The 132258-nt window shown below is 42.1% G+C and overlaps 5 protein-coding genes across 11 annotated transcripts; 3 read left to right on the top strand and 2 right to left on the bottom strand.

Moving 5' to 3' along the window:
- Positions 1-10658: 10658 nt before the first annotated feature.
- On the top strand, positions 10659-33843 carry usp28 (ubiquitin specific peptidase 28). Of its 5 annotated transcripts, none has more exons than XM_016996680.2 (26): positions 10659-10801; positions 14071-14148; positions 14931-15063; positions 15248-15359; positions 15681-15843; positions 16985-17068; positions 17542-17679; positions 18235-18308; positions 18995-19068; positions 19446-19594; positions 20162-20289; positions 20395-20490; positions 20662-20811; positions 21068-21279; positions 21787-21857; positions 22361-22589; positions 23109-23300; positions 24743-24879; positions 25021-25206; positions 25389-25484; positions 27385-27563; positions 27997-28075; positions 29288-29367; positions 30025-30148; positions 30304-30499; positions 32575-33843. In XM_016996680.2, the coding sequence occupies exons 1-26, from the start codon at positions 10748-10750 to the stop codon at positions 32748-32750; spliced, it is 3390 nt and encodes a 1129-aa protein (XP_016852169.1). In that variant the 5' UTR covers positions 10659-10747; the 3' UTR covers positions 32751-33843. The 5 variants fall into 5 exon arrangements, with proteins under 5 accessions (XP_016852169.1, XP_008117088.1, XP_016852170.1 ...); XM_008118881.3 differs by having other exon boundaries at positions 24740-24879; XM_016996681.2 differs by lacking the exon at positions 25389-25484 and having other exon boundaries at positions 24740-24879.
- Positions 33844-35402: 1559 nt separating this feature from the next.
- cldn25 (claudin 25) lies at positions 35403-63512 on the bottom strand. Of its 2 annotated transcripts, none has more exons than XM_062961131.1 (2): positions 62806-63512; positions 35403-38865 (listed from the first exon to the last, which is right to left on the bottom strand). In XM_062961131.1, the coding sequence occupies exon 2, from the start codon at positions 36586-36588 to the stop codon at positions 35920-35922; it is 669 nt and encodes a 222-aa protein (XP_062817201.1). In that variant the 5' UTR covers positions 36589-38865; positions 62806-63512; the 3' UTR covers positions 35403-35919. The 2 variants fall into 2 exon arrangements, 1 of the variants encoding a protein (XP_062817201.1); XR_010000422.1 differs by lacking the exon at positions 35403-38865 and adding an exon at positions 44456-47685.
- Positions 42380-61053, top strand: LOC107983335 (G protein-activated inward rectifier potassium channel 4). 2 transcript variants are annotated; one of them, XM_062961129.1, is made up of 4 exons: positions 42380-43479; positions 55452-55738; positions 56762-58019; positions 59940-61053. In XM_062961129.1, exons 2-4 carry the CDS (start codon positions 55523-55525, stop codon positions 60311-60313), a joined length of 1848 nt encoding a protein of 615 aa, XP_062817199.1. In that variant the 5' UTR covers positions 42380-43479; positions 55452-55522; the 3' UTR covers positions 60314-61053. The 2 variants fall into 2 exon arrangements, with proteins under 2 accessions (XP_062817199.1, XP_016852181.2); XM_016996692.2 differs by lacking the exon at positions 42380-43479 and having other exon boundaries at positions 55407-55738.
- An 873-nt stretch (positions 63513-64385) lies between the features above and the next one.
- Positions 64386-92626, top strand: zw10 (zw10 kinetochore protein). The gene is made up of 16 exons (XM_008118883.3): positions 64386-64600; positions 66050-66184; positions 67865-67966; positions 68807-68884; positions 68989-69151; positions 77283-77432; positions 78976-79167; positions 80047-80219; positions 80412-80594; positions 81633-81871; positions 83621-83692; positions 85329-85486; positions 87096-87226; positions 89441-89572; positions 90185-90387; positions 91615-92626. The coding sequence occupies exons 1-16, from the start codon at positions 64469-64471 to the stop codon at positions 91733-91735; spliced, it is 2364 nt and encodes a 787-aa protein (XP_008117090.3). The 5' UTR covers positions 64386-64468; the 3' UTR covers positions 91736-92626.
- tmprss5 (transmembrane serine protease 5) lies at positions 92402-104409 on the bottom strand. Its single transcript, XM_062960843.1, has 13 exons — positions 103999-104409; positions 102116-102179; positions 101222-101308; positions 101003-101137; positions 99941-100076; positions 99724-99837; positions 98484-98527; positions 96977-97133; positions 95636-95808; positions 95344-95442; positions 94362-94510; positions 93840-94015; positions 92402-92560 (listed from the first exon to the last, which is right to left on the bottom strand). Exons 1-12 carry the CDS (start codon positions 103999-104001, stop codon positions 93848-93850), a joined length of 1329 nt encoding a protein of 442 aa, XP_062816913.1. The 5' UTR covers positions 104002-104409; the 3' UTR covers positions 92402-92560; positions 93840-93847.
- Between the last annotated feature and the right edge of the window lie 27849 nt (positions 104410-132258).

Here is a 132258-nt window from a genome sequence, read left to right as displayed (position 1 = left end):
TGGGCATATTTGGCCTCCTGTGTCCAAAAATGCCCCCAGCTTTTTCCGATAAGCTCTAGTTTTTAAGACATCTAGCAATCACTATCTGATCACTCATAAAAAACCATGACCATATCTAAGACACTAGGGCTGAGGCTGTCTATCCAATGCAATTTTATGAATCAGCACCCTCCAAACAGACCTAAAAACCAAGACACCAAGGATTATTATTTGTTGAGTTGTGTTATTCTTCTAAAAACAATAACTTTTCAACCGATTCCATTTTCTGACACTGGTCCAGTCCCTAATCCATCAGATCAGTGGGTTTGGTTTAGTTCTTTTTAAATCCTGACGCAAACAACCACTAGAATCCACTTCAGTTTTGCCCAAAAAGAGAACGAAACAGCCAGACTTTCACCTGCTGCTCAGAACCAGAAAGCCGGAATTGTTTCTGGACGTTTCCATGGGGACGGGCGATTGCTTAAAAAGGGGAGTTAATGACGGGTCTAAAAATAAGCCTAATAACGATCCATTGTCGGCCGGGGGAGAATAGGATTCCAGGCTCGGTGCCCACCTGTCCCCGTTGCGGCTGCCGTTGAGGAAAGCGATGCTCAGCCTGGGATGCCTTCCAGCAAGAAATGCGTGAGATCCTCCTTAGAATCCGTGCAGAACAAGACTCTGGCGGCGCAACAAATATGCCTTCCTTAAATAGGACACCTTTCCCAGGTAATAGTGGCAGAGACAGGAGAGTCAGATTCCACGTGGTTCGGCAGGACCTCTTTGAGTATCTGTTTCTTGCACCAAACATTCCCCGTACTTTACATTCAGAAATGCCAGAAAAGCATCTTCTCGTTTTGGCCACAATTTGCATTATTTTAGCACACTGCAGCTGTGGGTTGTCATAGAGAAGCATCATGCGCTGTGAATGAAAAATCGAAAGACAGCATTCAGAGCCCTTCCATTCTGTATACCAGTGATGGCCAACCTATGACACGTGTGTCAGCACTGACACGCCTAGCCATTTTTGCTGACACGCTGCCGCCTGCAGATTGATTGGATGACTATGTCTTTTGTGGCCAAATTTGGTGTGATTTGGTCCAGTGGTTTTGTTGTTTACTCCATGGGAATTATCCACATTACATTTATATATATACTAGCTGTACCCGGCCACGTGTTGCTGTAGCGAAGTCTGGTGGTATGGGAGATAAAGTATTGAGGAATTGGTGGTAGTTAAGGTCAAGGGTAAAGGTTTTCTCCTGACATTAAGTCCAGTTGTGTCCGACTGCACACTGAAGTGGATGATATGGCAGTGTGGAGTCAATATAATCCAGTTCAAAGCAGATAATATAAGATTATAAATGGGTTATATAGCTGTGTGGAAGGGCCTTGAGTCTACACTGTCATATAATCCAGTTCAAATCAGATAATCTGTATTTTATAGGCAGTGTGGAAGAGGCCTAAGTGAGGCCTAACTCTGCCTGTCCCCTGGGCTGAGTTAGTTGTTAGGAGACCAAGTGGGCGGAGCTTAGCCTTTTAACTGGCAACAATTGGATAAAAACAATTATTCCTCTCCTTCTAATTAGGACTTTATTTTTCTTTTCTTTTTGTTGTATGAACGTAGAGGCATGGACGAGGGGTTGTGCTGCCAAGTTTAGTGTTTCTGGGATATGTAGTTTTGTTGTTTTGTCCTAGGCCAAAATTTCATTACCCTTTTATATATATGTATGTATAAAATATCATTCTATTATTATTTATTATTTTGTGTCAAAAGCATTGCATAACAAATACATTTAAAAATGATGATAATAGTAATAATATGATAATATACTACAATAATAATAGAATTCAGCATTGGATGAATTCTATTATTATTGTAGTATATTATCATATTATTACTATTATATTATTCATTATTCATGACTACATTGAAACTACAATAGAGAGAAATCAGTGTGGAAACTGCAAGAGGTACCATAGATCGTTGTACATGGAAATAAAGGTAGTAAATAATTTTTGATTTATTATTAAATATATTACAATTATACATTTTTGTTATTTAAACTATACATATTGCGAAATTATGGGGGTTTTTTTCTCGAAGTGACACACCACCCAAGTCATTTGGTGAATTTTGACACACCAAGCACAAAAGCTTGCCCATCATTGCTGTATACACTTATGATGGTATGGTTCCACTTCAGTTGCCGTGGCGATTTCCTACCAAATCCTGAGATTTGCCATTCTGGAGGGAGAATTTGAGATACCCAGGAAGAGAGTCCTAGTGCCTTATAAAACTGGCAGTGATGGAGTTGCGGTTTTACGAGGTTTTCGCCGCCTTTGCCGCGGCATCACCAAACAACAATTCCAAGGGTTCCATAGTAACTCATGGTTATTTGAATGGAACTCCATTGAGGCTACTGTGTCAACTCAGACACTAGGGCTGCATCTACACCAGACATGGGCAAACTTTGGCCTTCCAGACGTTTTGGACTTCAACTCTCACAATTCCTAGACTCAGGCCCCTTCCTTTCCCCCATCCGCCACTTCAGCTCCCTCTTTAAGCCAGTTCTTGTTGACCACAAAGGACAATTTTCCACAATTTTCTGTTTTCTTCTGCTTTCTTCTTTATTTCCTTACTCACAACGATGGGCTCCATCAAAACATTTTCCACTGTGAATTAGCAAGACGTTTTCAGCCAAGCACAAGTTGTTCTGATGGGACTCTGTTTGTTGGGGTCTATTGAAGACTTCCATTGCGTCTTTCCATCGCACAAATGGTTTAGCAACCCATGCACCAAGCTGCTGATGAGCACCTTTACGCCCAACTTCTCCTCCAAACATCACCCCGTACTTCCAGAACGTACCTTGTACTTGAAATGAGTAGGCCAACCAGGGAAATCCGCTGAACCATTTGGGTTGGATACTTAGATGCCGGAGCCTCACCAAACCAGGTGTTATAGTTCAGCCTATGATTGTGTCTGATGTCAATGGGGATGCTGGGGTTTCTGGGCCTGTGTGTTGTGACTCAGCTAGAGCCTCAGAGTGACTCTGATGGGAATTATGGGATTCAGGTCCAAGATGACTCTGATAGTAATTATGGGATTCAGGTTCAGAGTGTCCCTGCTGTGGCAGATGAGGAGCAGGGAGGCTTTCCCATGGCATGGTTGATGGTTTCCCATCGTTGATGATTCTGAAGATGCTGCTGAAGCTAGCCAGGTGCAAATGGAGGACAGCTCCCAGTCTGATCGCAGGCAGACAGATGCTAATGCTAACAAGCTGTCTGGCCTTGACAAAACAGAATCTCTGGATCGAGCTGGCCATTTGGAATTCAGGATTCGGAGGAGTGCTAGAATAGCAAACAAGAGGGAGGTAATAGGCCAAAGAAATGCGTTCATGCTATGCAAAGGGTATTAAAAGAGTGTGCTGAGAGAGAAATCTTTGTCAAAGCAACTTCTCGTTTGAGTCAAGAAGCCAGCTCTTGCTTTCTCGGATTATCTTGCAGCCTTGGTGTATTCATGTTTTGGGACTTTGTCATGCATTCATGAAACCTTGTTTTGTGCCTAACGTTTTCTTGGATTATTCTTTATAGCCTTGTTTTGCAACAATCTTTTGGAACTTTACTTTTGCTTTTTAAGAACTATTTTAAGAGCCCCAGTGGTGAAGTGCATTAAAGCACTGAGCTGGAGACCGAAAGGTCCCAGGTTCAAATCCCGGGAGCAGAGTGAGCGCCCGCTGTTAGCTCCAGCTTCTGCCAACCTAGCAATTAGAAAACATGCCAATGTGAGTAGATCAATAGGTACCGCTCTGGCGGGAAGGTAACGGCACTCCATGCAGTCATGCCAGTGGCCACATGACATTGGAGGTGTCTACGGACTACACCGGCTCTTCAGTTTAGAAATGGAGATGAGCACCAACCCCCAGAGTCAGACATGACTGGACTTAACGTCAGAGGAAACCTTTAACTTTACTAATTTCCTATTTCCTAATAAACTACAAAAGACTTCAACCTGTGTACAGCCTGGTGTACTTAGCAAGGTGAAGCTAACCTGAGGTGCAACACTGTGTCTGATGGCAATGGGAATGATGGTTTCTTGGCCTGGATGAGAGGCCTGAAGTTTCTCTTGAACAGAGTTTGGAGCCTCAAAGGTCTAATTCCAGAGAGAGTCCCGGAACAGTCTTTCTCTGAGAATCTGTCTCAGAAAAACATGATTTGTCAGGTACAGAATTTAGTGAGCTTGAAGATAAGAGACAAGACTTTTGTGAACCAAAGGAGCATTCCCAGGTTCGTCGAAGGGGGAAAAGGGGAGAGCAAATTATTATCTGGCTCTAATGTGAGAGTGATCGCAGTTCAGTTTGGTCAATGTTGAACTTTCATGACAGTCTTGCTTCCAAGTGGATTTCTAGTTTCATGTTTCCAGTACTGCCAAGTTCCTGTTCTAGGTATTGGGACTTTATGCTGCCTTGTTCTTGTGGATTTTGCAACCTTGTTCCTTGTGTTTTCTCTTTGAATCTTGAAGTTCATAGACTACTTCTTACCTATTGAAGATACTGTTTTTAGATTCTACTGTTTGCATCATTTTTCATTGCTTGGCTTTCATATATTCTTCAATAAACTGCTTGTTGATTATACTCAACTGTTGTGGTGTCTAAGGTCAGAGGTGTTCCTGTTCTGGATCTCAAAGTGATATAAACATGCATAAATTCTCCAGTGTAGATGCCCCCTAAGCGATGGGTGGGGAGGCTCTTTTCCCATCTGTTTCTCAAACTTTTATATCCCATTACGGAACGGAAATGGAGGCATTTCTCCCTTTTATTTTTGCTCTTTCCCCCCCTTCCCCACCCGCGCTCGCTTATATAGGAAAGCATCAATCCCGGGACGGCCGCTGGAATTTATCGAGACGGTGAAAGGTTTATTATGCAAACATAATAAACGTAATAAGGGAACGTGTTTATTATGCAAACAGCGACTGAGTTATGTGTCCTTTAAGACTACTAAATAGTTTTTAATTACTGCTATATCAGTAAACCCCATAAATATGCAAATGCAATTAGTTCGCAAAATGGGCCCTAAATATCTTCATTCCTCTCCAACAAAGTTCTTTGAAGTTAATCGCCGGCTCCCTTTGTGCGATTCCCTCCGCGGAGCTGAGCGGTGATGGGAATTGGGACAGATGTACAAATTTGGGTTGGGAGGGGAGGGGGGAGGAAAAGGCAAATTTCTCTGCCTTCGTCCCAATGCCACATCTGGACAACGCGCCCTCCCCAAAACCCGCTCCGTTATTATTATTGTTACTACGTTTCGCCTTGCAAAGTGCTCCGAGTCCTGCATGACAAACATATCAAGGCAAGTGGGATCGGCAACAACAAAAATATGCTAGACTTCGGCTACTCCGTTCCAGCACGACCTCAAGTTTTCCCATTATTACTATTTTATTATGACACAGCAAACAAGTTAGATATGCTGGATTTCGTATCACAAAATCACAAGTTGAAGACTTCCCAAGTGTCTAGGACTGTGTGATGTATTTTCAATTACTATTATTATTATTGTTATTATTATTATTATTATTATTATTATTATTATTGTATTTCACAGCAAACAAGATAGATATGCTGGATTTCGTATCACAAAATCACAAGTCGGACACTTCCCAAGCGTCTAGGACTGTGTGATGTATTTTTGGTTATTATTATTATTATTATTATTATTATTATTATTATTATTATTATTATTGTATTTCACAGCAAACAAGATAGATATGCTGGATTTCGTCTCACAAAATCACAAGTCGAACACTTCCCAAGCGTCTAGGACTGTGTGATGTATTTTCGGATATTGCGTGCAGATCCCAGCAGGGTGGCCTTTTGCAGCTGGCAGATCGTAATTTTGTCAATGTCTATTGTTTCCAAATGCCGGCTGAGATCTTTTGGCACGGCACCCAATGTGCCCATCACCTGCACTGACCACCTGCACTGGTTTCTGCCAGAGTCTTTGAAGTTCAGTCTTGAGGTCCTGAGAGCGGCTGAGTTTTTCCTGTTGTTTTTCGTCAATGCGACTGTCACCTGGGATGGCAACATCAATGATCCAAACCTTTTTCTTTTCCACAACTGTGATGTCTGGTGTGTTGTGTTCCAGAACTTTGTCAGTCTGGATTCGGAAGTCCCACAGTATCTTTGCGTGCTCATTTTCCAATACTTTTGCAGGTTTGTGATCCCACCAGTTCTTTGCTGCTGGAAGGTGGTACTTGAGGCATAAGTTCCAATGAATCATTTGGGCCACATAGTTGTGCCTCTGTTTGTAGTCTGTCTGTGCAATTTTCTTACAGCAGTTGAGGATATGATCCATGGTTTCGTTGGTTTCCTTGCAGAGTCTGCAGTTTGGGTCATCAGCTGATTTTTCGCTCTTGGCCTGAATTGCCTTTGTCCTGATGTCTTGCTCCTGGGCTGCAAGGATCAGGCCTTCTGTCTCCTTCTTCAGGGTCCCATTTGTGAGACAGAGCCATTATTACTATTATTATTATTATTGTTATATTTATTTTATCTCTCGATTGAGACGTGGCTCACAGCATCAATAACAAAACAATAGTTGGATTTTTGTGAGTTGGATTGTGTAATATTTTGCCTAGATGAGAGGCAAGCAATCAAATAATATAGTACAGTAGAGTCTCACTTATCCAAGCTAAACGGGCCGGCAGAAGCTTGGATAAGCGAATATCTTGGATAATAAGGAGGGATTAAGGAAAAGCCTATTAAACATCAAATTATATGTTTGTTTTGTATTTGTAAGCCGCCCCGAGTCCCCCTGGGGAGATGGAGGCAGGGTATAAAAATAAAAGTATTATTTTATTATTATTATTAGGTTATGATTTTACAAATTAAGCTCCAAAACATCATGTTATACAACAAATTTGACAGAAAAAGTAAAAAGTAAAAAGTTGAGCTGCCCCGAGTCCCTTCGGGTGAGAAGGGCGAGATAGAAATGACAGAAATAAATAATAAAAAGTAGTTCAATATGCAGTAATGTTATGTTGTAATTACTGTTTTTACAAATTTAGCACCAAAATATCATGATATATTGAAAACATTGACTACAAAAATGGCTTGGATAATCCAGAGGCTTGGATAAGCGAGGCTTGGATAAGTGAGACTCTACTGTATAGCAATAACACACTATAATAATAATAATATAATATAACATTATAATAATATACTATAATAATATAGTATAGTATAACACAAAATAATATAGCATTGCAATATTATAATTTGTTATTAATAACATTACTATTATTATTTTTACTGTTATTTCTACAATCATTACTATTATAATATAGTATTATTATTAGAAGTATATAATAATATAATAATAATGTAACATTATAATAATATACTATAATAATATAGCATAGTATAATAACACAAAATAATATAGCATTGTAATATTATAATTTGCTATTACTAATATTACTGTTATTTTTACATTTTTATTATTTCTACAATCATTACTATTATACTATAAAGAGTATTACTATTAGGAGTATATAATAAAATAATAATGTAACATTATAATAATATACTATACTAATATAGCATAGTATAATAATACAAAATAATATAGCATTGTAATATAATAATGTGCTATTAGTAGTATTACTATTATTATTATTACTATTATTTCTGCAATCATTACTATTATACTATAGGAGTATTACTATTATGGAGGAGTATTACTATTATGGAGGAGTATTACTGGAGGAGTAGTACTATGTAGGAGTATTACTGTTATTACTACTATTATTATTTCTGTTAACATTGCCATCATTACTATTAATAGTATGAGTATTAATACTATCATTACTATGAGTATTACTATCATTTCTACTATCATTGCTATAGGTAGTAGTAGCACTACTATTTTACTACTATTATTTCTATCATCATTACTACTATTACTATTAGTAGTATTGCTATCATTATTACTATTAGTAGTAGTTCTACTATCATTACTATTACTACTATAGTTATTTGTAATAGTATTACTATTACTACTATCATTACTACTAATACCCCCAGTGGTGCTATGGGTTAAACCCTTGTGCCGGCAGGACTGCTGACCGAAAGGTCGGAGGTTCGAATCCAGGAAGTGGGGTGAGCTTCCATCTGTCAGCTCTAGCTTCCCATGCGGGGACATGAGAGAAGATTCCCACAGGATGGGAAAACATCTAGGCATCCTCTGGGCAACGTCCTTGCAGGCGGCCAATTCTCTCACACCAGAAGCGATTTGCAGTTTCTCAAGTTGCTCCTGACACAAAATAAAAACTACTATTACTATTAGTACTATTAGTGTTATTACTATTATTTCTACTATCATTACTACTATTATGATTACTATAATATATAGTTTTGCGAAGTGATTCCAGGTTGGACATTCTTGATTAAGAATTGCGTATGAAAACTTTCCAAAATCTCTTTTATCCTCAGTCAATATCCCGCACATTATGTATAGTTAGAGCACCATCTGGAGGCAACAGAATTCCTTTTTCCAAACTTGAAAGCAAAGCAAAACATAAATAAATACTAAAATGGAAAACAGGAAGACTTGTTTCAGTTCTTTTTTGTTGTTATTGGGTGCATCTACACCACAGAATTAACCCACTTCGATATCACTCTAACTGCCATGGCTCAATCTATGGCATCGCTGGAGTTGGTAGAAAAGGCTAAAAGCCTTGTAAAATACCAGTTATTATCATACTATATTACATTATTATATGATTATAATGTTATTATATTGTGTTATTATGATAATATATTACACTATATTATTATATGTTTATAATGTTATTATATTGTGTTATTATGATACTATATTACATTATATTATTATATGATTATAATGTTATTATATTGTGTTATTATGATATTATATTACACTATATTATTATATGTTTATGATGTTATTATATTGTGTTATTATACTATATTACATTATATTATTATATGATTATAATGTTATTATATTGTGTTATTATGACAATATATTACAGTATATTATATGATTATGTTATTATATTGTGTTATTATGATATTATATTACACTATATTATTATATGTTTATAATGTTATAATATTGTATATTACATTATATTATTATATGATTATAATGTTATTTTATCATGTTATTATGATACTATTTTACATTATATTATTATACAATTATAATGTTATTACATTGTGTTATGATAATATAGTACACTATATTATTATATGATTATAGTGTTATTATATTGTGTTATTATGAATCTATATTACATTATATTATTATTATATGACTATATTGTTAGTATTATTATATTGTATGACATTGTAATATTACTGTCAAAACTATATGTATCAATTATTATTATTAAGGTTATTATATTGTGTTATGATAATATAGTACACTATATTATTATATGATTATAGTGTTATTATATTGTGTTATTATGAATCTATATTACATTATATTATTATTATATGACTATATTGTTAGTATTATTATATTGTATGACATTGTAATATTACTGTCAAAACTATATGTATCAATTATTATTATTATTAAGGTTATTATATTGTGTTATTATGATACCAGATTACATTATATCACTCTATATTATCAGTAGTATTATATTTAAAATATTAGTATGACTATATGACTATATTGTTAGTATTATTATATTGTATTGCATTGTAATATTATTGTCAATACTATATGTATCTATTTTATTATTATTAACGTTCTTTTATTGTGTTATTATGATACTATATTACAGTATATTATTATTGTGTGATTATATATTTTCAGTAGTATTATATGTAATATATTAGTATGCCTATATTATAATATTATTATTATAGATTATAATGTTATTATATTGTGTTATTATACTATATTACATTGTATTATTATTGTTTGATTATATATTATCAGTAGTATATCTAATATATTAGTATGCCTATATTACAATATTATTATTACTATTATAGATTATAATGTTATTATATTGTGTTATTATGATACTATATTACAGTATATTATTATTGTATGATTATATATATCATCAGCAGTATATTTAATATATTAGTATGCCTATATTGCAAAATTATTATTATAGATTATATATTATCAGTAGTATATTTCATATATATATTAGTATGCCTATATTACAATATTATTATTATTATACATTATAATATTGTATTATTATGATGCTATATTACAGTATATTATTATAGTATGATTATATATTTTCAGTAGTATTATATTTAATATATTAGTATGCCTATATTACAATATTATTATTATATATTATTATATTGTATCATTAATAGTAGTATGATATTGTAATATTATTGTCAACACTATATGTATCTATATAATATGATATTGCAATATTATTGTTAATACTATGGATAAATATATATTAATATTATAGTGTTATTATGAGCCTAGGAGGGAGGAGGCGTGGCTTGTGGCAGAGCTCAGCCAATCACCGAAGCGCGCGGGGAGTGGGAAAACAAAATTGACAGGCGCGAATGAGGCGAGTTGAGTGAGGATGCAGGGTTCCGATTGGTGGAGAGGCGGGAGGGGCGGGGGCGGGGAGGGGAGCCCGCGGGCCGCGCTGATTGGGCGGCAGGGTCGGGTGGGCGTGGCCGGGCGCGCGGGCGTCCGTTGAAGCGAGTGAAGGGAAGGCAGACGCTGCTGAGGCGCGTCTCCGGGCGGACGGAGCGGGATGACGGCGGCGAGGCCTGAAGGGGAGGCGGCCTGCGGAGGGAGCCCGGCACCGGTGAGCAGGGCGGGGAAGGGGCCCGCGGGAAGGCCCAGCCATCCATCTACTCTCCTGAAGAAACAGGCCTGGGCCAACTTGGGCCTTCCTTCCCGCAGGGTGTTTTGGACTTCAACTCCCAGCATTCCTAGCTGCCTCAGGCCCTTTCCTGAGGCTGCTGGGAATGCTGGGAGTTGAAGTCCAAAACCCCCTGAGGGAAATTAGGCCCAAGTTGGCCCAAGCCTGATATAATCTAAGAGGCTGAGGGGGAAAAAGAAAGGGCCTGAGGCTGCTAGGAATGCTGGGAGTTGAAGTCCAAAACCCCTTGAGGGAAGCAAGGCTCAAGTTGGCCCAGGCCTGATATATTACTATTATTATTGACACAACGACAGAGTATGACACAGCAAACAAGATCTATATGCTGGATTTCGTTTCACAAAATCACAAGTCGAACACTTCCCAAGTGTCTAGGACTGTGTGATGTATTTTCGGATGATGCGTGCAGATCCCAGTAGGGTGGCCTTTTGCAGTTGGCAGATCGTAATTTTGTCAATGTCTATTGTTTCCAAATGCCGGCTGAGATCTTTTGGCACGGCACCCAGTGTGCCCATCACCACCGGGACCACCTGCACTGGTTTCTGCCAGAGTCTTTGAAGTTCAATCTTGAGGTCCTGATAGCGGCTGAGTTTTTCCTGTTGTTTTTCGTCAATGCGACTGTCACCTGGGATGGCAACATCAATGATCCAAACCTTGTTCTTTTCCACAACTGTGATATCTGGTGTGTTGTGTTCCAGAACTTTGTCAGTCTGGATTCGGAAGTCCCACAGTATCTTTGCGTGCTCATTTTCCACAACCTTTGCAGGTTTGTAATCCCACCAGTTCTTAACTGCAGGGAGGTGGTACTTGAGGCATAGGTTCCAATGAATCATTTGGGCCACATAGTTGTGCCTCTGTTTGTAGTCTGTCTGTGCAATTTTCTTACAGCAGCTGAGGATATGATCAATGGTTATTATTATTATTATTATTATTTGAAACACAACAAGATGAGTCCACAGCAGACATTCTGCTAGCTGTTGAATTATATTATTAACATAATTATCAATAACAATTATTAATAACACACTTATTATTATTATTATGTGTGTTATTAATAATTGTTATTGATAATTATGTTAATAATATAATTCAACAGCTAGCAGAATGTCTGCTGTGGACTTATCTTGTTGTGTTTCAAATAATAATAATAATTTTATTTTTATATCCCGCCCCATCTCCCTCCCCAAAGGGACTCAGGGAGGCTCACATGGGGCCAAGCCCAACAACATACAATAAAATATAGAACAGTATAAAATACACAATATAAAATACATAACAATCACAATAGTATAAAATACACGATATAAACTATAACAATATAAAATACATAACAATCACAATAGTATAAAATGCACGATATAAAATGCAACAATATAACATACTTAACAATCACAATAGTATAAAATACACAATATAAAATACAACAATATAAAATACATAACAATAACAATAGTATAAAATACACAATATAAAATACATAACAGTCACAATAGTATAAAATACACAATATAAAATACATAATAATCACAATAATATAAAATACACAATATAAACTACAACAATATAAAATACATAACAAGCATAATAGTATAAAATACACAATATAAAATACAACAATATAAAATACAACAATATAAAATACATAACAATCACATTAGATCAATAACACAGCTTCAACAGAGTAAAAACATGGCCATTGAAAGAGGTGATAACATGGCGCTTCAGTCCATAGTCTTGGTGGAGAGGTAATTTCAACAGTGCAGCGAATTAGGAGAGCTAATCATGGCCATCCGTGATTAATAATAATCTAACATACCATTCATATAGTTAAAGGCAACTTGTTGCCATTACATGCCAAATTGTTTCTTTATCCGAAAAAGTGGGTGTGTCCATTAAAGAAAACATTGAGGAAATATCAGATGCTGCCTGACATATTAGGAGCCTGGGGAATTCGCAGGGGGTTCAGCGGGGAGCTATTTTCAGACCTCCGCGCATGCCTTTGGGGGGTTGGTCATCTCTCATTTGGAACAAGGTGCCAGAGACACGCTCCAAACGGCCCTGCAATCTGCTGGTTAAGAAGAGCTTAGACTCTTTAGAGTTTTCCAAACCACTTTAAGGGTTCTAGGAAGGAGGGAAGTCGAACAAGACCTTGCAAGGGCACCGCCGAAGACCATGTTTCCTTGAATCTAATGCGCCATCAAATATAATGCGGAAAATAGTATTTGCTGTTGAATGCTATGTGCAGCGGCACATTAAAAAATGCAAGCATTTCAAGGGGCAGATTGCTTGGCAGAGATGCCAGGCTAACTACACAACCAGTTTTCCATCTCAATCTGAAATAGTAATAATAATATTTATTTATTTATTTATTAGCGACATTTATATCCTGTCCTTCTCACCCCGAAGGGGACTCAGGGCGGCTTACAAGTTATATATACATACAATATATTATATTATTAGTATAGCACAATATAAGCACTATATAAGCATTATATATTATTATACTGTACTGTATGACTATATTATTATTATTATTATTATTATTATTATTATTAAACTTTATTTGTACCCCGCTAGCATCTCCCGAAGGACTCGATGCGGCTTACAAAGGCCAAGGCCTCAACACACAATATAACAATACAAAACAAAAAGCAAATTAAAACAATTAAAACAGTATAAACAATAATAATAATAAAGTATTATCTCCCGATGTTTTACCCACATCTATGGCAGGCATCCTCAGAGGTTGTCACAACCTCTAAGGATGCCTGCCATAGATGTGGGTGAAACATCGGGAGAGAATACTTCTGGAACATGGCCATACAGCCTGGAAAACACACAACAAACCAAATATAATAATATAACAATCCTGCTCATAGCAGAGGCTGCCATATGTCTCATCAACATTTATTGGTTTGTTGTGCTTATGAGTGCAACACTTCCATCAGCTGCTCTTTACCTCCCATGTAACATCTCCAGGACCTTTGGGATTGGATTGTACTAAGGCAAACTTGTCAGGGCAGGGACCCTTTCCTCCAATTCATTGCCTGGCTCAGGTCTATGCCAAATCTCAATTCAGCAAACAACAATTGTTCTTCAAACTGTATATCTCTGGCAATACTGGCCTTTTGATGCGGTGATTCTGTTTGTATGATTCCCTGTCTGACGTCTTTTCTCTGTTTCATTGCAATCAGAACTCCAGTGTTCTCATCAACCAGCTGAGAGAGATCACAGGCATCCAAGATCCTTTGTTCCTCCATGAGGCCTTAAAGGTAAATGTCCTCAGATGACAGTCTGGTCCACCTGAGGACCTTCTAGATGTCCTCTTGGTTTCCAGCATTCCTACTCCAGTAGTCTTATGAAGTTGCTCATGTTGAACTTTCCCAACAGTGTGTTGCAACACACAGCCATCCAGCCTCAGTTCAAAGGAGGCTCCACTGGACTCCCAGGCAGTCTATACTTCAAGAGAGTTGGAAAAGACCTCCAAAGGGCATCTAGTCCAACTCCCTTCAGTCAGGCAGGAATACACAATCAGAGTGCCCTTGGATGCCCATCCTGCTTCCGCTTAAAAACCTACAGAAGTAGATTGCTGGTGCAGTTCAAGTGTAGGGACTGTTATAACATTTATGATTTGCACAATTTGTTGATTGAGCTTCTGTAATGACCACTAAAAGGGATAACTTTCTAATTAAAAAAAGAAAATGGGTTGACAACAATGTTTGTGATGAACCCCATTATGTAGGACATAAGAAATGTAAAGGAAAAAAGTGTAACAGTTTGAAATTTATATACAATATATATAATATATATTGTATGAAACTATTAGTTGGTTTAACCTCCTGCTTGCTGGTAAAACCGAATTGCTGTCGAGAAAGGATGAATATCTAAAAAGCGCGTCACCAACACGAAAAGTTTGGAAAGTTCTGTGCTAATGTATTTGGGACAAAAGAACCTTCACTTCTGCTCATCACGAGCTGATGTGATATGGCTTGATGCATCTGCGCAACAACCATGTAGCATTAGTGTTGCAATATTTCTTGCCCTTTATCTCTAGGCTGCCAATGGAAACCTTGTGCAGGCGGTTGGCTTCCTCTCTGAGGCTCATGCCAAAGAATCCAGCCAAGAGGGCACAGCCACAGAGGCATCCTATGGTGGAAGAAGTGTGCTTGTCCTGGAGCAGGCAGCAGGCAAGTGCCTTTTAGCCACTATGCATCATTCTCTTGCCGTTGACATATGTTTGTATCTTTGGGGCCTGCTTCAAACTCCCTCCTTCTGACTCAGATAAGGGAAGGGATGAAAGGGCATTGGAGGGCAGGTTGTGCTCCCTGTGTGTGTGTGTGTTTCCTTATATCTGCTCTCCTTGGCTTCCAGTTGGTGTAACACAAGATGATGGAGCTTCTCTTCAGGAAGGCATTCCTTCTGACGTCCAGGATTTTCAAGGTGCCCAGGTCACAGATCAGGATCCAAATGCAGCTGTGAATGAGTAAGATGTTTTTTGGTCTCTTTGTAGCAAACCATCTGGGAAACCCGGCTAACATATATTCTGATCTCCCTTTTTGAGCAGATTGTCCATGTGGGCAGAATTCAGCCAATATAGGTCTGTTAATATAGGATTGCACATCTGTGCTCTTGACTATTCTTGTGAGCGGGAAGATTTTTTGACTAGCAAAGAAGCCTCCCATATTGGAGGACCTTGGCTTCATATTCTTTTTCTGTAGCTGCACATCATTAGGAGTAAGAGATACCAGAAGCGGCATAGCTCTACCCCAGTGCGGTTACTTCTTGCACTATATCTACCTGGCAGGCCCTGTGTGTGTGACGTGACTGAAAACACAAATCGCTCAAAGAGGAAACGTTGCGAGGTCTGGGGAGAGCAAACTACCCTGAACGACTGGCGGAGAAATGGAGAATGGCCGGTGGGGCTGAAAAACATTGGAAACACTTGCTGGTTTAGTGCAGTCATACAGGTAAGAAAAAGGGTGCTGCAAAGGCTTTTCGGTGTCATGGGCTAAGGATGTCATACCATGTCATAGCAAACCAGGCAAGCTTAAGAGTAATTGAAAAAATAAAGCCCTGGAAAGTTGTGGCTGCCTATCAGAATTTGCACTGATGGAATTAGTATAAAAGTGCTTCCTGGGTTGTTATTGTGTACTTGCTATAGGATAGGTGGTAGAAGATGCCATCCTCTCTTGGGCTGAATAATAATAATAACAATAGCAACAACAACAACAATAGTTCAGTGTATTTTTAAGGCTTTCATGGCTGAAATTACTGGGGTGTTGTGTGATTTCCAGGCTGTACAGCTATGTTCAAGCAGCATTTTCTCTTGACGTTTCACCTGCATCTGTGACTGGCATCTTCATGTATGTAATGTATGAAATTCCTGTGTATTCAGCATAAATATCTTCTGAAGATTGTTGTTGTTGTTGTTGTTACCCACCTCGCCTTTTAGCTTTTGGTGCAACATCATCTTTCCTGAGTTTTAGGGTGAAAGAAGGGGAAGCACAGCCAAGCTTTCACATAAGCCATTATGGTTGTCTCCATTATATGTCATGCATATAATGGCATGTTCTGGTAAACCGGTGTTCTAAATTCTGCTTTCTTCTTACTTTTGGGGAGGAGACGATCTTAATAATTCCCATAATGTTTGGGCTGCCCCCTCCCCCCCTTTCAGTGTCATGGAAGAAAGCAAGCATTTGAAATGAGCTAGCTCCATTGGTTTGGATGGCAGATGCTTTAAAGCAGGCCTCTTCAACCTGCGACCCTCCAGCTCTTTGGGCCGTCAACTCCCAGAATTTCTGACCATTGAACAAACTGGCTAGGGATTCTGGGAGTTGGAAGCCCAAACAAGAGGTGGGACACAGGTTGAAGAGGCCTGCTTTAAAGTCTTTCTCTAAATGAGTTGCTGACAGATGGAAAGCCAGGGCTCATGTCAAAGTGACGTTGGGTCGACACAACATTTTTTTCCTATACAGAAACTCCCTGTGTTTAGGAAAAAATATTGGAAGCAGCCATGAATTTGCCAAGAGGAATGGATTTGAGGTCATATTATGTATGCACTTGTCTGGATCCAGTGAGGTAGTCGTTTAATTTAGGGCTTTTTCTCAGTCTCTTTTCCAGCTTCCCGAATTCCGGCGGCTGGTGCTCAGCTACACTCCAGACTCTGGAAGTGACAACTGCTGCAGCCGAAGCGTATGTCTCATGCCTTGCTTGTATGTCATTGTCTAAATCTAGGGTGTGAGGCCATGTTCAGGAGAGGGCAAGTACCTTGTTTTTCTTGGCTGCAAAGCCGGTTGCCGCTTCCGTGGCCCGTCCATGACGCATAGAGTGTGAAGGTGAAGCCCAGGAAAGTGGATCAGATGAGCCGCCTGCATGAATCTCATCTCCCAAATAAACCTCCAGCAGCAGATCTGGATTCTAAACACCAGCAGCTGTTCCTGCAACTGACTTCATTGAAAAAAAAACCCCACTGTTCTTTTAATAGTATACACTTCATTAATACTTCCCGAAGGGCAGCTGTTGAAGTTGCTGTTTATTTCTATACCTTTATCATGTTCTGTAGCCAAAGATAATAAAAATAAGGCATTTTAAGCAACTTAAAACAGTACAGTCTCTCCCCACACATGGCATAACATGTGGAATTCCTTATTTTTCCCCCCTTGTAGAAAAAGAGGAATATCGCCTTCATGCTGGAACTCCAGTGCCTTTTTGCCCTAATGCTGGGAACGCGCCGCAAATTTGTGGATCCCACTGCAGCCCTTGAACTTCTCAGAGGCGCCTTCCGGTCTCCTGAGGAACAGCAGGTAAAGCAAGTCATGGGTCCATCCCTAGATCTCTGCCATCCGGTTGCAACATGGTCACTTAGCATCCTTGCCATTTTAGGCCATATTCAGATGTTTAAAAACCCCGTAGAAGCAGGTATGGGCAAATTTTGGCCCTCCAGGTGTTTTGGATTTCAACTTCCACCATTCCTAACAGCCTCAGGCCCTTTCCTTTTCCCCCTCAGCCGCTTAAGCGGCTGAGGGGGAAAAGGAAGGGGCCTGAGGCTGTTAGGAATGGTGGGAGTTGGAGTCCAAAACACCTGGAGGGCCAAAATTTGCCCACGCCTGCTCTAGTGTAACATGCTGGCTCTCGTTTTGGTTCAGTTATGCTTAAAAAGAAACCCAAGATTGGTTTGGGTCTAGCTTTGTCACTGCAATAGAGCTTGCATTCCCTTTTTTTATGCCTGCAGTTCCTGTGTATTTGGTATCAATATCCTTGAGCAAATTGCAAAAAGAAAATGCAACAAGGTCTGTAATAGCTTTAAAAAAACGAAACCTGGCACTCATGAAAATATTTCCCTCTCTTTGACTTGTTAGCAAGACGTGAGTGAGTTTACCCACAAGCTTCTGGATTGGCTGGAGGACGCTTTCCAGCTGGCTGCGAATGTTAAGTAAGTCCATAGAAGCTTTCACTGGGTAGTTGGCATGGAATGGAGCTGAATTTTAACTTGACATTGGACAGGATGAAAACTATCATGGGGAGATTAAATCGGATATTCCTCATTGTGTTGCACCATGCATGAGGGTTGGGTATGGGCTCTTGAATTAAATAAAATCCCATATCTTCCACAATGATATATAGAAGTCTTACTTCTGGGCAAATGGAGTACTTGACCAGTTGAAGAGCTTGCTTTGATTCACCCATCATAACTTGAACAGAGATGAACTTTGTAGCCAAACTGTCTACTTAAATCCATGAACTGGGCTTAAACCACCCAATGAACTCAATTGAATGTTTAAGGAACGTATAAGACCGGTGTGACTTCTTGCTCAGTCTCCTAATGATAAAAGTGCTGGAACTTTTCAAAACACATTGCTTTAGCAATCAACAAACACATTACACTAGGAAGCACAATTTATGTTCCTGGGTTATAAATGTTATTTCCTAATTAGTTCTATCATAAAAACATGGAAAAGGTTTATTAGATTGCACAAACTTTGTTTTTGTGGGGATAAGACAAGTGTATTAGGTTTTTAATGTTTTGGGATTCTATAATATTTAATTAAGACATTGAAAATATTGAAAAAAGACCCACATTGCTATATAATGTTCCTTTATTCTCCCCTGAATCCGTAGCTCCCAGAATAAGTCCGAGAACCCCATGGTTCAGCTCTTTTATGGAACTTTCCTGTCTGAAGGTATTCATGAAGGTAAGCTGGTGATTCATAAAGTGTTTGATTGATGGTTTCAGCTTATTACATTATAGGCCAGTTTTATTAACAGTTGTGCTGAAGAGCAGTGGCCGAATCCAACCAAAGCAGAATGCTTTCCTACTGAAGTCTGGGGGCAAGAGATGAGTTTGTTTGTTTATTTGTTTTGAGGTGTTTGGAGCAGGGTGGTCAACTTATCGATGTTGTTTGCACTAACCACACTGTAATATCAGGCATGGGCAAACTTCGGCCCTCCAGGTTTTTTGGACTTCACCGTAGGAATTGTGGGAGTTGAAGGCCGAAACACCTGGAGGGAGGGCTGAAGTTTGCCCATTTCTGTTTTAAATACATCTTCCATGTCCTTCTCTTGTGTCCAGGCAAGGCCTTCTCCAAGATTGAGACCTTTGGCCAGTATCCCTTGCAGGTGAATGGCTATAAGGACCTGCAGGAGTGTCTGGAAGGAGCCATACTGGAGAAGGAGACTGAAGCGTCTTCAAGCAGCCAGTCGGTGCAATACAGGCAAGAAGTGAGTCTCCTCTGCTTGCACAGAATGTCAAAATCTCAGCTGCCACAAACAAGAAAGCATTGGAGATTGTTTAGACAAAGTGTAGAAATGATAACAAATGTATGTCATTTATGGCTGACATCACACACAAAGCTAGTGGCGCCAGATGCATAAAATCACTGCCCCATGGGACCTTTGCCAGGCTTGTGCCTTGTGAAGGAGCCATAACATGTCAGCCTGATAAAAATGTCTCTCTTTCTATTGAAGCCTGCCTGTTACCTGAGCAGACAAGAACATCTGCCTCTGTATTTTCGGAGGGTAAAAGTACAGTGCTTAACCTTATGGTAGGCTTCCTTTTTGCAATTTTCTATCCTCCCTTTCAGTGTGCATTGCCCTCTCGTCTTCTCTCTCTGTAAAAACCTTCAATCTTCACTGATTATTCCAATAGACATCATAAACCAACCATAGGCCTGACAAATGTGTTGGAATGCGATGCTCTAAATGTCTGCTGCAGTTAGATGCTTCTTGTATGGCGATTTCATTGGGTGAGAAACCATTCCTGCTTTGAAACCTCCCATCTCTTCCCAGCGCTGGTTCACCAAGCTGCCTCCGGTCCTGACTTTTGAACTTTCCCGGTTTGAGTTCAACCAGTCACTTGGGCAGCCGGAGAAGATACACAACAAGCTGGAGTTCCCTCAGGTTGTTTATATGGACAGGTGAGGGGTCTGCGAGCATGTGTTCTTGCAAATGGGGTGAGGATTGAGGAGTGAATATAAACACACACACATATATACATATACATATATATTCTTTTTCTTTAGGTTCCTGTACAGTAACAAGGGGCTGATTCAAGCTAAGAGAGAGGAGATCAAGAGACTGAAAGAGCAGATCACAGTTCTGCAGCAGAAATTGGAACAGTAAGTGGGTTTTCCATGTGAACTTGTGACCTTCAGATCCACAGAGGCTGAACATGCTGTCAGTAAAGCCTTGATGTGTTCCTTAAGGGGAAAACAATAGCACTTACCATGTTTGAGAGTGGAAGTGGTTGCTGTGATTCCCTCCAATGATGCTTTTTTGGTTGTGTTTAGATATATGAGATACGGTTCTGGTGCAGGGCGCTTCCCCTTGCTAGACATGCTGCAGTACGTTCTTGAGTTTGCCAGTTCCCGGCCATTGACAGCCAATACCGAAGCCTCAACAGAGTCCCAAATTTCAAAGCCGCCTTTCATCCAAAGCAGGTAAACATTAGTATTTTTTTTTCAGGCCAGGGGAACACTTTGGTCACTTTTCTCACCTGATAGCCTAATCCGAAATTTTGGAATCGCTTCCTTTACCTTTCCTGGGTGACTTTCTTCTTATGGGATTTGGTTGAAATCTGGGTGATGCTGTGATGGTTGCAGCTTGTTTTGCCAGGCATTTAAAGTGGGTCTTTCTAGATTTCCATTTGTGGAAGCCCAGGCACCCGTCACCTGTCCCATCCATTCCATTCCATAGGGTGACAGTAACACCAAGTGAAGGAGGTGATGAGGCCTCTGCTTCCCAAGCCGCATCTCCTCCGGAGGAAGCCAGTGGGCCCTTGAGGTCATCCACACCGCCTGTGGAGATGCCCGAGTCCCCAGCTCCCCATGGGATTACAGAGGAAGAAGTCCATCTGGTGATGACCTGCCTGCAGCGGTGGAGAAGAGAGGTCGAGCAAGACATCAACGGTCAGTACACAGGGACTTTAGCTCAACCACAATAAATATATTACTCGCCTCTCCCTGCAGCTCAAAGCGTCATTAAAACAAGAGATAAAACATTATTAAAACACAAGTTAAAATCCACTGGAAAATATTGAATACTTCATGAATTTGGGAGCAGAGTCACTGGTTTCCATCAGCTGTGCCCAGGGCTGGTCAGAGCTTGTGTTAAGAAAACAAACATTTAGAACACAGGGAAGTGTAGTTATTCTGAACCCTAGCGGGTAAGAAATAACAACAACAATAACAATGTATTGTTGTCATCATTAGTAAAGCTTGTTTTACTGAAAGTAAGTTGTCAAAGTGAGTACAGAACTGAGACCAAGTACTGAGTTATACTTCTATCACTTGTGTCTTTGTTGACACAAGATGAAACATATTTAGTATGAGTAAGTGCCATAAGTAAAATACGCACCTTTTAGATGTTGGTAGGAAAAGGAAGCCTCAAACCTGAGTGTTGGGTTGCTTTGACAGACCTGAAGGACTCGATTGCGCTGCTGTCTGCCTCCGTTGACCAGATGTACTGCGACCCTCGACTGCAGCAGGTAGGAGGACATTGGCATCGTTGGTCTGTGTCCGCTCTTCTCCCTCCTCCTTGCTGAGACCATTCAGCCCATTTTGTTAAGAGATCTCACTCTATCCTGCTTGGAGAACTCGCTGCTGTTTCCCTCTCCCATGTGACATAACAGATGGCGGGTGTGTTTCAGACTCTGCAGGACCTGGCTCTTGGCTTCTCCTCTTACAAAGCTAAAGTTCCAGCGTCCTATTTTCAGTGTCATTTTGTGTGATTTTGATTTCCTGGCTCCATGTTTAGTTCGAGGCAGCATAGCATTCCCCAAAGCTGAAGAGGGCATTGTCACGATCGCTCTCCTTGGAGCCCTGTTTCTCTAGGAGGAAAGGAATCTCTGGGCTAAGCTGCAGTTGTGTGAATGGGCAGTTTTAAAGAGGAGCAACAGCTGGGAATGCGTGCCGGCATCTGCCTTGAGCAGCCGTCTTGCTTCGTTCGCTGGAAATAGACCTTAAAGCCAGCAGTGTGCCTATTTTGCAGGTCCCGTATCACTTGCATGCGGTCTTGGTCCACGAAGGGCAGGCCAATGCGGGCCACTACTGGGCCTACATCTACCATCAGCCCCGGAAGTGCTGGCTCAAGTACAACGATGTCTCTGTGACAGAGTCCTCCTGGGAAGAGCTGGAGAGGGACTCCTTCGGGGGCCTGAGGAATGCCAGCGCCTACTGCCTCATGTACATCAACAAGAAGCTGCCACACTTTGCTGTTGGTAAGGCCCACCAAAGAATGTGAAAAGCAAACATGGCTGGTTGTTATAAAAAGTTGGGAAAATTGAGTAGAAGCAATGGCTTCAAATGACAGGAAAGGATATTAGGAATAACTCCCTGACCATAAAAAAGCTGTTCAACAGTGGAACTCTCTGCCTTGGAGACCATTGGAGGCTCCTTTGGAGGCTTTTAAACAGGCTGGATGGCCATCTGTTGGGGGTGCTTTGTGCTTTTCCTTCATGATGGGGTTGGACTGGATGGCCCTTTTGTGAGTCTCTTCCAAATCTAGGATTCTGTATTGGATTGCTCATCCTACCATCCCAGAATCTTCACATTAAGCGGCTGAGGGGGAAAATGAAGGGACCTGAGGCTGTTAAGAATGATGGGAGTTGAAGTTCAAAACACCTGGAGGGCGGCCCACAGTTTTCCCATGCCTGCTCCATAGAGTCTGCCTAAAAGGGTTTGAAGGTAGGGAGCAAGCGCAAGTAAACACTTGGTATTCCTTTTTCTTTCCTTGGCAGACTATGATGATGGGCAGACCCAGGCCGAAGTGGAGGCCCTGCCCCTAGGGCTGAAGCAGCACATTCAGGCAGACAACTGGCAGCTGGAGCAGGAGGTGGCCGAGTGGGAGGAGCAGGCCTCTAAAATGGCCCAGATCGACCAGTCGTCATCATCGATAGAGTCTCAGTACCTGTCTTCAGACTCAGGACAAGGTGAGAGGAGCCAGGTGAATTTGGCCAATTCAGGCAGCATCACTTAACCTACAGTCTCCCCAGGTACAACGAGTCAGGGCTGGAACAGAAGTTGCACAATTTTTCAGCATGCAGCAGACCCTTTTAGAGAAAGAAGTAGGCACACCAACACCAGTACATCCTCAGTTCAGACGGTTGCAGGGGGACAGATGCTACATATCCCTTAAGGTCTTGCACACTCTCAATCTTAAGAGGATCTTCCATTTGTGGGGAGTTTCTCATACATCATTTTCAAATGGTCACTGTCCTTTTCCTTGACAAGCTGAAACTTCATCAGTCATGGAACAAATGGGTTATTTCAAGTTCCTTGATTTAAAAATTTAAATTTAATCACCCAAGGTTCTCAGTTCAGTTCATTGGTTTTTCTCTTGCCAGCATTTCCTTGCCAAAGTCTGTGAGCTTTGCATATTGTTGTTGTTGTTGTTGTTGTTGTTATTATTATTAGCGACATTTATATCCCGCCCTTCTCACCCCCAAGGGGACTCAGGGCGGCTTACAAGTTATATGTACATACAGTATATTATATTATTAGCATAGCACAATACAGTAGAGTCTCACTTATCCAACATAAACAGGCCGGCAGAACGTTGGATAAGCAAATATATTGGTTAATAAGGAGGGGTTAAGGAAAAGCCTATTAAACATCAAATTAGGTTATGATTTTACAAATTAAGCACCAAAACATCATGTTTAACAACAAATTTGGCAGAAAAAGCAGTTCAATACACAGCAATGTTATGTAGTAATTACTGTATTTATGAATTCAGCACCAAAACATCACAATGTATTGAAAATGTTGATTATAAAAGCATTGATTACTAAAAGGCCAACTGCATGGGATAATCCAGAACGTTGGATAAGTGAATGTTGGATAAGTGAGACTCTAATGTATAAGCATTACCTATTACTATATTGTACTATAACACTATATTGCAATGTTATTAGTAATATTACATGTAATAAAGGTAAAGATTTCCCCTGACATTAAGTCCAGTCATGTCTGACTCTGGGGGTTGGTGCTCATCTCCATTTCTAAGCCGAAGAGCCGGCGTTGTCCGTAGTCACCTCCAAGGTCATGTGACCGACATGACTGCATGGAGCGCCGTTACCTTCCCGCCGGAGTGGTACCTATTGATCTACTCACATTGGCATGTTTTCGAACTTCTAGGTTGGCAGGAGTATATTACATGTAATATAAATATACAATTATAATAGTGTATAATATTCCTCACCTCTTATGCTCTCCCATAACGCAGTTCCCAAAGTTCTGTGTTTAGGATGGTGGCTTCAGTCTGGCTAGACGTTCAAGCCATTAAATCCATTTCTCCACCGTGGTCTCTGAGAAATCGCATATTGTGGTCTCTGTGAAATCTAACCTTGGGTTAAATTTCTTTCCCCAGAAGACTCCAGTCCCTCTGACAGCAGGGTGGGCTTGCTCTCCTCTCAGCATGCCACCATTGCCAAGGCGCAGACCGCTCTAGCCATCGACAAGGCAGCTGATGCCTTCAACAAGGACGGCGTAGAGGCAGCGTACAACCAGGTGAGAAGATCATTGGTTTGGGCCTCCTCTTGCTAAGCTCTTGAATTTCCACTCTCCTAACTTGCAACCTGTCCTTCCGCTCGTCTCCTCTCCTCATCCTTGGCTTCTCTCTCTCACTTCCTTCTCTCTCTGCTGCCACAGTCCACGGAGGTAGAGACGGCCAAAGCTGACCCGGAAGAAGCAAGCCTTCCTGTTCAGGTCGAGGAAGAGCAAGAGGTGGCTACGGGGGAGCATCCCACTCCTCCCAGCTCCCAGCTCTCTGAAGTGGAGATCCCCAGTGTGGGGAGGATCCTGGTCAGGTCGGATGCGGACGGCTATAATGAGGAGGTATGCAGCTGGGGGGCCAGTGCATCCCTGCAATAGGCTGCCATCGTGGCTGCTGAAAGTGTAACAAGCCCCGACTTCTTGAGCTGGAAGTTCTCTCTCACTTGTCCTTACTCTTTCTGCAACTATTTTCCTGATCTCCTTTCTGCTTTCCTTTCTCTTTTCCTTCCTGTTCTTTGTGGCAGGTGATGCTTAGTCCTGCCATGCAAGGTGTGATCCTGGCGATAGCTAAGGCCCGCCAGACCTTTGATCGGGATGGGTCTGAAGCGGGGCTGGTTAAGGTACCCTTGCAAGTGTGAGCGTGCAGATGTGTTTCTCCTCTGAGGGTGGCCTGTCACGTCTTGCCCCAGGTGCCCCTTTCACATGGCAATTGTGTGTCCACGCATGCAAGCTAGCACCCCTCTCCCCTAACAATGAATAGATTTGGAGTGGGGAATTGTTCAGGAAATCCTCTCAAAGGAAATCTTCTTCAGGTGAGTTCTGGCCCTTGGTTTCCCCAGTCTGCTGCATGCAGGCCCAACTCAAGGTGGAAGCGAACCATTAGTTGCAAAGCCCAGTTTTAACTGCAGGAATTCTGCTTGTGTGCCTCCTAGCAACGGTCCTTGCACGCGTGTGTCTGTGTACGTTTAGTCCTTCGAGTCACTGCTTGACTTAGGGTGACCCCATGGATTTCATAGAGTTTTCTTAGACAAGGAAAACTCAGAGTGGTTTGATGCACCTTTTTGCAGTTTTTCCTCCCAGCGAGGTCATTTAAAATTATTGTTTAAAGTGGCATAAAATTATTTCTATTTCCAAATTGGCATATTTATATAAAAAAACACCAACAGAAATCTGTACACATATATATACATAAACAAATGCAATATTTCCTAACATCTGTACAGTGGTTGGGCCTGAATATTCACTTCCTGCCTTCTTCGCATCCCATTGTAGCTACCTCCCATAAGTTATGTTCTCAAACTAATCTGTAGCACTTTATCTATGTTTTGAGTTTACAACCTATGATGTGCACTTTGCTAATCTACTATTACAACCTCACTGTTTTTAAATTCTATGTCTTTAATAAGTGTGTTTTTATTCTTTTTGGTTAATGTGCAAATATTACAATTGGTGCATGTTATTGTTTATTGATGTATTGTATATTGATACTGTTTCTGTGAGCCGCCCTGAGTCTCCTCTGGGGGAGATGGTGGCGGGATACTATTATTATTATTTTATTGTATGACACAGCAAACAAGATAGATATGCTGGATTTCGTTTCACAAAATCACAAGTCGAACACTTCCCAAGTGTCTAGGACTGTGTGATGTATTTTCGGATGATGCGTGCAGATCCCAGTCAGGTGGCCTTTTGCAGTTGGCAGATCATAATTTTGTCAATGTCTATTGTTTCCAAATGCCGGCTGAGATCTTTTGGCACGGCACCCAGTGTGCCCATCACCACCGGGACCACCTGCACTGGTTTCTGCCAGAGTCTTTGAAGTTCAGTCTTAAGGTCCTGATAGTGGCTGAGTTTTTCCTGTTGTATAATATATTATTATTATTATTTTATTATGACACAGCAAACAAGATAGATATGCTGGATTTCATATCACAAAATCACAAGTCGAACACTTCCCAAGTGTCTAGGATTATTATTATTATTATTATTATTATTATTATTATTATTATTATTCTACCTTCCTATTACAACATTTTCCATTCTTCGTTCTAGTTTGATAGTTACTATTTTAAGATTCCATACAAAAATTCTTACATTGATGCACCCATTCAACCCTCTACAATCTACAATCTTTGTAAGCCGCCCTGAGTCCCCTCGGATGAGAAGGGTGGGATAAAAATGCTGTAAATAAATAAAATAAATACAAGAGGGATATTTCATTGGTTCCCTCCCTGATATGCAAAGCAAAGCCCTTGTGGCTCCAGACTTCATACAAATCAGATTTAGAGTTGAGAGAGCTCTTGGCCATGAGAGTATTCCTCTACAGAGTCTTGCACGGAATACAAATTACGTAGCCTTCCAGTAAATTTAATATTGCAGTTCTTATCAGTCTGAGCACACATTGCTTTTGATGAGGTCTTCTGGGAATCCAGCAACATCAAGGCGGGAAGGGGTTGCATGGCTTTCAACCCCCTTCGTGGCCTTGTTTGGAGTATTAAGACCCCAACTTTCCCTCCAAAGGCATTCCGCGAGGAATACGCCCGGCTGTACGCGCTCTCCACCGAGGAGCCAACGCCGCAGAACGACCCCCGACTTCAGCACGTTCTGATCTACCTCCTGCAGAACAAAGCCCCCCAACAAGTGGTGGAAAGGACCCTCCTGGAGCAGTTTGCCGACAAGAACCTCAGCTACGACGAAAGGTTGGTGATCTTAATTCAAGAGAAGATAGAGAAGGGTAGTTAATTTCAAAAGAGAGGAGGGATTTTCTTCTTGTGTTGGAAGGTGTGCTGGAAGAACATTCGCCTTCAGGCATGGACCAACTTCATCCCTCCAGGTGTTTTGGACTTGAACTCCCACCATTCCTAACAGCCTCAGACCCTTTTCTTTTCCCCCTCAGCCGCTTAAGCGGCTGAGGGGGAAAAGAAAGGGGTCTGAGGCTGTTAGGAATGGTGGGAGTTCAAGTCCAAAACACCTGGAGAGCCCAAGTTTCCCCATGTCTGTTTTAGTGTGACCTCAAGAGCTTTGGTCCCTATACTAGGAGTCCTGAAACAGAAGGAGCTAAATGTAAATATCGGTCCAACTGACATCCTTCTGGGTTTGGCCTCATTCCTGCTTCCGCTTTTTTGCAAACAGGTCCATCAGCATCATGCAGGTGGCAAGGGCCAAGTTGAAAGAGATTGGCCCCAATGAGATGGACATGGAAGAGTACAAGGTAAAGAACCAGGGAAGCCTGTCAACTGGGTGTTCACTTTAATCCTTCTCAGCTTCATATTCAGTAGTGTGTGTGTGTGTGTGTGTGTGTGTAGATATAGAAAGCTAATCTGGTGTCTTGGAAAAGTGATTTGTTGTTGTTGTCTTGCCATTTTATACCGCACTTTATTGTCCATTCAACTGTGAAATTTCCTTTTCCCATTTCGTAACACTCTACACTTTACCTGGGATCTACGAATTAGTCTCCTGTTTTTAACACTATCCTGCTTGTTGATTTTAATGATTGTTTTATTGATGTTGATGTTTTTTACTGGGATAATTGTTTTATTGCTTTGTTACTGTTATTTGTTTGTTTTATCGGGCCAGGCCCCATGTAAGCCGCCCCGAGTCCCTTCGGGGAGATGGGGCAGAGTATAAAAATAAAGTTGTTATTATTATTATTATTATTATTATTATTATTATTATTATTATTATTATTATTATTATTATTATTGTGCTGCTATTCCCTTGGATGTTTGCTGCATAAAGTGTCAATCCACAAGGAACGTCTTGTCTCAATAATAGATTGCTATGGCCTTTCTGCACGGCTCTGGCATTGGGGTGGGAACTGTTGTGGTTCAGCCAGTTGATGATGATAAGAGGATTGTTATTCCAGAGCTTGGGAGAGAGGATGGGTTTTTCAGTGAGGAAAATATCTCAGAGTCCAGAAGACGAGAGATGCACCGGCTGGCGAAGACCTTTCGCCTACTCATCTCATAGCAACCCCAGATGAGGAGTTAGATGGGCAAGAAAGTTTGCCTGAAAACACAACTATGGTCAGCAGAAATCTCAGGCTTCATCTTAGGGGAGAAGCAAGCAAATTAAGAAAGTCAGAGAAACGGTATGAGAAATCTCACAAGCAAGGTCACAGACATGACTTCATGGCTTGTGGACCTCAAATCAAAGAATAGTTACCTTTAGAATTCAGATCAGGCAACGCTGCATAACAGTGAGGGTCTCTGTTTGGATTATTGCCTTTGGAGTGTTTTTTCCTATTGCCAGTTTGGTTTGGCTTGTTGATGAATGATGAATTCTATCCCAGGATCTTGTGATTAGAAAGTAAGCTCTGCTGACTATTATACATCCCCCTCAGAAGGGAGGAACTAGATGAGAAAAATAAGGTGGATGTGGGGCGCCACAGTGTCGATCCTGATCCTTTTCTGTTTCTGGGCAGAAATGGCACGAAGACTACAGTTTGTTTCGCAAGGTGTCTCTTTACCTCTTAACCGGCTTGGAGTTCTACCAGAACAAACAGTAAGTGATATGCTCTGCTCTTGAATGTTGTTTCAGTTTAATTTGGTTTTTAGGTGGGAAGTGAGGACACTTAAGTGTGTTTGGCCAATGTATACTTGGACCCAAAGTGGAAGGGTGAAGCCTTGCAATGGTATGTAGCAGACAATGCCACCACGTTGGTGATTTCCTCAAATGGAATAAAAGGGGAGGTTCAGTTCTGTGAGGCCCTGAGAAGCCCTTGGGCTTAAGGAGTTATGTAGTTTCCCAAAAGGAGAGCTAGCAATCCTTGAGTAAAGTGGGACAGATCATACCCCAGTCAATGAATGGCTTTATTTACAGCCTGCCTTCCCCTCCAAGATTGAAGTTAGGTGTTAAAATGGACAAGAGAGCACTTGCAGAGGAGCTTCAAGTATCTGCTTTAGAGAAACCCAAGCAATTGTGCAAATCCTTGGCATTTTCTTGAGGAGAAAACCCAGTTGTCCTCTGACCAACCTTGGACCCATTGTTACTTGAGCTTTTCTGTAAACGTCTCACCTGTCAGACAACTTGTCTTCCATAATAATGGGATGAGAAACGCTTCCCAAACAGGCCTGATACAATGAACTGGCGGATGTGGTTCAAGTAATGCTGGTAATGATGGCGGTAGGTGCAACTCTGCCTCTCGTTGCCTCCCTTCAGGTACTGTGAGGCTCTGACCTACCTGATCCACGCCTGCGAGAACAACCTGGCCCTGCAGAAGAAGGGGCCCAAGCGGGGCGCTGATGGGGCGCTCATTGCTCTCTACAGGAGGAAATGCCTCTTGGTTGGTACCAGTAGCTCTGCTTTTCCTCCATCTGATGGTGGTGATGATGAACAGTATATAACTGCTCTTTCATTGTACACACAGGCCATCCTTGAATCCCAGACTCTGCTCTGACGTCCAACATTTTGCTTTTTTCTGGTTTCCTTTGTCTTCAGAAGCTGAATGATATGGCGGCAGCTCTGCTGGACAGCAACAAAGATCTGGACGTGGGAGAAGGCCTGGGCCTTCTGGGTGAGGTGATCATCCCCTGCGTCCACATCATCGCCAAGCACAACCTCTCCCAGGACGACCTGGAAGCCATAGAGCTCATGCGGGGTGGCTGGTGCGATTACATGGTCAAAGTAATGGATGGTAAGGCGTGCCTCTCAGTCCCTTTTCTTAGGAATCACTTTCCTTGTCATGTCTTCTCCTCCTCGCAGCTTCCAGGAGAGTGTTTGGTATAGTTGCACCCTCTTCTGCTTTGCTCAGGCCTCACTTGGAATAGCAGCCCTGTGTCCAGTTCTGGGCAAAGCCATTCATATTCAGCTCAAAACTCCAATTGGCAATCATCAATATAGCTAGTTGAGAGGGACAATGAAAGCTGCAATGCAACAGTGTCTTGTGTAGGATGATTAGAGGCACATATTTCCATCTCTCTCTCTCCAATTGCCTGTCCACTAGTTTGCTTTTGTTGGCTCTTTCGCAAGTCGGGGAAACGACTGCGGTGGCCATTGGGACTCCTATCTCCGCTCCCTGGTAAAACATGACAGCGTCTCAAGATTGCATGCCTCAAACAGACGAGTGCAATTGTTAGCACGAAAGAGTGCCTGTTCCGGCAATGCGCCCAAACCCATCTCCAGGGTGCCCCAGGACATAAACGTCAAGACGATGAAATAGCAAGCTTCCCCTTCAACGCTTGTCATAACCCTTTACGGCAGTTTTGTAGAGCCGGATGGGTGGGGCAGGTTGCGGCTTGGTGGTAAAACATCCTGAGCATTTGCTTTTAGGTTGTGTCCTTGCAGATTGTGGGGCATTGGCAGGATTCTCCATTGTGGGTTTCTAACTACAGTATCCTTCTCACAAGAGATACAAATGGTAGCTTTCTTTCCCATGGAAGTGCATCGAGACTGATTTGGAGAGGGTTCCCCATGCAATAGGATTTTCTTATCAGTTCTCCTTCCCTCCCTTTTTTCTTTTTTTCCAAAGCTTTAGGGCAGTAGATTTCAACCAAAGCCAAAGCTTTGCCATTCTTCCCATGACATGTCTTTCTTTCCTTGGAAGTGCTAAATACTGATTTGGAGAAGGTTCCCCATGCAATCATTTCTACTTTGATTTCCTTCCTTCTTCTTCGTGGTGTCTGTGAAATTGCTTACATGATATTTCCTGCACCTGTGCAGTTAGTTTTCCGTTGAAGTGCTAGATACTGATTTGGAGAGGGTCCCCCATGCAATCATTTCTACTTTGATTTTCTTCCTTATCAGTTCTCCCTCCCTTCTTTCCTTTTTCCTTTTTTGGAGACCTTAGGGAAGTTGATCCCAACCAAAGCTAAAGTTTTACTCATTCTACGACCTTTCCCCCTTAATTACAGTATGTAACAAAATTTGAAAAATATTCTGTTTCTGGTTTGAGAGCGTTATTTCCTGTTTAATCATGCAGTACTTACTTTGAAAGTAGTCATGCTCCACAAAGTTTGTCTTTGTGGCTGCCACAAACTGGTCAAATTGGTTGAAACTCAATTAGATACTCATTGAAAAACTAGATCAGTGGTTCTCAACCTGTGTGTCCCCAGATGTTTTTGGCCTTCAACTCCCAGAAATTCTAACAGCTGGGATTTCTGGGAGTTGTAGGCCAAAAACATGTGGGGACCCCAGGTTGAGAACCACTGGACTGGAGCAAAATGTGCTGCAAGGTGTTCATCCCCAAAAAGTTTAATAAACTTTCCCCATGTTTTTATGATAGAACCAATGAAATGACAAATGGGCGGTACTGGAATAATTACCACCCATTTTATGTTAAACTTTCATATTAGCGGTTACTTTTTGATCGGTTGCATCTGCATGGTTAATTTTTTGATATAGCCTCAGGGTTTCACCCCCCATTTTAAGGTTCTCCCCTATGGTCTTATAGCACTTTTAACTTCCTCCATGTTTACAAGTCTCACTTAGCGCACTTTGCCCAGTTCATTTTATGAATTTTATTGCTGTGTTTTAACTTGTGTTCTATTAATGGTTGTGACTTTATTTTATGTCTTTTTAATTTTCATTTGCACGTTTTTTGGTATTTTATGTTATTGTATGTTCGTTTTTTATTTGTAAGCTGCCCCGAGTCCCCCCGGGGAGATGGAGGCGGGGTACAAAAATAAAATTATTGTTATTATTATTATTATTTATAACCCAGGAGCAAAAATCGTGTTGCGTAGTGTTGTCTGCTGTCTTCCTCCCTTGCAGAAGAACTGCAGCTGAAGCTGAACGAGCTCCTCTCCCGCCTCTTCGACTGTTCCTCGGAGGGCCTGATCCTCAAGGAGCCGCCCAAGATCCGCCCCAACTCGCCGTACGACCTCTGCAGCCGCTTTGCCGCGGTGATGGAGTCCATCCACGGGGCCTCGCCGGTGACCGTCAAATAAAAGCCGCGGGTTCTTTGGATGGAGACCCTCCCGTGCCAGGAGAGAGCGGGATCGGTCACTGAGTAAAGAACCACCGCACTGAAACAATTCACTGGAACTATCCAATACTGTATGTGCCTAGGAAAGGGAGGGGAGAGACATGGCTCTCTTTGCTGGGCAAGCACTCATTGAAACGCACACTGGAATATCGCAGAATGGTCTGCCTTGGAGTAGAATTTGCCTTCGCTTCTTACAGTAACAGACTCTGGAGAGTCTTGATAAGAAACAAGACTGGAGAGTCCTTTTCCAAGCAAATGCGCTGTTTCACTGATGATGTCTTGAGCTGTGTTTCCTGTTTTGTCGGCGGCTATGTTCGCACATTTGGACACAGCAGAGCCTTTTTTGGAGCATTTGGCGACTTAGTTCAGGAAAGAGCCAGGCTGAGGACTCTTGTGTGAAGATGGCATTTCTACGCTCACATTTTGTCTCTTCGGGGAGAGTTGGAAAGCTTCATGCAAGACTGGATTGAGGCCCGAATCTTAAGTTCTTCTCATAGTAAAAACAAAGCTGAGTTCATGTTATGTACGTGATAAAGCAGGCATGGGTAAACTTGGGTCTTCGAGGTGTTTTGGACTCCAACTCCCACCATTCCTAACAGCCTCAGGCCCTTTCCTTTTCCCCCTCAGCCGCTTAAGCGGCTGAGGGGGAAAAGGAAGGGGCCTGAGGCTGTTAGGAATGGTGGGAGTTGGAGTCCAAAACACCTCAAAGGCCCAAGTTTGCCCATGCCTGTGACAGAGACGTGTGCCATTTTTCTAACACTTAAATCTTCGCAACTCTAGAGACAGTTGCTTCCGATTCCCTGACAAGGGATGAGGGTAGAGCCAACCAATATTGCAGGAATCGTTCCAGCGCAAGAGCGGAGGAGAAAAGCGATCACGGGGCTTTCATCACCAGCATCACATTGGTGGCAACCGGTGCAAAGCGACAGGGCAAAACCGCATCAACTGGTACATTTTTGCCTTCCAACCTTTTTAAGGTTTTTATCAGAACGGATCAGGATGTAAATGGAAATACGTATTTGATATGTGCAATAAAGAATTTTATCCTCTTTCAACCTGGAGTGCCTTTCTTTGAATCTCCAGGTTCTTCTTTGTAAAAATGTGAGAGTATTTCCCATTTCTATCAATCCAGTACATTAATATTTGCAAGGGGTTTCTTCTGTTAAGATAGCCCTACTGAACAAGGGCATTTAGCAATGCAGACATTTCCTTTGCCAGTGATTTTTCTGACGCTCACAAAATACTGCCTTTCAACAAGACTGTGGACTCAAATTGCAGTGGGAAGCGTCCTGTCCGTCTTCCAAAATTACAATCCCTATGTCTCAGATGCCAGAGATTTCTGATCCATGCCATGCAAAGAAATCAAACCCAAATGGAGTCAATGTTTGTGTAATCTCTTAACATTTTAAAGCCATTTACTGCCTTGTAAACCTCACCTTTGTGTTGACGTTGGCTCTGCACCAGACTCATGTCCTCCTAAGTGAAATTGCTTATCAGTGCAGAGCTATGTCCCATTAAACCACAAACTTTCCGTCAATAAGGAAGGAGGAAAAATCCACTTTCTCAAAATACGTTTTTTTTTCATGTCAGGAGCAACTTGAGAAACTGCAAGTTGCTTCTGGTGTGAGAGAATTGGTTGTCTGCAAGGACATTTCCCAGAGACGTCTGGATGTTTTTGATGTTTATACCATCATTGTGGGAGGCTTCTCTTATGTCCCTGCATGGGGAGCTGGAGCTGACAGAGGGAGCTCATCTCTCTCCAGATTCGAACCGGCATGTCAGCAACCCAACTTTCAAGTCAGCAGTCCTGCCGGACACAACCCTCTCTGTCTTCTGGAAGCAGTTAAAAACATACTGTTCTATTGTGCTTTTGAGTAGACAAGTCCGTTATAACCTGGCCCATATCTACACTGAAACTTGCCCTGCTTATTTTTTAGTTTGATTCCCGTTCAGATTTATCTTCCCAACCTGTTACATCTATTTGATGTATGTCCTATTTGTAATAGAGATTTCCTATCGCCCAGGTGTTATCCTATATTGGACCTTTAATGCCTGGATGATTGTTTAACATTTTAACTATGTCAATTTTGACTGACATGTTTAAATTGTTTTTAAATTGTGTTGTCTGATGTCTAAATTGATATTTTATGATTTTATGTGATTATATTGGGTTTGTTCCCCGTGTGAGCCGCCCCGAGTCCCCAGCTGGGGAGATGGAGGCGGCATACAAAAATAAAATTATTATTACGTTTTATGACACAGCAAACAAGATAGATATGCTGGATTTTGTATCACAAAATTACAAGTTGAACACTTCCCAAGTATCTAGGACTGATTATTATTATTATTATTATTATTTTATTTTATTGTATGACACAGCAAACGAGATAGATATGCTAGATTCCGTATCACAAAATCACAAGTCGAACACTTCCCAGGTGTCTAGAACTGATTGTTGTTGTTGTTGTTGTTATTGTTGTATGACACAGCAAACAAGATAGATATGCTGGATTTCGTATCACAAAATCAAGTCAAACACTTCCAAAGTGTCTAGGACTGATTTTTTAATTATTATTATTATTATTTTATTGTATGACACAGCCAACAAGATAGACATGCTGGATTTCATATCACAAAATCACAAGTCGAACACTTCCCAAGTGTCTAGGACTGTGTGATGTATTTTCAGATGATGCGCGCAGATCCCAGTAGGGTGGCCTTTTGCAGTTAGCAGATAGTAATTTTGTCAATGTCTATTGTTTCCAAATTATAATAATAATAATAATAATAATAATAATTATTATTATTATTATTATTATTATTTAACCCACTGTGCCATTCGGGGCTCCAAAAATATGTACTGCATACAAGTGATATCAACTCCCCAAAATTGCACAAACAATCATTTGTAATTATTCAACATTTTATTTCTATGCATCTTAAGCTCCTTACAATGCTCTCACCGAGAACACTGATGCCTTTGAAAATCCCATACAACCCAATAGATTTTCCCATTCAAACAAGTATCTAAACCATGACCTATTGTCCAACCAACCAGTTTCGTGCCAGTCCGAAAGTCCGTCTCATTCTCTTTTTCGCTCTCATCGCCTTCTTCCCCATATTCTGGAATCTTAGATGACAAGGTATTCATTCTTTGGTGACGAATTCTGATAGCGATTTGGTGACATTTGTGCCCTGAGCTTCTGGTGGACAGAAAGTGGTCTTGGTGGTATCTTGTTCATTAGGAAGCAGCCGGAGCAGAGAAGAAAAAAGCCACCGGAGATAAGGAAGGTTCCTGCAAACCAGCCCAAGAACAACGCGTCACCCAAATCCCACCTCGGGACAATATCTGGCACCGTTTCATCCCAAAAGTCTTGCACAATGTTGTAAGCAGTCCACGAAACGGGCACAAGCGTTGCCGCTCCAGAAAGACACGAGACGACACCACCACCGACCAAAAGTCCTGGTTTTCTTCCTCCCGTCTTCATCCAGTCCGAGCCCCAGACGGAAAGGACGGCGGCAAGAAGCCCCAATGCGTTGGAGGCCACCATAATGACTCTGGAGACCTGGGTGGCCAAAGGCAGGGCGAGGAAAGAGTCGTGGCTTCTGCACTCCATGACGTCCCCGTCCCAAACAACACAGACCTGCCAGAGGCCCGCGTTCCAGGTCTCGATCTCATTGAGGTCCAAGTTGCGTCGCTTCCACAGCGGCACGTACGTCGTGACGCAGGACAAGATCCACCCAAGGAGCAGGAGGGACAAGCCTGCCAGCTGGGCTGCGGTGTTAGGATGCCAAGCCATCTCCGATCTGGGATGGAAACACTCCTGGAGACTGGCAGGTCTCTCCACGGTGCTTCTGGGTGCCTCCTTCAAAGAGCGGAGCAACGGGAGGTGGCACTGAATCACCCTGGGTGGGGCCGGGATCCGTTTTCATGTCTGGTTGGCTGCTGATGTTAACCTTCAAGACACCATCTTCCTAACCGTGCTAGAAATCCCTACTTGATGTGCAAAGCAGAGACCTCGGTGATTGTTGGCCTCACCATCTTGCCCCTTTCAGACACTTATTTCTGCCCCTATAACGTTGGAAGCGGAGATTATAAACTTGGCAGTGTGCTTCTTCCATCCTAAACCACAAAGGTACGTAGAGAGACTAAGAAAGAGTTGAAAAAGAACAAGATATGAAATAAGTGGATGAATGAGAGAGAGAGAAATGAAGTAGGTAGATGGGTAGGTAGGAAGGTAAGAGGTGGATGAAATAGGTAAGTAGAGAAAGATGAAAGAGATAGGAAATACAGTAGAGTCTCACTTATCCAACATAAACGGGCTGGCAGAATGTTGGATAAGCGAATATGTTGGATAATAAAGAGGCATTAAGGAAAAGCCTATTAAACATCAAATTACATTATGATTTTACAAATTAAGCACCAAAACATCATGTTAGACAACAAATTTGATAAAAATAGTAGTTCAATACGCAGTAATGCTATGTCGTAATTACTGTATTTATGAATTTAGCACCAAAGTATCACGATATATTGAAAACATTGACTACAAAAATGCATTGGATAATCCAGAACGTTGGATAAGCGAGTGTTGGATAAGTGAGACTCTACTGTACTTAATTACTTACTTACTTACTTGGATGATCCCTCATTGTCAACGTATGATGGCCTTCCAAGTGTCTTGGCGACAGATATGTACATGACTATAGAGCTCTATTCTTGATCCTTATGTTCTCCCACAGTGAGATTATCTTGTTCCAGGTGGAAGGCAGTCCCGGTCAGGGTTGGCTTGATGCACCTTCCTCTTGACACATTTCTCCCTCTGTGCCTCTTCAAATTCCACAGCACTACTGGTCACAGCTGACCTCCAATTACAGCGCTCAAGGGACAGGGCTTCCCAGTTTTTAGTTTCTATGCCACAGTTTTTAAACCTACTTTTCAATCTCTTTTCCTGTCCACCAACCTTTCTGTTCTTGAGTTGGGAGTAACTGCTTTGGGAGACGGTGATCTTTGGGCATTCGGACAACGTGGCATCCAGTCGTTGGCATCCAACGAGGCATCCAGAGTTGATGCATAGGAGCATTGCTTCAATGCTGGTGGTCTTTGCTTCTTCCAGCATGCTGACATTTGTCCGCCTGTCTTCCCAAGAGATTTGCAGGATTTTTCGGAGGCAACGCTGATGGAATCATTCCAGGATTTGAGTGTGACATCTGCAGATGGTCCACGTTTCGCAGGCGTAGAACAGGGTTGGGAGGGGAATGGCTTTATAAACAAGCACCCTGGTATCTCTACGAACACTCTCTGCTTCATACGGAAGAATGCTGCACTCGCAGAGCTCAGGCGGTGTTGTATTTCAGTGTCAAGGAAGCAGAAATGGTCAACATTTTCTAATGTGACACCATTAAGCTGCATTCCTGGCATTGCAGAGGGAGTAGCTGGTGCCTGTTGGAAGAGCACTTTGGTTTTCTCGATGTTCAGTGAGAAGCCGAGCGTCTCGTATGCTTCTGCAAAGGTGTTTAGAGTGGCTTCGAGGTCTTCTTCTGAATGCGCACAGACTACGTTGTCATCAGCATATTGGAGTTCTATAACAGATGTTGTGGTGACCTTGGTTTTGGCTTTCAAACAAACTAGAAGAGCACTGGTTTTCTCGATGTTCAAGAGAGGCCGAGCTTCTCGTATGCTTCGGCAAAGGTGGCTTGTAGGTCTTCTGAATGTACACAGACAACGTTATCATCTGCATATTGGAGTTCTATAACAGATGTTGTGACCTTGGTTTTGGCTTTCAAACAAACTGGAAGAGCACTTTGGTTTCCTCGATGTTCAGTGAGAGGCCGAGCTTCTCGTATGCTTCTGCAAAGATGTTTAGAGTGGCTTGTAGGTTTTCTGAATCCACACAGACAACGTTGTCATCTGCATATTGGAGTTCTATAACAGATGTTGTGACCTTGGCTTTGGCTTTCAATCTACTGAGGTTAAATAGCTTACCATCTCTCCGATAGATGATTTCTACTCTGGTGGGAAGCTTCCCATCAACAAGATGAAGTGCCAACCTTTCGTTTGGTAAGATTTATTGCACCTGCAATGTGGATGGATGGATGAGAGAGAAAGGAAATAAGTAGGTAGGTAGGTGATAGAGATAGGAAGATATATAGATCGATGCTTTTTTCTAGTAGTGGTACTGAAATTAATGTGCATCTTACAATCCATGGCATCTTAGACTCAAAGCAATACAGTGATTCCAATTTCCGTAGAAGTAATGGAAACACAAATCCTTTCCTAAGAAATTCTGGTCACAACTCAGAAACCCCCGGGTCCTGCCCGCCGCTCGCTCCCCATTTGCAGTCTTGCCACATTGCTTCCTCTCTTTCTTTTCTTTTTTTTACAGCCGCTGTCCCATCTGTTCCCTTGTCTGCAGATTTGCCAAGAAGAAGGAAAAATACGCCTCGCTCGCGGGGGATTTTCGGTCTTTATTGCAGGATTACCGGCTTCATCTTCCACTCCTCCGTCTGCTTCGGGTATCGAGTAAGAGGCCCGGCTTAATAGGATGTTGGGTTTTGCATGTGAGAACCGGTCTGGTGTTTTGCTTTGAGTCCGGGATTCGGACTCTGGGACTTTGAGCAAGGCACACTCTCTCGGCCTCCGAAGAAGGGGAGGCAAAAATCCTTGGATCAAATTTTACTTATGCTGCCTCTTCCAAAAGCTCGATTTAGCATGGAGTCATCAAACAAACAAACAATCTGTGTTGCTGTGAGTTTTCCAGGATGTCTGGCCAGGTTCAGAAGCATTCTCTCATGACGTTTCGCCCACATCTATGGCAGGCATCCTCAGAGGTTGTGAGGTCTGTTGGAAACTAGGTAAGTGGGGTTTATATATATATACAGTAGAGTCTCATTTATCCAACATAAACGGGTTGCTGTGAGTTTTCCAGGATGTCTGGCCAAGTTCAGAAGCATTCTCTCCTGACGTTTCGCCCACATCTATGGCAGGCATCCTCAGAGGTTGCGAGGTCTGTTGGAAACTAGGCAAGTGGGGTTTATATATATATACAGTAGAGTCTCACTTATCCAACATAAACGGGTTGCTGTGAGTTTTCCAGGATGTCTGGCCAAGTTCAGAAGCATTCTCTCCTGACGTTTCGCCCACATCTATGGCAGGCATCCTCAGAGGTTGAGAGGTCTGTTGGAAACTAGGCAAGAAGGGTTTATATATATATACAGTAGAGTCTCACTTATCCAACATAAACGGGTTGCTGTGAGTTTTCCGGGATGTCTGGCCAAGTTCAGAAGCATTCTCTCCTGACGTTTCGCCCACATCTATGGCAGGCATCCTCAGAGGTTGTGAGGTCTGTTGGAAACTAGGCAAGTGGGGTTTATATATATATACAGTAGAGTCTCACTTATCCAACATAAATGGGTTGCTGTGAGTTTTCCGGGATGTCTGGCCATGTTCAGAAGCATTATCTCCTGACGTTTTGCCCACATCTATGGCAGGCATCCTCAGAGGTTGTGAGGTCTGTTGGAAATTAGGCAAATATCAAGAATTGGAGCTGCTTAGAGGCCTTGTTGTGAAAAGGAGGTTGGTGCTTTCAAGAGATGCCCTGGAATGATTTCAACATTTTCTCTCCAAACTACACATCCCAATATTTCGTAGCCTTGAGCCCAAGGCGGTGCCGAATTGCATTAACTCTTAAATCCCAGCCCTGTCTTGAAGGCACCCTCGCTTTACCTGAACTCTGGCAGTAAGTCACTAAGCGATTAAACCCTGCTGTGTTTATTAATAAACCCCCGAGCCGTTTACGACACAGGCTAAAGCGCGTTATAAATAACCGAAAGGTTAGCGGCGGCTATTTTTACACCTGTGCGGAGTGTGTCTTTCTTGCCTTTGCTCTTTTGAGGATCCAGAAGCCGTCCTCGGAGATTTGGAGCACTTTTGGCCTCTCCTTGCGATCTTCCCAAACACTGAACTCTTCTTGGTTTGGATCCTGATCCTGGTTCTGGTCTCTCAGCAACAAGAGCCCTGATCCAGAAAAGAAAGGCTCGTTCCTGGAAGAGGAAATCCCCATTAGAGCCGGGGAATCCCTTCCTTTCGCCTTTGAGAAACCAGTTTGGCGTCTGCCCGTCTTAGGAACTGGGACGCTTAAACCTTTTATGGTTTCACCTCCAACAAAAGTGCAATGTGGAGCAAATCTAGAATTGGCTCTGGCTTTACCTCCAACAAAAGTGCAAATCTAGAATTGGTTCGTGCAATGCAATGCATGTTCCTTTGAGATTTCTACCTCTAACTCAATTTTACTATGGGATATATTTTTCAAATTTCACATTGGGACTCTTATCCAAAATTCTTAGGAACAGAAGCATTTGGATTATATTTTTTTAAAGTTTTTGGAGTTTTGCATCTATATATACACAGTAGAGTCTCGCTTATCCAATATAAACAGGCCGGCAGAACGTTGGATAAGCGAAAATACTGGGCAATAAGGAGGGATTAAGGAAAAGCCTCTTAAACATCAAATTATGTTATGATTATACAAATTAAGCACAAAAAGCTCACGTTTTACAACAGAAAAAAGCAGTTCAATACATGATAATGTTATGTAATAATTACTGTATTTACGAATTTAGCACCAAAACTTCACAAACCGCCAATAGGTGGTTAGGAATTGTGGGAGTTGTAGTCCAAAACATCTGGAGGGCCGAAGTTTGCCCATGCCTGACTTATACGCATAGGTCATTATATTCTTCATCATGTTGTGCTTGGAACAAAATTTGCATCCATTGAACCCTCGTAAAGCCAAAGTGTCACTATCTTTGCCATGTTTTATGTGTGTATTTTTGGCAAAGATTTGGCAAAAGTGCTTTGGGAAGGGTCGGGAATCAAACTGCCACATTTGCAGCTGGATATGGGTGATTTGGGCTGGTTTTGGAGTGAAAATTCATCTTTATAAACAAACAAGGACATTTTGGGTGTTTTGGACTGGTTTCGGTGTGAAAATGTATCTTTCTAAACAAACACTTTGGGGACGTCAACACAGGAGAAACCAAGGTGGTTGGAAACCACTTGAGTTGCCGTAAATCCATGTTGTGGGAGCTATAGCCTTGCAAGGCCTTTAGCCTTCCCAAACTTCAACGTCGAAGATGCCAAGGCAGTTAAAATATCGTCAAAGTGCATTAATTCTACAGTGTAGATGCACCCTTAATCTCTGGAGAGGACGGAAGAGAAGGATCTGCATGTGTTTTGGAGGAACATTGATCCAGAAATCCCTTCTCTGAGGCTAGAATACGCAGCATTTCGTGGAAATGTCATATTTTCCCAGTGCCAATTGCCATGGAGTTGGGTCTCTGGAGAAGTCGGGATGGACGCCAGTGGATGCGAGGAGGGCTTTGGCCGGGGCAGGATGGCAATTGGCACTGGGATAGTATGACATTTTTTGCAAAGATTTGGCAAAAGTACTTTGGGAAGGGTAGGGAACCAAACCGCCACATTTGCAGCTGGATTTGGACGATATGGGCCGATTTCGGAGTGAAAATTCATCTTCAAAACCCGCATTCCTGAACAAACAGGGAGACCTGGTCTCCCACACTTTGGGGACGTCAACACAGGAGAAACCAAGGTGGTTGGACACCGCTTGAGTTTCCGTAAATCAATGTTGTGGGAGCTATAGCCTTGCAAGGCCTTTAGCCTTTTCAAACTTCAACGCCAAAGATATTTTATCGTCAAAGTGCATTAATTCTACAGTGTAGATGCACCCTTAATCTATCCATTGGTTGCCGGGTGGAGAAGACGGAAGAGAAGGGTCTCCATGTGTTTTGGAGGAACATTGATCCTGAAATCCCTTCTCCGAGACTGGTGTTTGGAATATGCAGCGTTTTGTGGAAAAGGCAGTTAAAATTTCGTCAAAGTGCATTAATTGTACAGTGTAGAAGCACCCTTAATCTCTGGAGAGGACGGAAGAGAATGATCTCCATGTGTTTTGGAGGAACATGATCCTGAAATCCCTTCTCCGAGACTGGTGTTTGGAATGTGCAGCGTTTCGTGGAAAAGGCAGTTAAAATTTCGTCAAAGTGCATTAATTGTACAGTGTAGAAGCACCCTTAATCTCTGGAGAGGACGGAAGAGAAGGTCTCCATGTGTTTTGGAGGAACACTGATCCAGAAATCCCGTCTCTGATTTCTCTGTTTCGTGGAAATGCTATGCTTTCCCAGTGCCAATTTCCAAGGAGTTGGGTCTTTGGGGAAGTGGGGACGGACGCCAGCAGATGTGGGGCAGGATGGTCCCCATCGCCGTCACCGTCCCCATCGTCATCCTTCCCCGGGAGATTAACCCTGTGGGCCCCGCAGCCCTCGTCCTTCTGCTCCTTTTGCCCAGGCCTCTCTGATTAAATCATCTTGAGGTAATTCTGCATGTCATTGAGACAGATTAACGGCTGACCTTCTTCTCCCAGGATAGGGCTGGGAGGCGGCCGGGGCCTCGCTCGATCTCCAACGAGAGAGAGGCAGACCGACCCGGGGCAAGGAGAAGGCTTTGGTGACCTTCGGTTGGAGCAGAAGGGGACTCCAAAGCGCCATGGATCCCGAGGAGAAGCTCCGGCTTTGAGCCCGAATACGGAACGACGGTGGGGAGCCAAAGGGATTTGCCGCCGGCCCAAAGCTCCTTGGTTCTGGCCCTCGCCGGAGCCCACCATAAAGATGAGGTAGGTCGCTCATTGGCTTTGATTCCAACAGCATTTGGGTTGGTCTCCATGAACCAAAGCGACATCTGTCCATCGCCAACATCCTGGTGCATATAGGGCTCCGTTCTTGGCTGGGGTTCTTTGCTAGGCTTCCGACAGGCACATCTTGGGTTTTGCAAGCCAAGACGGGTTTGGGATCCTTCTTAGTGCTGCAAACAGGTGCCGATAAGTCCATGCCGGTCTCTCATTATTATGAAAGCAATCGGAGCGGTCAGCAGAAATGCAGTGCTGTTTCACAGCTGGAACGTGTCCAAATTCCAAGAGATATAGACAGAAAGAGAGGGAGGGAAGACATGTACACGTGTCTATATTTCTATGTTATGTTTGTACATATATGTACATCTCTGCTCTTGTTTAAGGAGGGCATCCTTGAAAGTCCCCCAATCTTTCATTGGCAAACATAGAAATTGTATTGTTGGGCTTGACTTTGTGTAAGCCGCCCCGAGTCAGGGGGAGATGGAAGCAGGATAGAAAAATAAAGTTATTATTATTATTATTATCACAACGACATTGTATGACACAGCAAACTAGATAGATATGCTGGATTTCAATGTGTTGTCGAAGACTTTCATGGTCGGGATCACAGGGTTGTTGTATGTCTTTTGGGCTGTGTGGCCATGTTCCAGAAGTATAAATCCAGTATGCTGGATTTCGATTATTATTATTATTATTATTATTATTATTATTATTATTATTATTATAGAAATGCTGGATTTCGTTTATCATAATAATAATAATAATAACTTTATTTTTCTTCTTCTTCTTCTTCTTATTATTATTATCATTATGACACAAAGACATAGTATGACACAGCAAACGAGATGTATATGCTGGATTTCGTATCACAAAATCACAAGTCGAACACTTACCAAGTGTTTAGGACTGTGTGATCTATTATTATGATTATGATTATTATTGACATGCTGGATTTCGTCTATCATAATAATAAAATAACTTTATTTTTCCTCTTATTTTTCATTATTATTATTATTATTATTATCATTATTGACACAAAGACATAGTATGACACAGCAAACGAGATCTTTATGCTGGATTTCGTATCACAAAATCACAAGTCGAACACTTCCCAAGTGTTTAGGACTGTGTGATGTTGTTGTTGTTGCTGTTGTTGTTGTTGTTATTATTATCACAACGATGTTGTATGACACAGCAAACTAGATAGATATGCTGGATTTCGTATACTATTACTATTATTATTATTATTATTATTATTATTATTATTGACATGCTGGATTTCGTCTGTCATAATAATAATTTTATTTTTCTTATTATTATTATTTTTATTTATTATTATTATTATTATTATTATTATTATCATTATTGACACAACGACATTGTATGACACAGCAAACAAGATCTATATGCTGGATTTCGTGTCACAAAATCACAAGTCGAACACTTACCAAGTGTTTAGGACTGTGTGATCTATTATTATTATTATTATTATTATTATTATTATTATTATTATTATTATTTTATGACACAGCAAACAAGATAGATCTGCTGGATTTTGTATCACAAAATCACAAGTTGAACACTTCCCAAGTGTCTAGGACTGTATTATTATTATTATTATTACTATTATTATTATTATTATTATTATTATTATTATTTTATTGTATGACACAGCAAACGGGATAGATCTGCTGCCAAGGGTTTAGGACTGTGTGATATTGTTGTTGTTGCGGTTGTTGTTGCTGTTGTTGTTGTTGTTGTTGTTGTTGTTATTATTATTATCACAACGATGTTGTATGACACAGCAAACTAGATAGATAATGCTGGATTTCGTTTATTATTATTATTATTATTATTATTATTATTATTATTATGATAGACATGCTGGATTTCGTCTATCATAATAATAATAATAACTTTATTTTTCTTCTTATTCTTTTTCTTTATTATTACTATTATTATTATTGACACAAAGACATAGTATGACACAGCAAACGAGATCTATACGCTGGATTTCGTATCACAAAATCACAAGTCGAACACTTCCCAAGAGTTTAGGACTGTGTGATCTATTATTATTATTATTATTATTATTATTATTATTATTGTATGACACAGCAAACAAGATAGATATGCTGGATTTTGTTTCACAAAATCACAAGTTGAACACTTCCCAAGTGTCTAGGACTGTGTGATGTAATTATTATTATTATTATTATTATTATTATTATTTTATTTTATTATGAAACAGCAAACATATTATTATTATTATTATTATTATTATTATTATTATTATTATTATTTTATGACACAGCAAACAAGATAGATATGCTGGATTTTGTTTCACAAAATCACAAGTCGAACACTTCCCAAGTGTCTAGGACTGTGTGATGTAATTATTATTATTATTATTATTATTATTATTATTATTATTATATTTTATTATGACACAGCAAACATATTATTATTATTATTATTATTATTATTATTATTATTTTATGACACAGTAAACAAGATAGATATGCTGGATTTTGTTTCACAAAATCACAAGTTGAACACTTCCCAAGGTTGCTCTCTGGACCTCAAAGGGCTATATTTCGAATAGATTTTGCACAATATTGTGTTGCGAATCTCTTCTCCCGGCGACAAAACAGGTGCCGCTCAAATACCGTCCGGCCAGATTGGCTGTCTAGGAGGAATTATAGGATTTCCAGGTGAAAGAAGGGACAGGGCTGGGTGCTTTTAATAGTTACGTAGAAGAGAGAATTTCAGCAGGGACGGAGGTCCAAGGGTGCTGGTGCCGCACCGAACTACAAGTCCCATGATTCCAAAGTGGTGTCAAACTGCATTCATTATTCCCCATGTCCCAATGATAGTGCTTGAACCAGGCATGGGCAAAGCTTGGTTCTCCAGGTATTTTGGACTTCAACTCCCACCATTCCTGGCCTCAGGCCCCTATCTATAGGGCTTGGAAATATTACAGGGAGAAAATGAACACACAAATATATATGGACATGTCTAGATAGATATGAATTATATATATATAGGGCTTGCAAATATTGTAGGGGAAATGCACACACACACACAGAGGGATTTGCAAACGTTTCAGGGGGAAATGCATATGTGAAATTAGTATCTATAATTACAGATCTATATCTAGCTCTGCATTGTTTATATAAGCATTGAATGTTTGCCGGTTACTATGTTGGAAGCCGGCCTGAGTCCCCATGGGGAGATAGGGTGGGATCCAAATTAAGTTTATTATTATTATTATTATTATTATTATTATTATTATTATTATTATTATTATTTTATGACACAGCAAACAAGATAGATATGCTGGATTTCGTATCACAAAATCACAAGTCGAACACTTCCCAAGTGTCTAGGACTGTGTGATGTATTTTCGGATGATGCTGCAGATCCCAGTAGGGTGGCCTTTTGCAGTTGGCAGATCATAATTTTGTCAATGTCTATTGTTTCCAAATGCCAGCTGAGATCTTTTGGCACGGCACCCAGTGTGCCCATCACCACCGGGACCACCTGCACTGGTTTCTGCCAGAGTATTATTATTATTATTATTATTATTATTATTAGGTTATTGTTGATACCATATTGTTTTTGTTGCCCCTACTTTTCCGCTTATAGAGCTAGTTTATAGCTTTTCTTTGAAATACGGTAAATATTCATTTAACCTACTGATGCCTCGATTAATGAAATTTTATTGGTATCTATTTTGATTTTGAAATTTATCCGTAACTGCTGCATTTCCCACCCTCAGCATATACTCGAGTCAATATGTTATCCCAGTTTTTTGTGATAAAATTAGGTGCCTTGGCTTATATTCGGGTCGGCTTATACTCGAGTATATATGGTATTTATATATACCCTACTACTCTACCAAAATTGGGATTTTTACCAGTGGGCAAATGAATTTCCTCATCCTTCCACCACTGAAGGTTTCCAGGAATTGGGCATTTCATAACAGCTGTCTCTGTGCGGATTACACCAAAAGCAGCCGATCCGCCTGGGAAAATCAGCAGGGTCCAAAGCCGATTGGGACACAGCAGCTGGGCTTCCCTTCCGATTGACGGGTTGAAATATTTGTGTCTTGCCCTGAATTGTGCAACCTCCAGGTGAAGTACAATGGAATCGGGTTCAACTTGTCAACTGCAGCCAATTGCAAGGGATCTGTCAAACAAAGCAGAATAATAATAATAATAATAATAATAATCATCTGCCCTGGCAGAATATGTAAAGTCAAGTGAAGAACCTGCTTTGATTGAAGTCAAAAATCAGAAACTCCTCAAAACACAGCAAAGAATCAGTACAAGAAAACCGCACTAGAAACTAGAGCTGACAGCTGGCACAACAAAACATTGCATGGAAAGTTCCTTGACAAAATTGAAGGAAAAGCAGACAAGGAGAAGACCTGGCTCTGGCTCACAAATGGGACCCTGAAGAAGGAGACAGAAGGCCTGATCCTTGCAGCCCAGGAGCAAGACATCAGGACAAAGGCAATCAAGGCCAAGATCGAACAATCAGCTGATGACCCAAAATGCAGACTGTGCAAGGAAACCGACGAAACCATGGATCATATCCTCAGCTGCTGTAAGAAAATCGCACAGACAGACTACAAACAGAGGCACAACTATGTGGCCCAAATGATTCATTGGAACTTATGCCTCAAGTACCACCTCCCAGCAGCAAAGAACTGGTGGGATCACAAACCTGCAAAAGTATTGGAAAATGAACACGCAAAGATACTGTGGGACTTCCGAATCCAGACTGACTAAGTTCTGGAACACAACACACCAGACATCACAGTTGTGGAAAAGAAAAAGGTTTGGATCATTGATGTCGCCATCCCAGGTGACAGTCGCATTGACGAAAAACAACAGGAAAAACTCAGCCGCTCTCAGGACCTCAAGATTGAACTTCAAAGACTCTGGCAGAAACCAGTGCAGGTGGTCCCAGTGGTGATCGGCACATTGGGTGCCATGCCAAGAGATCTCAGCCAGCATTTGGAAACAATAGACATTGACAAAATTACGATCTGCCAACTGCAAAAGGCCACCCTACTAGGATCTGCACACATCATCCGAAAATACATCACACAGTCCTATACACTTGGGAAGTGTTAGACTTGTGATTTTGTGATACGAAATCCAGCATATCTATCTTGTTTGCTGTGGCATAATAAAATAATAATAATGATAATAATAATAATAATAATAATAGATACTTGGTAAGTGTTCGACTTGTGATTTTGTGATACGAAATCCAGCATGTCTGTCTTGTTTGCTGTGTCATACTAATAATAATAATAATAATAATAATAATAATAATAATAATAATAATAATAATAATAATTGTGCGGTTTTCTGGCATTGTGTATTTCTGCCGCTTCTGTGACTGTTCATTTGGGGTTTGATGATTCCGTAGCCCACTTGTCAATGGATGTCCAGAATCAGCAGCATCCACCGCGGTCCTTTTTATCCTGGGCGACGACCGAGCCAGTATAGACTTCGTTTGGGCTTGTTTCTCCATAATGCTAATGGGTTAGGTGCTCTTAGTTCTGCTCCTCAGCTGAGGCCTCTCTGGCTTGGTTGGACCTGCCGGTAGTTACACTACCGCCAGCACAGCCCTCAGTCATCATTGGAGCAGTTAAGCCCCCCCCCCCCCACCACGTCAAGGTGGCACCTGCGGGGGGGGGGCAGAGGACTCTTGCAAGTAAAACAAGCAGTCAAAGAAGAAGAACATGCCCTGGCAGAATATGTAAAACAAAGTGAAGAACCTGCTTTGATTGAAGTCAAAAATCAGAAACTCCTCAAAGCACAGCAGACAAAAAACCAGTACAAGAAAACCGCACTACAAACTAGAGCTGACAGCTGGCACAACAAAACACTGCATGGAAAGTTCCTTGACAAAATTGATGGAAAAGCTGATAAAGAGAAGATCTGGCTCTGGCTCACGAATGGGACCCTGAAGAAGGAGACAGAAGGCCTGATCCTTGCAGCCCAGGAGCAAGACATCAGGACAAAGGCAATTCAGGCCAAGATCGAAAAATCAGCTCATGACCCAAAATGCAGACTGTGCAAGGAAACCGATGAAACCATTGATCATATCCTCAGCTGCTGTAAGAAAATTGCACAGACAGACTACAAACAGAGGCACAACTATGTGGCCCAAATGATTCATTGGAACCTATGCCTCAAGTATCACCTCCCTGCAGTTAAGAACTGGTGGGATCACAAACCTGCAAAGGTTGTGGAAAATGAACACGCAAAGATACTGTGGGACTTCCGAATCCAGACTGACAAAGTTCTGGAACACAACACACCAGACATCACAGTTGTGGAAAAGAACAAGGTTTGGATCATTGATGTTGCCATCCCAGGTGACAGTCGCATTGAAGAAAAACAACAGGAAAAACTCAGCCGCTATCAGGACCTCAAGATTGAACTTCAAAGACTCTGGCAGAAACCAGTGCAGGTGGTCCCAGTGGTGATGGGCACACTGGGTGCCGTGCCAAAAGATCTCAGCCGGCATTTGGAAACAATAGACATTGACAAAATTACGATCTGCCAACTGCAAAAGGCCACCTTACTGGGATCTGCACGCATCATCCGAAAATACATCACACAGTCCTAGACACTTGGGAAGTGTTCGACTTGTGATTTTGTGAAACGAAATCCAGCATATCTATCTTGTTTGCTGTGTCATACAACGTCGTTGTGTCAATAATAATAATAATAATAATAATAATAGAAGATACTTGGGAAGTGTTCGACTTGTGATTTTGTGATACGAAATCCAGCATATCTATCTTGTTTGCTGTGTCATACTTATAATAATAATAATAATAATAATAATAATAATAATAATAATAATAATAATAGATACTTGGGAAGTGTTCGACTTGTGATTTTGTGATACGAAATCCAGCATGTCTGTCTTGTTTACTGTGTCATACCTATAATAATAATAATAATAATAATAATAATAATAATAATAATAATAATAATAGATACTTGGGAAGTGTTCGACTTGTGATTTTGTGATACGAAATCCAGCATGTCTGTCTTGTTTGCTGTGTCATATTAATAATAATAATAATAATAATACATACATACTTGGGAAGTATTTGTCCTGTGATTTTGTGAAATGAAATCCAGCATATCTATCTTGTTTGCTTGTCGTACTTATAATAATAATGATGATGATGATAATAATAATAATAATAATAATAATAATAATAGATACTTGGGAAGTGTTCGACTTGTGATTTTGTGATACGAAATCCAGCATGTCTGTCTTGTTTGCTGTGTCATATTAATAATAATAATAATACATACATACATACATACACACATACTTGGGAAGTATTTGTCTTGTGATTTTGTGAAATGAAATCCAGCATATCTATCTTGTTTGCTTGTCGTACTTATAATAATAATGATGATGATAATAATAATAATAATGATAATAATAATAATAATAATAATAGATACTTGGGAAGTGTTTGACTTGTGATTTTGTGATATGAAATCCAGCATATCTGTCTTGTTTGCTGTGTCATAATAAAATAATAAGTTTATTTATATGCCGCCTCCATCTCCCCCAAAGGGGACTCGGGGCGGTTCACCGAAATATCAAATAAAAGCAATAACAGTAAACAATACATCAATAGACAAAAACATGCACCAGTTATAAAATCTGAACATTAACCTATGATATAAAAACACGCTTAATAAAACATAGAATTTAAACCAGCGAGGCTACAGTAATAGCTAAGCTAAAGCATCCAAGTTGGGACAAAGCCAATGAAATCAATTCCCAATTATTCACATGGAGAGATCTGGATGAAATTGGTAATGTCCAGAAAGGTTTTTATTTGGTATCATATGCAAAGAGATCTTTACGACACTGAAAGGTCACAGACGGAGGTCTACTTCATCGGTCGACTCAAGTCTACTAGTTTATGGTTGATACCAAAGACCATCCAGATGGTCATCAGCATAATGGCCCTTTCCATGGAGTTGGCCATCAAAATGCAAGACCCTTTAGCCAAGAGTCCTTTGGCTTTCTATAGGAAAGCTGGTGGAAATGCCTGATAAAGGTTGCTTCTTTCCCCGGTCTGGCCTCCTCGGGAGGATGTTCTCCTCCTCGTGGGACTGAGGACATTGCAGGAAGCAAGAAGTGCCTGCTCCCAAGAGGAACCTTGGTGTAACATTCCCCTCCCTTTTCGAGAAATTGTGCAAACATGTGAATGTGTGCATTTGCCGTCTGCATGAATGCCAGATTAAACCATGACTAAGTGCCGCAAAACGCTGGGGCCAAGAGGTGCCCAGTGGGGCAGGAGGTTCTCAGGCGGGAGTGGGCCACCCACCTGCCACTCTCCCTCCTCTTTCTCCTCCGCTTTCTTCCTTCTCTTCTTCTTCCTTTCCTCGTTTTCCTTCTCCTCCTTCTCTCCTTCTTCTCTTCTTCTTCCTTCCTTCTCCTCCTCTTCTTCTTCTTCTTAATTTTCTTCTTCCTTCTCGTCTTCTTCCTTCCGTCTCTTCTTCTCCTTCTTCCTCCTCCTCTTCTTCCTTCCTTCTCGTCCTTCTCTTCTTCTTCATTTTCTTCTTCTTCCTTCCTTCTCTTCTTCTCCTTCTTCCCTCTTGTCTTCTTCCTTCCTTCTCTTCTCCTTCTTCTTCTTCCTTCCTTCTCTTCTCTTTCCTTCCTTCTCCTCCATCTCTTCTTCCTTACTTCTCCTCTTTCACGTCTCCTTTCTCTTCTTCTTCCTTCCTTCTCCTCCTCCTCCTCTTCTTCTCTTCTTCCTTCCTCCTCCTCCTTCTCTCCTCCTTTCTTCTCTTCTCCTTCTTCCTTCGTCTTCCTTCACTTCTTCCTTCCTTCTCCTCCTCCTCTCCTTCTTCCTTCTCTTCTTCCTTCCTTCTCCTTCTTCTCTTCTCCCTTCTGTTCTTCTTCCTTCCTTCTCCTCCTCCTCCTCTTTCTTCCTTCTCTTCTTCTTCCTTCTCCTCCTCCTCCTCCTCCTCTCCTTCTTCCTTCTCTTCTTCTTCATCCTCCTCCCAACTGGTTCCAGCCCAGAGGACTGTTTTCCACCTCGAAGGAGGAGAGAGAGGCACAATGCCACTGCCTTGGCGGCTGCTCTTATGTCACCTAATTGGTTGAGCCATCTGGGATTACACTGTCGCCCCCACGTCCCAACCAAACATGGACGTAAACTCATTATTTGGACACAGGCGAATGAGGCGGGAGACCCAGGAAGCCCCGATCACATAACACGCGTGTATGCCATCTGGCAGGGCGCAAAGGGCGGGGATGGAGCGCAGCAAAGGACATTCTCTCCCCAGACATCAGACCTCTTAGCCGCATCTGCCTCTTTTTGCCCCGAATGGCTCCTATAGGAACAGAAGGGTTGCCCAGCGGGTGGTCTGCACACAAGACAACGGTCTCTAATATCCATTTCTTTTCTCTCTCCAGAGAAGCCTGATTTGGGGATTATGCCCTGAGGTTGCTTCTGTTGTGTTTCTGTGAGTGTGGCATCTTTACGGTTCCATTATATGCTCTCCCTTGTGGCCAGAATCGAACATCCCCTCAGGAGAAGGTTAAATTGCCTCTGCGTCTGTCTCTGTTCTATGTGTATATGGGCATTGAATGTTTGCCCTATATGTATATAATGTGATTCGCCCTGAATCCCCTTCGGGGTGAGAGAAAAGGGCGGAATATAAATACTGTAAATAAATAAATAAATATCTTGAATTTGTCCCTGGTTGAACTTCACTGTGTCAGTTTTGACCCATCTTTCTCATTGTGAAGACCCTTTTGGATTCTGCTCCTGTCTTCTGGAGTGTTAGCTCTCCTTCCCAATTTGCTCCTGTCTGCAAACTTGATCATGCCTTCTAACCCTTCATCTAAGTCATTAATAAAGATGTTAAATAGAACCAGGCCTAGGACAGAACCCTGCTGATGGCACTCCACTTGTCACTTCTTTCCATTGTTGAGCACCTTTTGGGCTTGTTTGCTTAACCAATTACAGATCCACCAAACCGTAGTCTTGCCTAGCCCACATTTGACTATTTTGTTTGCCGGAAGGTCATGGGGGACCTTGTCAAAGGCATTACTGAAATCCAGGTATGCTACATCCATGGTTATCGCACCTCAGAATGGTTCACCTTGCTATAGACACCCAGTCAGACACAGGAGATAGTCTTTTGTAGTTTTATTGAGCAAAAGCAGATATAAATCAAAGCAGGCAATAAAAAAGTCAATGAATAAAAATCCATTAGTCCATGAGCCATAATAATCCACAAGTCCATAAGCCAAAATAGTAAACGATAGATCCCAAAGAACAAAAGCCCAAAGGTTTCAAAGATCCAGGAACAATAATCTTTTCTTAAGCATGAAGCAAGAACATCCACACAGATGAAGTGAGGATTTGCTTTGACAAAAATCTAACGGCAAACACACACTTTTAAAAGCACCCCAGAAATGCATTCCTCTTTCCTGAAGAGGCCTCTCTTTTTCCCGCCAATCTCACACTCCTACGAGGCTGAACTCCTTTCCATAACAACCGGTCCGCCCTAGATAATTCAAGGTTCTTGTTATCTCGCACCTGAACCCGGGCTTGAGACATCTCTTGCTCATTAATTCCCATGGGAATGTCATTATAATTCTATTCTGAATGCTATTAGGTTCCTTTCATCGGGGTATTTAAATCTCATGATTTTATCTTATATTGCTGCTATATTCTCTCCCCCCCCCCCCCCCTCCACCTTTGAAGTGGACTGAATGGCATTGGTGGTTGTTTGATATTATTACTGTTGTATAAACCTTTGTTTTAACTTCTGTTTTATTATCTTCTTGTGTTTTAAACTGTGTATATTGTTGGTGTATTTACGCTGTTACTTTTGTAACGTTGTGAGCCGCCCCGAGTCCCCACGGGGAGATGGTGGCGGGGTATAAATAAAGTTTTATTATTATTATTATTATATTATGACCCAGCAAACAAGATAGATATGCTGGATTTCATATCACAAAATCACAAGTCGAACACTTCCCAAGTGTCTAGGACTGTGTGATATATTTTTGGATGATGCGCACAGATCCCAGTCGGATGGCCTTTTGCAGTTGACAGATCATAATTTTGTCAATGTCTATTGTTTCCAAATACTGGCTGAGATCTTTTGGCACGGCACCCAGTGTGCCCATCACCACCGGAACCACCTGCACTAGTTTCTGCCAGAGTCTCTGAAGTTCAATCTTGAGGTCCTGATAGCGGCTGAGTTTTCCTGTTGTTTTTCGTCAATGCGACTGTCACCTGGGATGGCAACATCAATGATCCAAATCTTTTCATTTTCCACAATTGTGATGTCTGGTGTGTTGTGTTCCAGAACTTTGTCAGTCTGGATTCGGAAGTCCCACAGTATCTTTGCGTGTTCATTTTCCAATACTTTTGCAGGTTTGTGATCCCACCAGTTCTTTACTGCAGGGAGGTGGTACTTGAGGCATAAGTTCCAATGAGTCATTTGGGCCACATAGTTGTGCCTCTGTTTGTAGTCTGTCTGTGCGATTTTCTTACAGCAGCTGAGGATATGATCAATGGTTTTGCCAGCTTCCTTGCACAGTCTGTTTTTATTATTATTATTATTATTATTATTATTATTATTATTATTATTATTATTCTGGCTGTTATCTATGGCTTGTGGGGTCAACAGTTCATTCTGCTCAAACTGCATTTCTTGAGCCTCTGAATCAGCCTGTATTCTCATCCTGAAATTCATCCTGCATCCCCTCGTCTGCCTCATCTGGCTCTTGTACCTGAAACCCAGAATCCCCTTCTTCATCCTCACTCTGGCTAGGCTGTGGCTGAGTCACAACAATGGTGTTATTCCCATTATAAGCTTGTATGTTTTAGCTCAAGGAACCTTCTGCTCTCTTGTCTTCTTCTCTAGAAGGATGCCCCACCGGAAGAAGCGCAAAGCCCAGGGCTAGCCCCTTCCCCTCCCGGCCTGGAGCCAGAAACATGGTCTTGCCGGCGGCCAGCAGCAACATGGAGCTGCAGCCGGACAAAGGGCTCCGCGTCCGCAACAACACCGGAGACTGGAGGCTGAGCTACGAAGAGTTTCGGAACCGAAGAAACTCCATTCCGCCGGCAAAGACGCCCACCGCCAAGCACATGTTGGCGTATCTGCCTCGGCCTCCCACAGAAACAAGCAGTTACGGGACCTTCACCCAGAAGGTGAGAAACTCGGGGTGCTCTTTGCTTAAAGGAGCTCCACAACTCTCTTCTCTTTCTTATTGCATATGAAAATCCAGGTCATAGGTAAGTTATTATATATATCAGACCTGAATCATATCTCAGAGAAATAAAGGGGTCTTGCTATATATAAAGTCCATGACCTTGGAACATATCTCACAGAGATAAGAGGGCCTCACTGTATGTGTAAGTATATATGTATGTGTATATGTACATATGACCTGAATCATACCTTGCATAGATAAGGTAGTTTTATTGTATGTATGTGTAGATGGATGGATGGATGGACAGACAGATAGTCCAATCCATTTGTGGATGATTGAAACCACATAAAAAAATCAAATAGCTCCAACAATAAAATCCAGTCCTTAGATGACCGGTTTGCAATATTTGGTCTACACATTCAAGGAATTTCTGGTTGTTTGATGGATTCAGCCTTGACCATTATTTATTTATTTACAGTATTTATATTCCGCCCTTCTCACCCCAAAGGGGACTCAGGGCGGATCACATTGTACACATATAAGGCAAACACTCAATGCCATATAACATAGAACAGAGACAGACGCAGAAGTAATTTAAACCTTCTCTGGCTTCCAGCTTCCTGAGGGTATGCTTGATTCTGGCCACAGGGGGAGCAGCTGCTTCATCATCCACTGCGACGGCACTTCCTCATTCCAACGGCGGCTGGGTGATTTTAAAGTGTTGTAAATTAGCCTCCCCACATATAAGTGGTACCTAAATTTCCTACTTGATAGATGCAACTATCTTTCGGGTTGCTTAGGTCAGCAACGAGCAGGGGCTGTTTATTTTATTTTTAATTCATTTTTAATTGTCGGGTGCTCACCCCGACATGGGCTGGCCTCGAACTCATGACCTCATGGTCAGAGTGATTTATTGCAGCTGGCTGCTAACCAGGCTGTGCCACAGCTAGGATGGATGATGGAGAGCTTCCACATCTAAGGGGATTTCCACAAGGGCTAATAGGTTTGTTTCCTTTTTCAGCCTGAAATGATAGCCGTTGCGATGGATCCTTCTGATGAGACCCAGCTGGGGATGGAAACCACAACCACGAAGAGAAGTGCCCTGCAATGCAACTACGTCTCCATGTCCTGCAGCCCGAATATCCCCAACGACAGGTCCGTCCTTCTCCAGAGGAGAATGAGCACGACGGAAGGGGCCTACAGTACGGCGGTGCCAACCAAGCAACGGCCCAGCGTCTCCATCAACACGGAGGAGCTGCCCAGATACCACCGGTCCTCCCGGACAGACCCACTGCCACCTTCGCTGCTGAGGGAATTAAATGCGCGGCTGTATCCTCAACACACTTTCGGTTCGCCCAACATGAACTCCGGTCGGAACAAAACCCCAACCCGCAGCATCATCTCTGTGAACAACTCGGAGAAAGGGCAAAACAAGCGCTGCAAGCTCATGGAGGACGACCGGCAGTTCAGTTCGGGCAACAAGCAGCAAAGGCAGCGCTACGTCACCAAGGTGGGCAAGTGCCAGGTGAACTTGGGCAACATCCAGGAGAAGAAGAGGTTCTTGTCGGACATCTTCACCACCATTGTGGACCTCAAGTACCGGTGGTTCCTCTTTGTCTTCAGCATGTGCTACATCATCACCTGGGTGGCCTTTGGCGTCATATATTACTTTGATTCCTGGATACGGGATGACGTCAACCATATAGGTGACCCCGACTGGAAACCTTGCATCGAGAACCTAGATAATTTCATCTCTGCTTTACTCTTTTCTGTAGAAAGCCAAAGGACGATTGGCTACGGGTCTCGGATTGTGACGGCCAACTGCACGGAAGGGGTCATTTTGCTCATGGCCCAGTCCATCATTGGCTCCATGATCGATGCCCTCATGGTGGGCTGCATGTTTGTGAAGATCTCCAGGCCCAAGAAGCGCGCCCAGACCTTAATATTTAGCAAGAAGTGCGTGATCTCCCATCGGGACGACCAGCTCTGCCTCATGTTCCGGATCGGGGACCTCCGGGACAGCCACATGGTGGACGCGAAAATCAGGGCCAAGCTGATCAAGTCCCGGCAGACGAAGGAAGGGGAGTTCATCCCTCTGGAGCAGTCGGAACTCAACCTGGGCTACGACACGGGCGAGGACCGCCTCTTCCTGGTGGAGCCACAGATCATTTGCCACGTCATCAACGAGCAAAGCCCTTTCTGGGAGATGTCTGCGGAAGCCTTGAAGAGGGAGCAGTTCGAAATCATCATCATCCTTGAAGGCATCGTGGAAGCCACAGGTGGGTCAGAGGTAGAGCAGTCACCATGAAAAATTTGGGTGGATCTTGGCTATGCTCTTAATAATAATAATAATAATAATAATAATAATAATAATACATCACACAGTCCTAGACACTTGGGAAGTGTTCGACTTGTGATTTTGTGATATGAAATCCAGCATGTCTATCTTGTTTGCTGTGTCATACAATAAAATAATAAGAAGAAGAAGAACATGCCCTGGCAGGATAGAAGATGGTGGCGGGGTAGAAAAATAAATTATTATTTTATTATGACATAGCAAACAAGATAGACATGCTGGATTTCATATCACAGAATCACAAGTCGAACACTTCCCAAGCGTTTAGGACTGTGTGATGTATTTTCGGATGATGTGCGCAGATCCCAGTTGGGTGGCCTTTTGCAGTTGACAGATTGTAATTTTGTCAACGTCTACTGTTTCCGAATGCCGGCTGAGATCTTTGGGCACGGCACCCAATGTGCCCATCACCACCGGGACCACCTGCACTGGTTTCTGCCAGAGTCTTTGCAGTTCAATCTTGAGGTCCTGATAGCGGCTGAGTTTTCCTGTTGTTTTTCGTCAATGCGACTGTCACCTGGGATGGCGACATCAACGATCCAAACCTTTTTCTTTTCCACAACTGTGAGGTCTGGTGTGTTGTGTTCCAGAACTTTGTCAGTCTGGATTCGGAAGTCCCACAGTATCTTTGTGTGCTCATTTTCCAATACTTTTGCAGGTTTGTGATCCCACAAGTTCTTTACTGCAGGGAGGTGGTACTTGAGGCATAAGTTCCAATGAATCATTTGGGTTACATAGTTGTGCCTCTGTTTGTAGTCTGTCTGTGCAATTTTTTTTACAGCAGCTGAGATTATGATCAATGGTTTTGTCAGTTTCCTTGCACAGTCTGCATTTTGGGTCATCAGCTGTTTTTCGATCTTGGCCTGAATTGCCTTTGTCCTGATGGGTTGCTCCTGGGCTGCAAGGATCAGGCCTTCTGTCTCCTTCTTCAGGGTCCCATTCGTGAGCCAGAGCCAGGTCTTCTCCTTGTCAGCTTTTCCTCCAATTTTGTCAAGGAACTTTCCATGCAATGTTTTGTTGTGCCAGCTGTCAGCTCTAGTTTGTAGTGCGGTTTTCTTGTACTGATTTTTTGTCTGCTGTGCTTTGAGGAGTTTCTGATTTTTGACTTCAATCAAAGCAGGCTCTTCACTTTGCTTTACATATTCTGCCAGGGCATGTTCTTCTTCTTTGACTGCTTGTTTGACTTGCAAGAGTCCTCTGCCCCCTGATCTTCTAGGCAGATATAGCCGGTCAACATCACTGAGAGGGTGCAGTGAATGATGAATGGTCATGAGTTTTCTTGTTTTTCTGTCCAAATTGTCCAGTTCCATCTGTGTCCAGTTTATGATGCCAGCAGTATATCTTATGACAGGAATGGCCCAGATGTTTATGGCCTTGATGGTGTTGCCTCCATTGAGCTTGCTTTTGAGAATTTTTCTGACCCTTTGTGTGTATTCTTTGCTGACTATAGTTTTCACATGTTCATGCTTGATGTTATCCAGCTGTAATATGCCCCGATATTTATTGTTTGGCCATTAGGCATATTTATGCCCTCACTTTCAATGATGATGATGATGATGATGATGATTATTATTATTACTTACAGCTCTTAACTGTTTTCAAACTGCTTAGGTAAACAGTGAGCTGGGCTTGACAGTTGGGAGCTCACCCCAACTAGGCTTCGAATTGGCCACCTTTCGGTTGGTAGATCTTATTACTGCTAGCTCAGCAAAACACAAATGGTTAGAGCTAGATGGCAGTAAAATGTGATACCTCTACACTGAAGAATGTCGATTGCATTTTTTAAAAGAATTTTTGTCTCAGGTGCTTTGTCTGTGGTCTGCTGACTCTCTCTTCTTTTCAGGAATGACGTGTCAAGCCCGTACGTCCTACGTGGAGGACGAGATCCTTTGGGGCTACCGCTTTGAGCCCTGCATGAGCCTGGAAAAAGGCGCCTTCCGTGTCGACTACACCAGATTTGAGAAGACCTTCGAAGTCCAGACCCCGGTGATCAGCGCCCGCGAGATGTACGAACAGAAGGAGATGGAGAACCGGGACCAGTCGACCCTCAGCTTGTACTGGGACCATCTGGTGCACCCTTGCTTCTCGGCAGAACTCAACAACGAATCTCGGCAAGGCGATGGTCCCAGCGAGGCAGGGATCTCCAGGCTGGGCTTCTCCAACATCACTGAAGAAGAGAGAAGCAACGAGTGCCAGAACCTGGAGGCCAGCGTTTGAAGCCACCACCACTGTTGGCTTCTGCTCAGCCATGAAGACCTTGAGGTTGATGAAGTGGTGCCTGCTGCTGGATTGATTTTTCCTCATACTGATGGCTGTCTTGAGCCCCTCGCAAAGATGCCAGGAAAGCAGAAACATCCAGGCATTCTCTTGGTTTGTTTGGGATTTATGCGCTCAACTACTGTCGGCTTCAGGTTTCTCTTCCAATCTCAATCCAATAATAACAATAATATTGCACTACAGTCATGCATTTCGGGGGGCTGGAATCCCTTCTAAAGAGCCATGTGTGATCAAAAGCCTTGGTTTCTGCAAGCAGATACCAGCTCTGGAAGCCTTTCAGAAGAAAGAGCAACATCTTCTCACAGGCAGGACCATCGAGGCTGAACCTGGGGAGCTTGCGCACTTTTGCTTGAATTTCCTTTTCACTTTATTTTCAAATGAACGACGGGAAAAGCTTGGCTGCTTTGCATCGGTGCTCCGGGGTGCAATTTCGGAAGTGTCTCCTTGATGTTTCTTACAGTGCCATACTGAACTCTCAGTGTAGCTGGACCCCTTCTCCTCTTCTTCTTCTTTGCCTCACAGAAGCCTTTCGCTCCTGAACTCATTTTACAGTCCCTTCGCCGCATTATCTGACAAGTGGAATTACTTTTACCAAGAAGCCGTGCTCTTCTGCAACAAGGATGTGGGGAGCAGGGTGGGACGAGGGAATCGGCGGACAAATAAAAAAGTTTCTTTTTGAACAGCCTCATGGGGCCCTGTGTCCTGCGGCGTCAGTGCTTCCTGTGTGCATAAGGCGAGTGATCTGGGAATGGGTTGCTGTGAATTTTCTGGGTTGTATGGCCATGTTCCAGAAGCATTAATAATAATAATAATAATAATAATAATAATAATAATAATAATAATACTTTATTTATACACCACCACCATCTCCCCATGTGGACCCGGGGCGGTTCACAATGTTACAAAAGTAATAGCGCAAATACATTAACAATATACAGTTTAAAACACAAGAAGATAATAAAACAGAAGTTAAAACAAAGGTTTATACAACAGTAATAGAGTAGAGTCTCACTTATCCAACATTCGTTTATCCAGCATTCTGGATTATCCAATGCATTTTTGTAGTCAATGTTTTCAATATATCGTGATATTTTGGTGCTAAATTCGTAAATACAGTAATTACTACATAGCATTACTGCGTATTGAATTACTTTTTCTGTCAAATTTGTTGTATAACATGATGTTTTGGTGCTTAATTTGTAAAATCATAAACTAATTTGATGCTTAATAGGCTTTTCCTTAATGCTTCCTTATTATCCAACATATTCGCTTATCCAACATTCTGCCGGCCCGTTTATGTTGGATAAGTGGGACTCTACTGTAATATCAAACAACCACCAATGCAATTCAGTCAACTTCAAAGGTTGGGGGGGGGGGCTATAGCAGCAATATAAGATAAAATCATTAGATTAAAATACCCCAATGAAAGGAACCTAATAGCATTCTCTCCTGATGTTTCACCCACACCTATGGCAGAGATCTCAGACACCTCTCAACCTCTGGCCATGTTCCAGAAGCATTCTCTCCTCACGTTTCACCCACATCTATGGAAGGCATCCTCAGAGACTGCGAGGTCTGTTGTTAACTAGGAAAGTCAGGTTTATTGATCTCCAACAACACATTATTCTCAATGTTTCTGTTTAGTTCTTATCTGGGTGGAAGATGCCCTCATTTCATCCCATTCCAATAGCTATGATCCTGTTTCTCCCCCAGATTTTGAGAGCCGAGGAATCCCCGAGAAAATGTATTCCTCCCGTTAATGATCACCAAAATGAGTACCTTTTTTTGGGTTATTTAATATTTTATGTTTATTTTACTTAAGCGATATTTGTCTTTACTGTTCTAATGTAGCACAAATCCTATGTAAAATCATACTACGTATTTTTGACATTAATATTGAAATCTGAAATATATACAGAAAGTCTTTACATTGAAAAACTAGCAGCAAAAGGTGTTGCCTGTTGAGGGAATGAGGTGTACTTCTGAGGAAACCGTTGCTATGAAATGCTTACTACTCAAAGGACTTACACAAGTTAAGTTCAGTCTCTGAGAACTTTCGACAGAGAGATTGACTGCTGAGCAGGTAATTAATAGTCACCTTATTCCATTAGTAGGTCAGGTCAGACTCAGACAATGCCTCATCATCACCTCCTGAGCCAACAAATGCATATAGCAACTGCTTAGACCAGGAATGGGCAAACTTGGGCAAAAGTTTTGGACTCCAAAACACCTTGAGGGCCCAGGTTTGCCCATTCCTGGCTTAGACCGAGGCTCCTTCCGCCCAACATTGTTTCTATCAGTTAAGGTTCTTAGCTAGAATTTGGGGAAACTTTGTCCCTTTGCTAAGTCCTTTTCAAGCCTGCCAATGAGAGATCCCCAAGAGTCTTCATTAACTTCATAAACTCTATCCTGCCTTGGTCAGAACACTTTACCTGGAATCACACTGGTCACTGCAACTGAAGGGAGATTTTGACTCTAAGCTGGAATGTGTCCGGAGGAAGAGGATCAAGGGTCTGGAGAACAATCCCTATGAGGAGCGGCTGAAAGAGCTGGGCATGTTGTTTAGCCTGCAGAAGAGAAGGCGGAGAGAGAGGAGACATGAGGAGGGCCGTGGATCAAGATGAGATTGATGGGAAGTCATAGGGAGGAGGGCACAGGCTTCATTTCTGCTGCCCTGGAGACTATAATAATAATAATAATTATTATTATTATTATTATTATATCCTGTCCCATCTCCCCGAAGGGACTCGGGGTGGCTCACAACAGGGACAAACCCGAAACAACGACATAGCATTTGACTTAAAGCATTTCAACAATACACAAAATAAAATAATGGACAATATATCAAAATCCAAGCAGATAAAATCAGAGTAATTAAAAGCAAACTAGGATGCAATGGAACCATGGCTTCAAACGACAGGAAAAGTTCCATCTGAACATGAGGAAGAACTTCCTAACTGTGTGAGAGAGCTGATGGAAACTAGGCAAGAGAGGTTTATATTTATTTACTACATTTATATGCCGCTCTTCTCACCCCGAAGGGGACTCAGAGCGGCTTACAAATCAAATGAACATACAATATATTATTAGCATAGCACAATATAAGCATTAAATTACTATATTGTACTATATCATTATATGGTAATATTATTAATAATATTACATTACATTTAATATATAATTAATATTATTATATTGTATCATTAGGAGTATAATATTGTATCCATTATAATATTATAATCAATATTACTGTATATGTATATACAATATATTATATATTATATATATATATATATCTGTGGAACGATGTCCAGGGTGGGAGAAATAACTCCTGTCTGCCTGAGGCAAGTGTGAATGCCACCTTGAATAGCATTGAATGGCCTTGCAGCTTCAAAGCCTGTCTGCTTCTTGCCTGGGGGAATTCCAGGCAGGGGAACAATCAGGGCCAGCTAGCACCTCCCAACAAAGGACCCCTCCCCAGGCAAGAAGCAGCCAGGCTTTGAAGCTGCAAGGCTATTCAATGCTATACAAGGTGGCCAACTTCAAAACAGGGAAATTCCAGGCGAACAATCAGGGCCAGCTAACACCTCCTAACAAAGGATCCTCCCTGGCAGGAAGCAGCCAGGCTTTGAAGCTGCAAGGCTATTCAATGCTATACAAGGTGGCTAATTGCAAAACAGGGGAATTCCAGACAGGGAAACAGCCAGGGCCAGCTAATACCTCCCAATCAAGGAGACAGGGAAACAATCAGGGCCAGCTAACACCTGTATCCTCCCAGACAGGAAGCAGCCAGACTTTGAAGCTGCAAGGCTATTCAAGGCTAATCAAGGTGGCCAATTGAGACATTCAGACTTGCCTCCAACAGACATTTCCATTGCATTTCCAATACACCAAGCATGGAAAGGGCTTGGAGAAGAGTTCCCAAACTACGCATGCGCCAGGGGTTTGGCGACACTTCCGGTAAACAAACTATGGAGCGGCTCGCTCTAGGGCTCTCATCTCTATGGCACTTCCGCTCTAGAGACCGCCTGTGCCGGCTATAGGGCGACGTTTCTCCGTCCCGTGGTGCCTTGCGCGCGGAAGAGCCGCTCAATTATGGCGGCGGTTGAAGCCTCCACGGCGGGCCTCTCGCTGGTGGAGGCCGTGCTCGCCTCCTCGGGACGCCTGCAGAAGGAGAGCCTCGGAGGACGGATCGCGCGCCTCTCGTCCCGCGTGGAGGAGCTCAAGGCAAGCGGGGCGGGGCCTATGGCCGAATGGGCGGGGCTAAGGGCCCTACGGGGCGGGGCTAGGAGCCGGAGAGTCTCCCGGGCATTCAGTGGGAGGAGCCAGGGGCCTAGTGGGCGTGTCTAAACACCTAAACACCTGTTGGGCGTGGCTAGAGGGAAGGCTTGGGAGCTTCTCAGGCATTCAATGGGAGGGGCCAAGGACTCAGTGGGCGTGGCTAAACAGCTAAACACTTCGTGGGTGTGGCTAGAGAAGATTTGAACGTCTAGGCATTCAGTGGGAGGAGTCAAAGTCCTAGTGGGCGTGGCTAAACAGCTAAAAACTTCGTGGGCGTGGCTAGAGAAGATTTGAAAGCGTGTAGCCATTCAGTGGGAGGAGTCAAAGTCCTAGTGGGCGTAGCTAAACAGCTAAACACTTCGTGGGTGTGGCTAGAGAAGATTTGAAAGCGTGTAGCCATTCAGTGGGAGGAGCCAAAGGCCTAGTGGGCGTGGCTAAACAGCTAAACACTTCGTGGGCGTGGCTAGAGAAGATTTGAAAGCGTGTAGCCATTCAGTGGGAGGAGCCAAAGGCCTAGTGGGCGTGGCTAAACAGCTAAACACTTCGTGGGCGTGGCTAGAGAAGATTTGAAAGCGTGTAGCCATTCAGTGGGAGGAGTCAAAGTCCTAGTGGGCGTAGCTAAACAGCTAAACACTTCGTGGGTGTGGCTAGAGAAGATTTGAAAGCGGCTAGGCATTCAGTGGGAGGAGTCAAAGTCCTAGTGGGCGTGGCTAAACAGCTAAAAACTTCGTGGGCGTGGCTAGAGAAGATTTGAAAGCGTGTAGCCATTCAGTGGGAGGAGTCAAAGTCCTAGTGGGCGTAGCTAAACAGCTAAACACTTCGTGGGTGTGGCTAGAGAAGATTTGAAAGCGGCTAGGCATTCAGTGGGAGGAGCCAAAGGCCTAGTGGGCGTGGCTAAACAGCTAAACACTTCATGGGCGTGGCTAGAGAAGATTTGAAAGCGTGTAGCCATTCAGTGGGAGGAGTCAAAGTCCTAGTGGGCGTGTCTAAACAGCTCAATACTTGGCGGGCGTGGCTAGAGGGAAGGCTTGGGAGCTTCTCAGGCATTCAGTGGGAGGAGCCAAGGACCCAGTGGGCGTGTCTAAAGAGATACCCAAAGCCTGGTGAGCATTTAGTGGGAGGAGCAGAGGCTTCAAGGGGTGGAGCTAAGCAATTGGGGGCGTGGCCATGTCTTCTATTTGTTTATGCCATGTTAGGGGAGCTAGCTTTGAATGTTCCACCCAGGATTCCATAGCCTAGAGCCAGGGCAGTCCAAGCATGGCTCAAACTGGGTTAATTCCACAGTGTGGATGCAACCCATGGGCAGGATGTGCTTCAAGGGGTTGAGATACGGATGGCGAGAGGAGGTCTGCCGCCGTCCCTGCTTTGTGCCGACCCTTCTGGGTCTCTTTCCAGGGGGAAGTATGCAACCTGATCAGCCAGAGGTACGTGGAGTTCCTCCCCAGCATGCAAAGCGCTGCGGATTTGGAGTCCGAAGTGCAGGAGCTGTCCGGGAGCATCGACCGGCTGAAGATGCAAATTGAGAACGAGGTCAGGATGCCAGAACAGCATAAAGTCACAGCCCGTTGTCCTTGTGAACCAAAAGAGGGGGATTATTATTATTATTTACATGTACATAGCAACACAGCAAACATGCTTTAGGTCCAGTGTCTGGGATTCACGTCTGAATTTTAGGCTCTTCCCAAGGGCCTAGAATATTAGAAATACTATATATATATACACACACACACACACACCCCTACATATACATACATACACACACAATTATACACGCACATATATAATGTTAGTATATTATTATTGCATTTATTGTATTATATTATTATAATATTATTATTTAGTACATGTACATAGCAACACAGTACACATGCACATTAGGTCCAGTGTCTGGGATTCACGTCTGAATTTCAGGCTCTTCCCAAGGACCTAAAATATTAGAAATAATATATACATACACACACACACACACACACACACCTACATATACATACATACACACACACAATTATACACGCACATATATAATGTTAGTATATTATTATTGCATTTATTGTATTATATTATTATAATATTATTATTTATTACATGTACATAGCAACACAGCACACATGCACATTAGGTCCACTTTCTGGGATTTGTCTCTGAATATCAGACTCTTCCCAAGAGCCTTATTATTATATTTATTATATAGTCATAATATTTGTTATTTATTACATGTACATAGCAACACAGCAAATATGCACATTAGGTCCAGTTTCTGGGATTCGTCTCTGAATATCAGGCTCTTCCCAAGGGCCTAGGATAGTATGTATATGTATGTAGAGTCTCACTTATCCAACGTAAATGGGCCGGCAGAACGTTGGATAAGCGAATATGTTGGATAACAAGGAGAGATTAAAGAGAAGCCTATTAAACATCAAATTAGGTTATGATTTTACAAATTAAGCACCAAAACATCATGTTATACAACAAATTTGACAGAAAAAGTAGTTCAATACACAGTAATGCTATGTAGTAATTACTGTATTTACAAATTAAGCACCGAAATATCACGATATATTGAAAACATTGACTACAAAAATGCGTTGGATAATCCAGAACGTTGGATAAGCAAGTGTTGGATAAGTGAGACTCTACTGTATATATATACGTGTATATATATGTGTGTGTGTGTGTGTATATATATATGTGTGTGTGTGTCTTATTATAATATATTATTATATTATTATATTTATTGTATTATATTACTATTATATGTATTATTATTTATTACATGTACATAGCAACGCATAGCAATCCAGTGTCTGGGACTCGTCTTTGAATATCGGGCTCTACCCAAGGGCCTAGGATATTAGAGGCATATTATAATATTTTATTTTATTTTATTATTATAATATTATTATTTATTACATTTACATTGCAACACAATATACATGCACATTAGGTCCAAGCCTCTGGGATTATATGCGAATGCTTTTTATGTTAAGCTGCTTGGAATCTCTTTCGGGAGAGAGAAAGCGGGGTAGAAATAAATATAACAATATTTTTTTAAAATTGATATTAAATTATTATTAAATTTTAATTTAATAATAAATTTTAATCATTTTTTTGAGCTGCATTTTGGCTCCATCTCTGTTGTGAGTCATTTAGGATTGAGAAAGTGAAGGCACCAGCTGAATAAATGATCTCCGTTCTTGGGCTCTTCTCCAGGTTCAGCACGACCTGAATGTGGCCATTACAGAATTTGCAGAGCTGAAGCAGCAGCTGGAAAGAGATACGCTCATCCTGACTCTGCTGAAGCAGCTCCAGGAGGTGAGAGCCAGGGAAGAAGGCTTCTCGATGTCCTTTTCCTCCTCTTTATAGGTTTTCAATGTATTTTAAACAGTCAGCAGGAGTATATGACCAGTGTGTTGTGACTCAGCTGGATTCTCAGGTTGACTCTGATGGGGATAATGGGATTCAGGTTCAAAATGTCCCTGCTTTAGAAGATGAGGACAGAGAGTGCAAGTTCATTTTCCCACAGCAAGGAATGATGTTGATGATACTGAAACTAGCCAGGTGCAAATTGACTCAGAAAAGGAGGGCAGTTCTCAGTCTGATAACGAGGCTCAGCAAACTAACGAGCAGGCTGTCCTTGATGAAACGGGCTCCTTGGATCGAGCTGACCGTTTGGAATTCAGGGTTCGGAGGAGTGTGAGAATCGCAAACAAGAGGGAGGTTCGAGGCCAGAGAAATGCGTTCATGTTTTGCAAAGGGTATTAAAGCAATGTGTTTGGAGACAAACCTTTGTCAAAGCGACTTTCGTTCAACCAAGAAGCAAGCTCTCGTTTTCCTGGATTATCTTGCAGCCTATGTGTTCATCTTCCTGGGACTTTGTCACGCTCTAATGGGACTTTGTTTATTCCTTGTGATTTCCTGAATTATTCTCCAAGGCTTTATTTTGGAACCAACTTTTGGGACTTTACTTTTGCCTTTTAAGAACTTTTTCTCATCTATTTTCTAATAAACCAAAAAGACTTCAACCTGTGTGCAGTTTGGTGTATATAGCAAGGTGAAGCTAGCCTGAGGTGCGGAGGAGCCTTTGTGGTACAAACCAACCCACCAATCAACAAACTTTTAAATAGAGAGACATGACTCTTCCTTCTTTTTCAGTTTGACACTGCTCTGAAGCAGCTGAATGTCTTGCTGCCGCAGAAGAAGTACATCCCGGCGGCCCGGCAGCTGAACAAGGTAATGCCCGGTCTCTTGTCAGTCTTGGTCTCTCGCTTTTGTGGCCTTTCATTATTGCTTCACTTCGTGGCTCTGCCTTCCCTTCCTCCCCATTCTTCTCCCAGACCCGGAGGATTATGAAGGTGATGGAGTCGCGGCGCGGCTTTGAGTTGAAGATCCTCAAGGCGCTGAGCAGGGAGCTCAGGGTTCAGACCGAAAATACTCTCTACCTCTTGGGCAAAGACTGGCAGCAGATGGCGGCCTGGAGCCTCCCTCCTCCATCAAAAGGTGGGAAAAGGGGTGGAAAAGGTCCTTGGCATCCAATGAAAGCTCTGGTTCAGTCCTTAGTTTTTAAAAAAGGTCACCACCGTAAGAATAAGCATCATTGGACCAAAGAATAAATCAACATGAGCCATAGGAGCCGGTGACTTCTCTGCAAGTGGGACAATTATTCCATTCAGGACTCAGCTTGAACTTTAAAATAGCTCTGCAACGTCCTGGACTTATTTGTAGTTAAAGTGGCTCTTAGTGTATATGGAGCCCGCCACTGTATGTGTCAAGGACAGAACGCCACAAGATTCAAAGTAACAGAGTTTATTAGATTACAGAACTCAAAAATGCCCGTAAAACACAAGGGCCAGGCAATTTTTGCCTTTAGGAGCAAAAAGGGGCAAAAGTAAATGTTCAAAAGATAAACCGGATTAAACCGGAGTTTAATCCGGGTAAAAACAAACTGCTTTCTTCAGCCTGGGTATAAACAAAACGAAAGCCAAGAAACAAAAGATACAAGGAATGCAACTAATTGGCAGCAGATTCCTCTCTGCTGCCAACACTGTGTTTAGAGTAACTTGCGTCGCTCCCACACACACACACAGCAGACAGGATCTCCAACACGAGCAGACGCAGCCAGGGATTTTAGCAGTAGAGTAGACCAGTTCCGTTCCGTAGATCAAAGCCAGAAGCAGACGTTTGTAGTTTTTCCAAGTCCAAGAAGGGGGGAAGACAAGCCGTGGTCAGTTCAGTCCGAGTTCTCAAAGCAGGAGATGGCGTCCGTCAAGAAGACGACGGAAGGTCAAGGTCTCAGCACAGGAAAGTACACAAGTCTTCAGGGAAGCGTCCCACACACACACACGAATCCCAAGCGTTTGCCCAGATTACCTTGCCCGACGCAATTTGCAATTGCTCCCAAGCCCCATTTTATGCCAGTTACAAATCTTCATCACTGTCAGCTGTCCTCCTTAACCCGGGCGTTTCCTCATCACTTTCCTCGTCAGAGCTGGAACACCTCTGACTACGCCCAACAGCATCTCCAGCTGTGGATCCCGTCCCATCCCTCCAGCTAAGCCATGGGTCTAATCCTGAAGGTCCCCATTCATCTTCTGTCCCATCATGGCCAGTGGCCCCCAATTCCTCCCTTACCCGAGTCCAATCCATCTCATCCTCCTCTGAGCTAACCAGCCCTTCCTCCATTCTCTCCGTGAACCCTTCGAAAGACTCTTCGTCAGAGGGTGCTGCAAATATGTCTCGCAGTCTTTTTCTCTCTCGCTCCTCGAGAGTATCCGACTCTCGAGGAGTCTTACGCCCACGCCTGTCAGTAACAGAGCCACGAGGCTCAATCATAACACTATCCCCTCTCACAAAGGCCTCCTCCCCCGATGGCGGAGAAGTGGCAGTGATACCCTCCGCTATAGCACCACGACGACTAGAGGTATCAAGTTTCAACAGCGAACGATGAAAGACTGGATGGACCTTTAAACTAGACGGTAAACGCAAACGAAACGCAACAGAAGAAATCTTTTTAACGATAGGAAAGGGACCCAAATACCGAGGCGCAAACTTTCCCCCAGCCTGTTTAATATGTTTGGAAGATAACCACACCAAATCCCCTTCTTCCAACTCCTCCCCTGCCTGCCTGTGGCGGTCAGCCTGAGTCTTCTGCGTTGCCTTAGCTTCCAACAGTAAGCGACGGGCAACATCATGCAATGCAGCCATTTCCGTAGAGCGGTACACAGGGTCCGAAGAGACCACATTGGTCGACGGCGCCACACCTCCCCGTGGGTGAAAGCCATAAGTAAGCTCAAACGGCGTATGCTGACTAGACGTGTGCACCGCATTGTTGTAAGCAAATTCCGCCACCGGTAACCACTTCACCCAAGCCGTGGGTTGATCTAAACAAAAACAACGCAAATACTGCTCTAAGAGCCCATTAACCCGTTCCGACTGTCCATCCGTTTGCGGATGGAAGGCGGACGACACGTTTAACTTAGTCCCCAAGCACTCATGGAAGTGTTTCCAAAAGCGTGACACAAATTGCGGAGCCCTATCGGAAATAATCACCTCGGGTGCTCCGTGCAAGCGATAGATGTGCTTTGTAAATAGTAAGGCCAACGTAGGGGCCGCCGGAATGGTTGAACAAGGAATAAAATGAGCCAGTTTACTAAATAAATCCACCACCACCCAAATACAAGTATAACCCCCAGACTTAGGCAAATCTGAAATGAAATCCATGGAAATGATTTGCCATGGCCTCTCCGGAACAGGTAAAGACGACAACAACCCTCTAGGGCGCCCAACAGGCGTCTTACTTTGCTGGCAAACGGCGCAGCTGTCACAAAAGCGCAGAATGTCTTGCCGCATCTTTGGCCACCAGTAGCTCCTGGTGATAAGCTGTACGGTCTTGAACCTGCCAAAGTGCCCAGCCATGGGTTCGTCATGGTGGGCTCTAATCACCTCCAACCTGAGGGCCCCCACTGGTACGTAAACCTGCCCCCTACGCACCAATACCCCGTCTTGATCTTGGAGATGCGGCAGTATGGTACGGTTACCTGCTGAGAGCAACATCAGTTGCTCCTGAGTCCACACATCATCTTTCTGAGCCTCAAGGATCTGGTCATGTAACCCGAGCTCATTATCTACAACACACAGCGAGGCAGTAGGCAAGATGGTCTGACATACTACCTGCTCATTGGTCTTAAATTCTGGCTTGCGGGATAAAGCATCGGCCCGCAAGTTTGCCTTCCCCTCCACGAACTGCACCTTGAAGTTAAACCTGGAGAAAAACAAAGCCCAGCGGATTTGACGCTGGTTTAACTTCTTTGCTGTTTGCAAGTGCTCTAAGTTCTTATGATCAGACCTGACCACGATCTGGTGCCGTGCCCCTTCAAGCCAGTGCCGCCACACCTCAAACGCCACCTTAATCGCCAACAACTCCTTCTCCCATATGGTATAGTTCTGCTCGAAGGGTGTTAGTTGCCGCGAGTAAAATCCACAGGGACGCAAGGTCCCTGAGGAATCCTTCTGAGACAATACAGCCCCCAACGCGTAGCTAGAAGCGTCCGCTTCTACCACGAACGGTTTGTCAACATCAGGATGGGTTAGTATGTTGTCCGATTGAAAACTAGACTTAAGTTGTAGAAATGCCTCGTGAGCTTCCCGCCCCCACACAAATGGCTGTTTCTTGCGCAGAAGCTGCGTCAAAGGTACCGTGAGCTTTGCAAAATTCGGAATAAACTCCCGGTAGTAATTAGCGAAACCTAAGAACCTTTGTACATCCTTCTTAGTCTTCAGTTCCTGCCATGAGTTGACGGCGTCAACCTTATGTGGGTCCATTTTAAGTTCCCTACCTGACACTACATGACCTAGGAACTCCACTTCAGGCACATGAAAGACGCACTTGGAAGCCTTGGCGAAAAGCCCATTAGCCCGCAGTCGGTGCAGAACCTGCTTGACATGTTGACGATGTTCTTTCTCGTCCTTAGAAAAAATCAAGATATCATCCAAATAAATCACTAAAAATTGGTCAATTAGGTCCCTGAACACATCGTTCATGAACCTCTGGAAGACCGCAGGAGCATTACAAAGCCCAAAAGGCATGACTCGGAACTCGTGGCATCCGAAACACGTGTTAAATGCCGTCTTCCATTCATCCCCTTCCCGTATACGGATTAAGTTATAGGCCCCCCGCAGGTCAAGCTTGGTAAAGACCTTAGCCCCTTGCACCCTTGATAACAGTTCCGAGATTAAAGGGAGCGGGTACCTATCCCGAATGGTGTATTTGTTTAGGATCCGATAGTCGCAGACCAGCCTAAGTTCCCCAGTCTTTTTGGCTACAAAGAATACTGGTGCCGCAGTTGGAGAACTAGATGGGCGAATAAACCCCTTGGCTAAATTTTCATCTAGAAACTCCCGCAAAGCTTGCCTTTCCGGTACAGTCAAGGCATACAGCCTCCCTGCTGGCAGTTTCGCACCTTCTGCCAACTTGATGGCGCAATCATATGGCCTGTGCGGTGGTAATTTGTCCGCTTCTTTTTTACAAAATACATCAGAGAACTCCCCATACTCAGCAGGCACTCCCTCCATATCAGAATGAGTAACATTTAGAGTGCAACAGTCCTGCCTCTTTAAATTCACTTTACGTGTTGCCCAATCTACTTGTGGGTTTACTACAGCTAGCCAATCCATCCCCAGGATCACATCATATCTAGGCAAGCTCGTAATATCCCACACAAACGTTCCCGTTACTCCCTGCACCTCCCACGTTACTGCTGAGGTTTCCTGGTTAACCACCCCAGTCTCCAGCAGTCTCCCATCTGCTCCTTCCACCCACACGTCGCATGCCTTGCGCACCTTAGGAATGCCATGCTTCTTAGCAAACTCAATATCTACATAAGAGACCGTGGCTCCTGAGTCCAGCAGTGCCAAAGTAGAAACAAGTTCCCTTCCCCCAACAGATAATGTAATGGGTACGAAAACATGCTTCCTCCCCTCAGTTGACTGCTTGAGGAGCCCTAGTGCGTTGGACTCACGTCGCACTAGGGCTGGCCTTTTCCCGAAAGCTGGGAAGGTTTCACATTACAACTTTTGGCAAAATGCCCAGCATTCCCACAGTACAAACACAAGCCCAGCTGCCTCCTACGGCTCTTTTCCTCTGTAGACAGCTTTTTAAAGACCCCAAGCTCCATGGGCTCTTCCCCCATCACCACAGGTGCCCTGGTTACATGCATGGGTGGCGCACACATTGCTTTTGAATGTTTACGAGCCTCGAACCTTGCGTCTAAACGCAGCACCTTAGCTACTAAGGCGTCCCAGCTTTCAGCCGGCTCCAAGCGTGCTAATTCATCCTGGAGCATATCACTTAACCCGGCAGTAAATAAAAGCATGAATGCATTTTCCCCCCAATCCAGCTGGTGGCGATACAGGTTAAACTTATTTAAGTAATCCAAAACAGTCCCCTTTCCCTGTTTCAACCGATACAGAGCCCACCCAGCGTTCTCCGTGCGGAGAGGATCCCCAAAAGTATCAGTTAACAACTTTTTGAAATTATTCAAATTGTCCTTGACTGGGTCATTACCCAAAATTAAATTAGTGGCCCATTGTCCTGCGGGACCGGTCAACAAACTCAAAATAAAGGCCACTTTGCTAGTGTCTGTAGGATACGCGTGAGCACTGAGCTGAGAAAAATAAAGCTCCACTTGTGCCAAAAAGGTTGGCAACTTGCACCTGGTTCCGTCAAAGCGTTCAGGAGTCAAAACATGTCCTTTCACGGCATGAGCGGTTTGGCTAACGGTAAAGGCCGTTTGCAATTGGTCTAATTTGACCCTTAACTCATCCATCGTCTTCCTGACGGGTTTATTGCTGCAATAAACCTTTTATGGGCGTCGGGCAATCTGTCAAGGACAGAACGCCACAAGATTCAAAGTAACAGAGTTTATTAGATTACAGAACTCAAAAATGCCCGTAAAACACAAGGGCCAGGCAATTTTTGCCTTTAGGAGCAAAAAGGGGCAAAAGTAAATGTTCAAAAGATAAACCGGATTAAACCGGAGTTTAATCCGGGTAAAAACAAACTGCTTTCTTCAGCCTGGGTATAAACAAAACGAAAGCCAAGAAACAAAAGATACAAGGAATGCAACTAATTGGCAGCAGATTCCTCTCTGCTGCCAACACTGTGTTTAGAGTAACTTGCGTCGCTCCCACACACACACACAGCAGACAGGATCTCCAACACGAGCAGACGCAGCCAGGGATTTTAGCAGTAGAGTAGACCAGTTCCGTTCCGTAGATCAAAGCCAGAAGCAGACGTTTGTAGTTTTTCCAAGTCCAAGAAGGGGGGAAGACAAGCCGTGGTCAGTTCAGTCCGAGTTCTCAAAGCAGGAGATGGCGTCCGTCAAGAAGACGACGGAAGGTCAAGGTCTCAGCACAGGAAAGTACACAAGTCTTCAGGGAAGCGTCCCACACACACACACGAATCCCAAGCGTTTGCCCAGATTACCTTGCCCGACGCAATTTGCAATTGCTCCCAAGCCCCATTTTATGCCAGTTACAAATCTTCATCACTGTCAGCTGTCCTCCTTAACCCGGGCGTTTCCTCATCACTTTCCTCGTCAGAGCTGGAACACCTCTGACTACGCCCAACAGCATCTCCAGCTGTGGATCCCGTCCCATCCCTCCAGCTAAGCCATGGGTCTAATCCTGAAGGTCCCCATTCATCTTCTGTCCCATCATGGCCAGTGGCCCCCAATTCCTCCCTTACCCGAGTCCAATCCATCTCATCCTCCTCTGAGCTAACCAGCCCTTCCTCCATTCTCTCCGTGAACCCTTCGAAAGACTCTTCGTCAGAGGGTGCTGCAAATATGTCTCGCAGTCTTTTTCTCTCTCGCTCCTCGAGAGTATCCGACTCTCGAGGAGTCTTACGCCCACGCCTGTCAGTAACAGAGCCACGAGGCTCAATCATAACAGTATGCAATGGGATAGTATTATTATTATTTTATATCAAGGACACCATTTACTCCACCATTGTATATAATGGGATTAATATTATTAGTGGATATAAAGGACACAATTTACTGCACCACTGTATGCAGTGGGTTTATTATTATTTTATATCAAGGACACCATTTACTCCACCATTGTATATAATGGGATTATTATTAGTGCATATAAAGGACACAATTTACTGCATCACTGTATGCAGTGGGTTTATTATTATTTTATATCAAGGACACCATTTACTCCACCATCGTATATAATGGGATTATTATTAGTGCATATAAAGGACACAATTTACTGCACCACTGTTTGCAGTGGGTTTATTATTATTTTATATCAAGGATACCATTTTCTGCACCATTGTATGCATTAGGATAATTATTATTTTATTTATTTAATACATTTATATCCCACCCTTCTCATCACGAAGGGGACTCAGAGCGGCTTACAAATTAAATTTACATACAATATTATATTATTAGCATAGCACAATACTGGCAATAAATTACTATATTGTACTATATCAATATATTGTAATATTATTAGTAATATTACATGTAATATATAATATAATTAATATTAATATATTGCATTATTAGTATTGTATTACAAAATAATATTAATATTATATGTATATACAATAAATTATTATTGTAAATTATATTGTATATATGTATACATGCATATATGTATGCGTGTATATATACATATACAGTAGAGTCGCACTTATCCAACACTCGCTTATCCAACGTTCTGGATTATCCAACACATTTTTGTAGTCCATGTTTTCAATACATCGTGATATTTTGGTGCTAAATTCCTAAATACAGTAATTTCTTCATAGCATTATTGCATATTGAACTACTTTTTCTGTCAAATTTGTTGTATAACATGATGTTTTGGTGCTTAATTTGTAAAACCATAACCTAATCTGATGTTTAAAAGGCTTTGCCTTAATACCTCCTTATTATCCAACATATTTGTTCGCCGGCCCATTTACGTTGGATAAGTGAGACTCTACTGTAATGAAATTATTATTAGTGCATATAAAGGACACAATTTACTGCACCACTATGCAATGGGATTATTTTTATTTTACACTAAGGACACCGTTTACTGCACCATAGTATGCAGTAGGATTATTATTGTTTTATATCAAGGATACCATCGTATATAATGGGATTATTATTAGTGCATATAAAGGACACAATTTACTGCACCACTGTATGCACTGGGGTTATTATTATTTTATATCAAGGATACCATTTACTCCACCATTGTATATAATGGGATTATTATTAGTGCATATAAAGGACACAATTTGCTGCACCACTGTATGCAATGGGATTATTTTTATTTTACACTAAGGACGCTGTTTACTGCACCATTGCATGCAGTAGGATTATTATTATTTTATATGAAGGACACCATGTAGTGGGCTTATTATTTTTTATTATATTTATTTATAACCCGTTTGTAATCTTCAGATGCAAAGTGGCTCACAATATTTTTTACAGTCCACGATGCAAATATGAAAGCGTAATGATGTCAGAACAGGTCTCTTTCGTGCAATTCCCCACTTTGTCTTGTCTTTGGAAGCCCAGTGTTTGCTCTCACCAGGGATCGGCCTGTTGTCCCCTTTTCTCCCTAGAAATGAGCAGCTTGGAGTCGGCCACTCGGACGGAGCTGCGCTTGTCCTCGGTGCTTCCCAAGGACGGCCCCGTGACCGGACCCTCGGTGGCCTCCGTGCTGCAGGCCTTTGCTCTCCTGGGGGAGCTGCGCTCCAAGTTCCAGCAATTTGGTAAGTCCTCACCCACAAAGGCCGGTTGCAGTAAGCGCTTCCAGCCCCGAAATCACCCACTGCAGTCCAGATTTGGATCAAATGTACTTCACCCTTCCCACAGCCCAGGGACCCAGGTCCCACACCTTGGTATTTGAAATTGCCAAAAATATAAGCCAATATAAATGTACCTTCCAAATTGCCAGAATAGTTCACCTTGTTATAGACATCCAGTCACACACAGGAGAAAGTCTTTTGTAGTTTTATTGAGCAAAAGCAGATATAAATCAAAGCAGGCAGTAATAAGGTTTTCAAGATTGCAGTAAAAAAGAGTCAATAGAAATCCAATAGTTTATAAGCCATAGGAATCAACAAGTCCATAAGCCAAAACAGTAGACAATAGATCCCAAAGAACAAAGGCCCAAAGGTTTCAAAGATCCAAGAACAGAAAACGTTTCTTAGGCATGAAGCAGGAACATCCACTCAGATGAAGCGAGAATTTGCTTTGACAAATATCTATCTCAAAACACACCCTTTTAAAAGCAACCCAAAAATGCATTTCTCTTTCCTGCGGAGACCTCTCTCTTCCCTGCCAATCTTACACTCCTACGAGGCTGAACTCCCTTCCATAACAACCTGTCCGCCCTAGATAATGATGGCGCCCCTTCAAGGTCCTTGTTATCTTGCACCTGAACCGGGGCTGAAGACACCGGGGCTTGAGACATCTCTTGCTCATTCATTCCCATGGGAATGTCATGCTGGCTGTTATCTATGGCCGGCTGGGTCAACAGTTCATTGCTCAAGCTGCATTTCTCAAGCCTCTGAATCAGCCTGTATCATTCCCATTACCATGCCATCATCCTGAAATTCATCCTGCATCCCATCATCTGGCTCTTGTATCTGAAACCCAGAATCCCCTTCTTCATCCTCCCTCTGGCTATGCTATGACTGAGTCAAAACACCAACTATCTAAAAATCCAAATGCCAAAACACTTTAGGGACGTATTTACTCGAGCTAGATTTGAGCAGCGTGATACAATGGTTAGATATGGGAGATTTAATAACATCCCTTATAATGAACGGTTCTGTATCTGTGGAACATCTGAAATTGGGGATTTAGCACATATATTATTTGACTGTAAACTGTATCGGAAAGTGAGAGATTTGTTCCTTGGTCCACATATCAAACGGACAATGCATTGGGAATCGCACATCAGAACAACATATTTTATGTGCGGTCAAGATCCAAAAATAGCATATAAAATGGCTCTGCATTTGAGCAAAACAATACGTTTGAGATCCACATATGTAGGGCTGATTGGGATAAATTGTAGGGGTGGCAATGCAATATGATGTATACATTCAGTTTTATCATATTTATTTATTGTATTGTTACAAGTGTTTTATCTAATTTTTGTATAGAATGTAATCAGGTCTTTTCAAGCCTGGTTGTTTGGCTTGGTACTTTGACATGGCCTAAGGGCTAATCAATAAAATCTACTTCTTCTATAAGAAGAATCTGCTGAGCATCCTTTGCTCCCTTCCTTTTGCTCTCTTCTTCCAGGAGGCTTGTTGCTGACGCACATCCTTAAGCCGCTGATCTGTCACCCGTCACTCCAGCCCTGTTTGGAAGAGCGGCCCGACTCCGCCACGCTGAGGTTCGAAGCGGTGGGCTCCGATCAGGGCCACCCGTTGCCGGCGGAGGTCTTCGCCAAGCTCAAGGTGGTCCTCAGGGCCCTCCATCAATACCAGTTGGGTGAGTGGAGGGGAGTCAATGATCTCTGCACCAGAGATTTCAGTTTCAAGATGATGGGATTCAGGTTCAGGATGAGTTTCAAGATGACTCTGATGGGAATTATGGGATTCAGGTGCAGAGTGTTCCTGTTGTGGGAGATGAGGAGCAGGGAGGCTTTCCCATGGGAAGAAATGATGTTGTTAATGATGATGGTTTTCAGGTGCAAGAAGCAGAAAGGGAGAGCGGTTCCCAGCCTCAGTTTGATAACACTAACAAGCCCTGTGGCCTTGAAAGCAAAAGCGATGAGGCTGCTTCTCTAGATCGGGCTAGTCGTTTGGAATTTAGGGGGTTGTGCAGAAGTCTCAGAATAGCAAATAAAAGGGAGGTCAAAGGGCAGAGAAATGCCTTCATGTTATGCTATTAAAACAGTCTGCTGAGAGGGAAATCTTCGTCAATGCAATTTCCTCGCTTGAACCAAGAACCAAGTCTGCTTTCCTGTATTTTCTTGTAGCCTGGATGTATCCTCGTTTCTGGGACTTTGGCTTCGTTTTAAGGACCTTGTTTCATGCCTAATGTTTCCATGGGTTTGTTCTTACAGCCTTGTTTTTGCAACTATCTTTTGGAACTGAACTTTTACCTTTGATGAACTATCTTTTCCCTAATTTCTAATAAACTACAAAAGACTACTTTAGGTGTACAGTCTGGTGTCTTTAGCAAGGTGAAGCTAACCTGAGGTGCAACAGGAGGTGGGAACGAAGGCAGGGCCTCCCCAGGAGATTTTAACTTCTGGCTTCCAGTCCCTGGGGACAGTTTTTGAAAGAGTGCCATGGTGGCGTTTCTGTGTGGTTGGGGAAGAGAGGGGCAGCGCTGAGGGTCCTAAACACCCCTTGTTTTCCACAGATGTCCCCTTGGAGCCCAGTGCCGAGGAAGAGGAGGAGGAGGATGGCCGCAGGCCCGTCTTGGCCGAGGTTTTGGGTGACGTGATTGGGAAGGAGCTGTCCAACTGCCTCATCCAGGACTGCCTGGTGCACTCCATCCCCCAAAATAGTAGCAAACTAGGGGAGTATAGTGAGGTGAGTGGATGCCAGGAAAATGCAAGGAGTCCACTCTATGTGCCGTTAAAACTCATAGAATTCTAGAATTGGTCAATATCCCTCTTGAATTGTGGGGCCCAGCATGGGACATGGTATTGATTCCAGAGTTGTAAAGTGTGTTAATGTTTGAAGCATGTGTGCGGCTGACACTGCCTGTTCTGCACCCATCAGGTGATTAGATCTGTGGAGGAGTTTCAGGAAGCCTTGAAGGAGATGCGCTTCTTCAGGGAGGACTGCACCGACCTGCTGACTTACGCCCGCAACGTCAACGGCCACTTTGCGGACAAGAAGTGCCAGGATGTGATCCAGGCTGCCAGGAACCTCATGACCTCGGAGATCCACAACACCATAAAGGTACCTGAGCAGAAGGCCATTCCTTCCCATACCAGAGCCTAGCACCATCTGCGGCAAATGCACCGCTAATTCTTTGTGTCCCTTTTGCACTCAGGGCCCTTTATAACCAACCCCTTGGATCATTAGTGTCGCACCTCAGGTTAATTTCACCTTGCTGAACACACCAGACTGTACACAGGTTGAAGTCTTTTGTAGTTTATTACGAAATAGGAAATAAATAGTTCTTAAAAAGCAAAAGTAAAGGTCCAAAAGATTGTTGCAAAACCAAGGCTATAAGGAATAATTTAAGAAAACATTAGACTTAAAACAAGGTTCCATGAATGCATGACAAAGTCCCATGAACCTGAATACACAAAGCTAGAAGGTAATCCAGGAAAGCAAGAGCTTGCTTCTAGACTCAAAATGAGACGTTGCTTTTGACAAAGGTTTCTCTCTCAGCACACCCTTTAATATTCTCTGCGTAGCATGAATGCATTTCTTTGGCCTCTGACCTCTTTCTTGTTTGCTATTCTAACACTACTGTGAACCCGAAATTCCAAACGGCCAGCTCGATCCAGAGATTCTGTTTCGTCAAGGCCAGACAGCTCATTAGCATTAGCGTCTGTCTTCCTGCTATCAGACTGGGAGCTGTCCTCCCTTTGCACCTGGCTAGCTTCAGTATCATCTTCAGAATCATCAACACCCTTCCCTGCCGTGGGAAAGCTTGCCTGCTCCTCATCTCTCACAGCAGGGACACTCTGAACCTGAATCCCATAATTCCCATCAGAGTCATCTTGAACCTGAATCCCATCATCTTGAACACCTGGAACCTGAATCCCACAATCCCCATCAGAGTCACTCTGAGACTCCAGCTGAGTCACAACAATTAGGGGATACAAATATTATTGAGCAACGTTATTACGCCCTCCCTTTTCTCAACCCAAAGTGGCTCATAGTGAAGGGCCTTGCTTGGTTCTTAAGAGCTGGAGGAATCTCTCTTCCCCCTTTTCTCTCATCTTGGGCATTAAACCGCTGTCTGTTTCCTGCTGATCTTTGCAGGTGACGCCGGACTCTCCGGAGGCCCTTCCCTCGTTGCCAGACCCCGGAGCCGGTGACCAGTCCAAGGCACTAATGCTCCGCGACGTGACTCCGAAGCCGGCGGCCAGTTTGGAGGAGGAGACCCGGCTGAGCCGCCACACGCTGTCCTTCCCCGCCTGCCGCATCAGCGACTCCACCCAGAAGTTGGTGGCCTTGGCCTACCAGACGCTTCAGGAGGCCTCGGTCAGCGTGGAACAGCAGTGAGGAACTTGAGTTGAATGATTTAGGATGGGTCTAAAGCAGGGCTTGGTGGTCTATTGGGCATGGACCTTCATTATATTATACTTTTATATATATTTATATTTTATCATATTTTTGTATGTGATTTTTATGACTAGTTTTTATTGTTTATTTATTTATTTATTTATTTATTTATTTACAGTATTTATATTCCGCCCTTCTTTCTCACCCCAAAGGGGACTCAGGGCGGATCACATTATGTACATATAAGGCAAACATTCAATGCCCATAAACACATCGAACAAAGACAGACAGACAGACGCAGAGGCAGTTTAACTTTCTCCTGAGGGGATGTTCGATTCTGGCCACAGGGGGAGCAGCTGCTTCATCATCCACTCTGATGGCACTTCCTCATTCCAACGTTGTAAATTAGTTAAACTTGCCTCCCCACTTTTTATAAGTGGTACCTTATTTCCTACTTGATAGCTGCAACTATCTTTCAGGTTGCTAGGTCAGCAACGAGCAGGGGCTATATTTTTTTATTTTTAATTGATGGGTGCTCTCCCAGCCACGGGCTGGCCTCGAACTCATGACCTCATGGTCAGAGTGATTTATTGCAGCAGCTGCTTACCAGCCTGCGCCACAGCCCAGGCTGTTTTATTTCTTTGTTTTTATATTGTTGATGACTGGGCTTAGCCCCATGTAAGCTGCCCCGAGTCCCTCCGGGGAGATGGGGTGGGGTATAAAAATAAAATTATTATTATTATAATTATTATTATTATTATTATTATTCAGGGGGACTCCTTTTCTGGCACATTAATTACAAGGGGTAATGATTTGGATTTTGAGTTTTGGGTTAAGACCCTGGAGACTAGGATTCAGATCTCTACTCAGCCATTGAAGCCCATTGGGAGACATTCTGTAACCAATACATTCTCAGCCTGAAATGACACCAAAGGCAGACCCTACTGTGAAGAAACCCGGCCAAGAATATCCTTGGTAGAGTTGCCATAAATATGGAATTATGTGACGGCGCACAACAATACTTTGAACTGTTGAGGGGAAGGATTTTGGTCTAAAACAATGATGGGCAACCTTTTGCACTTGGTGTGTCAAAATTCACCAAAAAACCTAGCATGACTTGGGTGGTGTGTCACTTCGAGAAAAAAACCCATAATTTCATGATATATATAGTTTAAATAACAAAAATATATAATTGTAATATATAACTGTATTTAATAAATCAAAAACTATTTACTACCATTATTTCCATGTACAACAATCTTTGGTGCCTCTTGCAGTTTCCACGTTGATTTCTCTCGGTTGTAGTTTCAATGTAATCATGAATAATGAATAATATAATACTAATAATACGATAGTAATAATATAATAATATATTACAATAATAATAGAATAATATATATATGTGTGTGTGTGTGTGTGTAATGTGCATAATTCCCATGGAGTAAACAACAAAACCACTGGACCAAATCACACCAAATTTGGCCACAAAAGACATAGTTATCCAATCAATCTGCATGTGGCAGCGTGTTAGCAAAAATGGCTAGGCGTGTCAGTGTTGACACACGTGTCATAGGTTGGCCATCACTGACTTAGATCAAGAAAGGGACTGCTGTCTTTTCCAGGCCTACTCTGCTGCTAGTAAATTCTCAATTCTCTTTTCCAAGTGATATTTTTTTTTGCAAAAGCAGTGATGCTTCTGCTTATTTGTGAGCTTCAACTGCCTCTTTCTTTCCCTCACTTTGCAGCCGCCTTCAGCTCTTCTACTCTGTGCGGAACATCTTCCTCCTGTTTTGCGACGTGGTTCCCATGTATCACAAGTGAGTGGCCTGCTCTGTTGGCTGATCATTTTTTATTGTGAGAGATAAAATGCAGCCCTGTTGTGTCTTTGCTGTTGTTGTGTTTATTAGTTCTTCCTCTCCACTCAGTCTGTTGCCCTCAGTCTCTTTGGAAAATCCTGTTCAGAACATGGTCTTCTCAGAAACATTTTATAATCAGCCCAGGAGCTTGGAAAATACACACAGCACAGGATATCAGCACAGGAGCTTGGAATAATAATAATATTACTATTATTACTAATTACTATTATTGATATTATTACTATTACAGTATATACTTGAGTATAAGCCTAGTTTTTCAGTGTATATATATATATACTCGAGTGAGGGTCCTGGTTGGCTTATATTTGGGTTAGCTTATATTCGAGAATATATGGTACATTTATTATTTTTCTCTATTATTATTGGTATTATTACATTTATTATTTTTGTGTTGTTGAAGGCTTTCATGGCCAGGATCACAGGGTTGTTGTATGTCTTTCGGGCTGTGTGGCCAACACAGCCCGAAAGACATACAACAACCCTTTATTATTTTTCTCTATTATTGTTGCTACTGTTACATTTATTTTATTCTATTATTATTATTATATTTTATGACACAGCAAACAAGATAGATATGCTGGATTTCGTATCACAAAATCACAAGTCAAACACTTCCCAAGTGTCTAGGACTGTGTGATGTTTTCGGATTCGTGAAGATCCCAGCAGGGTGGCCTTTTGCAGTTGGCAGATCATAATTTTGTCAATGTCTATTGTTTCCAAATGCCGGCTGAGATCTTTTGGCTCAGCACCCAATGTGCCGATCACCACCGGGACCACCTACACTGGTTTCTGCCTGAGTCTTTGAAGTTCATTTATTTTATTCTATTATTATTACTATTATTATTATTACATTTATTATTTCACTCTGATCTTATTATTATTTCATGTATTATTTTACTCTATTTATTATTACATGTATTATTTTACTCTATTATTATTAAAAGGATACATAAGCACATTTACATTGAAGAAGATGAGAATAATGATTTGATCAGAGTTGTACAATCTTATCTTAAATTAGAGCTTGATGTAAATATTCAAAAACATTTAACCTACTGATACCTCAATTAATGTAATTTTTTTAGTATCTATTTTTATTTCTGAAATTTACCAGTGTCGGCTTATACTTGAGTCAATATTTTCCCAGTTTTTTTTGTGGTAAAATTAGGTGCCTCGGCTTATATTTGGGTTGGCTTATACTCGAGTATATATGGTACTTATGCCCTGCTTTTTCTCAGAGCACCCTTAGGACTACAACTCCTTCCAAACCAGTTTAAACGATTGGATTAATCCTCCAAGGAATGTTTGGGGTTAGGCTGGGGCCAAACTTGGCTGAGACCCAGCCAAGCTCTCAAAATTATAAATGTATAGTTGTTATTATTATTATTAGAGCAGGGGGATCAATTTCTTGAGAACAGTTTCAGAGCTATTGCATTTCCTTGACTATATTATAAAAAAGGTTCCGCAGCAAAAAATAGCAGCTTTTATCCTCTTTAGATAGTTATCATTCACAAAGATCATGATGTAAAAAATTATTTGCCAATACTTGCTGAAATTTTACCTCTTTTTCGCTTAGGGAGAACCTTCAGAAGCTTCCCCAACTGGCAGCCATCCATCATAACAACTGCATGTACATTGCACACCATCTGCTGACTCTGGGCCACCAGTTCCAGGGCAACCTGAACGACCGGACGGCCACCTTTGTGGACCTGGTGCCTGGCTTCCGGAAGCTTGGTGAGCGTGGAACAGGCATTTGTTTCTGCTTTGTGATTGTTTATCTTCACTTCCCAGATTTGGCTCATAAGGAAAAAGTTCACCGAGATACCATTATCATAAAAAAAAACTCTATGAGAAGTTGAGATTTGTATGTTCCCTGGACCTGGGATCCTCTAAGGAATATTTATGATAGTTAGCTACAAGTCGACTGGAAACTGCAAACCACTTTTCTTTCTTCAAATTGCGGAATGACTTGCAAAAAGAGATTCGATGGCTGGATATGCTATCTGCATATTCAAAACAGCGAAGACCAATCTCCCATAGGCTTACCCAGATTATTAAAAATCAATAGTAATAATAATAATTTTATTTATTACCTGCCTCTCCTAGTCAAGTACACCTGTAAAAGCACATACTGTATATACTGGAGTATAAGCCTACTTTTTCAGCCCTTTTTTAGGACTGAAAAAAACCTCGGCTTATACTCGGGTGAAGGTCCTGGTGGGCTTATACTTAAGTATATATGGTATATTTATTATTTTTCTCTATTATTACTGGTATTGTTACATTTATTATTTTACTCAATTTATTATTATTACATTTATTATTTTACTCTATTATTGTTGTCACTTTGACATTTATTTTACTCTACTTTTATTATGATTATTACATTTATTATTTTACTGCATTTATTGTTGTTATTATTACATTTATTATTTCACTCTATGATTATTAAAAGGACACATAAGCACATTTACATTGAAGAAGATAAAAATAATGATTTAATCAGAGTTGAACAGTCATATCTTAAATTACAGTTTGATGTAAGGATTCAAAAGCATTTAAATTACTGATGCCTCAATTAATATTATTTTATTGGTATCTTGGCTTATACTGGAGTCAACGTTTTCCCAGTTTTTTTGTGGTAAAATTAGATGCCTTGGCTTATATTTGGATCGGTTTATACTTGAGTATATACGGTACTAGACATAGTTAATGTTCATGCTTAAAAGTATTTATGAATTGTTGTTAAAAATGTATACTTTTTGTAACGAATGTTATGCTCTTTTAGCTTACTGTTCATTTTTAATTGGCATTACAGTAGAGTCTCACTTATCCAACGTTCTGGATTATCCAACGCATTTTGTAGTCAATGTTTTCAATACATCGTGATATTTTGGTGCTAAATTCGTAAATACAGTAATTACTACATAGCATTCCTGCATATTTAACTGCTTTTCCTGTCAAATTTGTTGTCTAACATGATGTTTTGGTGCTTAATTTGTAAAATTATAACCTAATTTGATGTTTAATAGGCTTTTTCTTAATCCCTCCTTATTATCCAACATATTCACTTATCCAATGTTTTGCTGGCCCGTTTATGTTGGATAAGTGAGAGTCTACTGTACTTGTTTTTAAGCGGTGTTAGGTGTGCATTTGTTGTTGCATTTTTAATCTGTTGTATCCTCCCGGGGTCCATAGGGAGAAGCAGGAGATAGAGAGGAACTCTCAAAAGAGCTTTTGAAGTCGATCTTCCTATATATCATGTATATTATATTTTTCTGGCATTCAAATGAGGTGCACATAAGTCCTTGGGAGATTCATCCCCGCCTCTTCCTCTCCTCAGGGACGGAGTGTTTCATGGCCCAGATGCAAGTGCAGAAGGAGGAGCTCTTGGAGAGGCTCTCGAGCGCAAGGAACTTCTCCAACGTGGACGACGAGGAGAACTACTCCGCCGCCAACAAAGCTCTGCGGCAGGTCAGTAAGGCTGGGGACAAGGAGGGTGTGATTTCACGGAAGCCAACCTTTTTTTCTGCCCATCCTCTCTTGATTCTCGGTCGGCAATTTTCATACGATGACCGGGTTCCTCTTCGGACCTCATCACATGCAATCCCCCCTCTCCCCGGGTTTGTAAACACTTCTAAAACAGTTCCCTGATGAAGCATCATGGAGTCCATCAAAAGACATAGACAGATATTCACCTGTCATTAGAGAATTGTGTGAAAACGGAGGGGACAGCAGACAGGGAGAAATCGTCTTATGGCCTCATTATTTGTTCGGAAACGGGAGAAAGCGGGGGAAAACACGTGCATAGGATCTGTCGGATTCGCCCGTGTCATTTTGAAAGAGTGACGTGGAGTCATGGCCATTCCTATAGGCGTTCTCCTAGCGACCATTGACATTTCTACTCCCTCGTGTTTACAAGATTTATATGGTGCACTTTACCCAGTCTATTTTTACAACCTCTCCGTTTAAATCCATGTTTTTATTAAGTTTTTGTCATTCATTTTTATTGGGTAATGCGAACGATTAAAACGATGAAAATTTTTTCCATCTTGTCATTTGTCCCACAGCACTTTATAACTATATTACTGCACTTTAGTTTAAATGTCCGCTCCATACTACCCCCCTCCATTAACTTGGTGGTTCATTCCATTTTACTATGTCTTTACTCATTTTATGTTTTTAAATGAGTTTTATGATCATTGTAATGTATTGCTTTATAGTGTCGATTTTATTGTGGTTTTATTTAATGTAATGTGTTTTAACTGTTGTATTTGTTTTGTTAGCCGCCCCGAGTCCCTGTTGGGAGATGGTGGCGGGGTAGAAGAATAAAGTTACTTACTTACTTACTTACTTACTAATGTTTAAATTTTTATAATTCTGCATCTCTCTTGTCTATTGTGCTTTATATTGTTACTAGCTGTGCCCGGCCACGCATTACTGTGGTTAGGACTTTATTTTTCTTTTCTTTTTGTTGTATGAACGTAGAGCCGTGGATGAGAGGTTGTGCTGTCAATTTTCGAGGTTGTGGGGCATTTAGTTTAGTTGTTTTGTCCGGTGGCGTGATTCCATTACCCTTTTATATATATAGATTGTTTTTATTCGGGTTTGGCCCATTGTAAGCCACCCTGAGTCCCCTTTGGGGAGATAGAGACGGGGTATAAAAATAAGTTGTTATTGTTATTATTATTGTTGTTGTTGTTGTTGTTGTTGTTGTTGTTGTTGTTGTTGTTATTATTATTATTATTATTTTCTCCCAAAATCCTGCTTCATGAGCCTGGCATTAGGAATACCGCAATTTCACGATATCCTGTCATTTATCCTTTATAGTAATCTTAGCTTTCAAATTGCCAAGCTGCTATCTTTTTAACTTTGTTTCCTCTCTTTTTTTACCAACTACAGTACGTTCTAGTGCCTAGTCCAACTTTTGGGCCTCCAGGTGTTTAATAATAATAATAATAATAATAATAATAATAATAATAATAATAATAATAATTATTATTATTATTATTATATAATTATAATATATTATAATATTATAATAATAATAAAGGCCACCCTACTGGGATCTGCACGCATAATCCAAAAATACATCACACAGACCTAGGCACTTGGGAAGTGTTCGACTTGTGATTTTGTGATACGAAATCCAGCATATCTATCTTGTTTGCTGTGTCATAATAATAATAATGATTTTATTTTTATATCCTGCCCCATCTCCCCGAAGGGGCTCGGGGCGGCTTACATGGGATCAAGCCCAGGCAAAACAGACAATCTAAAAACACAACAATAAAACAAAACAATCAACAATAAAGCAAGTCATAAAACAAATGAGGTCACATAAAACAAACATGCTTGATAAAATCCTGGGTTGGCTCCCAAAAAGAACTGGGCCATAGAAGTGCCAGTTAGTGCGCTTCAACTCCCAGAAATCCCAGCCAACTTGCCAGCTGCTAGGAAGTGTGGGAGTTGAAGTCCAAAACACCTGGACTCCCATTCATAGAAGACGATTCCACATGCAAATACGATCCCTTCCAGCTTTCTGTGATTTTCCCCAGCTCCGTCTGATGAAGTCCTTCATCACGCATAGCTTTCTAAACTATCCTCTCAACTCCAGCTGCATGATGTTTTTCATTAACATGGGAGTGGTCTACTTCGCTGGCCTCAAACTGTCCCGTTCCTTCCTAGGTGCTGCACCAGCTGAGGAGGCTGGGCAAGGTCTGGCAGGACGTCCTTCCCGCAAACGTCTACTGCAAGGCTATGGGGACCCTCCTGAACCTGGCCCTCACCGAGATCTTGAGCAGGATCACATCCTTGGAGGTGAGGGATGGCAAAGAACGGGCTCTGTCTCTGCACCAGGGATTCAGAAATTACCATGGAAGGCGTGGACTGTAAAACCTCAATTGTTGGCCATGAAGTTTTTTAAAAATCCAGGCACAGGGGGCTGTGGTTTTAGCTACGAATAAGTTTTTGATTGATTTTAAAGGTTTTCATTGTGTATTTTAATTCCATTCGTATTTTCATTTTACATTGTATTATATTGGTTTCATTGTTAGTCACTATAGTAATACAGTAGAGTCTCGCTTATCCGGGCTGTGGCGCAGGCGGGAGAGCAAGCCAGTGCAATTAACTGCAATGAATCACTCTGACCAGGAGGTCAATGAGTTCGAGCCCCGCTCGGAGCCTATGTTTGTCTTGTCTTTGTTCTATGTTAAAAGGCATTGAATGTTTGCCTATATGTGTAATGTGATCCGCCCTGAGTCCCCTTCGGGGTGAGAAAGAAGGGCGGAATATAAATGCTGTAAATAAATAACATAAATGGGCCGGCAGAACGTGGGATAAGCGAATATGTTGGATAATAAGGAGAGATTAAGGAAAGGCAAAAGTACAGATCGGCCTCACTCATGATGCTTTTGCTCAATCCCGCGGCAGGACATCTCTGCAGAGAATGCCGACCGGCTGCACGACTTGTGCCAGATCATGGTGGACGAAGGGCCCCGGGTGTTTGTGCCTCTTCCGGAAGAGGAGCAGAACCGACCCTTCCAGGAAGAGGTCCCCGTCTACGTCCCACGGTGGATGACCTTCAAGGAGCTCATGCTGGTGCTGCAGGCCAGCCTCCAAGAGATAGTGGACAGGTGAGCGCCGCAGGAGATCCCCTTCATTGTGTTTCTTGACCATTTTTGCATCGGTTGCACTTTTCCTGGTTACCGTATATACTCGAAGATAAGCCGAGTTTTTAATCTCTTTTTAGGGGCTGAAAGCCGCCCTGAGTCCCCTTTGGGGAGATAGGAGCGGAATATGAAAATAAAGTTATTATTATTAAAAAAGGTAAAGGTTTCCCCTGACGTTAAGTCCAGTCATGTCTGACTCTGGGGGTTGGTGCTCATCTCCATTTCTAAGCCGAAGAGCCGGCGTTGTCTGTAGACACCTCCAAGGTCATGTGGCCACTGGCATGACTGCATAGAGCGACGTTCCCACCGGAGCAGTACCTATTGATCTACTCACATTGGCATGTTTTCGAACTGCTAGGTGGGCAGAAGCTGGAGCAACAGCAGGCACTCACTCCACTCCCGGGATTTGAACCTGGGACCTTTCGGTCCACAAGTTCAGCAGCTCAGCGCTTTAACCACTTCGCTACCGAGGCCCCTGTTGTTATTATTATTATTATTATTATTATTATTATTATTATTATTAAATTAGCCTCCCCGCATAAAGCGGTACCTAATTTTTCTACTCGAATCATATTCACTTAGAGAATAAGGAGAAATTGCATATCCTTCTACAGGGTTCAGATAAAAACTCTATTTTAAAACTGGCCCTTTTTACACAAAAAGCGCTGGCCATTCGTGAGAAGATGGAAGCTGAGAGCTGATACATTATTGCCACTAACAAAATCCAAACTTAAAATTTACTACGGACAAGATACTTGTTTTACTTACCCCTGTCCTTGTTCAAACCTTTCCTTAGGAAATTACTAATTTTGACCTTTTTACTCTGTATTTGTCTAGGAGCGGGGTATTAGGCCGCAGGTCGGGATGTTTTGTATCTTTACATGGTTTTATTGTATGTATGCGTAAGTGTGTACGTATTGTATGTTTTACATGTTTTGATATGGTCAAAAGTGACTAATCAATAAAGAATTGTTGTTGTTGTACTCAATACATGCAACTGTCTTTCGAGTTGCATAGGTCAATAGCAAGCTAGTCTATTAATAGTTGGGAGGTAACTTCGATCCGGGCTGGCTTCGAACTCATGACCTCTCGGTCAGTAGTGATTTATTGCAGCTGGCTACTAACCTGCTGTGCCACAGCCCGGTCTGGTAACTAACTGCACCTCCGCCGTCTTCTCTCTGTCTTTCCCAGGTGGGCTGACGGCAAGGGTCCTCTCGCAACCGCGTTCCCAGCGACCGAAGTCAAGAACCTGATCCGGGCCTTGTTCCAGAACACGGAGCGGAGGGCAGCTGCCTTGGCGAAGATCAAGTAGATTTGTTTCCTTTCTCCCGTCTCTTTTCCCTACTCCTCCGACCTCACCGTCTCGCCAATCCTCGATCCCAAAGTATCCCTTGATCTTGTGTGCAGAGGTTCTCTAAGGCATCGGTCCTCGTGAGACCTGGAGACATAATGGCCCGAATTGGTGCGGGATGTGGACTCGCTCGATGCTAAACCCCTGGCTTTAGGATCGAGCGAGTCCACATCCACAATTGGCTTTGGAAATCCATGAGGAACAGCATCTGTGCAGCTGATTCCAAAAAAGAGAGGCCTTTATCCGCGTCTCTTTCTTTCGCAAGCGGCTTCTATTAAAGCACACGAGACTCAGGGCGAAGGAAATCTCAGGGGCCTTCAGAGGCTCTCAAAAGTGCCAAAATGCCAGTAAATCCGCTACTCTCTCTCTTTCTTCATCTTCATTGGGGAGCAACATGGAAGCGCAACTCCTCTTTTTTTCATTTTCCTCCCTTTGGCATTAAAAAAATGACTTTGCTTTCAGTGGTTGAAACCTAAAAATGTTGGCCGAAGATGGGAAGACGGTTAGATGAATCAATAAGGGATAGTCATTACTGTAAAATATTTTCTTCTGTTGCAACAATCTGACTTGTGTTACACCCTCAAGCTGTTATTTTCTATGCATTAGTGACACAGTCTCAGACGGACATTTATTGCATACCGTCCTGGCTTTATTTAGAGACATGCACCGTTTTAAAAAGCAATATCCGCATAAGTGGGAAGGGGAATAAAGCGATAGAAAACATTCCTCAAACCCATTCCCTCTTCTGTTGTTGTTGTTCCTTGCAGGACTTCTTTGGAATCTGGCCTTTTTTGAGTGCCATTTGTGGGAGAAAAGAGGGATAACAATAAATAAATATTATTATAATAATAATTATTATTATTATTGTCTGTGGTTACCGTACATACTCGAAGATAAGCCAAGTTTTCAGCCCTTTTTATGAGCTGAAAAAGCCTCCCCTGGCTTATAATCGGGTCAAGGTCAAGCCGGCAGAGGAGCCTGCAGGCTATTGCTTGCAATATGTGATCTATTTCTCTCTTCTCCTCCCTTATCAGTGTGTTTTCTTTTGCAAAGCCTCCCTCGCTCTTAATCAAGGGAATATTTTGAAAAGAGAAAGAAGCCCTTGCAAGTCAGGAAGAAGCAAAATATATATTCATTAATCTTATGAAAGCATTTTCCCCTGAAATATTTGTTAAACTCTCCTACAGATATATAGGCATTAACCCCTTGCAAGCTTTTGCCATCTCTATGTACCTTTATATTTGTATCTATCTATATACAATAATTTTATATATGAATTTCCCCCTCATATGTTATTACAGGGGGAAAATGAACACACAAATATATATAGACATGTCTAGATAGATATGAATATATATATATATATATATATATATATATATATATATATAGAGGGCTTGCAAATATTGTAGGGGAAATGCACACACACACACACACAGGGATTTGCAAACACACACAGGGATTTGCCTTTTAAATATGCACACACAGAGAGATGTCTAGATAGATGTAAACATGGATAAATGGAACTTGCAAATATTGCAGGAGGGAAATGCACATATATAGAGAGAGGATTTGCAAACTTAGTGAAATTAGTATCTATAATTATAGATCTATATCTAGCTCTGCATTGTTTATATGAGCATTGAATGTTTGCCTGTTACTATGTTGGAAGCCAGTCTAAGTCCTCATGGAGAGATAGGGTGGGATCCAAATGAAGTTATTATTATTATTATTATTATTATTGTTATGTTATTGTTGATACCATATTGTTTTTGTTGCCCCTACTTTTCCACTTACAGAGCTAGTTTACTGTTTTTCTTTGAAATATGGTAAATATTCAAAAACATTTAACCTACCAATGCCTCGATTAATGAAATTTTATTGGTATCTATTTTTATTTTGAAATTTACCCATAGCTGCTGCATTTCCCATCCTCGGCTTTTACTCAAGTCAATAAGTTATCCCAGTTTTTTGTGGTAAAATTGGGTGCCTCGGCTTATATTCGGGTCAGCTTATACTCGAGTATATACGGTATCTATTCAGAACTTGAAGGCATCTCTCTTACCAGCTTGGTTATGCCTCATCTTCTTCCATGACGTGATGGATCCAGTCCAGAAGTGAAGCCACTTTCGTATAAAGTCCAGGCCCATTTGGCCGTTTGCACCCATCGTCCTGGATTCTGATGCCCACTAAATGCTGCGTGCACTCATGCTGGCAAACCAGTGCGCCGCCACTTTCTCCCTGCGAAACAAGACACAAAAAGCACATTGATGTCCAGGGACCCTTCCAGAGATGGCACTATGATGCCACATTAATTGCAATGGCTCTTACAATCCTGCTTTTTAGGAAGGTGACTTAGAGAACCAGAGCTGCTTAGTGGTTTGGAGCATTGGGTCGCACCCCTGCAAAAGTGTGATTCCTACTACTATGTACATGGTTTCTGGAATAACTCCAGAGCTAGAATGACCCAGAGACTGGGCTTGGGCCTGACTGGATGACCTCAAGAGCCCCTTCGCAATAGAGTCCTCAATTTTCTGCGAAACACCTGCACATTTGCAAATACCATGATCTTATTCCCGGGTACTACCTTGCAAGCCCCGATGGTGCCATCCAAATAATGGGCGCACAGCATCCGTGGGGTGATTTCTCCCGCCTCTCCGCAGGAGCCGTTGCAGTCCTTGCGGCTTTGTAGGACCACCGGCATTTCTGCCCTCACCTCAGCAATGGGAACCGTGGCTGGAAAAGAAATAGTGATACAAAGGCATGGGATGGAGGCACTTGGGTTTCCCCAAGTCAAGAGACTCGGGTGTATATCTACGATACTTATTTATTAAAGACTTGTGCAGTTTCCATTTATCAGTATTGACAACCAGGCACTATGCATCTAGCATTCTCTTTGCGGATCTCGAATTACTAAAAAAAACTCCTTTAAAAAAATTCCATTTCTAGACATATCTAAATGCATTACTGGAAAAGGTCACCTCGCTGACTACAACTCCTACAAATCTTTTAATAATAATAATAATAATAATAACAATAACTTTTTGTTTATATTTCACCCTATCTCTCCAAGGGGACTCAGGGCGGATCACAGTACACATACATGGCAAACATTCAATGCCATTTGGACAGACAGAACAAACAGAAAGGAGGTGTGTTGTCTCAAAGTCCGGTTTCGATTCCTTGGAGATTGAGTTCGAATTCAGTCACGGGGGTGCTGTTGCTCTATGACGAAGAGCCATCAGGACTTCCTCCTTCCACCTTCCTTTTGGTCATCGCATTTCTGGTCTTGTTCTTTATGGTGTCGAAAAATACCTCCCTCGCTAATTAGTAGTACCTAATTTAATTTAAGTTTTCGAATTGCTTAGGTAAACAGTGAGCTGGGCTTGATGGTTGGGTGCTCACCCCGACCGGGCTTTAAATTGGCCACCTTTCGGTTGTTAAATCTTATTATTGCTGGTGATTTACCAGCTGTGCTAAAGCCCAGCCCAATTCTGCCTTTTTCCAGTAAAGCCAACCCTCACAGTCTGGGAGCCCTCCCTATTTCTGATTCTTCCCCTGTGACTTACAGTTCTCTTGTCTTGGATAGACCTGGCCTGAGATCCAACAGGCGCTGTCATTGGAGGTGTTCTGATGGTAGGGAGGCAGACAAACAGCCTGGATGGCACCTGGGAAGATATCAACTCTTGGTGTGAGAGCTCCTTTCGTTTTCCCACCTTGAGCTATGACACATCCTGGTATGGCATGCATTCAAACCATCCCATCCGCATGGGAGATTCCTCTCTGGAACATCTTCTACCATCATCTAAACCATGTTAAGTCTTTCCCCATGAGAGGCTTCGAAGGTTGGCCCAAACCCACCTGAGAGACTCAGTGGCTCTTTGAGCTTCAGCATGGCGAGGTCGTAGTCACGGTTCACAGGGTTGTAGCTGGGGTGGAGTATTATTTTGCCCACCGCTTGTCCCGCCTCTTCTTTGCTTCTGGTAGGGACACCAAGTCCTACCAAGGCCACCCAGTTGGAAAAGTTAGGAGGACTACAATGGAAGGAACAAAACAAAAGCGGTGATGTTACAGTGGCTTTTTCTTTGCTTCCTTGTGGATTCAGTTGTGCCAGAAGTTGAGCCAGAACCTAGAGATTTCAAGAGAGACCACATTAATCAAGTGTGCAAAAGTTAGACCTGAAATATGTGGAGGTACTTCTGATTGGATGCAAATGTAGAATAGACAGTAGAACAGTGCAATGGTCTAGCACATAAATAAGGCAGAGTTCCACTGTTGAACAGCTCTTATGTGTCCTGATCTCCAATCTTTGACATCTCCGATCAGCTGACGAAGAACAGATGCCAGTCATAAAACTGGCCAGCCATAAAACCTCAATTATCCTCTGGTATGCGAGAGCCCCTATATAAATGAGCCAAAGAGAAGGTTCTGGTATTCGGTACAATAAATCTTTTGGAATTTACCAGCGTGTGACTTGGTGCTTTTTCCAGTGGAAGACTCGAAGAAAACACAACATTATGGTCAGGATGTTCTTCCTAATGTACAGGTGGAATGTCCTTTCCTGTAATGATAGGTAAAGGTTTTTGGGGTTTTTTTCATGTCAGGAGCAACTTGAGTTGCTTCTAGAGTGAGAGAATTGGCCGTCTGTAAGGACGTTGCCCAGGGGACGCCTGGATGTTTTGATTTTTTTTTACCATCCTTGTGGGAGGCTTCTCTCATGTCCCCGCATGGAGCTGGAGCTGATAGAGGGAGCTCATCTGCACTCTTCCTGGGTGGGATTCAAACCTGGCAGCTTTCAGGTCAGCAACCCAACCTTCAAGTCACGAGGCTTTAGTCCACTATGCCATCGGGGGATCCTTGACCTTTACCTATGAAGCTTCAACTTCTACTTCTTCTACTACTTCTCCTCCTGCTTTTATCTCTTGATCAACACGCAAAGCAGTTCACAACATCAGTTTGAAAACATTTACCAGGAAAACTTTGCTGGACTTCAGAGCACCTCAAGATCTACCAGTTGGCCAAACCCTACTTTGTCCCACCACTACCATTTATATGCTTTTTGGCAAACTTGCTTCAGTTCTGCTTCAAGCAAATGACATTTAGCACCTTCTTTCCATTAGTAAGACAAGCATGGTCTGTTGGGCTCATACTGGTCCAGAGCTGAGGATCTAACACCTTTTGTGCCATTAGAGCTCAGGCTACCTGTCCATGCAATGGGCGGCACTGACGATCCATTGGCGAGACAGCAAAGCCCCTCCGCAGACCCGCTTGCCATTGAGATGGAGGCCAACCTGCCATGGCTGGTGGCCCAAGGGGAGATCCTTCCTTCCAGTTGTCCCTGTTGTCCTCATGCCACACTCTGCAAGGAAGAGAGAAGGAAGACTTGGTCCTCAAGAAACTTCAAGGCGATGAGAGATCCCAGCTCTTGAGATGTTCCAAGGAGAGAATCTGAGTGTCCCATCCCAAGGTCTTCTCCACATCGCATTGGATTAGGAAGCACTTTTTTTGGTGCTTGTTGCATCAAGACTAAAAATTTGACTACGAATTGGACTCTCGTTCCACCAGAACTTAACTTTCCAGAGCTAAACAGGACATTCCCAATTAATCTTCTACGAAAATGTGATCACCATATATACTCGAGTATAAGCCGACCGAAATATAAGACGAGGCACCTAATTTTACCACAAAAAAACTGGGAAAACATTGACTCTAGTATAAGCCGAGGGCGGTAAATTTCAGAAATTAAAATAGATACCAATAAAATTACATTAATTGAGGCATCAGTAGGTTAAATGTTTTTGAATATTTACATAAAGCTCAAATTTAAGATAACACTGTCCAACTCTGATCAAATCCTTATTCTCATCTTCTTCAATGTAAATGTGCTTATGTATCATTTTAATAATAATAGAGTAAAATAATACATGTAATAATTTTTTTTCATGTCAGGAGCAACTTGAGTTGCTTCTGGAGTGAGAGAATTGGCCGTCTGCAAGGACGTTGCCCAGGGGATGCCCCGATGTTTTGATGTTTTACCATCCTTGTGGGAGGTTTCTCTCATGTCCCCGCATGGAGCTGGAGCTGACAGAGGGAGCTCATCCACGCTCTCCAAGGGTTGGATTCGAACCTGGCAGCCTTCAGGTCAGCAACCCAACCTTCAAGTCACGAGGCTTTTATCCCCTAGGCCACCAGAGGCTCCATGTAATAATAATAATAATAATAATAATAATAATAATAATAATAATAATAATAATAATAATAGTAATAATAGTAATACAGGAAAAATAATATATGTAATAATAAATAGCGTAAAATAATAAATGCAATAATAATAAGAGCAGAGTGAAATAATAAATGTATTAATAATAATAAAAATAGAGTAAAATAAATGTAATAGTTGCAACAATAATAGAGAAAAATAATAAATGTAATAATACCAATAATAATAGAGAAAAGTAATAAATGTACCATATATTCTCAAGTATAAGATGACCCAAATATAAGCCAACCAGGACCCTCACCCGAGTATAAGCCGAGGGGGGCTTTCTCAGTCTTAAAACAACGGCTGAAAAACTAGGCTTATACTCGAGTATATACAGTATCCCAATTTTTATTGAGAGAGTATTACCTTCTTTCTAACCTGATTGGGACAATCTTTCTTTGGGGGAATTAGGGGCAATTTCACGATCAGCTTCAGATGAGGACTTACCAGAACATTTAAGGGCCACGATCCGACCTGATGAGCATCTGCTTCTGAAAAATAATAATAAAAACAGCAGTTAGAGGCCACGATGCCCAGAGAATAATAACAGTCAGGCCTGAAGCTATGAGCAATATTCCAATACCCGCAAAGCTTAAAAATCAGTTCATCGTTCTTTTAACTTCTAATGACAATTTCCTTCAATACAGTCATTCCCAAGGGCTTCATTCAGTGCCGTAGAGCCCTTAACTCGCTGCGTTTTACACAAGATCGAAGACGAAATAAAATTTAAGCTAAAGCATTTGTTCATAAAAGTTAAGAAAGAACTGAGTATTGGACTAAGACTCTGGAGAGCAGGGTTCAAATCCCAGCTCAGCCATGGAAGTCCAGTGTTGATCATGCAAGTATAGGGTGGAGAAACACCTCCCAAAATCATCCAAATGACCCCCAGATCCACTACAAATGTGTACTTGCTATTTATGGGGCCGGGCTGTGGCGCAAGCTGGTTAGTAGCCAGCTGCAATAACTCACTCTGACCAAGAGGTCATGAGTTTGAGGCCAGCCCGTGTCGGGGTGAGCACCGGACAATTAAAAATAAAATATAGCCCCTGCTCGTTGCTGACCAAAGCAACCTGAAAGATAGTTGCATCTATCAAGTAGGAAATTTAGGTACCACTTATATGTGGGGAGGATAATTTACAACACCATAAAAATCACCCAGCCGCCGTTGGAATGAGGAAGTGCCGTCGCAGTGGATGATGAAGCAGTTGCTCCCCCTGTGGCCGGAATCAAGCATACCCTCAGGAAGCTGGAAGCCGGAGAAGGTTTAAATTGCCTCTGTGTCTGTCTCTGTCTCTGTTCTATGTTATATGGCATTGAATGTTTGCCTTATATGTGTCCAATGTGATCCGCCCTGAGTCCCCTTCGGGGTGAGAAAGAAGGGCGGAATATAAATACTGTAAATAAATAATAAATAAATAAATGTGGACCCTCCTTGAAAAACCTAGGCTAAAAATCAATCTCATATCAAGTTCAAACAAAATTGGGTTCAAACTAAATGAGGTCCAGGGTCGAGGATGTCCCTTTGGCCACAACATAGTTGACCAGCCATGTTCCAAGCTGTTTATAAAGATAATCCTAAAGCTGCAGGAACAAAAGAACCCCACAGATTTAAGGGTTCAGATGGAACCCCAAAAGAGGACTCACCTTCCACCTGATGATCCAAAAGCCTACCTGCCCATTGACTCACCTGATCTGCCATCTCTCTTTGGCGTTCTCCTTCCAGTTGGGCGAAACTTGCAGAAACTCTTGGGTGATGCCCACCTTCACGTCTGTGAGGTTGACCCCTTTGTGGTGGGTGAGTCTGCAGCAAGGGACAGGGAAGGAAAGAGTATCAGCCACCACTTGAGATCCAAGGGTTGAAGATTCCAGGAGAAGGCGAAGGAAGGAAAGCCAGGTTTGCTCACTGCAAGTGTCCCAGTTGTCGGCAGATGAGGATCCCCAAGGAGAGGTCCCAGTTTTCATGGCACAGAAGAAGCCGGTTGGGTAGACCCTCCACTTGGCCCTCCAGCAGGAAGTTGCTTCGGTTTATTCTGAAATATACTAACATAAAACAAATAACGTTTACATTGATGAGGGGAAGAAAGGGAAGTAGGAGAGGAGAAGAAAGGAAGGAGGGGACGGAGGGAGGGAGGGAGGGAGGGAGGGAGGGAGGGAGGGAGGGAGGGAGGAAGGAAGGAAGGAAGGAAGGAAGGAAGGAAGGAAGGAAGGAAGGAGTGAAAGAAAAAAGGAAGGAAGGAGGGAGAGAAGAAAGAAAGAAAAAGAAGAAGGAAGGAAGGAAGGAAGGAAGAGAAGAAAGGGAAGGAAGGAAGGAAGGAAGGAAGGAAGGAAGGAAGGAAGGAAGGAAGGAAGGAGGCCGGGCTGTAGCGCGGCTGGCTAGTAACCAGCTGCTATAAATCACTACTGACTGAGAGGTCATGAGTTCGAAGCCCAGGTCGGGTTAAGCCTCCGACCATTAATAGCCCCGGCTTGCTGTTGACCTATGCAGCCCCGAAAGACAGTTGCATCTGTCAATTAGGGAAATTTAGGGACGCTTTATGCGGGAGGCTAATTTTCAACACCATAAAACTGCCAGCAAAACACGAGGAAAGGAATGAGGAAGTACAGCCACTACTGGACGGTGAAGCAACAGCTCCCCCTGTGGCCGGAATCGTGAAGCTGGAAAAATGTTAAAAATGCCTCTGAGTCTGTCTAATGTATGTTGTTTGTCTGTTGGCAATGAATGTTTGTCTTATATGTGCAATGTGATCCGCCCTGAGTTCCCTTCGGGGTGAGAAAAGGTGGAATATAAATACTGTAAATAAATAAATAAGGAAGGAAGGAAGGAAGGAAGGAAGGAAGGAAGGAAGGAAGGAAGGAAGGAAGGGCAGGAAGAGGAAAAATGGAGGAAGGGGAAGAGAAAGGAAGGAGAAAGGAAGAGGAAGAGGGAAAGGAAGAAGAAGGAGGAAGGGAGGAGGATGATTCCAAACCTTTCTTTCCACCGGCATTTCCAAAAGGGTTATTTGGGTCTCGTTCCATTTCCGTTGTAACATTTGTGCATCTTGCGAGAACAGCTGCTGAGTCCTGGAAGGGCTGAAGGTGGAAGGGACTTGGCAGAGATTTTACTAAATGGAAAAAAAATGAGAAAAGGTGAGTCTCTTATGAAAAAGTGAAGAAACGTGATTGAGGGTGGAGGGGAGCCGACTCACCCCAAAACCAGATCCCGATCCCTGTTCCGGTCAGCAAAATGAAGATCCCAAGGAACACCAGGCACCTCTGGACGGTGCAAGTAAATGCTGGAAGAGAAATGGCAGGAGATGCTCAATGCTAGAGAAAAATTGAATGATAGGAAGGGAAAATAACAAAGGAAGAAATTGCGCATTTTGTGCCTCCATCCTCCTCCTCCCCCCCCCCCCCCCCGCATTGCTAAAAAGCCATATATTTCCCCAACTTTTACATCATATTTGGAAAAGAACTGCATCTGAAACTCAAAAAGGCTACTTCTGAACAGAGACTTGCACGTCGAAGAAGAAGAAGGAGAAGGTTAACAAGATGCATATACATTAGAGTCTCACTTATCCAAGACTTGCTTATCCAAGTTTCTGGATTATCCAAGCCATTTTTGCAATCAATTTTTTCAATATATCATAATATTTTGGTGCTAAATTCATAAATACAGTAATTACAACATAGCATTACTGCGTATTGAACTACTTTTTCTGTCAAATTTGTTGTATAACCTGATGTTTTGGTGCTTAATTAGTAAAATCATAACCTAATTGGATGTTTAATAGGCTTTTCCTTAATCTCTCCTTATTATCCAACATATTCGCTTATCCAAGCTTCTGCCGGCCCGTTTAGCTTGGATAAGTGAGACTACTGTATCTATATTTGCACATACGCGTAGAATACAAATGCTAAATGTATTTGTTAAGTGTTCTGGGCGTCATTTTTGGGTGACACGAGAGAGAAAAAAGAATTGGGAGACATAAGGAAAGAAGCAGTTCCTAGATGTTACAAAACGTAATGCAGTCCGCAGAAATAAAAGTTCAGTGTGAACTAATTTTCCCGAAATCTGGACATGATCCTGTCAAACTACTTACCGCATCCCGCGGGAACTTCTGCTTTCTCTCCCCGCTTCATTTCAGCAGAACCAGGGCTTTGAACCTATGAGACAAACTTGTATGAATTCACAAAAGTGTGTAAAATCACAGTGCACTTTAATTACTGTATATACTCGAGTATAAGCCTAGTTTTTCAGCCCTTTGTTTAAGACGGAAAAAGCCCCCCTCGACTTATACTCGGGTGAGGGTCCTGGTTGGCTTGTATTTGGGTCAGCTTATACTCTAGAATATATGTTACATTTATTACTTTCCTCTATTATTATTGGTATTATTACATTTATTATTTTTCTCTATTATTGTTGTTACTACAGTAGAGTCTCACTTATCCAACATAAACTGGCTGGCAGAACGTTGGATAAGCGAATATGTTGGATAATAAGGAGAGATTAAGGAGAAGCCTCTTAAACATCAAATTAGGTCATGATTTTACAAATTAAGCACCAGAACATCATGTCTAACAATAAATTTGACAGAAAAAGTAGTTCAATATGCAGTAATGCTATGTAGTAATTACTGTATTTACGAATTTAGCACCAAAATATCATGATGTATTGAAAACATTGACTACAAAAATGCGTTGGATAATCCAGAACGTTGGATAAGCGAGTGTTGGATAAGTGAGACTCTACTGTATTACATTTATTCTACTTTATTATTATTATTATTATTATTATTATTATTATTATTATTATTATTATTAATACATTTATTATTTCACTCTGATCTTATTATTATTACATTTATTATTTTACTCTATTATTACAGTAGAGTCTCACTTATCCAACGTTCTGGATTATCCAAGCCATTTTTGTAGTCAATGTTTTCAATACATTGTGATATTTTTGGTGCTAAATTCGTAAATACAGTAATTACTACGTAGCATTACTGCCTATTGAACTACTTTTTCTGTCAAATTTGTTGTATAACATGATGTTTTGGTGCTTCATTTGTAAAATCATATCCTAATTTGATGTGTAATAGGCTTTTCCTTAATCCCTCCTTATTATCCAACATATTCGCTTATCCAACGTTCTGCTGGCCCGTTTATGTTGGATAAGTGAGACTCTACTGTATTATATTTATTTTACTCTATTTATTATTACATGTATTATTTTACTCTATTATTATTAAAAGGATACATAAGCACATTTACATTGAAGAAGATGAGAATCATGATTGGATCAGAGTTGGACAATCTTATCTTAAATTTGAACTTTATGTAAATATTCAAAAACATTTAATGTAATGAGGCCTCAATTAATGTAATTTTATTGGTATCTATTTTTATTTCTGAAATTTACCACCCTCGGCTTATACTGGAGTCAATGTTTTCCCAGTTTATTTGTGGTAAAATTAGGTGCCTGGGCTTATATTCGAGTCGGCTTATACTCGAGTATATACGGTATAATGGCTGGCTGCTAAGAAATCACAGGAGTTGCAGTTTCACAAGGCTATTAGCTTTCGCCGCCCAAGAGTGCACCAAACCACACTTCCCAGGATTTCATGCCATTCAGCTCCCGCACTTGAAGTGGTGTCAAACTGCATTAATTCTGCAGTGTAGATGCACCCTTTTTGTTCACAGCTTGAACGTTCAACCGAAGTTGACTTGATGGCACCAAACATCAACAGGGGAAGAACTTGCTCCTTCCTTGAAAAGGATTTTCAATAAATCCTTTTCAATAAATCAATGCCAAAAAGGTGGGCAAAGCATGAGCTGTGATCTTCCTAAGATTAGACATTACATCTTATTATTTGCAGCAACCAGTTGAATTATTTCCAAATAGTCCACAACTTTGTGGCCTGCAGGAAAAATGCTTGGTATTTCCATCCATCCCTCTCCTAGAAAATTAGCACCGTCTTACCATTCTTGGGAATACGTTTCAGGCACGAAGATGTTGTTTTCTTCAGCCCATAACTCCAGCAAGCGGCAACCAAGGACTAAAGGAAGGGCAGAATGGAGGAGACCTATCGTTAAATATGCCGCAGGTTCGTCTTTGCTTTTCGGACACGTTTGGTCCCTTCGTATTCCGTCACCTTTCCCAATGAATAGAGCCATTGTTCCTGCCAGAGAGGTCAGGCCATTGATGGACATCTTTGCTCCCGGTCCTTTATCTCCAAGCTGTTGACGGGAGAATTGCAAAGAGAGGGCAAGTATGTGGCCGCTTGAATGAAAAAGACATTCCGGGAAACTTGAAGAAAAGTTTTATGTGGTCTCTCTTTCTACCAGCAAACCGGATGACATTTGGAGTCGATGAAACGTTGTTGAAATGAGGATAACCTGCCCGAGTCTCTCCTTCTCCAACTGCCGGGAGTCAAAACATTATTGGAAAGTGATTATGATCATTAGTTGCAGCATTAAAGGAAACCGCAATTCCTCCCTGTTTTCAAAGGTCACACTAAATGTCATCATTACCGAAGGCTCAAGGCGTAAGCAGACTTCCTTCATATGGATCTTTTGCTCTGAAATCAGCAGCTTCAAGCTCTGTTTGAGTTTGATCCCTCCACTGTCAATGGGGTTATGGATACTATAAAAATATGCGTATATATGGAGGATGTAATACTGTATATGCTCGAGTATAAGCCTAGTTTGTCAGCCCTTTTTTTAAGACTGAAAAAGCCCCCCTCGGCTTATACTCGGGTGAGGGTCCTGGTTGGCTTATATTTGGGTCGGCTTATACTCAAGAATATATGGTACATTTATTATTTTCTCTATTATTATTGGTATTATTACATTTATTATTTTACTCTATTATTGTTGCTACTATTACATTTATTTTACTCTATTTATTATTATTATTATTACATGTATTATTTTACTCTATTATTATTAAAAGGATACATAAGCACATTTACATTGAAGATGAGAATTGGACAGTCTTATCTTAAATTTGAGTTTTATGTAAATATTCAAAATCATTTAATCTACTGATGCCTCAATTAATGTAATTTTATTGGTACAGTAGAGTCTCACTTATCCAACATTGGCTTATCCAGCGTTCTGGATTATCCAACGCATTTTTGTAGTCAATGTTTTCAATCCATCGTGATATTTTGGTGTTAAATTCGTAAATACAGTAATTACTACATAGCATTACTGCGTATTGAACTACTTTTTCTGTCAAATTTGTTGTGTAACATGATGTTTTGGTGCTTAATTTGTAAAATCATAATCTAATTTGATGTTTAATAGGGTTTTCCTTAATCCCTCCTTATTATCCAATATATTCGCTTATCCAACGTTCTGCCGGCCCATTTATGTTGGATAAGTGAGACTCTACTGTATGTGTGTATATATATGTATATATGTGTGTGTGTGTGTGTGTGTGTGTGTGTATGTATGTATGTGTGTGTGTGTGTGTGTGTGTATATATATATATATATATATATATATATATATATATATATATATATCCTACAGTGCAGTTCGGTGGTCAATATCTGATGGGGAAAACACAAATGCAAGTCTTCCAGCATAAAGAAATGCACCAAGGTTTACAGTTTTTGTTGTGCCAAGTTGCTCAAATTGCCTTTTTAATGATTGTATTGCAATATGAAAAAATATATATATATATATATATATATATAGATAGATAGATAGATAGATAGATAGATAGATAGATAGATATTATTACAATATTTATATCAGGTCAATACAGAATGTAGGGTATAGTATGGTAAGGTAACGGCGCTCCATGCAGTCATGCCTATGGCCACATGACCTTGGAGGTGTCTATGGACAACGCCGGCTCTTCAGCTTAGAAATGGAGATGAGCACCAACCGCCAGAATTGGACACGACTGGACTTAACGTCAGGGGAAAACCTCTACTTTACCTTTACGCATGGCATGGCCAAAAAAGGGATGAGAACCGCTGGTCTCCATTCTTTCCTTACGAGTCCCGTTATGTCTTCCCTTTGCAAATTACTGTTTCATAGTCTCATCCAAGCTAAACAGCAGATGGAGATAGAGAGCTGTAACTAGAACACTTTGGAGCCATTTCTGTCCCAAAGTGAGGCTGGGATCGGATGCACTATGTTGCATTTTGTGGTCAGACTTTGCCTTGGGAAAGAAGGCAGGAAAACATCCTGCTCATTAGGAGACTCACCGGTTTGACCAGGAGGCCAAGACAGAACCAGAATATCCTTGGTTTTGCTGCCTTTGGCAGTCTTCTTAGATGGGCAGATGTTGCAGGTTGGGTGGCCAGAAGCAAAAGACGACAATAGCTGTGACGCATTGCGTAAAAGGAGCAAAAACAGATATCTGCCCTCCCAATTTCGGGAGGCTCCCAAAAAACAGATCGGGGTCCTCCACCAAAAGCCGGGACACGAAATGGGTCAAGGTTTACCTCGAAAGCACAACCCTAATTTCTAGGAATAGGCCACAAAACGGGGAAATATCCGGAACCCGAGCCCTTAATTTATTTATTATTTATTTATTTACAATATTTATATTCCACCCTTCTTTCTCACCCCAAAGGGGACTCAGGGCGGATCACATGATATACATATAGGGCAAACATTCAATGCCCATATACATAGAACCGAGACAGAGACAGACGCAGAGGCAATTTAACCTTCTCCTGAGGGGATGTTTAATTCTGGCCACAGGGGGGAGCAGCTGCTTCATCATCCACTGTGACGGCACTTCCTCATTCCAACGCCATAAATTAGTTAAATTTGCCTCCCCACTTTATAAGTGGTACCTTATTTCCTACTTGATAGATGCAAGTATCTTTCGGGTTGCTAGGTCAGCAACGAGCAGGGGCTATATTTTATTTTTTAATTGACTGGTGCTCACCCCGCCACGGGCTGGCCTCGAACTCGTGACCTCATGGTCAGAGGGATTTATTGCAGCTGGCTGCTTACCAGCCTGAGCCACAGCCCGTCCCTTTGAGGAACACGTAATTGAAGGAACTGAAGCTTGGAGAAGATTAAGGGAACATCAACAGGGAAGAACGAATGCAGGCTGACCCAGCTTTAGCTACCATGGCTCAGTACTCTAGAAAGATGCAGTTTGGGGAGTCACCAGCATTGTTTGGCAGAGAAGGCTAAGACCTTGGGAAACTATAACTCCCATCATTTCATTGCATTGGGCCAGGGCAGTCAAAGTAGGATCAAACTGCATCAATTGTTGGATTAATTCTTGAATTCTTGGTCCCTTGAGGAGATAGGGTGGTATATAAATAAAGATTATAATTATTATTTCATGACACAGCAAACAAGATAGATATGCTGGATTTCATATCACAAAATCACAAGTCGAACACTTCCCAAGTGTCTAGGACTGTGTGATGTTTTTTTTCGGATAATGCGTGCAGATCCCAGTCGGGTGGCCTTTTGCAGTTGGCAGATCGTGATTTTGTCAATGTCTATTGTTTCCAAATGCCGGCTGAGTTCTTTTGGCACGGCACCCAGTGTGCCCATCACCACCGGGACCACCTGCACTGGTTTCTGCCAGAGTCTTTGCAGTTCAATCTTGAGGTCCTGAGAGCGGCTGAGTTTTTCCTGTTGTTTTTCGTCAATGCGACTGTCACCTGGGATGGCAACATCAATGATCCAAACCTTTTTCTTTTCCACAACTGTGATGTCTGGTGTGTTGTGTTCCAGAACTTTCTCAGTCTGGATTCAGAAGTCCCACAGTATCTTTGCGTGCTCATTTTCCAATACTTTTGCAGGTTTGTGATCCCACCAGTTCTTTGCTGCTGGGAGGTGGTACTTGAGGCATAAGTTCCAATGGATCATTTGGGCCACATAGTTGTGCCTCTGTTTGTAGTCTGTCTGTGCGATTTCCTTACAGCAGCTGAGGAGATGATCAATGGTTTCATCGGTTTCCTTGCACAGTCCGCATTTTGAGTCAACAGCTGATTTTTCGATCTTGGCCTGAATTGCCTTTGTCCTGATGTCTTGCTCCTGGGCTGCAAGGATCAGGCCTTCTGTCTCCTTCTTCAGAGTCCCATTCGTGAGCCAGAGCCAGGTCTTCTCCTTATCAGCTTTTCCTTCAATTTTGTCAAGGAACTTTCCATGCAATGTTTTGTTGTGCCAGCTGTCAGCTCTAGTTTGTAGTGCGGTTTTCTTGTACTGGTTTTTTGTCTGCTGTGCTTTGAGGAGTTTCTGATTTTTGACTTCAATCAAAGCAGGTTCTTCACTTTGCTTTACATATTCTGCCTATTATTATTATTATTATTATTATTATTATTATTATTATTATATTCTTCAGTATAGATGCACTTAAAGCCTTATCTGGCAGAAAGCAGTTATTGCTAGGCTGGATCGCTGCCATGTAATCCAGTTCCAAGATGCAGATTGCCTGCTTTGAACTGGATTATATGAGTCTAAACTGCCATATAATCCAATTTGGCACTCAGTGCAGTCATGCCAGTGGCCACATGACCTTGGAGGTGTCTATGGACAACGCCGGCTCTTTGGCTTAGAAATGGAGATGAGCACCAACCCCCAGAGTCGGACACGACTAGACTTAACGCCAGGGGAAAATCTTTACCTTTACCTTAATTTGCACTCAGAAACTGAATTATATGACAAGTGTAGATGGAACATTACTTTGCTCTGTCAGTGGAAGCTTCCTTCATGTTTACACTTCTTTAATTTTTCGATCTTTCCCAAAAGGGTGATGAGGTAACAAGATTGCAAGGTCTCTCACCTAATATTTTTCTCTGCATCCAAAAAGGATTTAAATTTGCAGCCGGCGAGAGTTGCCAAGTCCGCTCCCTTCAAAGCCCATCCGGGAGGGCAGTCGGGGGAATCTGTTTGCCTCCAGGAATCTGAACCCATTTGCCTCCTTTGCTGTGGATTTCGCAGCCTCCGGGACCATTAGCACATTACCGAGGGAGAATCGTGTGAGGGAGGCTTTGTATTACAAGAAAAATAATCACATTAATGTCAGGTTGTGGAAAGGTTGCCTCAGGCAGTCCAAAATATTGCATGTGAGCTTGACTTGCAGGCCGGAGAAAAGGAGAATCCCTAAACTGTTTTGCATCGGATCTTGAACTCACCCTCAAATGCACCCTCTGCTTTTCAACAATCCAATATACTGTATATACTCGAGTATAAGCCTAGTTTTTCAGCCCTTTTTTAAGACTGAAAAAGCCCCCTCGGCTTATACTCGGGTGAGGGTCCTGGTTGGCTTATATTTGGGTCAGCTTATACTCGAGAATATATGGTACATTTATTATTTTTCTCTATTCTTGTTGGTATTGTTACATTTGTTATTTTTCTCTATTATTGTTGCTACTATTACATTTATTATTTTTCTCTATTATTGTTGCTACTATTACATTTATTTTACTCTATTTTTATTATTATTAATACATTTATTATTTCACTCTAGCCTTATTATTACATTTATTTTACTCTGTTTATTATTACATGTATTATTTTCCTGTATTTATTATTATTATTATTATTATTATTATTATTATTATTATTATTACTATTATTATTATTACATGTATTATTTTCCTGTGTTTATTATTATTATTACATGTATTATTTTATTATTGTTAAAAGGATACATAAGCACATTTACATTGAAGAAGATGAGAATAATGATTGGATCAGAGTTGGACAATCTTATCTTAAATTTCAGCTTTATGTAAATACTCAAAAACATGTAACCTACTGATGCCTCGATTAATGTAATTTTATTGGTATCTATTTTTATTTCTGAAATTTACCAGTCTCGGCTTATACTTGAGTCAATGTTTTCCCAGTTTTTGGGGGGGGGTTTTTGGTGGTAAAATTAGGTGCCTCGGCTTATATTTGAGTCGGCTTATATTCGAGTATATACAGTATATGAGGTGAAAAGTGAAGCCTGAAAGGCTATGGAGGATTTCGACCATTGTGGCTGGCCAACTCTCAGCCTCAAGTTAAATGGACAAACACCCAAAGAGGATCATCTATCTATATACACATACAAAGAATCTGATTGCTATCTGTCTTGGGAAATAGCTGGAGGGAGAGATCATCTCTTTTCCCAATGGATTATGTTAACTAGAAGCATGGAAAGGTGGCTGCCTTTCAAAAGACAAACATATTCATTGTGTTCATTTTCCGGCGCAAAAAATGTCCTTGCACTTGTGAAACCCAACTGGGAAGGATAAGGCAACTCCTATGACTCCTTAGCAAACAGATTGGAGGCAGAAATTAAGATAAAACAGACTAATAAATCCAAGAAGAACAGGAAGGCCATGACTTCAAAACTATTCTTAGACTCTTTCAATCAATATGATTTCCCCATGAGTGGACTCATCGTTCAGCGATTCCATATATTCCTTTTCTGAGAAACAATGAGCCCTAACGTTCTTTGTTTTGACAGTTTCCTTCTGTGTTATGCATATTTCAATTCCTTGCGATTATAGTAATTATCTAATTATCAAATGAAGTATTTCTTCGAGGAACGCATTGGGATTCTTAAAATATATGGTACATACCCTAGGGTCTCTGCTTCTGTGGGCGTTTCTGCACTCGATTTCAATATCATGTTAATTATTATTGCTTAATGCTTTAACTCTAGATCAGGCCTGGGCAAACTTTGGCCCTCCATGTGTTTTGGACTCCAACTCCCACAATTCCTAACAGCCTACTGGCTATAGATGCACCCTGCATCCATTATTTGTTTATTTGTTTTATGCACAGAGAAGACAGACAATAGAAGTATATTATGATATATTGTATATGCATATAATATTAATAATATTACTTTGTAATATAATATAATACTAATAATACAATATAATAATATTAATTATATATTACATGTAATATTATTAATAATATTACAATATATAGGTATAGTACAATATGGTAATTTATTGCCAGGATTGTGCTATGCTAATAACATAATAATGTTTGTCAATTTAATTTGTAAGCTGCTCTGAGTCCCCTTTGGGGTGAGAAGGGCGGGATATAAGTGTATAAAATAAATTTATGTAGGCTTTTCCCATCTTCGGCATCTTGGAGGTTTGTGCTCGGTTCCAGTCATCTCCCTTCGAAGAGCTTTCTGTGTAAATTTAATTTGTTAGCTGCTCTGAGTCCACTTTGGAGTGAGAAGGGCAGGATTTAAATGTATTAAATAAATAAAATAATATATATATATATATATATATATATATATATATATAGGCTTTTCCCATCTTCGGCATCTTGGAGGTTTGTGCTCAGTTCCAGCCATCTCCCTTCTGAAGAGCTTTCTGTGTAAATTTAATTTGTAAACTGCTCTGAGTCCTGTTCGTGGTGAGAAGGGCGGGATATAAATGTATTAAATCAAATCAAATAAATATATATAGGCTTTTCCCATCTTTGGCATCTTGGAGGTTTGTGCTCGGTTCCGACCATCTCCCTTCCAAAGAGCTTTCTGTGCAAATTTAATTTGTAAGCCACTCTGAGTCCCCTTCGGGGTGAGAAGGGCGGGATATAAGTGTATAAAATAAAATAATTATATATAGGCTTTTCCCATCTTCGGCATCTTGGAGGTTTGTGCTTGGTTCCGGACATCTCCCTTCCAAAGAGCTTTCTGTGTAAATTTAATTTCTAAGCTGCTCTGAGTCCCCTTCGGAGTGAGAAGGGCGGGATATAAATATATAAAATAAAATAAAATAAATATATATAGACTTTTCCCATCTTCGGCATCTTGGAGGTTTGTGTTAGGTTCCGGCCATCTCCCTTCCGAAGAGCTTTGTTCGTAAACTTCCTCCTTGATCAAATCGCTGGCATTTTCTTTAAGAGTGCCTTAATACCTCACTGCTTTTAAGCAGTACCTATTTATCTACTCACGTTTTGTTTTTAAACCGCTAGATAGACAGAAGCTGGGCTAAAGGCCAGGAGCTCACCCTGACCCGGGCTTTGAAGTGTCAACGACATTTACCGTAGCTGGTGAACACACTCGGCTCATTACAAAAGGAGTTGAGCAAAATCTCAGCTTTATGCTTATTGCTTCAGACAATTCAAATCTAGAAGAAGAGGAAAATGTCCAGGTGATAGAAAAGTGGGAGTTGTAGTTTGAGGTGCTATTTGGAAGACAAGGCTCGAGACCACGTGAAGCTACAACTTCCTTGGTTCTATAACCCTTTAATTTTGTGCCAGACTGCATTGATTCAACAGTGTCAAAACCCTCTTAGTTCATCTCTTCTAGTTGTGAGATCTGCACCATTCCCAATTTTTTCTTAACTGAGAGCAGCACAAATGAGTGGCTGACGCAGTTCTTTCTGGCGATGATATGTGTTGCCTGCCGCCCACGGAGTGGGTGTTGGTCCCACTTTTGGGGAGCGTGGGCCTTCCAACACCGGCAGAGGAGTGGGCACTCGAGAAGAGTAGGAACTGACAACCATAGAAAGAGCATCATTCGAGAAAACATCATGGCATGTCAGCCGGAAGAATGTCACTCCGGAGACACAGCCATGTGTCACCTCCTCTTCCTCCTCCTCCTCTCACTTCATCTCCTTCCTCTTCTTTTCTTTCTCCTTCTCCGCCTTCTCTTCATTCTTCTCCTTCCCTTTTTTCTCCTCCTTGTCTTCCTTCTTCTTCTTTTCTCCCCCTTCTTCCTTTTCTTCCCCTTCTTATTTTTCATCCTCTCCTTCCTACCTTCCTTCTTCTCCTTCCCTTCTTTTCTTTCTCCATCTCCTCTTTCTCCTCCTCCTCTCTTCTCCTTTCTTTTCTTCCTCCTTTTCCTTCTCTTTCTTCTTCTCATTCCCTTGTTCTTTCAGCTCCAGCTCCATGCACAGGAGAGAAGCCTCCCACAAGGATGGTAAAAACATCAAAACATCCGGGCAATGTCCCCTGGGCAACGTCCTTGCAGACAGCCAATTCTCTCACTCCAAAAGCAACTCCAGTTGCTCCTGACACGAAAAAAAAATCCCTTCTTCTTATATTCCTATTCCTCCTTTCTCTCCTTTCTTCTTTTGCTCCTTTGCTTCTACTGCTTCTCTTCCCCTTTCTTTCTCTTTCTCCTTTCCCTTCTTCTCCTTCTTATATTCCTACTCCCCCTTCCCCTTCTCCTGCTTCTCTTCTCCTTTCTTCCTCATTTTCCTTCTCTTCCTCCTCATTCCCTTCTTCTCCTTCTTATATCCCTATTCCTCCATCCCTCCTTCTTCCCCTTCTTCCCCTTCTTCCTCTTCACCTTCTGCTCCTTTGCTTATACTCCTTCTCTTCCCCTTTCTTTCTCCTTCTCCTCTTCTCCCCCTCTTCTTCTTATATCCCTACTCCTCCTTCTCCTTCATCTCCTTCCCTTCTCCTTTCTCCTTTCTTTCCTCTTCCTCCTCCTCCTCTCACTTAATCTCCTTCCTCTTCTTTCTCCATCTCTTCCTTCTTCTCTTCCTTCTCCTCCTCCCCTTCTATTCTCCTTTCTTTTCTTCCTCCTTTTCCTTCTCTTTCTTCTTCTCATTCCCTTATTCTCCTTTTTATATTCCGATCCTTCCTCCCTTTTCTCCTTCTGCTCCTTTGTCTTTGCCTTTCTTTTTCTTCTCCTACTCCTTCTCTTCCTTATATTCCTCCCCCTCCTTCACCTTCTCCCTCTTCTCCTTCTGCTCCTTCGCTTCTACTCCTTCTCTTCCCATTCTTTCTCCTTCTCTTCTTCCTTCTTCCCTTTCTTCTTCTTATATCCCCACTTATCCTTCTCCTTCATCTACTTCCCTTCTCCTTTCCCTTCTCTTCTCCGTTCTTCCTCCTTTTCCTTCTCTTCCTCCTTGTATCCCTATTCCTCCTTCCCTCTTCCCCTTCTCCCTCTGCTCTTTTGCTTTTACTCCTTCTCTTCCCTTTTCCTTCTCCTTCTCCTCTTGCTTCTTCCCTTTCTTCTTCTTCCTACCCATTCACCTCCGTCTCCTTCCCTTGTCCTTTCTTCTTTCTTTTCTTCCTCCTTCTCCTTCTCTTCTCCTTCCTTCTGTTGAAGGCTCATCGAATCTTTATTGCCGTGCAACACTACCAAAGGAGAGATGATCTCCCATTCTCAAAATAGAAATGAAATGGCCCATCTTTCACAGAAGAAGGAGAGATCACTTGGGAGACTCTAGGACACTGGAGACGAGTTTTGGGAATGCTTCAGGTTCAGCATCCTCAGTCTAGGATTTTGACATTCGAAATCCTCCAAAATCCAAAATGGTCTAGATCAGTGGTTCCCAAATTTATTTGGCCTGCCGCCACATTTCCAGAAAAAAATATGACTCAGCGCCTGCTGGAAAAGGGGGCGTGGCTTAGAGGGGTGGGCGTGGCTCCTGCTCAAGAGGGCGGGGCTGAGCCTCTCCCCTAGACCAAGATGCAGAGCTGGGAGAGGGAGGTGGGCGGGGCCACAAATGGGCGGCCAGGACTGGGATGGGCGGAGTTACGAGCTCTGAGGTAGGGCTGAGCTTCTATCCCTGTCCTGCAGCAACTGACAGGACACAGGGGGTGGGGCTAGAGGAGGGGGCGGGGCCTCTTCCCAAGTGTCTGACGGGGCTGAACATCTATACCCCGCACCCGTGTTCTAACAAGCGCCTCAGGGGAGGTGTAGAGGCTCAGCCCTGTCTTGCGCTCTTGGGAAGAGGCCCCGCCCCTAGCCCTGCCCTTTAGTCCTAAAAGGCTTCTCAGGAGAGGTATAGAGGCTCAGCCCTGTCTCAGGCTCTTGAGAAGAGGCCCCGCCCCCTTCCCTAGCTCCGCCTTCTGTGTCCCAACAAGAGCCTCAGGAGAGGTATAGAAGCTCAGCCCTGTCTTGTGCTCTTTGGAAGAGGCCCCGCCCCCCACCCCAGCCCCGCCCTTTAGTCCTAAAAGGCTTCTCAGGAGAGGTATAGAGGCTCAGCCCTGTCTCAGGCTCTTGGGAAGAGGCCCCGCCCCCTTCCCTAGCTCCGCCTTCTGTGTCCCAACAAGAGCCTCAGGAGAGGTATAGAAGCTCAGCCCTGTCTTGTGCTCTTTGGAAGAGGCCCCGCCCCCCACCCCAGCCCCGCCCTTTAGTCCTAAAAGGCTTCTCAGGAGAGGTATAGAGGCTCAGCCCTGTCTCAGGCTCTTGAGAAGAGGCCCCGCCCCCTTCCCTAGCTCCGCCTTCTGTGTCCCAACAAGAGCCTCAGGAGAGGTATAGAAGCTCAGCCCTGTCTTGTGCTCTTTGGAAGAGGCCCTGCCCCCCACCCCAGCTCCGCCCTTTAGTCCTAAAAGGCTTCTCAGGAGAGGTATAGAGGCTCAGCCCTGTCTCAGGCTCTTGGAAGGAGGCCCCGCCCCCTTCCCTAGCTCCGCCTTCTGTGTCCCAACAAGAGCCTCAGGAGAGGTATAGATGCTCAGCCCTGTCTTGGGCTCTGGGGAAGAAGGCACGCCCACTCCTCTAGCTCCGCCCCCTGTGTCCTAACAGGCGCCTTAGGTGCTTAGCCCTGCCTCCGGCACTTGGGAAGAGGCTCCGCCCCTCCCCTGGCCCCGCCCCCATGTCCACCGTCCCCTGGATCGCTGCAGCGCCCACCAGGGGGCGGTAGTGCCCACTTAGGAATCACTGGTCTAGGATTTTGAAATTCGAAATCCTCCAAAATCCAAAATAGTCTCGATTGATGTCTAAGGGAGGGACCCCTTTGAATCCTAATGGTCCAGTGTACACAAACTTTGTGTAATATTGCACTCTAGTCACCTTCAGAATGTACTATGGCAATGTACACAGGCATTTGAAGAATAAGCATGTGCTGGCTTCGACTCGGTCTGAATTACGGCTCTTGTATAATGTCTGGTGGATGAATGGCATAAGCACTTTGCATTGTTTTAAACTTTGTATATTGTATTTTATGACTATTTTATGACTATTTTATGATTGTTTTAACTGTTTTAATCATTTTAGTTTATTGTATATCCGTGTAACGGCATCAATTGCCACTTGTAAGCCGCCCTGAGTCCCCTCGGGTGAGAAGGGCGGGGTATAAATAATTGAAATAAATAAATAAATGTGTGTACTAAGCTGTATATTAATCTGAACCACCGGGTAAGTGGTTATTCATGTGGCCTACATGCAGATATCTCCACTGAAGCCGCTTTAAATGTGAAGGCTCTTATAAGAACCGTTTCGGCCTAGAAGTGCCCTCCATATCTTTGGAGCAAATGAAGTTTGCAATGGATTGATTGGAGCCAGGCTTTTATTATTCCCGGGAGAGCCATTGCTATCTGAGAGTTTCCCGGTGCTTAATCACTCAGGACAGTTCTGATGGGCCGTTCCCATCTTTATGGTCTACTTTCCCCAGATCTTTTGCAGGAGGTCGTGGAGGTCATCCATCCCAGCCATGCATTGTTGAGGTTCACCGCTTGGGCGTCTTTCGAGTCCCAATTAGTCGTGATGACATCAGGACCAAATCCCTTGCGGGGTTCGAGCGTTGTGCAGCGGGGATACGGCTACGAACGGGAACCGGGACAGCATCCACCAGCCAATCAATACTTTTCCCCATTGATTTCTTCCAAATTGAGCTCTGATATGGAACGCAATTACATAAGCACCATCAGCATTAAACTCCAAAACGGGGTGAAGCCTTTCTCCGAAGGCTTCCTAATGAACGGGGCTTTGCAGGGAGAAAACTTTTGCTCGTTCTGGAGGAAGAAACTTCTGCATTGCTGGGAGTTTGCACCAGATTCGGGTCCAACCTGTCTTCGAGATCGCATCTCTTTCTATGAACCGGCACCGGCTTTAAGATCTACCGGGGAGGCCCTTCTCTCGGTCCCACCTCCATCTCAAGTGCAGTTGGTGGGGACAAGTTAATTTTATAACTTTACTATAAAAATAAAATTATTATTTTATTATGACACAGCAAACAAGATAGACATGCTGGATTACGTATCACAAAATCACAAGTCGAACACTTCCCAAGTGTCTAGGACTGTGTGATGTATTATTATTGTTATTATTATTATTATTATTATTATTATTATTATTATTATTATTATTATTATTTTATGACACAGCAAACAAGATAGACATGCTGGATTACGTATCACAAAATCACAAGTCGAACACTTCCCAAGCGTCTAGGACTGTGTGATGTATTTTCTGATGATGCATTCAGATCCCAGTAGTGTGGCCTTTTGTAGTTGGCAGATTGTAATTTTGGCAATGTCTATTGTTTACAAATGCCAGCTGAGATCTTTTGGCACGGCACCCAGTATGCCCATCACCACCGGGACCACCTGCACTGGTTTCTGCCAGAGTCTTTGCAGTTCAATCTTGAGGTCCTGATAGCGGCTGAGTTTTTCCTGTTGTTTTTCATCAATCCGACTGTCACCTGGTTTGGCAACATCAATGATCCAAACCTTTTTCTTTTCCACCACTGTGATGTCTGGTGTGTTGTCTTCCAGAACTTTGTTAGTCTGGATTCGGAAGTCCCACAGTATCTTTGCGTGTTCATTTTCCAATACTTTTGCAGGTTTGTAATCCCACCAGTTCTTTGCTGCTGGAAGGTGGTACTTGAGGCATAAGTTCCAATGAATCATTTGGACCACATAGTTGTGTCTCTGTTTGTAGTCTTTCTGTGCAATTTTCTTACTATTTATTATTATTATTATTATTATTATTATTATTATTATTATTATTATTATTATCCTTCCTGGTTTGAATCCAACCAAGGAGAGCGCGGATGAGCTCCCTCTATCAGCTCCAGCTCCATGCAGGGACATGAGAGAAGCCTCCCGCAATGACGGTAAAAACATAATAATTATTATTATTATTATTATTATTATTATTATTATTATTATTATTATTATTTATACCCCACCCCCATCTCCTCGCAGGGACTCAAAACATCCAGGCATCCCTTGGCAATGTCCTTGCACACAGCCAATTCTCTCACAGCAGAAGTGACTTGCAGTTTCTCAAGTTGCTCCTGACACAAAAAAATAAACTACAGGTGCCTCTACATTGTAAAATTAATGCAGTTTGGTACCATTTTAACTGCCATGGATCAATGCTATGGAGTCATTGGGGAGGCACTAACACTCTTGAGTAGCGGAGGCCCATATAAAACTAGAATTCCCAGGATTCCATAACATTGAGCCCTGGCAGTTATAATGGGGTCGAACTGAATTAATTCTGCAGTGTGGATGGTCTTCAGAATGCCTGGAGCCCAAGAGTTTGTCCTGAGCCCTATACACATACACATGCACATATATAAAGATAGTTCTCTGTAATGCCGAGCTTTCTTCATTTCATCGGAGTAATTTAAGAAGGTGGGAGGATTCAAGATCGGATCGAGGCTTTGATTGATTGCCTTGAAGCGCTTGTCACTCAGAAACAGGTTTTCTTGGTGCAAAAACGAAGGAAGGGCAACAACGAAAAAAGTTGGTACGAAGTATTGATCAGTGTGATGGACAGACCGCAAAGTACTTGGTCCGTGTCCAAAGGGACAGCCTGTCCGTTTCCCTCGAAATGTTCTGCCCGGCTTTCCTCGCCGCCTTGATTTTTGAAGCCAATCACCGTGGGATCAATCCACATTAACTTTGCAGATGGTTCCGATCAGTTGTGTGTTGACATAATGAGATGCTAATAGGAGCTGATAGGAAAGTGTCAGGCAAAGCTCTGCAGCTGTCATTTGGGAAGAAAAGAGGAATCTGCGTCCTGATAAAACAACGGGAAAACAATGTGTTTCCATGTTGCAATAATTAAAACCTTTTGTTCATTAATAAGTACTGAAAATCAAAGGCAACATCAATTACATTGAGGGGTTGGGTTTTGTATTAAACTCAGATGGCTTAAAGAATGGAAGGTTACCGAAACTATAACTCCCAGGATTCCATAGCATGGAGCCATCAAAGTTAAATTTGCATTTTTCAAATCAGCATTTCTCAACCTGGGGGTCGAGACACATATTTCTGATGGTCTTAGGAACCCACTTTGGTTGTAGGTGAACTATAAATCCCAGCAACTACAACTCTCAAATGTCAAGGTCTATTTTCCACAAACTCAGTGTTCAAATTTGGGCATATTGAGTGTTCGTGCCAAGTTTGGTCCAGATCCATCATTGTTGAGTCCACAGTGCTCTCTGGATGTAAGTGAACTACAACTCCAAAACTCAAGGTCAATGCCTTAGGAAGTTCTTAGGAAGAAGTTCTTAGGAAGAACTTCCTCACTGTGAGAGCTGTTCGGCAGTGGAACTCTCTGCCGCGGAGTGTGGTGGAGGCTCCTTCTTTAGAGGCTTTTAAGCAGAGGCTGGATGGCCATCTGTCGGGGGTGCTTTGAACGCGATTTTCCTGTTTCTTGGAGGAGGTTGGACTAGATGGCCCATGAGATCTCTTCCAACTCTATAATTCTATTATTCTATGATGCAATGCCCACCAAACCCTTCCATTTTTTTCTGTTGGTCATAGGAGTTCTGTGCCCTACAACGCCCAGAAATCCCAGCCAGTTTACCAGCTGTTAGGATTTCTGGGAGTTGAAGTCCAAAAAAAACTTGGGGACCACTGCCCTAAAGAGTACTAGTCCTTTGGAGGATATTAATTTAAAACTGTCCCTACTACTTATATCTCTTCCAAGTTGATAAACAGTTGTCTCTGTTGATAGTATTGTTGTCTCAGGCACAGGTGCCAATAGGATACTGTATATACTCGAATATAAGCCTAGTTTTTCAGCCCTTTTTTTGGCTTATACTCGGGTAAGGGTCCTGGTTGGCTTATATTTGGGTCAGCTATTACTCGAGAATATATAGTACATGTATTATTTTTCTCTATTATTATTGGTTTTGTTACATTTATTATTTTTCTCTATTATTGTTGCTACTATTACATTTATTTTACTCTATTTTTATTATTATTAATAATACATTTATTATTTCACTCTGATATTATTATTTTATTGCATTTATTATTTTACTCTGTTTATTATTACATGTATTATTTCCCTGTTATTATTGTTATTATTACATGTACTATTTTACTCTATTATTATTAAAAGAATACATAAGTACATTTATATTGAAGAAGATGAGAATAATGATTTGATCAGAGTTGGACAGTCTTATCTTATTATTTTACTCTATTTATTACTACATGTATTATTTTCCTGTATTTATTATTATTACATGTATTATTTTACTCTGTTATTATTAAAAGACTACATAAGCACATTTACATTGACGAAGATGAGAATCATGATTGGATCAGAGTTGGACAGTCTTATCTTAAATTTGAGCTTGATTTAAATATTCAAAACCATCTAACCTACCGATGCCTCAATTAATGTAATTTTATTGGTATCTGTTTTTATTTCTGAAATTGACCACTCTTGGCTTATACTTGAGTCAATGTTTTCCCAGTTTTCTTGTGGTAAAATTAGGTGCCTCAGCTTATATTCGGGTCGGCTTATACTCGAGTATATACGATAATTGGACACCTCTGAGGAACTGTTTGCAAAATGAAATGCTCAAAGGATGGTTTTCCAAAGGGATGAGAAAGACAGAGAAAAGATTGAGTGATGAATGTATTGGCCATCCAGACAGACAATTATTCCTAACTAATAAGGATTTTGTTTTCTTTTGGTATCATAATTGCAAATTCAGCTCATCTAGTGTCTCATTACGTAGGAATCGAGTAAACTATAGTTTTCCTTCCTTCCTTCCTTCCTTCCTTCCTTCCTTCCTTCCTTCCTTCCTTCCTTCCTTCCTTCCTTCCTTCCTTCCTTCCTTCCTTCCTTCCTTCCTTCCTTCCTATTTCTATAGAAAACCAACCCAACCAAAGTGATTAAAACCCTTCCCTCTGCACACAGCCAGCTTCTACACGAAGAAAACAAAGATCTGCAGTTTGAGGAAGGGAGTTTTAAAGAACAGAGGGCCTTGGGGACAACGTTGCGAACAGCAAGCAAACACGATTTCCTTTCCTGTACAAATTAAACATTTAACAGTGCAATGAAAGTCTATGCAAAGCCTCATCCAAGGCAAGCATTGCAAGGCAAAAGTGTTGGTTGAATGTCACACTCGGTTTGCATCTCCTTCCCTTGCTTTTGTTTTGTTTTTTTTAAAGCAAGTAAATAACAACAAGAAAATGATAACAACATTAAACGTGTTTACCAAGAAGTAAGCTGCAATGATTTTTTTAAAAACAGTGACTTGCTGGAGTGCAAATCTGAAAATAAGTAGGCTTTGCCATAGATTGGCAATAATGTAGATCGCAAATAGGGGCTGGCAATGCAGGCAGTGTGGTTCAAGGCAAATTATTATTATTATTATTATTATTATTATTATTATTATTATTATTATTATTATTATGACACAGCAAACAAGATAGATATGCTGGATTTCGTATCACAAAATTACAAGTCGAACACTTCCCAAGTGTCTAGGAATTATTATTATTATTATTATTATTATTATTATTATTATTATTATTATTATTATTATTATTATTTTATAATGTGCTACCTGCCTTTCTTCATGACTCAAGGCTCATGGCTTAGTACATCATAGTTAAATATATAGATAAGGCAATTAAAATACATATATTAAAAGGCATAGATCCAAGACTAAAATACATGCAATTTTAAAAGCTATAATTTAAAACTGAGAGTTGGAAATGGTTCCTCTTTTGTCCGGATTGGTTGGTCGTTTTCATGTCAAGGAATCTGTGTCGGGTTTTAGTCCAAACTTTAAAGGATGTATCCAAACTTTAGGTTGATAGGGTTTTGGCATTTTGGACAAATACTTTAAAATGTTGGGAGGGGGGAGTTAAAAATGAATATATTTGGAAGCCAGAGAGATGAAAGTGAAACGCGCATCTTTGCAGCAACGAAGAGGGTGTTGACTTTGTCACTCAAAAAGAAGATAATAGATTACACCTTGAATAAATATCTTATTATTCTTTTCAATTCTCTCTCTCAGTAATGCTAGATATTGGCAGTAATAGAGAAATATATATTTTGTGAGAGGGCAGATTTTTCTGGAGGAGATATAATGTTCTTCTTTTGCTCCTTTCTGCTTTCATGACTCCTTTAGTCATCGAAAATAAACGAAGAGCATTAAGGCCAAGGAATGAACCCAGTTCTACATTTTATTGAGGGTTGTTTTGCCATATTTGTCGTGAGAAAAACCTTGCATATTAAAGGACATCTTAAAAAGATTAAAAATGCCTCTCTAAATCAATAACGTTTTGCCAGGCTGGTATTAAAATTCACGTTAGGATCATTATTGAAGTTTCATTTGCAAAATGACTCCATCGATCCAGAGAGATAATAACCTTTTAGCCACATATTATATTGGCCCTGGTAGAAAACGTTTTGGATTCTTTGTTCATTTCTTTTGCAGATATCTATCAGGGCTTCTCCTAAGGATACATCTCCTATAGAAACCATGATATGCATTTTAAAATGATATTTAACACCTTACTATTGGGAACAAATGCAAAAATAATGCGCACTTTAGCTTATCTATTACTGTAACCTCGTTGGTTTTAATTCTATGTTTTATTAAGCGTGTTTTTATTTCATAGGTTAATGTTTAGATTTTATAATTGGTGCATGTTTTGTCTATTGATGTATTGTATACTGTTAATGCTTTTATTTTATATTTCCGTGAGCCGCCCCGAGTCCCCTTTTGGGGAGATGGAGGCGGGATATAAATAAAATTATTTTATTATGACACAGCAAACAAGATAGATATGCTGGACTTCATATCACAAAATCACAAGTCGAACACTTCCCAAGTGTCTAGGACTGTGTGATGTATTTTCGGATGATGCGTGCAGATCCCAGTCAGGTGGCCTTTTGCAGCTGGCAGATCGTAATTTTGTCAATGTCTATTGTTTCCAAATGCCGGCTGAGATCTTTTGGCACAGCACCCAGTGTGCCCATCACCACCGGGACCACCTGCACTGGTTTCTGCCAGAGTCTTTGAAGTTCAATCTTGAGGTCCTGAGAGCGGCTGAGTTTTTCCTGTTGTTTTTCGTCAATGCAACTGTCACCTGGGATGGCAACATCAATGACCCAAACCTTTTTCTTTTCCACAACTGTGATGTCTGGTGTGTTGTGTTCCAGAACTTTCTCAGTCTGGATTCTTTGCGTGCTCATTTTCCAATACTTTTGCAGGTTTGTGATCCCACCAGTTCTTTGCTGCTGGGAGGTGGTACTTGAGGCATAAGTTCCAATGAATCGTTTGGGCCACATAGTTGTGCCTCTGTTTGTAGTCTGTCTGTGCGATTTTCTTACAGCAGCTGAGGATATGATCAATGGTTTCGTCAGCTTCCTTGCACAATCTGCATTTTGGGTCATCGGCTGATTTTTCGATCTTGGCCTGAATTGCCTTTGTCCTAATGTCTTGCTCCTGGGCCGCAAGGATCAGGCCTTCTGTCTCCTTCTTCAGTGTCCCATTCGTGAGCCAGAGCCAGGTTTTCCTTACCAGCTTTTCCTTCAATTTTGTCAAGGAACTTTCCATGCAATGTTTTGTTGTGCCAGCTCTCAGCTCTAGTTTGTAGTGCGGTTTTCTTGTACTGATTCTTTGTCTGCTCTGCTTTGAGTAGTTTCTGATTTTTTACTTCAATCAAAGCAGGTTCTTCACTTTGCTTTACATATTCTGCCAGGGTATGTTCTTCTTCTTTGACTGCTTGTTTTACTTGTAAGAGTCCTCTGCCCCTGATCTTCTAGGCAGATATAGCTGGTCAACATCACTGCGAGGGTGCAGTGAATGATGGATGGTCATGAGTTGTCTTGTTTTTCTGTCCAAAAAGAAACTTTTTCTTCTTCTTCTTCTTCTTCTTCTTCTTCTTCTTCTTCTTCTTATTATTATTATTATTATTATTATTAAAAATATGGATTTTGTGCCAGCAAGGAAGCCATCCCAGGCTCAAAAATGCAAAAGTGAGATAGTTCTAGTTCCTCATCAAAAGCCCAGGAATGACAGCAGACGTTGGTAAATTAAAAATAGAGACGGATAAATTGGTCAAAAGGATGCCGTTACTGGTTCACAAATTAGGTCCTAAATGTGAGAAAATTCTCCAGAAGTGATGAGTGATTTAAACCATCCATTAAGGTTGGGATTCAGAGCTCCACTACTCCAAAATGCTTTCATAAGATTAATGAATATATATATTTCCTCTTCCTGACTTGCAAGGGTGTCTCTCTTTTCAAAACATTCCCTTGATTAAGAGCAAGGGAGGCTTTGCAAAAGAAAACACACTGATATGGGAGGAGAAGAGAGAAATAGCTCCGTTGCCAGCCTTGACCTTGACCCAATTATAAGCCAGGGGAGGCTTTTTCAGCTCATAAATAAGGGCTGAAAAACTCGGCTTATCTTCGAGTATATACGGTATACACTTTTGACAGCTATTCAGAACACCTGAGCCAGCCTCTGATTGGCTAAAAATTGGTACAACTACGATCCAGGCTCCTATTGGCTGGGGATTCCCTCTGATGTCATCACTGGTTGGTGTTCCTCTGAGGCAGGAAATATAAACAGCTGTCATTTGCTGGTTTAAGATTTGAGTCTGTTAAAGTTCCATCCCGGAGAGAAGTATGTGGCTTATGCGGCAGAAAACCTATTACATAACACTATGTAATTCCCAAGAATTACCTCTCTTAACTCCCCCTCACGAGATGCTCTTTGGCTTTGGCTAGACTCCAAATTAAGGGAATTTGTGAGCAGCACAAGTGATAATGAAACGGAGAAACAGCCCGAGGAAAGAACCCTCGGCGGAGGCAGAAAGACTTCCTATAATGAAACCTAATGAGCTGGAAGCCGGAGGGAAGAAAAGGAAAGGAAAGAGTAGGAGAGAATTGTGTTGAGATGAGGCCCCTGCAAGGACGAGGGAGTAGTTCTTCCAACAAGGAAGAAGACAAGGAGATTTCCCAGCAAGGAAGGTTTATATATCTGTGAAAAGTCCAGGGTGAGAGAAGAACTCTTGTCAGTTGGAGGCCAGTGTGAATGTTGTAGCTAATCACCTAAATTAGCATTGAATAGCTTCATCTCCTGGCTTCTTCCTGCCTGGGGAATCCTTTGTCCAGAGTCATTAGCTGCCCCTGATTGATTTATGTCTGGAACTCCTCTGTTTTCAGAGTGTTGCTTCTGGCATCCAACTGACAAGAGTTCTTCTCTCACCCTGGACTTGTATAAACTTTCCTTGCTTAGGGTTGTTGTATGTCTTTTGGGCTGTGTGGCCATGTTCTAGAAGTATTCTCTCCTGACGTTTCGCCCACATCTGTGGCAGGCATCCTCAGAGGTTGTGACAACCTCTGAGGATGCCTGCCATAGATGTGGGCGAAACGTCAGGAGAGAATACTTCTAGAACATGGCCACACAGCCCAAAAGAAATACAACAATCCTGTGATCCCAGCCATGAAAGCCTTCGACAACACATTTTCCTTGCTTAGTTTCTCCATACCTCACAACCTCTGAGGATGCCTGCCATAGATGTGGGTGAAACGTCAGGAGAGAATACTTCTAGAACATGGCCACACAGCCCAAAAGACATACAACAACCCTGTGATCCCAGCCATGAAAGCCTTCGACAACACATTTTCCTTGCTTAGTTTCTCCATACCTCACAACCTCTGAGGATGCCTGCCATAGATGTGGGTGAAACGTCAGGAGAGAATACTTCTAGAACATGGCCACACAGCCCAAAAGACATACAACAACCCTGTGATCCCAGCCATGAAAGCCTTCGACAACACATTTTCCTTGCTTAGTTTCTCCATATCTCACAACCTCTGAGGATGCCTGCCATAGATGTGGGTGAAACGTCAGGAGAGAATACTTCTTTATTTATTTTTAGTCCGGAAATCTTTCCAAAATTTTCAAATTGGTTTAGCCAATTTCCTATTGTTCTGCTCGGATCTTCTATTGTGCAGATCAAATCATCTGCAAAAGCTCTGATCTTGTAATTTTCTTTTTTTAATTTTTGCTCCTCTTAGTTGTGTGTCATCTCTGATGTTGTTTAGAAGCATTTCTAGTGTAAAAATAAACAATAGCGGGGAGAGTGGACAGCCTTGCCTAGTTCCCTTTGAAATTTTAAACAATTTGGAGTCTAATGTATTTATCCTTAATTTTGCCTCTTGTTTATACAACAACCCTGTCATGCCGGCCATGAAAGCCTTTGACAACACAGATTTCCTAAATCACTCCCATATTTGGAAAACCTGGGAGATCTGGAGACACTCGGTCAAGATGCTACATCAACTCTGGCCAGGATTAAGAAATGATGGGAGTTGCAGTCCAACAGCATCTGTATTCTATTCTTGATTCCAGAATCTGCCTGCTTCCTATATTGACAAGAAACCCAAAAACACATTGCAGTCCTGTCCTTCTTTTCCTCTCTCCTTGAAGCATCAATCGTACTTTTAATGACTCGGAACCACAACGTCCATTAATCGGGGCTTCGCCCAACCATCCAAATAGCTCATTTTATTTACTTTTCAGATGTTAAAATAATGCACATTTCTTTCCGTTGGAGCAGCCATATGCTGGGAAGAGAAGAGAGAAGCGAACGAAGCAGCAAATGGAGCACGAGACCTACGAAATCGGGTGAAGGAGACGTAGAAGTCACCTAGAGGCGTGGATGAGGGGTTGTACTGTCAATATTCGAGGTTGTGGGGTGTTTAATTTTGTTGTGGGGTGTTTAATTTTGATGCCATCATATATATATATATATATATATATATATATATATATATATATATATAAATGAAATTTCGGCCTAGGACAAAACAACAAAACTACACATCCCAGAAACACTAAACTTGGCAGCACAACCTTTCATCCATGCCTCTACGTTCATACAACAAAAAGAAAAGAAAAATAAAGTCCTAATTAGAGGGAGAGGAATAATTGTTTTTATCCAATTGCTGCCAGTTAGAAGGCTAAGTTCCGCCCACTTGGTCTCCTAGCAACCCACTCAGCCCAGGGGACAGGCAGAGTTAGGCCTCACTTAGGCCTCTTTCACACTGCCTATAAAATACAGATTATCAGATTTGAACTGGATTATATGGCAGTGTAGACTCAAGGCCCTTCCACACAGCTATATAACCCGTTTATAATCTTATATTATCTGCTTTGAACTGGATTATCTGGACTCCACACTGCCATATCATCCACTTCAGTGTGCATTTTATACAGCTGTGAAGAAGGGGCCTCATATAATCCAGTCCTAAGCAGATAATATAAGATTATAAATATAATATGTAATAATTGCTGTGATATAATAATACAGAACAATATAATCTCTAAAATCAGGACAGTAAATAAAGAGCAACACTCTGAAAGCATAAGCCACAGCAACACATGGCTGGGCAAAGCTAGTATATACAGTAGAGTCTCACTTATCCAACACTCGCTTATCCAACGTTCTGGATTATCCAGCGCATTTTTGTAGTCAATGTTTTCAATATATCATGATATTTTGGTGCTAAATTTGTAAATATAGTAATTACTACATAGCATTACTGTGTATTGAACTACTTTTTCTATTAAATTTGTTGTATAACATGATGTTTTGGTGCTTAATTTGTAAAATCATAACCTAATTTGATGTTTAATAGGCTTTTCCTTAATCTCTCCTTATTATCCAACTTATTCGCTTATCCAACATTCCGCCGGCCCGTTTACATTGGATAAGCGAGACTCTACTGTATATATATAAAAGAAAGAAAGAAAAAGACACAAAAAAATAATAGAAAAAAAAACCAATAGTGCTCTTGATTATGGTTTGACTTCCCATCTTGGTTTCGGAGATTCTTTTTCTCTCTCGTTTCTTTGATATTCTTCTGTTTGAATCATTTTTATATGTAGGACAGGTCTATTATAAGGTCAGTTCTTCTTTTTCTCATAAATTTTATAAAGCATGTCCAGTCGGTTTTATTTTTCCCTTCTCTCAACTTTTGTGTTAAGCGATCCATTTGAATTATATCCCATATTTTACTCAGCCATTCCTCTGTGGTTGGAAGTCTTTTCCCCTTCCGTACTTTTGCTAATGTGAGTCTCCGTAACTTCTTGATGAACGTTTGACAAGATCTCAAAGAGTTTCTGGTGCCTCCTAGGATTCCATAGCATTTAGCCATCGCGATTCAAGTGGGGTCAAACTGTGCTGATTCTACAGTGCGGATGCACTTTGGACATTTATGTCTTGTGGGATCTCCTCCATGGGAATTTCTTTGTTCCCTAAAGTCGAGGAACGGTTTCATTACTTATTTCCTGCCAAGCTCTCTCAGCTCCATCTCCTCTGCATTTCTGATGAGGTTTTTCTTGCTTATTCTTTGCCAATCTATTTTTGGGACAGAGAAGCATCTAATGATAGCTTACCCAAGTGTTGTCACCGACTCCCTATTGAAAGCCGCACGCGCCGAGGAGGCAACTTGACAACTGTATAGAAATGAGCTCCGTTTCTTGAATGCGGAGAGAAGGAGAGACAATGCCTTCCGGGCTTCTGACGCACACCGATCACCATGGAAAGGCTCCATTCAGGTAGCATAGACTTCCTATTAATTTCTCATGCATTAGACACAGAGAAGGCGGAATCCTGTCCTTTTCATGGAGAAGGAGAACTTCTGCATAGATCTTCCTTGGTGGCTGGAGGTGTCCATATTAGTTAGGTTTTAATCCAAACTTTGTGAGAGCTGTCCCAAGGGATTTCTTGGTGTCTTTGGTTATTTGGGAGTTGTAACACCTCTAGGCTGCGTGAGCACTGGAAACCAACACAGAGGCCAATAAACAATCTAATATCTTTATTAAAGCAATAAAGGAATCAAACAAAAATAAGCAGAGTATGTAGTCCAGCAATAGACCTTTTAGGAATGGTCAAATTTAGTCCAGTAATATAAAGTTCAATGTCCAGTATTAGAGTCCAAGTTTTTAAATCCAATAACCGAAACACACTCAAACTTCCAAGCAGTTTAAGTGGGGAATAAAGCAAGGTCTCTCAAGGAAGTTCCAAGTTCAATGTCCAAGGCAAGGAATCAAGACAAGGCAGGGAATCAAGGCAAGGCAAGGTTGGTCATGGTGGAACCACAACGCAGTCCAGTCTTGGCAGGGAAACGGGACGCAACTCCCGGTCTACTCACGAGTAGCGCACCGTCAGGCCGCTGAGATTCACAGGAACAAGAGTCGATGTTAACTTTCCAACTGTCATGTTGACACCGCGACGGGTAGCCTGTGCCCAGAACTTTTATGGAAGTTCAAAAACTCCCTGAAACCAGGTGTTTGAGTCCACACTTTCCCAAGGGAACGGACTGATGACAACAACCTGCCAGATGTAAGCCTCCCTTATTCTTCCCAAGAGAAACGGTTTAATTATAATCCTCTCTCTCCGCTAATCTCGCAATTTGTCTCAAAGACTCCTTATGGGAGCGGTGTGTTTTGAGAAAAGACTTCCTATCAAACACAACACTTTCCGGGGAACCAGGCTCTGTTTCAAGGGCTTCCGTAATTAGCTTTGGCACCAAAATGTCAACAGGGGACATCTGGAATGGAACACAATCTTGCTGAGGTGGGAAAAACCCCATATCCTCTTCAGTTTGATCTATGATGGCCGTGGGATCATGGATCAAGGGTCTCCAGATCCCATAGCATTAAGCATGGGCAATATTAATTCAACAGTGTAGATCCACCTCATAATAATAATCATCATCATCATAATAATAGGGAAGTGTCCGATGTGTGATCCAATACAACAGCTGTGGACTCATCTTGTTGTGTTTCAAATTATTATTATTATTATTATTATTATTATTATTATTATTATTATTATTATTTTGGGTCAGCTGATGACCTAAAATGCAGACTGTGCGAGGAAGCTGACGAAACCATTGAACATATCCTCAGCTGCTGTAAGAAAATTGCACAGACAGACTACAAACAGAGGCACAACTATGTGGCCCAAATGATTCATTGGAACTTATGCCTCAAGTGTCACCTCCCAGCAGCAAAGAACTGGTGGGATCACAAACCTGCAAAAGTATTGGAAAATGAGCACGCAAAGATACTGTGGGACTTCCTAATCCAGACTGACAAAGTTCTGGAACAGAACACACCAGACATCACAGTTGTGGAAAAGAAAAAGGTTTGGATCATTGATGTTGCCATCCCAGGTGACAGTCGCATTGACGAAAAACAACTCAGCCGTTATCAGGACCTCAAGACTGAACTTCAAAGACTGGCAGAAACCAGTGCAGGTGGTCCCGTTGGTGATGGGCACACTGGGTGCCGTGCCAAAAGATCTCAGCCGGCATTTGGAAACAATAGACATTGACAAAATTACGATCTGCCAACTGCAAAAGGCCACCCTACTGGGATCTGCGCACATCATCCGAAAATACATCACACAGTCCTAAGCATTTGGGAAGTGTTCGACCTGTGATTTTGTGATATGAAATCCAGCATATCTAACTTGTTTGCTGTGTCATAATAAAATAATAATTTATTTATTTTGTGTCAAAAGCATTGCATAATAAATAAGTTTAAAAGCGATAAAATAAAGGAATCACAAACAGCTAAATAGTTTTAGACCAAAAGTGGGCAACAGCAATTGCATTGTGTGTAGCTTTTAACAACAACAACAGCAACAACAACAACAACAACAACAACAACAATGTGTTGTCGAAGGCTTTCATGGCTGGAATCATTGGTTTGCTGTGTGTATATATATATATATATATATATAGAGAGAGAGAGAGAGAGAGAGAGAGAGAGAGAGCCCCTGATGGCACAGCGGGTTCAACTGCTGAGCTGTTGAACTCGCTGATACTGATTGAAAGGTTAGCAGTTCAAATCCGGGTAGCAAGGTGAGCTCCCACTGTTAGCCCCAGCTTGTGCCAACCTAGCAGTTCGAAAGCATGCAAATGTGAGTAGATTAATAGGTACTGCTCTGGCAGGAAGGTAACGGCGCTCCATGCAGTCATGCCCATGGCCACATGACCTTGGAGGTGTCTAAGGACAACACCGGTTCTTCGGCTTAGAAATGGAGATGAGCACCAACCCCCAGAGTCGGACACGACTAGACTTATACATATAGTGATTGACTATTGCTGGAGTTGTCATTGGGAATGCTAAGCTCGAATTCAGTGCATTGGGGTTCTTCTTGGTTCCGCAAAACAATTCACAGAAGACAAATCATTTCTGGTTTGCCCTCATTGGATGAAGACAGTGCTTTTTCCCTGTGAAAAATTGGGTCTGAGGTGAGGTGATGTCTCATTGAAACGCATTGGCTCTTGCAGTTGCTTCAGATTTCTCTCTGTCCGAGGGTTAATGCCTATTTCCAAAAGGAGCAGAATAAATCAAGAACAATAATGACGACTTCCCTCTCCCTATGCGCCGTTACATGTCTGGCTAATTAAGCCCCGTCTCAATTGCAACCATAATAACTTATTTTCATACGTCCTGAACAACTCCAGTGCCAAATGCAATGTGCACGAGTCTGATATCTAGGCAAAGGCAAGCTTTTGTTTCTATTTTCCCTTCTGCTGCTCTTGTTTTGCCCCAAGCTGTGCCAACCAACTGTGCCTCTCTAGGGGATCATTTGCTCCCTGTTATTAGGAAAGACCAATTAATGCCACTGTAGCTATAGAGTAATCAGCACCCTGCTGGAAGTATATTAATTAAAATTTATATGTAAACAATAACATACCTACCTGGAGGGAGGGGCCAGGGAGTCTAATGTGATATTTTTTGTATGCAAATGCCATCGAGGGATTTAAAAATGGCATGATTTGCCTAATGAAGAAATGAGATGTTTTTGAAGCAGCACAAATAAAAGGCTGTGTTTGTAGGCAGCTGGTGACTCCCGTTCCTTCTCTGCCTTTGAGTTTTATAGGCGCGATGCAGGATTTTTGCAAGTAGGGTTGAGATGGTCTCATAGGACCATAGATAAGGAAAGGGATCCTCAAAGACCATCTAGATGGTCTCATAGGACCATAGATAAGGAAAGGGATCCTCAAAGACCATCTAGATGGTCTCATAGGACCATAGGTAAGCTAAGAGACCTCCAAAGACCACCTAGATGGTCTCATAAGACCATAGATAAGGAAAGGGATCCTCAAAGACCATCTAGATGGTCTCATAGGACCATAGGTAATCTAAGAGACCTCCAAAGACCACCTAGATGGTCTCATAAGACCATAGATAAGGAAAGGGATCCTCAAAGGCCATCTAGATGGTCTCATAGGACCATAGGTAAGCTAAGAGACCTCCAAAGACCACCTAGATGGTCTCATAAGACCATAGATAAGGAA

The sequence above is a fragment of the Anolis carolinensis genome, unplaced genomic scaffold (assembly GCF_035594765.1).
Source record: "Anolis carolinensis isolate JA03-04 unplaced genomic scaffold, rAnoCar3.1.pri scaffold_8, whole genome shotgun sequence".
NCBI classification, from domain to species: domain Eukaryota; kingdom Metazoa; phylum Chordata; class Lepidosauria; order Squamata; family Dactyloidae; genus Anolis; species Anolis carolinensis.
This window is presented reverse-complemented; position numbering and strand designations above follow the sequence as displayed.

Bases quoted from the DNA above. Each gene is read 5' to 3' on its own strand.
- usp28 (XM_008118881.3), top strand. From the start codon at position 10,748: ATGACGGCGGCGAGGCCTGAAGGGGAGGCGGCCTGCGGAGGGAGCCCG. The intron at 15,360-15,680 runs GTAAGATGTTTT...TCTACCTGGCAG, and splicing joins CCAAATGCAGCTGTGAATGA to GCCCTGTGTGTGTGACGTGA. The intron at 30,500-32,574 runs GTAAGGCGTGCC...CCTCCCTTGCAG, and splicing joins CATGGTCAAAGTAATGGATG to AAGAACTGCAGCTGAAGCTG.
- cldn25 (XM_062961131.1), bottom strand. From the start codon at position 36,588: ATGGCTTGGCATCCTAACACCGCAGCCCAGCTGGCAGGCTTGTCCCTC.
- LOC107983335 (XM_062961129.1), top strand. From the start codon at position 55,523: ATGGTCTTGCCGGCGGCCAGCAGCAACATGGAGCTGCAGCCGGACAAA. The intron at 55,739-56,761 runs GTGAGAAACTCG...TTCCTTTTTCAG, and splicing joins ACGGGACCTTCACCCAGAAG to CCTGAAATGATAGCCGTTGC. The intron at 58,020-59,939 runs GTGGGTCAGAGG...TCTTCTTTTCAG, and splicing joins AGGCATCGTGGAAGCCACAG to GAATGACGTGTCAAGCCCGT.
- zw10 (XM_008118883.3), top strand. From the start codon at position 64,469: ATGGCGGCGGTTGAAGCCTCCACGGCGGGCCTCTCGCTGGTGGAGGCC. The intron at 64,601-66,049 runs GCAAGCGGGGCG...GTCTCTTTCCAG, and splicing joins CCCGCGTGGAGGAGCTCAAG to GGGGAAGTATGCAACCTGAT. The intron at 68,885-68,988 runs GTAATGCCCGGT...TTCTTCTCCCAG, and splicing joins CGGCCCGGCAGCTGAACAAG to ACCCGGAGGATTATGAAGGT.
- tmprss5 (XM_062960843.1), bottom strand. The intron at 101,309-102,115 runs GTAAGTAGTTTG...TTTCTCTTCCAG, and splicing joins AGAAGTTCCCGCGGGATGCG to CATTTACTTGCACCGTCCAG. The intron at 95,443-95,635 runs GTGGGTTTGGGC...ATATCTTCCCAG, and splicing joins AGAGCCACTGAGTCTCTCAG to GTGCCATCCAGGCTGTTTGT.